At 36.3% G+C, this 140,577-nt stretch overlaps 2 protein-coding genes and 1 long non-coding RNA gene across 3 annotated transcripts; 2 read left to right on the forward strand and 1 right to left on the reverse strand.

Annotated features, from left to right (window-relative positions):
- The first annotated feature begins 504 nt into the window (after window positions 1-504).
- Window positions 505-92,149, forward strand: ATG4C (autophagy related 4C cysteine peptidase). The gene is given in 15 exon segments (XM_030326092.1): window positions 505-629; window positions 7,978-8,078; window positions 24,361-24,417; window positions 24,962-25,100; window positions 41,173-41,256; window positions 49,089-49,118; window positions 49,121-49,246; window positions 49,249-49,320; window positions 51,649-51,979; window positions 54,025-54,095; window positions 56,611-56,747; window positions 62,360-62,438; window positions 63,094-63,170; window positions 70,711-70,830; window positions 91,000-92,149. Coding segments are annotated over 12 exon segments (1,371 nt in total). The 5' UTR covers window positions 505-629; window positions 7,978-8,078; window positions 24,361-24,417; window positions 24,962-25,024; the 3' UTR covers window positions 91,168-92,149.
- Window positions 6,194-28,867, reverse strand: LOC115521113. Its single transcript, XR_003970959.1, has 3 exons — window positions 28,786-28,867; window positions 23,415-23,417; window positions 6,194-6,204 (listed from the first exon to the last, which is right to left on the reverse strand). It is a non-coding gene; the product is annotated as an uncharacterized LOC115521113 (long non-coding RNA).
- LOC115521112 (U1 small nuclear ribonucleoprotein C-like) lies at window positions 28,228-28,789 on the forward strand. The gene has a single exon (XM_032594311.1). It carries the CDS (start codon window positions 28,257-28,259, stop codon window positions 28,731-28,733), a length of 477 nt encoding a protein of 158 aa, XP_032450202.1. The 5' UTR covers window positions 28,228-28,256; the 3' UTR covers window positions 28,734-28,789.
- Window positions 92,150-140,577: the final 48,428 nt, after the last annotated feature.

The raw sequence follows: 140,577 nt of genomic DNA on the forward strand, positions 1-140,577 counted from the left end.
GGAATATATGTATCTTTATCAAAGTGAGGCTTGGTAGGAAGGTCTACATTATTACAAGAAATTTAGTGACTCCTCTGAAAACACATCTGGGATCTCCGGGTGTCAAGTGAAAACTGAAAAAAAAAAAAAAAAAAAAAAAAAAAAAAAAAAAAAAAAAAAAAAAAAAAAGAGGGGCGCAGTGCATATTGGGTCTTGTAGTTCCGCGCCGAAGGAGGAGGCGTGGTGTGGCGTTGCATGCTGGGAGTTGAAGTCCAATTGTTCAGCGGGAACTCAAAGCAGACACAATGTGGCTTGTCTATTAGAGACACTGCTTACAGACACATACTTTCCCTTGGCTCTGCGCTTGCCGTATTGGTGACCTAGGGGCTGGGATGGCAAAGAGCGGGGAAAAGGGATGGATGAAGTGAGTGGGTCATGGGCCTGTGGGCGGTTGATATTGCTACGGCCAATCAAAAGGATTTAATGCCCCGGAAGTGGCTGACATACTGGGTTCGAAAGGGAGGCCTTTCCTCTTACTACGGTGGCCGGGAAGCTCGGGATGCCTGTGGCTGCGGCGCTGAGGTCGGAGCGTCTGCGTGTGTGAGGGCTGCTTTTGGGGCGGCTGCTGCTAGAGCTGGAACACTTCCCGGGTTGGTGGCTCTTGCACATTTTTTACACCTTTCCAGTTCTGTTTCGGTGAGGGGCGACTTGAGCCTAGCGGAGTCAGGAGAAGGTTGGGACTTAGCGTCTCTGGTACTCAAATGACCGGGTTTGGGGGGGACCCACCTTCAGTGGAGATCCTGTGACCAACCGTTTACGCTCTCTGAGGGTTTTGGCACCTCCCTCATGTACTTTTTAGTGTAATTTGCCTTCTGACCTCTTGCCCTACCCGGGCTCCAAACCTAACTAACCGTAAGCCTTCCTGTGGGCTGCTTGTTCCCCCCTCTCCTTGTGGCTTTTTTTTAGGTATTCCAGATACGACCTCTTGTCCACTAAGCTATCACATCCGTTTAACTTGTTTCCATTAAAAAAGAAAAGGCATGAAAAAAATTAGATTCTCAAGATCTCAATCTTATCATTCCTAACACCTTATCTCCTTTTTGGCCTTCGTTACTGCTGCAGACCTTAACACTCGCCTGAATATCTTAATGCCTTTCCCTCCAGAAATTAACGTTCACTCTATTTGGTTCTTAGTCACCCTCAACTCTAACACCTTCATCTACGTCTAAGGGCTTCATAGGCTGGAGGTTCGAATACATTCTTATGATGACTGGTGAATGTGAGAGATTTCAGTGGTCATCTCAGCATGACTGCTTATTGAGTTTATATTTCTTAACATTTTTTGGCTTACATTTTCATTTTGTGTTATTTTCCAAGAGGTTTGATGCTACCTTACAGTTAAAGTAGAATACTTTGTCCTACAGCTTTTTGTATCTGAATTACTTAGGTGGGATTTTTTCCCCTCTATTCCTACTCAGAATATGTGTCCCTACTGGAATTTGCAATGATTTTGTGTCAGTTAATGGACACAACGGAGTGCTCGTTCCTTCTTGCTTGCTTGTGATTTGTAATTAGATTATGAGTCATTGAAAGTACCCAGAGGGATTGGAAAAGCTTTGAAAGGTAAATTCTATGTATGTTCCAACTTACAAATTAATAAAGCCTGTTTGCTGAACAAGGAAGATTCTAATTCTAAGAGTTTCTAATTGGTCTAGTAATCTGATATTATATTCAATTATAAATTAATTCTCTGTAAAATTTGGGGAATTGTTTAAAGTTAATAAGTAGTCAGTATAAGGAATTGTATAGTTTAGTAAAAAAAAGTTTAAAAACTACTTAACTGATATTCTTTCTGTAAAATAGAATGCAAATATGTTGAAAAGTTTATTTGTTGTAATTGTTCATGGTGTATTTTTATATATTTTGATAAATCTGGTAAAACAGCATTGTATACTATTCATTAATGTTTTGTAGACAAATTTTTGTACTTCCTGGCTTTATGGGGACTGTGTAGCTCAAATAAGTCTGCAGCTTTTCTTCTATTCTGATTATTGCACTATGGAAATCCTAACAGTAAAACTTTTGTTCTTCTTTAAGCATTTAAATACAATCTGTATATGTCAGTAAAATATTAATACTTGTACCCTGTCAAATGGGAATTATTCCTAATCAGAAATGGTTTCAGCCATGCTTACAATTTGGAGCTAAATATATAATATTTCAGATGTAATTCACTCATAGAATTCTTGATTAGATAAATGTTAAGGGGCTAGACATTACTCAAACTTTATATTCTTCTTGAGATTTTATTGATTTAGTAGGCATTCACTGAATATGTCTTACTATTTAGCGATCATGACAAAATCATCAACACATTTATTGAGAACATCCTGTTGTTCTCAGCTCTGTAGTAGATGCTATTAAAGCATTACTGCACTTAATCAATATAACAACTTCGTGAGCTGCTGAATATTATTTACATTTAGCAGACTGAGAAACTGAACCTCAAAGAGTTCAAGTCATTTAGTCCAGTTCATTTTGACTCTTCCCACTCAACCACAGCTGCCAAGATGTATTCTCTACCCTGGAATATATAAGGAGCATTAATTCAGTAAGTATTTATTGAAGCAGCTGTTATGTACCAGATAATCTTCTAGGTGCTGGAGATATAACAGTGAACAAAAGAGACAAAAGTAAGCTCTTGGGGAGCTTACACTATAGCAGAATGTATGGCATGTAAACCTTGCCTTCAAGAAGGAGCAAATATAGCCAATATGCATTAGATTTTATGTATTTTAGAATGTTAAAGTTGAAAAGAGAGATTAACTAGGAAAGATTTAATGAAGAAGGGATTTAATCTAGAACTAAAATAGCGTATATAGAATTGGTAGGTAGAAACGTGAAGAAAAGTGATTTTAGCTTGAGGCATAAAAATAATAAAATTCTGAATTGTAGGGGAGACAGAGGAGAGGGAGGGACAGATAACTGGACTGCTTTTCAGTAACTTGCACACACAAGTGCACAGTATTGGTTGAATTTGAAGCAAATGTTTAAGTGAATGAAGCTATGACAAGAGTTCAGATATGAAGCAAAGAGGGATTAGATAGATCTACTGTTATTATAGTGGGACTGGAAGACAGGAATGCATTTGATAGCTGTTGATGAAAGAACCAGTAGGTTCTGTTAATTATTAAATATTGGGAGTAGGGTGGTGGCCAAAGGAGAAGGGAGGCTACATTACCAAGTTTGAACTGATTGGACCCAGGTATGTTGTAGATTTATTTACTTATTTCATCAAATCATGAGGTTTTAGAAAAAATTCCAAGATACACCTTTGTTTATGAATCACTATGAAAGAAGAAAATATTGCCAATTAAACAAAGATCTTCAACTATAAGTTGTATTCATTTTCAGAGTTAAAATGTGAAAATGTGTGATCTAGAAATGATGAAATAAAATACTCCTTATAATGGTTGGTGGACCTTATAACCATTTTCCCCCCCTGTTTATAAATAAACTTGCAATCTTTGACATGCATTCAGTTATTTAGCATTTATTTATTAACTGGGCACTCTTCTCGATCACAATGATGAAATGGCGAGCTTTATCACAGAACTACCCTCATAGAACTTACTGTGTAACAGGGGAGGCAGACATAAATCAAATGTTCAAAGATATTTAAAGTTCCAGCTATTGCTATAAGAGAGGACTTGATGTTATACAGAGGAAAAACTGTTTACAAGAAGGACAGCAGTGTGGATGGGAAGAGGCCAGATTGGAGATGATTATATCTTGGGCCAGATGGTGGTGAAGATAGAAGTGATGGATTTAGAGATATTTAGGAGGTGGAACTAGGTGATGGATTGGACATGAGGAAAGAGGAAGAGGAAGGTGCTGCCACCACTAGGTTTTTGGCTTATGTAACTGGATGGATAGTGGGATAGTTCACTAAGGGAACACTGTAAGATGACCAGGTTTGGAGGGACATGGTTTATTTGTTAATATTTTTTATGGGGGCATTAGTTTTCAAGGTTAATTGCTTATTCTTTTTTTTTCTTTTATGTCATTGTTTTAATTAAGTATATTTGAGGAATGATGTACCTGAAATAAATTTTTTCAGTTTTTTTTTTTTTCTTGAGAGCAGGGATAAAGTTCTAGATGAAAGCATGTTGGTATTCGTTTTGAATTTATATGTAACATATTCAGCCATATATATGAATAGGTAACTGAGTACAGTTATATATGATCTTTATTTTCACGTGGGATTTGGCAATACATTGGGCTTCTGGTTAAATTCTAGCTTTTTCATTCAGTTAGTGTATATGTAAATTTAAATGTGTATTTGGGAAGAAAGGCATGCTTTTGATTTTTCCTTGAAATGGCTCCTTTGTGTAATTTTTCATAAATTTTGAATTAGTACAGTTTATTTTTAAAATTTTACATTTCATAGTAAAGCAGTAGAAGAGCAAAGAGCATGGGCTCTGGAGTCAGACTGCCTGGATTCAAGATGTGTTTTGCTATTTACTAGCAGTATAACCTTGTAGTAGTTATTTAGTCTTCCAAGCCTTTTTTCCTCTTAATCTGTAAGATGAGGATAATAATAGTATCTGTATTACAGAGTTGTTAAAAGGATTAAATGATATATAATATATGCATAGGTTAACAAAATTACTGATACAGAGTTTGTGTTTATTTTTATTAGAGATATATGGTCTGAAATTATCTGTATATCTGTATTTACATTTTAATTTTAGAGATCCTTGTAACTAATAGATCCCAATTGGAGAAAAAATTTGTTTGGCTAGTCATATTTGGATTTGGAATAAATATTACTTAGCATAGTTCTGCTAATTTATAATTGTCCTAGATGACTTACCACATGTCATCTTTTAAGAATTTTCGTCAGAGATTATGTTTAGTCTACAGCTATCATAGGAAACTGATGGTGGCTTGGTTTGTAATTACTTATTATTTGTTAGAATTAGTACTTTTATTTTTAGCCAAACCTTTCTGAACTTCATACTTGATTTTAGCACTTATGGATAGGATGAGTAAGTAGTTAGACTTAATATAGCCTGATCAGCTACATGAAAATAAATTTAATTTCCACCCTACTTTTTCTTCCAACTTTTTTCTTTTGAAAGTTTCAAACCTATAAAAAAGCTAAAAGAATAGTACAGCAAATATCTGCACATCTTTTACTTAGATTCACTAGTTGTTAACATTATACCTCATTTGTTTTTTCTCTCTCTAAATACACACACATGCATGCTTTTTTTTTTTTCATGCTGAACCATTGGAAACTGAGGTTGGAGACATCATGACACTTCACTCCTAAATTCTTTGCCATACATCTCGTATGAATTAGGACATTTTCCTACATAGCTATAATGCTGTGGGCACACCCAAGTAATTTAACCCTGATTGATATTATTTAATGTATAGGCCATATTAAAAAATTTGAATTTATCCAAATGTTTATCAGTAATCTCCCTTATAGCTTAAAAAACATACTGAATCCAACCAGAGATTATGAATTTTCTTAGTTGTCATGTTTGTTTTATTCTTCCTCCTTCCTGTTGTGTTTTTTTTTTTTTGTCTTTTAAGACCGACATTTTTTTTAATTAAAAAAATTTCTTTTAAAAAATATTTATTTATTTTTGAGAGAGAGTGACAGAGTATGAGTGGGGGAGGAACAGAGAGAGGGAGAATCCAAAGCTGGCTCCAGGCTCTGAGCTGTCGTCAGCACAGAGCCCAGCACAGGACTTGAACTCATGAGCTACGAGTTCATGACCTGAGCTGAAGTCAGATGCTTAACCGACTAAGCCACCCAGGCGACCCACAAGACTGCTATTTTTGAAGACTCTAGGCTATTTTGTTTTGTAGATTTTTTGATTAAAATTTTTTTTCTTAATGTTTATATTTTTGAGAGAGAGATAGAGTGCAAGAGGGGGAGGGACAGAGAGAGAGAGGGAGAGACAGAATCTGAAATAGGCTCCAGACTCTGAGCTGTCAGCACAGAGGCCAGCACAAAGCCCAATGAGGGGCTTAAACCCATGAACTATGAGATCGTGATCTGTGCCAAAATGAAGAGTTGGATGCTCAACTGACTCAGCCACCCAAGTGTCCCCCCTCCCCCCTTTTTTTTCTTTTTTTAAAGTAGGCTCCATGCCCAATGTGGAGCTTGAACTCATGACCCGGATCAAGAGTCACATGCTCTACCGACTGAGCCAGTCAGGTGCCTCACTGTTATTCTTTTTTTGATGATTAAATTATCTCAAATCTGATTAGTCCCTTCAAGCCAGTTCCTATGGCCTTTGCATATGTCCATGTTGGTATTTGGGCATATTCTTAATTTTTTGTACAAAAGATGTTCCAGGCTCACCTTGTATATTCCTTGCTTAAGACCTGGAGTTAGCCATTTTGCAATGGAGTCCTGGTTCAATTTATTGGAAAACAGTACTCAGAAACCAAGATTTGGGCATTGAATACACTCACTGCTACTGGAGTATCACTGCTTTTAGGCTCTTTAAATAAATGGACACACATGCGCACACACACACACACACACACACACACACATTTTTTAAAAGAAATCATGAATTTATAGGATGCTTTCAATTTGGATCCAGAACCACAGAGTTTATCTTCACCTTCTGTCAGTTCATATTTGTATCTCCCTTTTCCTACAGGGAGAATTCCGATTCAAAACTGTGTTAATATATTTACCCATCTATCCTATAAAACATTTAAGTTAGTTTTGGAATTACTATACTGATACTCTCCAACAACAGATTTACCACTTAAAGATTTCTTTGCCATTTTATGTCCTTAGACTATATTCCACTAAAGATGTATAGTCAAATTATATGTTCCAAGTCATTTGAATTATTTTTTCTGTGATTATGTTTTCAATTTAAAATATAAAGGCCTTACTAAACTAATTTTTTGTAGACTCTGTAAGTTATCTAGTAAAATGACTAAAGTAGCCATAATAATTTAAAACTTTATCCATAATATATAGTTATAGGGAACTCCAGAATAGTTAATATCAGGTAGAAAATATGCAGTTTTTATCTTTGTAAGGGTGTAAACTTGGAGCTCTATTTTCAAATTGATACACTATTGTTTAAAATTAGGAATGATGAGAAAATGACATCAAACAATTCCATTTATAAGCCAAAACAATTGTGTTTGTGAACATTTTAAACAATGCTCTTCTTTTGAGTGATGATACAATTCAAGCATTAATCTTTAACAATAGACATAATTGTTGAGGGTACTTTAACACATTCCTAAGGAATATGGCTAGTGTTATCCTCATTTATACCCAGAATAGTAAGATTTATGTTATTTGTGTGTCCTTGGTCTTTGTATTTGAAGAGTCCCAGTTGTGACTGTGTGTGATTTTTTTCATATGTGAATATTCTCATTGGAAAGGGGGAAAATATTTCTCTGAATAATTATAACATTTTATATTTCTACTGTGAGACATACCATGTTCTGTCTTGATTTCTGGTTAGTTACAAACATCTTTCATATTAGAATGTAAGTTTAATGGGGTCAGGAACTGGGTTTCATGGCTCATTGTATCTCCCATGGTTCCTTATGAAAGTAACCAAATACTTGATGAATGAATTAATGTGATATTTTGTGTTTAAGTGAGGTATAATTATTAGTCTCAATAATATGGATGCACCTTTTTGTAGTAGAAGTAAACTAATGGACTTGGAAAAGGTCTTATCCATATTTACATGTTAAACCTCAAAATCACTGTGTCTGAAATTGAATTTCCCATCTTCCCCTTTAGCCTTCTCCTATTGGGTTAACTGTTTCTGTTAATGGCATTATTATCCTCCTAGACATCAGACCTGAAATCTCAGAGTCACTTTAGTGTTTCTTGTATGTACGTATATAAACATTCATATATTTGTATGATGTTGGTAGTTCTACCATCTCACCTTGTTGCTTATATCTCATTTCTTATCCCCTTACCAGTATTCTGACTGAGGCCCTCATTAACACTCATATAGCAGTCTTCTGACTAATTGAAGAAATTGAGAATATTTAATGTGGAAAAGAGATGATGCAGCTGGGAGGTAGGTGGGAGGGTATGGGAGGTCTTTATATGATGGGTTATCAAATGTAAGACAGATTAGTTTCAGAAGGTCCAACCAGGATCAGTTGGTAGAAATTAAAAGGATACAGACTTTCGGTTCCATATGTCTTTCAGACAAGTGAAGTTGTTTAAAATGAGCTGGAATGGGGCGCCTGGGTGGCTCAGTGGGTTAAGTGTCCGCCTTCACCTCAGGTCATGATCTCATGGCTCATTAGTTCGAGCTCCATGTCGGGCTCTGTGCTGACATTCCAGAGCCTGGAGCCTGCTTCAGATTCTGTCTCCCTCTCTCTCTGCCCCTCCCCGGCTCATGCACACACACTCTCTCTCTCTCAAATATAAACAAACATTAAAAGAATTTATCAAATGAGCTGGAATAATATAGTTATATGGATACTCTAGAATAGTTATGTTAGTAAAGAAAAATAGTTTAAAACACTATCAGGCTTTTAAATTTATAGCTCAGTACTTAAAGCTCATTAAGTACTGAGCGCCCTGTTTTGGAGGTGTTCCCTAGAAGCTGGGTGAATGCACTTGGCTAGGATGTTGTAAAGGAGATCTCACTGCTATATAGGTGGTTGAATATGATTAATGATTAGTGAGTGAGTTTGAACCAGACAGCAGGTTAGATTCCGGTGGGTGGGAGTGTTTTGTTTTGTTTTTTTAATTTTTGAAATTCACACATTTTCTTTCATTGTACACTGTAGGTTAGGAGAGATTACTGATAGATTGGAGTGCATTATGTGGGAAAAAATGGTTAAGAACTGTTATTAATATTACTACTCTCTGGTTACTAGATACTTGGTAAATTCCCTTTGAATCCTGAGATTCTGAAATCCTTCCATACTTGTAGAGGTTAGGTTAATTTTGTCGATTAAATGATTTGACCCTGTATGTTGCTTCTTATATGCAGCCTACATATTTAACTGCTTGCAAAGTTGTATTTTGAAGTATGGAGGCTCCAACCATTCATAGTTACCCCAGACTTACAGACCCCAGAGGTTATGTGATATTATTAAAATTTATTTATCAAATTATAGTAAATATTTTATGTTTCTTAGAGATAAGATCAAGATGAAGTATTATATGATCTTAGAGATAAGATCAAGAAGAGCCAAGGAATACTTAAGGCAGGCCAAATATCATTAATACTTCTTACTATAATTTTCAAGTAAATGATTGAGGTCATTTAAACTCCTTATATCCTGTTTAGATTGTTATGATGACAACTTTACAGTCTGAACATGTACTGCACAAATGGAGGCTTTTGCCTGTAGGAACTTGATAGCAAGGCCACATTTGAGGGTAAATGAATGCTCAGTACTTAGTGTCTTCTTTGTAATTTTTAGATTTAAGAGAAGAATGCATAAGTAGTACCTTTTATTTGCGTTATCATTGTAAAGTAGCTGTGCATTCATGTAGTGTTTTTACCAGGAGGGTGTGATCCTGCGGAGTCGAAAGAATGTTTGTAAGATGTATCCTTGAGGCAAAACTATCTTATTAAAAATGGGTTGTTGTTGTTGTTTTTTTTTTTACTATTTTTGAGAGAGAAAGGGAGAGAGCACGAGCCTGTGAGCAGGGGAAGGGCAGAGTGAGAGGGTGACAGAGGATCTAAAATGGGCTCTGTGCTGACAGCAGAGAGCTTAATGCAGGGCTCGAACTCATGACCTGAGCCGAAGTCAGATGCTCAGTTGACTGAGCCACCCAGGTGCCCCTTTCATCCTTCTTTTAAAAGCCAGTTTCTTAATATGTGAGTCCTGCCCTTATTATATATCTGTTCCTTTTCTCAGTCTTTTTTATCCTTATCTCTTACTATCATCTACTTTGCCTAACCCTTAGCTCTGAAAGGGGACAATCCAAATAAATATTACCAGTGTTCGCCCTTTCTTCATATTGGTGACTTTTTAAGAGAAATAAACATGCTAGGTTTACAAACAACATTGTTAGACTACCAAGTTCAGTGTAGGAAGATAGAAGATTGGCAAATATAGGAAAAGAGGGAATAGAAATGGATACAGTAATTGATGTTTCTGCAAAGAACTGAGATGGAGGGCAATAAGAGAGCAGAGATGACAGACCAACATATTGAGAGACATTCAAGGTCAGACAAGGGATTAATAATTTATTACTAAAAGTGCAAGCAGGTAGAAAAGGTTACAGTAGATGAAAACTTAGAATGGACCTCACAGTTCATTTTATTTGATGGTATAGCTAAAAGCACATAAAAATTCTAAATCAATATCTATATTTCATTTTGCTGCAGAATACCGTTTGGGGAAGATGCCCAAGCATACGCAAATCCAGTAAATCTGCAGTGTTTTTGTCGGTTGTACTATGTGACTGAGATATATTCTGTAGAATCAGTTCCTGAAGTTCTGTCAGGAGCTTTTACTTGGCTTTAAATTCTCAGTGGATAAAATATTCTGTCTATTGCCATATGAGAGAGGCTGATTACCTTCATCTGCCCTTCAAGGGCATTGATTTGAGTACCCTTTACATTTATCAGTTTATAATTTATCGACTGTCTTAATGCATGGTTATGGTTAGAAAAGTGACTCTCTAAAAATGACATCTGGGTCTCAATCGATGATTTTCATATCAAGGGTTGTAGCTCTGCTTTCCAAAAGAACTCTGCTTAGTCTTCACTCTGCTTTTCACATAATTAACAGTAAAGTTTAGGAATAAACCTCATCTGATAGCTTTATGTTTACTAAGATAAAATAGAATTTTCTCTTCTTTACTGCTATTTTTTAATTAAAATGGATTTGTCAGAATGTAAGTAGTGAACAGAAATATGGGAATGATGGATGGTAAGATTTATTGTATGCATTAATAAAGTCTACTTGAAAAAAGTTACTTATTTCTCTAAACTTCAAGAAATAAGTATAAATCCCTTCTTCAAAGTGGAAATTGGGAACAGTGTTATTTTGATGGTTTTCCAGACTGAGGCTCTGACAACACTACATAAAATAAACAAGAATTTTGGCATATTGTTTTGATCACTGCAGCAGTGAAACCAGGTATTTTAGATAACAGAAGAGATTGAAATATAGATAATGAGTAAATCATCCCTTTATACCTGATAGAATGAATTTTAATTAATTTTTAATTTTTTTTAAAAATTAGGAAAGTTTTTGGAAAGGGAAGTTGTGGGTGAGGATAGTTTAGAATTTTGCAATGAGACTGCTGTCAAAGTTCATTGTGGTTTTATTTATTTTTTTGCTCATTTTAGTTAAACTAAAAGTACTGTTTGTCTTGCCTTTCCTTGGCTTATCTCACACAGGTGTAAAAAAGACATTTTAATAGACTGAATGGACTCAGTTATTAATTTATTCCTTTTCCTCTTTCCAAATCTCACTATTATTTTAAAGAGAAACAAAAATTATGAATTAACTAGGGATTTCCTCTAATTCATTTTATTCAGCCAAAATTGCCATAGGGAATTATATTGAGGAAGTTAAGTTTTCTACGTGACTAAATAGCTGAGTGTGATGTCTTTAAGAACTGGAAAAATAAAATTGTTTATCTTAAAAAGGAAAAAGCACTCTGTCAGCATTTTATCTTTCTTACAGTCTGCTTAGGAATTTTGTAATGGAATGTCTTCTTTGTAGACTTCTTAGTCAAGCAATTTCAGGCACATTTGTAATGTTCTGTATTCAATTTTTAATGGGAGCATTTTTTGAATATTTTGTTAATTTAAAATGGGTTCAATATAAACAGTTTGAATAATAAAGTACAAAAAATTAAGAAAATATGACATTTCATCTCTTAGAGAGTTCTACATTTAGTGTGGACTTCTAGACATTGTTTTTCCATATTTTGTGGTGTGTGCAATTCTATATACATATATAATACGCATATAGATGTGTAAATTGTATTTATACTATTCTCTCTTCCTTTACCTCACTCTATATAAATTTAGTAAACTTTAACTTTTTAGGTTCATAGCAAAATTGAGCAGAGTTCTTACATTACCTCCTGTCCCACAAAACACAGAACCACAACCCCCCCACCCCCAACCAACATCCTGCACCAGAGTGGTACATTTATTACAGTCAAACCTACAGTCACATATCATTATCACTCCAGGTCCATAGTTTATATATTAGGGTTCACTTTTAGTGTACATTGTGTGGGTTTGGATAAATGTATAATAACATGTATCTACAACTGTAGTATTCTAGAGAATAGTTTCTAAAAATCTAAAAACAGTTGCCTAAAAATCCTCTGGGTTCTGCCTATTCATCTTTACGCCTACAGCCCCAATCCCTCACAAACACATATATTTTTACTGCTTCTGTAGTTTTTAAAACATTTTTAAAAAATATTTATTTTGAGAGTGTGTAAGAGAGAGGGCATGAGAGTGAGGGAAGGGCAGAGAGAGAGAGACAGAGAGAGAGACAGAGAGAGAGAGAGAGAGAGAGAGAGAGAATCCCAACTAGGCTCCACACTCAGCATGGAGCCCAATGTGGTGGGACTCCATCTCATGATCTGGGAGATCAAGACCTGAGCCGATATCAAGAGTTAGATGCTAAACCAACTAAGCCACCCAGGTGCGCCTACTGTTTCTGTAGTTCTGCCCTTTCCGGAATGTACAGTTTGACATACAGTGGCCTCTTAAGATTGGCTTCTTTCACTTAGTAATATACATTTAGTTTTCTTTCATATCTTTTTATGGCTTGATAGTTCATTTAGGTGCCTGGGTAACATTCTTTTGTCTGAATGTATTATAGTTTATCTGTTCACATACTGAAGGAGATCTTGGTTGCTTCCAAGTTCCAATAAAACTGCTATAAACATCTGGGTGCAGGTTTTTGTGTGGATTGTTTTCATTTCATTTTGGGTAAATACCAAAGAGCACCATTGCTAAATCATATGCTAAGAGTATGTTTAGTTTTGTAAGGAGCTGCCAAACTGTCTTCCAAAGTAGCTGTAACATTTTGCATACCCATCAGCAATGAATGAGAGTACATATTGCTTGACATCCTTGCCAGCATTTAGTGTTATCAGTGTTTTGGATTTTGGCCATTTTAATAGTTATGTAGTGGTATCTCATTGTTTTAATTTGATTTCCCGGATAGCGTATGTGGAGAATATATTCATATGCTTATTTTCCATCTTTGGTGAGGTGAATCTGTTTAGGTCTTTGGGCCATTTTAAAATTAGGTTGTTCATTTTCTTATTGAGTTTTAAACATCTTTGTATATTTTACATAGCACACCTTTATCAGATGTGTGTTTTCCAAATATTTTCTCCCAGTCTGTGGCTTGTCTTTTCATTCTCTTGACATTGTCTTTCACAGAGAAGTTTTAAATAAAAAAAAATTAATATTTATTTTTGAGAGAGAGATAGAGAGAGAGAGAGAGAGAGAGGCAGAGAGAGAGGGAGACACAGAATCCAAAGCAGGCTCCAAGCTCTGAGCTGTCAGGACACAGCCTGATGTGGGGCTTGAACTCACAAACCACAAGGTCATGACCTGAGTGGAAGTCAGATGCTTAACTGATTGACCCACCCAGGTGCCCTGAGAAGTTTTTAATTTTAATGAAGTCCAGTTTACCAGTTATTTTTTTTTAAGGGTTTGTGCCTTTGGTGCTATGTCTAAAAAGTCATTGCCATACTGAAGGTCATTTAGGTTTTCTTCCATGTCATCTTCTAGGATTTTTATAGTTTTGTGTTTCACATTTAGGTCTACAGTCCATTTTGAGTTAATTTTTGTAGAAGGTGTATGGTCTTGTCTAGCTCCTTTTTTTTTTTTTTTGCATGTGTATGTCCAGTTGTTCCAGCACCATTTATTGAAAAGACTGTCTTTGCTCCATTGTATTGCCTTTACTCCTTTGTCAAAGACCAGTTGACTGTATTTATGTTGGTCTATTTGTGGGCTCTCTATTCTGTTCCATTGATCTATTTGTCTATTCTTTTGCCAGTACCAATAATGTCTTTGTCCAATTTTGGTATTAGGGTAATGCTGACCTCATAGAATGAATTAGGAAGTATTTTCTCTGCTTCTACTGGGAGAGATTGGAGAGAATTGGTACAAATATTTGGTAGAATTCAACAGTGAAACCATCTGAGCCTGATTTTTTTTTTTTGGAAGATTATTAATTGTTGATTCATATTTTCTAATGGATATAGACCTATGTAAATTGTCTACTTGTGTGAATTTTGGCAAACTGTCTTTAAAGGAATTGCTTCATTTCATCTAGGTTATCAAATTTGTGAGCATAGAACTGTTCATAATGTTCCTTTATTGTCCTTTTAATGGCCATGGGATCTGTGGTGATGTCCCCTGTTTCATTTCTGATGTTAGTAATTTGTGTGTTTCCTCTCTCTCTCTCTCTCTTTTTTTCTTAGCTAGCCTGGCTGTAGGCTTGTAGATTTTATTGATCTTTTCAAAGAATCAGCTTTGGTTTTGTTGCTTTTCTCTACTGATTTCTTTCTTTCTGCCTTAATTTTTATTATTTCTTTTTTTTCTGCTTACTTTAGACTTAATATGCTCTTCTTTTTCTGATTTCCTAAGGTGGAGGCTTAGGTTATTGTTTTTAGATCTTTCTTCTTTTCTAATATATGCATTCTCAATGCTATTAATTTCCTGTAAATTTTAAGGGAATTTTGCGGCATATCACAAATTTTAAGTTGTATTCTCATTTTCATTTAGTTAAAAACATTTCTTAATTTCTCTTGATGTTTCTTATTTGGGCTTGTGTTATTTAGAAGTGTTTTGTTTAATCTCCAAGTATTTGGAGATTTTGCAGCCAACTTTCTGTTACTGATTTCTAGTTTAACTCCATTGTGGTGAGAACAAATGTATGGTTTCTATTCTTTTAAATTTGTTAAGAGGTGTTTTATGGCCCAGAATCTGGTCATTCTTGGTGAATATTCCATGTGAACTTGAGAATAATGTGTAATCTATTTTTGTTGGGTGAAGTAGTCTGTCAATTATGTCCAGTTGATTAATGGTCTATTTACTTACTTGTTTTTAAAATGTTTATATATTTTTGAGAGAGAGAGAGAGAGAGAGCAAGCGGAGGTGGGGCAGAGAGAGAGGGGAACAGAGGATCCGAAGTGGGCTCCATGCTGACAGCATAGAGCCCGATGTGGGGCTCAAACTTGTGAACCATGAGATCATGACCTGAGCCAAAGTCTGAGGCCTAACTGACTGAGCCACTCAGGTGCCACTGATGGTGCTATTTAATTCAACACTGTCTTTACTGAATTTCTGCCTGCTGGACCTGTATTTCTGTTAGAGGGATGTTAAAGTCTGTAACCGTAATAGAGGATTCATCTGTTTCTTCTTACAATTTTATCAGTTTTGCCTCACATATTTTGATGCTCCCTGAATATCTTTTTATCATAATAAATATAGATCTATATCATAATATGCATATACCATAATTTAGTCATCAGCAGATGTTTGTGTCTATTAGCACACCAGTGTGCTAGCTATAAGGATATAGTAGTGAAGAAGACACATTCTTTGCCCTCATGGACTTTATTATTTGAGAAATAATTATGTAAAATGCTTGTTTCTTCAGACTCACCAATTTAATCTCTTATGATGATGAAAAAAATACGAAACTCCTTTAATGTGCATTACTTAGATTTAGTAAGTTTGAAAATATTTTTCTGTGTTTATTGGCCTTTTTCTTTGGAATGCCTGGATTTTTGGGGGGGGTGTGTTTTTTCCCCTTATTGATTTATAGCTCTTTGTGTATTAGAAACATTCATCCTTTTTCTATGTAATAGATACTGAAGTTTTTCCTAATTGATGAATTGTAATTTTACCTAAAGTTCTTTTTCTTCTTCCTATATTGAAATTTTCATTTTTATGTGATTACAGTTTCCTTTCTGATTCCTAGTTTTGTATACCAGGCTTAGAAAGTCCGTTTCTTCAAGATTGTTTAAGAAATTTTAATTAACACTTCTCTGGCGTATAAGCACATGTGCCAAGTGTGTGCATTTGTGTTCAATTCTTTAACTTGTCTAGAATTCATAATCTGTGAGGTAGCTTTATTAAACCAGCTAGCTTATTACTCTAGCACTGTTTAGCAAATTAGCCATTTTTTCAATGATGTGAAATATTTCCTATGTTATTTCTTTTCTCCCTACTATGTTTTATTCAGTGTCATCCTTTGCTAATAATAATAAATTTAACTTTTACTAAACTTTAATTACTCTAGTTTTTTTAAAATTTTTTTTTTTCAACGTTTATTTATTTTTGGGACAGAGAGAGACAGAGCATGAATGGGGGAGGGGCAGAGAGAGAGGGAGACACAGAATCGGAAACAGGCTCCAGGCTCTGAGCCATCAGCCCAGAGCCCGAAGCGGGGCTCGAACTCACGGACCGCGAGATCGTGACCTGGCTGAAGTCGGACGCTTAACCGACTGCGCCACCCAGGCGCCCCTACTCTAGTTTTTTTAAATGTTTGTTTATTTTTGAGAGAGAGAGAGAGAGATCGTGCACAAGCGGGGGGAGGGACAGAGAGAGGGAGACACAGACTCCGAAGCGGGCTCCAAGCTCTGAGCTGTCAACACAGAGCCTGATGTGGGGCTCGAACGCACAAACTGAGATTATGCTTGAGCTGAAGTCAGATGCTTAACTGAATGAGCCACCCAGGTGCCCAAATTACTCTAGTTTTGTAATGTGTTTTAATAGTCAGTAAGGCAAATCCTCTCCTTATTTGGAATTTTTGGTTATTCCCTTTTTTAAAAATTTTAAAATCTTTTTATTTAGATGTAACTTTAAACTTAGAGAAAATATGCAAGAATAATAATAGTACATAAAACACAACTAAAATCCTTTACCCAGATTAATCTTTTATATATATATATATATATATATATATATACACACACACATACATATGTATACATACATACATGCATACATACATATGAAATTATTTTTCGGAACCATTTGAGAATAAGTTGTATTCATTGTGACCATTTATGTCTAAATATTTTATTGTAGATTTCATAACAATACTACTGTCATCTAGTTAGATCTGTCAATCTAATACCTTTTATAATTTTATTCCTTTTCTCAGAAGCAGGTATTACATTTAGCTTTTGTGTTTCTTTCATCTCCTTTGATGTGGAGAGATTCCAAGCCTTTCTTTGTCTCACACGACACTGACATTTTTGAAGAATATAATTCTGCCTCCCCTTTTGAAATACATTGTTCCTCATCTGGGGTTAGAGTGATGTTTCCCCATGCTAGATTCAGATTTTGCATTCTAGGCTGGACTACTGTATTTGGTGTACTCTTCTCAGGACTCCCCTCTGAAGGCAAAGAAAAGCCATCTGTTCCACGTTGGCAAAGTAATTGTTTAATAGACATTTTTACTAAAGTATAATATACATACAGAAAAGTGCACGGGGTGCCTGGGTGGCTTAGTCGGTTAAGCATCCAACTCTTGATTTTGGCTCAGGTCATGATCTCATGGTTGTGAGTTTGAGCCCATGTCAGGCTCTGTGCTGTCAGTGTGGAGCTTGCTTGGGATTCTCTCTCTGCCTCTCTGCCCTTCCCTTGCTCACGCTCTCCCTCTCTTTCTCTCTCTCTCTCAAAATAAATAAACTTTTAAGAAAGTTAGAAAAATACACAAATAATAAATAATAATGAATGGATAGCTCTGTTATCACAAAGTGATCATACCTGTAATTTCACCATAAAGATTTTAATAGAACATTAGCACCCCAAAACTTACCCTTGTGTCTCCTCTTGGTCATTCCTTCCTCTTTCCCCTTTTCTGAAGGTAATCTCGAATCTGACTTCTAATATCATAGATTAGTTATGCCTATTTTTGAACTTTTAGAAAGGGATTCGTGTGTGTGTGTGTGTGTGTGTGTGTGTGTGTGTGTGTGTGTGTGTGTTGTTTGGCTTCTTTAGCTCAGTATTATGTTTGCAAGATTTATTCACATTGTTGATATAGTTGTAGCTCATTCATTCTCAATGCTATATAACATTCCATGTAAAAAATGTACCTTTGGGGCATCTGGGTGGCTCAGTTGGTTAAGTGTCAGTTTAGGTCATGATCTCATGGTTCATAAGTTCAAGCCCTGCATTGGGGCTCTTTGCTGTCAGCACAGAGCCTGCTTTGGATCCTATGTCTCCCTGTCTCTCTGTCCCTCCCCTGCTCATGAGACTCTGTCTTTTGAGAGTATTTTTGAGAGTATTTTTTACATACTGAAAAAAATATATACCACAATACATCCATTTCACAGTTGATGGACATTTGAGTTGTAGCTTGGAGCTATTAAGAATAGTACTGCTATTAACTAACTAGAATTTAAATAGAAATTTGAAAAAAAAAGAAGAATACTGTTATGAACAGGTTTACACATACGCTTTATTGAATACATGTATGCATTTCTGTTTGGTATATTCCTAGAAGTGCAGTTTCTGGGTCAGAGGCTATGAGTATGTTCAGCTTTAATAGATATTGCCAAACATTTTTGCAAAGTGGTTTCATTAATTTTTAACCACACCAGTAGTGTATGAGTTCCTTATACATCTCTCTAACACTTGTAGTTTACTGACTTTTTAAGATTTAGCCAATCTGGTGTGTTTGTAACACAATCTCATTCTGTTTTCAATACATGTTTTCCTTTTTAAAGACCTTTCTTAGGCATATTGACTATTTGGTCATCCACTTATAAAATCATAAGTGTCATCCATTTATAAATAGAAAGTTCCTGTTCAAGTCTTTTGTGTATTATTCTACTCATTTTGTTATTGACTTATAGGAGGTCTTTGAATATTCCATTTTTACTAATTGAAATATTGACATATATAGTTTCAGGTTGTACAACATTGATTTAATACTTTGGAAAATAATCACCACCATAAGGCTAGTTGTCTGTCACCATACAAAGTTACAAATTTGTTTTTCTTATGATGAGAACTTTTAAGATTTACTCTTAGCAACTTTCAAGTATACAATACCATATTATTGACTATAGCCACGAATGCTGTTCATTATATCCCCATTGGATATTTATTTTGTAACTGGAAGTTTATAATTCTTAATCCCCCTCACTCATTTTGCTTACACCCACACCTCCTACTCTTTGGCAACTACTGTTTTCTCTCTGAGTTTTGTTTTGTTTGTTTGTTTAGATTCCACATGTAAGTGCAGTCATACTGATTGCGTCTTTCTCTAACTTATTTCACTTTGCAAAATACCCACAAGGTCCATCGATGTTGCAAATGGCAAGATTTTCCTTTTTTATGGTTGAATAGTATTCCAGTGTGTGTGTGTGTGTGTGTGTGTGTGTGTGTGTGTGTGTGTGTGACTTCTTTATCCATTCATCCATTGATGGACACTTACGTTGCTTTTGTATCTTGGCTATTCTAAATAATTCTGCAGCGAGCATACAGGTGTATATATCTTCAGTTAGTATTTTAGTTTTCCTTGGATACTCAGAAATGGAATTGTTGAATCATATGGTATTTCTTTTTTTTAATGTTTTGGTGAACCCGTATACTGTTTTCCAAAGTGGCTGAACCAGTTTACATTCCCACCAGCAATGCACAAGGGTCCCTTTTCTCCATGTACTCACCAACACTTGCTATTTCTTGTCTTTTTGATAATAGCCATTTTGACAGGAATGAGGTGATATCTCATTGTGGTTTTGATTTGCATTTTTTTGATGATGAGTGATGTTCATGTGCTTGTTAGCCATCTGTGTGTCTTCTTTGGAAAAATGTCCATTCCGACCCTTTACACGTTTTTAATCCAATTGTTTGATATTTTGTTATTAAGTTGTATGAGTTTTTAATATATTTTTGATATATACCCTTTATTGGATATATGATTTGCAAATATTTTCTCCCATTCAGTAGGTTGTCTTTTTTTTTTTTAATTTTTTTTTTTTAACGTTTATTTTTGAGACAGAGAGAGACAGAGCATGAATGGGGGAGGGTCACAGAGAGAGGGAGACACAGAATCCGAAACAGGCTCCAGGCTCTGAGCTGTCAGCACAGAGCCCGATGCGGGGCTTGAACCCATGGACCGTGAGATCATGACCTGAGCCGAAGTCGGACGCTTAACCGATCGAGCCACCCAGGCGCCCCTAGGTTGTCTTTTTAAAAACAATTTTTTTTAATGTCTATTTATTTTTAAGACAGACAGGGACAGAGCATGATCAGGGGAAGGGCAGAGAGAGAGGGAGACACAGAACCCGAAGCAGGCTCCAGGCTCTGAGTTGTCAGCACAGAGCGCAACGTGGGGCTTAAACCTGCAAACCATGAGATATCATGACCTGAGCCAAGGTCGGATGCTTAACTGACTGAGCCACCCAGGCGCCCCCATTCAGTAGGTTGTCTTAACATTTTGGTTGATGGTTTCCTTCACTGTACAAAAGCTTTATAGTTTGATGTAGTCCCAGTTGTTTGTTTTTGTTGTCTTTGCCTTTGGAGTCAGATCTGGTTATTCCCTTTTTATAGCATTTTGATTTATACTACTTTCCAATATGGTTCAAGGGATCATCTTCCAAAATCTTCTCTGCTCTAAAGTTAGTATTCTTAGAAACATCCATTTAATTTTTTTTATGGATATAAAGTGGGTTTCTGTCTTTATAGAAGATTGGAATTCAATTTTAGTTACATGAAAGTAACTACCATTGACTCTTGAACAACACAGGTTTGAAAGGCATAGGTCCACTTACACATGTTTTTTTTTTTTTTTTTGGTAAATACAGTACAGTATTATAAGTTTATTTTCTCTTTGATTTTTTATTAACATTTTTTTCTAGCTTTATGTAAGAATATAGTATATAGTGCATGTGACATACAAAGTGTGTATTAATTCAACTGTTTATGTTATTGGTAAGGCTTTTGGTTGACAGTAGGCTATTAGTAGTTACATTTTGGGGGAGTAAAAAATTATACATGGATTTCTACTAAACAGGGGTCAGCACCCAGCCCCTGCATTGTATATTGTTCAAGGGTCATCTGTATACCAAATTATTAAACCAGCAACAGCTTAACGAGTTTGACCTTATAATAATAACTTAATTATTCTCATCTACCCTCTGTATGGTGACAATAAAAGTATTCTTATAGGATAAGTCAAGGATATGTTCCAAAAATGTTTCAAATGTTTCACATTTGGGGGTATAGTTATTCTGAGTGAATAATCTATAGTAGCAGGAATTTTGAGGAAAAATAATAAAAGAACAACTTCACAATTTATTCTGCTCTAAGTTCCTTTAGGTTTGAAAATTTCTCATTAATTTCTGAATCTGTCACAGCATCTTACCTTGGCTATTTATTTATTACTAATTTATTAGTAATGATTATCTAAGTGATTATCTAAGTGATTATCTAAGATACAGACTTACCTCATACAAAATGTCTCACTTTGTCTTCATGTTCCCCCCACCCACTTTAAGGCATTAATTTTACATTCTTGCCAAAGACTATCCAGAGTATCCCTGGTAACCAGTGTTGTGAACTATTTGAACCAAAGTCTTCCCCATGGTCTACTTTCTTTCTGACTTAGAAAGAAAATACATGTATGTACGTTATCTTATTTTAAACATTTGAATTTAGAAGATTCACAGTTGGTGGCTTTTTAACAATAAAAATTTTAAATTCTAAAAATTACATATGTTCTTTGTATATGATTTGAAAAGGTGGACAATAGTGGCATAAAAATAACCACATAGAGGAGTGCTTGGGTGGCTCAGTCGGTTAAGTGTCTCTTTTATTTTTGTTTTTTGTTTTTTGTTTTTTTTTTTTTTTTGAGAGAGAGGGAGGGAGAGAGTGCAAGGGAGTGAGGGGCAGAGAGAGAAAGAATCCCACAAGGGACAGAGAGAGAGAGATGGGGAGGGGGGAGGGGGAGAGAGATAGGGGCACCTGGGTGGCTCAGTCAGTTAAGCGTCCAACTTTGGCTCAGGTCATGATCTCACAGCTAATGAGTTTGAGCTCTGCATCGGGCTCTGTGCTGACAGCTCAGAGACTGGAGCCTGCTTCAGATTCTGTGTCTCCCTCTCTCTCTGCCCCACTCCCACTCACACCGTGTCTCTTTCTCCTTCAAAAATAAACAAACATTAAAAAAATTTAAAAAAAAGAGAGGGAGAGAGAGAAGCAGGGCTCATCCGAATAGGGACTGTTTTTACCCAAAGCAGGGCTTGTGTTCACCTGAAGTGGGGCATGAGCTCACCCTAAGTGGGACTTGAACTCATGAACCTTGAGATCATGACTTGAGCCAAAGTCAGATGCTTAATGACTGAACCACCCAGGCACCCTAAGTGTCTGACCCTTGATTTTGGATCAGGTCATGGTCTCACAGTTTGGAGCCTTCTCTCTGCCCCTCCTCCACTCTAAATAAATAAATAAATAAATAAATAAATAAATAAATAACCATCCACACACAATTTTACATCCAGAGAAACTTGTCAATTTTTGATGTGCTTCTTTCTAACTCTTCCCCTGTCCCTTCCCCAGCCAGTACCGTATGATGCATAAAGTTTTAGATTCTTCAGTGTTTCTCCATTTTCACAAACTTTCTGAAGACATTTTTAATGGATATGCATTCCATCATGTGGATGCACATTTTATAAACCTTTCTTCTTGCTTTTTCAAATTTTGTTAAATTATGCAACTTTCTGAAGGAAAATTTTTCTTTCCTTTTCTATATTCTAGTTGTTAGTGAAAAAATGTTCAATTGACAGAGGTTTACAGCTTGTAGAAGTGCTACTAGTGATATACCTATATTTATTAATTTATCAGTACACTGATTCATTTAATAAACATTTTGAGAACTAGTCACATGCCAGGCAGAGCTTACGGATACTCAGAAAGTTGACCATCTAGTGGAAGAGGTAAGAAGTAATAACAATTCAGTATGATGAGTCCTGTGATAGAGGAAGACATAGGATCCTGTAGGAGCTAAGAGCAGGGACCCGTCTAATTTGAGATACGGAAGTGGGGAGAAATCTTACAAGTCTTATAAGAGGAGGTGAAACTTAAGCTGGGTCTTAGGGACTCAAGATAATAAGGTAGTCAAAAAGTGAGAGTGAGCAGGAAGACATTCTAGGTGAAGGGAACAGCACATGAAAGGTGTGAAGTATCAGATAGCATGTCCAATAGAAAGCTTTCATATTAATATTAAAAATGGCTTCAGTATATGGTACATGTGAAGGAATGGCAAGAGAGGAAGCTAAGAAAGAGGGCAGACATAATTTCTTGAGGGGCCTTAAATATCATTCTCAAGGCTGAGAGTGTAAACATAATCATGGCAAAGTCCTTGAGGAACGTGTTTGTAGCTCTACTTTTCATTTATACATCAGCAGTGCTCAAATTAATAGCTCTCACTCTCTAAGCTCCTGATCTATATATCCAGCTGCCTAGTTGGCCTCTCTAGAATATAGTTCGAATGTAAGCTCCATGAGAGGAAGTATTTCACTGCTTTAGTCCTAAGCTGTATCTGCACTGCCTTAAACAGTACCTGGCAATAATTTATTGAATAATTAAATAAATGTTTGATAGAGAATCATGTATCTCTCAGAGGCATCTCAAACTACATATAAATCAAATTTGTGATCTTCCTCCTCTAGCCAGATCCTTTCTAATGTTCCCTATTTCAATGATTATCACCATTTATTTAGTTTCACAAGCCAGGAACATGGGTATATCTGTTGGCATGTCTGTTTTTCTTGCCTTCTATATTCATTTAATTGCCAAGACATTGAAGTTGTGACATATTTCCTTATATGTCTGTTTCCCTCCCTCTTTACTGTTCCAGCCCAGGCTATTATCATCTCTTTCCTAGTCCTGTACAATCCTAGGAAACTCTAATTCTGTACTCTTGTCCCTTTTCAGTCTATTCTTTGTGCTGGTCTTAGAATCAAGCCCATAGAATCAGATTCTGATATTTCTGTTTGAAACCAGTTTTTCTTTGAATAAAGAACAACATTCTTAACATGGTCTACAAGGCCCTGTGTGCTCTAGCCCATGTCAAACCTTTGGCTACATCTCAAGTGCCTTTTCAGGACTATCCATGTCTAGTCACATTGGCTTTTAAAAATTTTCCAATGGACCATGCTTTCTCCTGACTCCACTGTATAATGAGTAGCTTTTAGTACATGTTATAAAATGGAACATCTACTGTTAGAGAAATAAATGTATCAATACTTTTGAGGAGATATTTATTACCCTAAAAGAGCACTGTTCTGTGCAGCATTGTTTTCTTGAAAAGTAAACCTGTGAATTATTGTAAATAAGCACAAGCATGTTAAAGTATAATTTGTTCCTTTTTCAGATTATATCACACATCTCACCTTTCCCTCAAGTCAGTTATAAAGCAAGTACTTACAAGGTACATTTATTCTTATTTTAAAGTAAGAAAACATTTTCCATTGTAAATTTAAGCTATTGTTTTAAATGCTGCAGTATTGACATAGGAAGGAAATGTAGGAAATGCCTTAAAAAACAAAACAATTCGGTTTTATATGAAAGTAGTGACTTAATTAGAATGGTGACTTAAAGCCTCCATTCTGAAGATAGCTGTCATTTCTTACAAGATTTAAAACCACCTTCTCTATAACAAATAAAACAAGTTGAATAGTCTCACAAGCACCAAAGCTGAGTTGTTTTACTAAGCTAATTTATTGTTCTTAATTGTGAGCACCTGGAGGAAATTATTGTTTGGTTTTGTATGATAATTTTTATTGTATATTTGGTATTAAATGTTTCTGTAATTAAAATATTTATAGAATATATTGTATTCTGTTATGGAAAATGAGAAACTGGTTTGCTCATTTGTAGTTCAAGTTGTATATAATCAGTTAAGTAACTTTAGCAGGTATTGCACCATATGATATATATTCATTACTGATATTTCTTTAATTTTTTTCTTTTAGTCAAAAGATTAAACTTTACAGAAGAATGCAATCAAGTGATGGCTTTTTCTTTAGAATTTGAATATGGAGGCCACAGGAACAGATGAAGTTGACAAGCTAAAAACTAAATTTGTATCTGCTTGGAACAACATGAAATATAGTAAGTGTCATGATTTAAAAATTATATAAATCCAAAGAAATATTTGAAGATGTATATCATCTCCCTTATAAAGTCATTGAAAATTGGTTGAGGTTCTCTTGAATGAAATATTTCTGTAAGGAATGTATATAAGAACATATTCGGAAGAAAGAGCCAAATATCATCATAAACATTGTCTAGAAACTTAGGCATACTGTGTGGTCCTTTTTCCTTTAAACATTCAGAAGCAAAAAGAATTTATTTAGGTGATGATAATACCTCAGGTTTTCAGACTCAGTTTTAGGCAACTGTATGTATAAACTAGGAAGCAAGCAAAATAAACCTTTGAACACACCAAGCAGATATGTTCACACACCAATACCTATGAATTTCTCTCAGACCCTTGTGTTTAACCTTGGGTTTGTGAACAAAGCCATTAAGGATCATATGGTGATTTTAAAGCCCACCTTGGACTAGAAACAATTTGGAGAAGAAGCTTTCAAAGATGGAGAAATACTCAGCAGAACCAGCTTCAACCAGGAAGAAGTTCAGATCCATAAAATAGGAATGATAACATTTAAAAAACTCCCTTTATAATGCAGATTCAGGTAGGGGAGCCAAGATGGCAGAACAGCATGGAAGTTTTTTGTGTATCTCGCGTCCATGAAATACAACCAGACCAACACTAAACCATCCTGCACACCTAGAAAACTGATCTGAGGATTAACACAACAATCTGCACAACCTGAACCACAGAATTCAGCGGGTACATGGCGTGGAGAGGTGAACTGGGGGAGAGAGAAGCCACGGAGGGCAGGGAGCCACTTTTGCTTGGGGAGAGAGGATGGAGCTGGTGGGGGGGGGTAGCGGAGAATACAGGAAAAGCACCCCTCCCCAAAAGCAGCTGGAAAGTGAAAATTGGAAACAGCTGCAGGGACTAAACTGAAAAGGGAGAAAGGAGAAAGGGGAGGGTTTAAACTCCATTAAGACTGTAAACGGGAGCGCAGAGTCTGAAACTCCACAGCTCAATACCTGGTGGTGGCTCTGGTGGGAAAGGCAAATCCCCAGGAGCAGAGTGGGGTCCAGGAGGTTCTCAGGCCACACTGGGAGAAGTGGTTCCATTGCTAGAAGGACATTTGGTGGAGGCTGTGAGGTCACCTGGTCCCAGCAGACCCCAGAGAATGGCCACATTCACTGGTGCTGGAACAAGGTCGTTAAGGGTGAAGACTGGTGCCAGATGTATTGTGATTTTCCATAATCCCTGAAATGCTGCTGCTACACTATCTCACGAACTTTTTCTGGGGCGGGCTGGCACCTGGCTGCAGTCTCTGGGCATCGGCAGCAGCACGGTCCCGTGAACATTCCTGGGCGCAGCTGGCACCTGACCATCGCTCGGTGAGACCCTCCGCAGAGGGGTGGAACGGGTTAAAGCTGCAGTCCCTCAGAATTAAGGGGCCAGGGAAAACAGCCACATCTGAGACAAAACTCGGGAGAGAGGTACTACCTGGGGTTTGGTCATGGATTGTATGAAAGCGGGGAGTGGACAAAAGCTGAAGACAAAGGAGGGGTGTGTGATTGTTGATCAGGGAGAACAATTCCTATACTAGAGACTGGGTAGCTGCCTGACGCCACTTTCATTGCTCCCATGCATGCACATATGCACCTGCAAACGCCACAACAATCCACCCCAGTAGGCTAGCAACGCCATCTAGTGGAGAACAGAGCTGTTACACTAAGCCCCGCCCAACTGGGCCAACCTCGCTCTTCAAGAACACAAGTCTCACTGCCTGCTTAGTTTATGGAAATAAACTTCTAGGGGAAAATGAAGTAATTTCAGTCGTATTTCAGTCTGTTAGCATGTCCAACTATTCAATTTTCTTTTTTAAAAAATTTTTTTCTTCTCTTTTTCATTTCTTTTTCTTGAATACAGAAAGAAAAAAATCATTTTTATTTTCAATTTTTATTAAAAATATTTTTCTTTAAATTCTTTTCCTGTTTTTTTACTTTTGTGTAAATTTTTTCAAATTCTATTTTACTTCCATCATTTTATTTTAGTCTACTTCAGTGTATTCACTTTTTCAAATTTTCAAACGATATTTTTTCTTTTTTCTCTTTTTGGTTTCTTTTCTTTTTCTTGAATACAGAAAGAGAAAAAATTCATTTTTATTTTTAATTTTTATTACAAATGTTTTTATTTAATTTTTTCTACTATATTCTTTAGTTTTGTGTAAATTTTTTCAAATTCTATTTTACTTCCATCATTTCATTTTACTCTACTTCAGTGTACCAAGTTTTTAAAATTTTCAAACAATTTGCTTTTTTTTTTTCTTCCCTCCCTCCTTTTTTCTCTAATCTATGAAGCCACTTTCAACACCCAGACCAAAACACACCTAGGATCTAGCATCATTTATTCGATTTTTTTGGTGTGTCTCTTTTTAATTTTAATATTTTTTTAATTTTAATTTTTTTTAATTTTAATTTTTTCTACTTCATTAATTCCTTTTCTCCCTTCAAAATGATGAAACGAAGGAATTCACCCCAAAAGAAAGAGCGGGAAGAAACGATAGCCAGGGACTTAACCAGCACAGATACAAGGGAGATGTCTGAAACAGAATTTAGAATCACAATAATAAGAATACTAGCTGGAGTTGAAAATAGATTAGAATCCCTTTCTGCGGAGATAAAAGAAGTAAAAACTAGTCAGGATTAAATAAAAAATGCTATAACTTAGCTGCAATCACGAATGGATGCCATGGCAGCAAGGATGGATGAGGCAGAACAGAGAATCAGTGATAGAGAGGACAAACTTATGGAGAATAATGAAGCAGGAAAAAAGAGGGAGATTAAGGCAAAAGAGCACGATTTAAGAATTAGAGAAATCAGTGACTCATTAAAAAGGAACAACATGGGGCGCCTGGGTGGCGCAGTCGGTTAAGCGTCCGACTTCAGCCAGGTCACGATCTCGCGGTCCATGAGTTCGAGCCCCGCGTCAGGCTCTGGGCTGATGGCTCGGAGCCTGGAGCCTGTTTCCGATTCTGTGTCTCCCTCTCTCTCTGCCCCTCCCCCGTTCATGCTCTGTCTCTCTCTGTCCCAAAAATAAATAAACGTTGAAAAAAAAATTTAAAAAAAAAAAAAAAGGAACAACATCATGGAGTGGCCAACAGTCTGCAAAGCAACATGCCTAAGTTTTATTGTGACTACTGCAACACATACCTCACCTATGACTCTCCATCAGTGAGAAAGACACACTGCAGTGGTAGGAAACACAAAGAGAATGTGAAAGACTACTATCAGAAATGGATGGAAGAGCAAGCCCAGAGCCTGATCGACAAAACAACTGCTGCATTTCAGCAAGGAAATATTCCTCCTACTCCATTCTCTGCTCCTCCTCCTGCAGGGGCGATGATTCCATCTCCCCCTAGTCTCCCGGGTCCTCGCCCTGGTATGATGCCAGCATCCCATATGGGGGGCCCTCCCATGATGCCAATGATGGGCCCTCCTCCTCCTGGGATGATGACAGTGGGACCTGCTCCTGGAATGAGGCCGCCTATGGGAGGCCACATGCCAATGATGCCTGGGCCCCCAATGATGAGACCTCCCACCCGTCCCATGATGGTACCCAGTCGGCCAGGAATGACTCGACCAGACAGATAAGGAGAGACAGGAACCTCTTTATATCCATTTTATATTACTTGTTCTACTTCACCAGGAGATCATGGTGCTGTGACTCTGGGTGTTTTCTAACAGCATGACAAGGAAGACTTGCTCCCCCTTCCTATCAAATAGAGAATAGTTTTTGCAAGGGAGTAGTGGGACAAAAAAAAGTAATTTCCATTTGTATCATGAAATGTGAAAATAAAATTGTCAACTGTTTTAGTTAAAAAAAAAAAAAAAGAACAACATCAGAATCAGGGGTCCCAGAAGAGGAAGAGAGAAATAGGGGTAGAAGGGTTATGTGAGCAAATCATAGCGGACAACTTTCCTAACCTGGGGAAAGACACAGACATCAAAATCCAGGAAGCGCAGAAGACTCCCATTAGATTCAACAAAAACCGACCATCAACAAGGCATATCATAGCCAAATTCACAAAATACTCAGGCAAGGAGAGAATCCTGAAAGTAGCAAGGGAAAAAAAAGTCCTTAACCTGCAAGGGAAGACAGATCAGGTTTGCAGCAGACCTATCCACAGAAACTTGGCAGGCCAGAAAGGAGTGGCAGGATATATTCAATGTGCTGAATCAGAAAACTATGCAGCCAAGAATTCTTTATCCAGCAAGGCTGTCATTCAAAATAGAAGGAGAGATTAAAAAGTTTCCCAGACAAACAAAAATTACAGGAGTTTGTGACCACTAAACCAGCCCTGCAAGAAATTTTAAGGGGGACTCTCTGAGGGGAGAAAAGATGAAAATATAAATAAATACCAAAAGCAACAAAGATTAGAAAGGACCAGAAACTCCAACTCTACAAGCAACATAATGGCAATAAATTCATATCTTTCAGTACTCATTCTAAACGTCAATGGACTCAATGTTCCAATCAAAAGACATAGGTAACAGAATGAATAAGAAAACAAGATGCATCTCTATGCTGTTTAAGAGACCCACTTTAGACCTAAAGACACCTTCAGATTGAAAGTAAGGGGATGGAGAACCATCTATCATGCTAATGGTCAACAAAAGAAAGCTGGAGTAGCCATACTTATATCAGACAGTCTAGACTTTAAAATAAAGACTGTATCAAGAGATGCAGAAGGGCATTATATCATAATTAAGGGGTCTATCCACCAAGAAGACCTAACAATTGTAAATATTTATGTGCCAAATGTGGGAGCACCCAAATATATAAATCAATGAATCACAAACATAAAGAAACTCATTGATAGTAATACCATAATAGGAGACTTCCAACACCCTACTCACAGCAGTGTACAGATCATCTAATCAAAAAATCAAGGAAACAATGGCTTTGAATGACACTCTGGACCAGATGGACTTAACAGATATATTCAGAACATTTCATCCTAAAGCAGCAGAATATACATTCTTCTCCAGTGCACATGGAATGTTCTCCAGAATAGACCACATACTGGGACACAAATCAGTCCTCAGGAAGTACAAAAAAATCGAGATCATACACTGCATATTTTCAGAACACAACACTATGAAACTCGAAAGAAAAAATTTGGAAAGGTAACAAATACTTGGAGACTGAAGAACATCCTACTAAAGAATGAATGAGCTAACCAAGAAGTTAAAGAGGAAATTAAAAAGTATATGGAAGCCAATGAAAATGATAACACCACAACCCAAAACCTCTGGACCGCAGCTAAGGCAGTCATAAGAGGAAAGTATATAGCAATCCAGGCCTTCCTAAAGAGGGAAGAAAGATCTCAGATACACAACCTAACCTTATGCCTTAAAGAGCTGGAAAAAGAACAGCAAATAAAACCCCAAAGCAGCAGAAGACAGGAAATAATAAAGATTAGAGCAGAAATTAATGCTATCAAAACTAAAAAAACAGTAGAACAGATCAATGAAACCAGAAGATGGTTCTTTGAAAGAATTAACAAAATTGATAAACCACTAGCCAGTTTGATCAAAAAGAAAAAGGCAAGGACCCAAATAAATAAAATCAAGAATGAAAGGGGAGAGATCACAACCAAAACAGCAGAAATAAAAACAATAATAAAAAAATATTATGAGCAATTATATGCCAATAAAATGGGCAATCTGGAAGAAATGGATAAATTCCTAGAAACATATACACTACCAAAACTGAAACAGGATGAAATAGAAAATTTGAACAGACACATAACCAGTAAGGAAGTTGAATTAGTAATCAAAAATCTGCCAAAAAACAAACGTCCAGGGCCAGATGGCTTTCCAGGGGAATTCTACCAAACATTTAAGGAAGAGTTAACACCTATTCTCTTGAAGTTGTTCCAAAAAATAGAAATGGAAGGAAAACTTCCAAACTCTTTCTATGAAGCCAGCATTACCTTGATTCCAAAACCAGACAGAGACCCCACTAAAAAGGAGAATTATACCAATTTCCCTGATGAACATAGATGCAAAAATCCTCAACAAGATATTAGCCAACTGGATCCAACAATACATTAAAAAAATTATTCACCACGAGCAAGTGGGATTTATACCTGGGATGCAGGGCTGGTTCAATATCCACAATAAATTTGATTCATCACATCAATAAAAGAAAGGACAAGAACCATATGATCCTCTCAATAGATGCAGAGAAGGCATTTGACAAAATACAGCATCCTTTCTTGATAAAAACCCTCAAGAAAGTAGGGATAGAAGGATCATACCTCGAGATCATAAAAGCCATATATGAACGACCCAACTCTAATATCATCCTCAATGGGGAAAAACTGAGAGCTTCCCCCCTAAGGTCAGAAACAAGACAGGGATGTCCACTCTTGTCACTGTCATTCAACGTAGTATTGGAAGTCTTAGCCTCTGCAATCAGACAACACAAAGAAATAAAAGGCATCCAAATCGGCCAGGAGGAGGTCAAATTTTCACTCTTCACAGATGACATGATACTCTAAATGGAAAACCCTAAAGATTCCACCAAAAAACTGCTAGAATTGATTCATGATTTCAGCAAAGTTGCAGGATATAAAATCAACGCACAGAAATCAGTTGCATTCCTATACACCAACAATGAAGTGACAGAAAGAGAAATCAAGGAATTGATCCCATTTACAATTGCACCAAAACCCATAAAATACCTAGGAATAAATCTAACCAAAGAGGTGAAAAATCTATACACTGAAAACTATAGAAAGCTTATGAAAGAAATTGAAGAAGACACAAAAAATGGAAAAAGATTCCATGCTCCTGGATAGGAAGAACAAATATTGTTGAAATGTCGATACTACCCAAAGCAATCTACGTATTCAATGCAATCCCTATCAAAATAACACCAGCAGTCTTCACAGAGCTAGAACAAATCCTAAAATTTGTATGGAACCAGAAAAGACCCCGAATAGCCAAAGCAATCTTGAAAAACAAAACCAAAGCAGGAGGCATCACAATCCCGGACTTTAAGCTATACTACAAAGCTGTAATCATCAAGACAGTATGGTACTGGCAGAAGAACAGACACTCAGATCAATGGAACAGAATAGAGAACCCAGAAATGGACCTACAAACGTATGGCCAACTAATCTTTGACAAAGCAGGAAAGAATATCCAATGGAGTAAAGACAGTCTCTTCAGCAAGTGGTGCTGGGAAAACTGGACAGCGACATACAGAAGAATGAACCTGGACCACTTTCTTACACCATACATAAACTCAAAATGGATGAAAGACCTAAATGTAAGACAGGAAGCCATCAAAATCCTTGAGGAGAAAGCAGGCAAAAACCTTTTTGATCTTGGCCTCAGCAACTTCTTACTCAACACGTCTCTGGAGGCTAGGGAAACAAAAGCAAAAATGAACTACTGGGACTTCATCAAAATAAACAGCTTCTGCACAGTGAAGGCAACAATCAGCAAAACTAAAAGGCAACCAACAGAACGGAAGAAGATATTTGCAAATGACATATCAGATAAACGATTAATATCCAAAATCTATAAAGATTATCAAACTCAACACCCAAAAACCAAATAATCCAGTGAAGAAATGGGCAAAACACATGAATAGACACTTCTCCACAGAAGACATCCAGATGGCCAACCGGCATGTGAAAAAATGCTCAACATCACTCCTCATCAGGGAAATACAAATCCAAATCACAATGAGATACCACCTTACACCTGTCAGAATGGCTAACATTGCAACAACAGATGTTGACAAGGATGTGGGGAAAGAGGATCTCTTTTGCATTGTTGGTGGGAATGCAAGCTGGTGCACCCATTCTGAAAAAACAATATGGAGGTTCCTCAAAAAGCTAAAAATAGAACTACCCTATGACCCAGCAATTGTACTACTAGGTATTTATCCAAGGGATATAGGTGTGCTATTTCAAAGGGACACATGCACCCCAATGTTTATAGCAGCACTATCAACAATAGCCAAAGTATGGAAAGATCCCAGATGTCCATCGATGGATGAATGAATAAAGAAGATGTGATATTTATATACAATGGAGTATTCCTCGGCAATCAAAAAGAATGAAATCTTGCTATTTGCAACTATGTGGATGGAACTGGAGGGTATTATGCTAAGTGAAATTAGTCAGTCAGAGAAAGACAAATATCATATGACTTCACTCATATGAGGACTTTAAGAGACAAAACAGATGAACATGAGGGAAGGGAAACAAAAATAATATAAAAATAGGGAGGAGTACAAAACATAAGAGACTCATAAATATGGAGAACAAACTGAGGGTTACTGGAGGGGTTGTGGGGGGGCGGGAATGGGCTAAATGGGTAAGGGGCACTAAGGAATCTGCTGAAATCATTGTTGCACTATATGCTAACTAACTTGGATGTAAATTTAAAAAAAAAGAAGAAAACACAAAAATAAAATTAAAAAAATAATAATGCAAATTCAGGTAAAACACAATGGACAGTTGGCTCCTGCTCACTGGAAAGCATGGCCAGCTAAAGGCCATGTTAGACAGTTACAACTTGATAATAAAACATTGCATTTTGAAGACTATGAGCACTGATTTTTTAAAAATTGAGATACAATATACTAAAAAAATCATCCTTTTATGATTCAGTAGTTTTTAGTATAAGATTGTACAACATCATCACTAGCTAATTCCAGAACACCTTTATAACCCCAAAATGCAACCCTGTACCGATTAGCATCTACTCCCTGTTCCTCCCCACCTCTTCTCTAGCCCCTGGCAATCACCAGTCTATTTACTGTCTCTATGGATTTGACTGTTCTGGACATTTCATATAAATGGCATTATGCAACTTGTGGCCTTTTCTGTCTGACTCCTTTTGCTTAGCATAATGTTTTCAAAATTCATCCATATTGTAGCATGTATGTATCAGTACTTCATTCCTTTATATGACTGAATAATATTTAATTGTATGGCCATACTACATTTTCTTTACCCATTTATTATTTGATGGACATTTGGGTTGTTTTTGAATTTTTGGCTAATATGAATATTGCTGCTATGAACATTGTGTAAAAGTTTTTGTGTGAACATATGCGTTCAGTTCTCTTGGGTATATACCTAAAAGTAGAATTGCTGGATAATACATTAACTCTAATTTTAACTTTTTGAAAAAGTACCAAGCTGTTTTCTAAGGTGGCTGTACCATTTTACATTCCTATCAGCAATGTTTGAGGGTTTGAATTTCTCCACATCGTCAACAGCACTTTTTATTGTCCATCTTTTTTATTGGAGCCATTCCAGTGGGTACGAAGTATCTCAGTGAGTTTGATTTGCATTTCCTTGATGAATAATGATATTAAGCAACCTTCCATATACTTACTATTTGTATATATTCTTTGGAGAAATATCTATTTAAATCCTTTGTGTATTTTTTAATTGGGTTATTTGTCTTTTTATTTTTGAGCTTTATGAGTTCTTTATATGTTCTAGATAGAAATCCCTTAGCAAATATATGATTTACAAATACTTTCTCCCATTTTGGTGTTGTCTTTTTACTTTCTTGATAGTGTCCACTAGAGCACAAAACCTTCAAATTTTGATGAAATCCAGTTGACTTATTTTTTCTTTGGTTGTTTGTGCTTGTGATATCAAATTAGAGAAACTGTTGTGTAAATCAGAATCATGAAGATTTATACCTGTGTTTCTTAAGAGTTTTATTTTTTTAATTAAAAAAACCTTTTTCTAGGAAGAGAGAGAAAGCGAGCATGAGTTGGGGAGAGGGGCAGAGGGAGAGAGAGAGAATCTTAAGCTCCACACTAAGTGTGGAGCCTGATGAGGGATCCTGGGATCATTACCTGAGCCACAATCAAAGGTCAGACGCTTACCTGACTGAGCCACCCAGGAACCCCAAGAATTTTATTAATTTATCTCTTATATTTAGGTCTTTGATCCATTTTGAGTTAATTTTTGCATGCGATGTGAGGTAGAAGTCCAACTTCATTTTTGTATGTGTCTATCTAGTTGTCCCAGCACCATTTTTTGAAAAGACTGTTCTTTCTCCATTGAATGGTCTTGATTCCCTTGTCTAAATCAGTTGACCACAGATGTAAAGGTTTATTTATGGACTTCCAGTTCAATTCCATGTATGTACACATCCGTCTGTGTGCCAGTGCAACACTCTCTTAATTACTTTAGCTTTTTGTAAAATTACAAAATTGGAAAGTGTGATTCCTTCAACTCTGTTCTTCTTTTCCAAGATTATTTTGGCTATTTTGGATGAATTTTTTATCATCTTAACAATTTCTGCAAGAAATCCAGTTGGGATTTTGATAGAGATTTTAGTGAATCTGTAGATCACTTGTACAGTATTGCCATATTAAACTTTCCAATCCATGGACATGGGATATGTTTCCTTATATTTAGGTTTGTAATTTTTTGTTTCAATCATGTTTTGTCGTTTTCTACTTATAAAGCTTGTTAAAGTTTTTCCTAAGTATTTAGGAAAGTATTTATTTCCTTTTTTGTTAAAGTTATTCCTAAGTATTTTATTCTTTTTGATGCTATTTTAAAGTGAATTGTTTTCTTTCTTTAAGTTTATTTGTTGCCAGTATATAGAAATACAGTTGCTTTTTGTAATTTTATCTTGTGTCTTGTAAGCTTGATGTTCTACTTTATTAGCTCTAATAGTTTTTTTTTGTGATTCTTTTGGATTTTCTGTATGTAAAGATCATGTCATCTGCAAATAGAGGCTTATGTTCTTTTTAAGCCATTTAATTTGGTGAATAGGTTATGTGATGAAGATTTCATTTGTAAGTTGAAAATTGTCATACAGGCACTAGATAACCCATTTTTATTTTACTATTTTTTTAAATACAAATCACTTTTATTTTTAAATGTTTATTTATTTTTGAGAGAGACAGAGAGAGAGAGAGAGTGTGAGCAGGGGAGTGGCAGAGGAAGAAGGAGGCAGAGAATCTGAAGCAGGCTCTGAGTGCTGTCAGTGTAGAGCCTGATGTGGGGCTTGAATTCAAGAATCATGAGCTCATGACCTGAGCCAAAGTCTTAAGCTTAAGACCTAGGTGCTCCTAGAATAACCCAGTTTATCAGTATCCTAGGAATTGTTAAACTATTATTTACATATGTGTTGTTTTCCTTATCTAGATACTTAAGTGGCCATCATAAAATTATGGTAATTTCTAATCTCTGAAGAACAGATGGTTTAAGGTGACTAAGTGTTCTAGATAGCTTCAAGTTATGGACTAGTATTTTTGTTTGATTTTATTGGTTGAAAATCTCTCTAAAATGTTTTCTGTATTTTCCTTGCTTAGAGTTTGTGTAGTATGGGTGGTGCAGGAAGGACTAAGATTGATTGAGCATTTAAAAAAAATTTTTTTAAATGTTTATTTATTTTTGAGAGAGACAGACCATGAGTGGGGGAGGGGCAGAAAGAGGGAGACAGAATCTGAAGCAGGCTCCAGGCTCAAGTGTCAGCACAGAGCCCAACACAGGGCTCGAACCCATGAACTGCAAGATCATGACCTGAGCTGAAGACAGAGGCTTAACAGACTGAGCCACCCAGGTTCCCTAGCATTTTGTAGATGATTTTTATACCTTATTTAAATCTCATATCTTTCTGAGATGGATATCTTCCTGAGATTTTTTTTTAATTAGAAAACTGAGATTAACATATTTGTGGTCACATATCTAGGTAATAAGTTATGAAACTGGTGGTATTCAAATCCAGCCTCCCTGTTCCTCAGTCTTGCTCTTCTCTGAATATAGTGAACATAATTTAGGATTATTTTTTTCAATGTCAATATTATGAAATGATGAAGATGGAACTAGAAATGGCATAGCACTTAAGATTTAAAAGACTCTGGACCTTAACTTTCTTGAAAAACTGCTTAATTTTTGCTTTCTTCTCCCCTCTCTCCTTTTATTTACCTGACTTCATGAGGTGTGTAAACTTGACTTCCTTATTAAAAATGGTTAATATGTAAACCATCCTTCTTCTGGGTGTTTCAGATCCTCCCCAAAATAATTATCATCTGTTATTTCTACATTCTTTGGCTTGTTTGGATCTTTTAAAGCTTTGTGGTTTTCAGGTAGCTGACTTAATGGACTATAGGTTTTTTGTAACATTCTGTTTATGATTGCTATTCTCCAAAGATTGTCCTTAGTAAGGATCTTTAATCATATCTTGTGTTGTCTCTTTTCTCATTGAATCTGGGCTGGCCTGTGCCTCATATTAACCAATAGAATGAGAGGAAATGAGGCTGTGTCAATTCTAGGCCTGGCCATTAAGAGGCAACTTCTGCTTGCTCTGATTTGGAGCTCTGAACTGTTATGTCACCACTTTAGGTACTCTGCTGGAGAAAATCACACGGAGAGACCACATGATGAAGAAAGGCCCTGAGATGATCTAAGAGAGAAAGAATCAGCCAATTCAGTGTCTCAGTTGAGCCTCTCCATCTGATTTCCACTATGTTAGACTTAGCAGGAGAACTGCTCGGTTGAGCCCAGTCAATCCACAGAACTGTGTGATATAAGAAAAAAGTTGTTTCATAAGATAAAAACAGAGAGGGAGGTAAACCATAAGAGACTCTTAAATACACAGAACAAACTGAAGGTTGCTGGAGGGGAAGTGGGTGGAGGGATGGGCTGAATGGGTGATGGGCATTAAGGAGGGCACTTGTTATGATGAGCACTGGGTATTGTATTTAAGTGATGAATCATGGGAATCTACCCCTGAAACCAAGAGCACACTGTATACACTGTATGTTAGCTAACTTGACAATAAATTATATTAAAAGAAAAAAAAATTTCCTTCACCCCAGAAAGTTTCTTCAAGCTTCCTTCTGGTCAATGCTCACCCCTCACAGACAGTCACTGCCCTGTTTCAATTTATTTAATGGCTTGTTTGCCAAATTTACTTACTTTTCTTAACTTACTTAGTTTTATTTAATTAGTTTTCATTTGAAATCATAATGACATTTGTCTCTGTCCCACCTCCCTCTGCTATAAACTGAGACTTAAAGGTAAACAGTAGGGGAGATTAAGATACAAAATAAGAATATATTCTTCAGTATGAAGAATTCTGGTGAATATATATTTTTCAATATGGATAAGAAGAACTTATTAATATACTTTTATTCATGGCTCCTTCCTATACTCCAGGCTCTGTTATCCCATGTCTCTATGGATTTTATATCCTTCATTTTTTGTCTGTGTGCCATGGTATCCTGGTTCAGCATCAACAAGCTAGGGTACAGGTAGTTGTGTTTCTTACAATACTTTTATAAAGATAAAATGACAACTGGTCAACTAAAACCAAATAATTAAAAGAAAAAAAGAATATTCTATAGACTAGTCATTTGGCATACTGGCCTAATTCAGCTTTGACATGCCTGTGGAAAAAGAGAGGAAAATGGCTGGGCCTTATGAGAAGTCCTGAGCTTTCTTATGTACCTAGCATCATGGAGTATTAAAATAAGTCAGTCTATTATGAGGGTTAAGTCCTGCCAGGATTTGCACAGGAAGTGTAAGAGTGAGAGAGTATGCACCATATGAGTCATGGTTGAGCTTTAAAGCACTGTAAATCTGTGCTCAAGTAAAATGTGGATCCTTGCAATGCCCCAGGCTCTTAAGAATCAGATTCATAACTTCTCTTTTCTTGAGGAAGGATTGGTGAATGGTAAGAGGGGGTAGGCAGAGGCTAGAGCATAGGGAGAAAGAGAAGTTCCTCCTTGAAGATTGTTTCCTTTTATTTGAAGTTTTTTTTGTGAAGTTCTTAGAATTTGCTTTAGAAATACTGCCTTTAGAGGGGGAGGGGGTTATTACTACTTGGGAGTTAGAATCATTCTGGTACAGTACTAACAATTCTAAGAGATAATGTTTGTAAGGTGCCTAGCCTAGTTCCTGGTATAGAATAGGATCAGTAAATACCATTTTCCCACTGGAGTTCAGAGAAAAGCATCAGAGCCAGGTGGGAAAAAGAAAAACTGGCTTAGAAGTGCACACAGGAGGGTGTGGAGCCTGCTTAAGATTCTCTTCCCTTCCTCCCTCTGCTCCTCCCTGGCTCACACTCATTCGCTATGCAAACACACACATACACACACACACACACACGCACGCACACACACACGAGCTGTAAGAAGTAGATAGGCTCATATTGGGGAGGATATTTTTGTCATGGGATAGTATGAGCCAAACAGCAAAGCCCACTTTGAGTATAGGTGAAAAGTAGTGGAAAAGATGACTGTAAACATAATTTGTATCATATTTTGGAATGTCTTTAGTATCACTGAGAAGTTCATAATAAATCTGTTAAGTAATGAGTCACTGAGGATGGTTTTTGAGCAGAAGAGTTACCTATTCAAAGCTGAGCCACGGGGAGATTAATTTGGCAGTGACATGTGGCATATGCTAGAATGAGGAAAAACTGATGACACAGAAACCGTTTTGGAGAGTACTGCAGCAATCCAAGTAAAGGAAAACCCGATTCATATATTTATTTGCGATTCTTTCTTTTCTCTAGCAAATTCAAATACTTGCATCATCTTTATTATGAATACATATTTCTATTTCTTTTTTGTATTCATTTGTATTAAAGTACTTTGGGGAGCACTTTTGTAAAAAGTCACTTATTTTACATTTTCTAAAAACTTTTCAATATAAATGGCAGATAGTCTACTTAAGAGTAGACCTAAGTCTGTTGGCTCCCAATTTCAGATTCTTTCTGTTTATATGCTCTTGCATGTTAGGAGCTGCTTTTAAGTCTATCCTTAGCAGTCAGGAATTTCATATACTTAGGAATACTCAGGAATACAATGGGCAAGTGTTTTTCTCAGGAAATTAAGAACTATTAATGGCATCATAAAAAACCAAGAGGATAGATGCTATAGTTTCGCAGGAATAAAACTTAAAGAATTTGCAACTATAGTTGGGAATTGGGGATTTGGAGGTGGAAACAGAAATGAGGATCTCTGAAAGCTCTATTCACTATTTTCAGACATCCTCAGGTGGCTGAAATGATGGGGTTATACATTTACCTAGGAAACTTCAGGGATTCACATTTATCACAAGCAGTAGTGGACTGTGTTACCTTTTCCGTAAATTACTTCATTGGAATACTCAATTAGTTTAAATATTTTAATTATCTAAAATGGAAGGAAAGACAAGAAATTGGTAACATTTGTTGCATGTGGGAAAAAGAAGTTAATGTCAGAGAAACTGGAGTAGAATTTGTACTGTTTTTTTTTAAAAGTAACTTTTGTTTTTTTAAAAATATTCATTTATTTTTGAGAGAGAGAGAGCGTGCATGTGCGCACAAGTGAGGAGGGTCAGAGAGAGAGAGAGAGGGGGAAAGAGGATCCCAAGCAGGCTCTGCACTGACAGCAGTGAGCCCTAAGCAGCCTCGAACTCATGAACTGCAAGATCATGACCTGAGCTGAAGTCAGATGCTCAACTGACTAAGCCACCTAAGGCACTCCTATACTGTTATTTTATTTTATTTTTTTGTAATCTTTAATTTTTACTTGAGAGAAAAGAGAGTGCGCATAGGGGAAAGGGGCAGAGGGAGAAAGAGAGAGAGTCCCAGGCAGGCTCCACACTCAGCGTGGAGCCTGATGTGGGGCTTGATCCCACAGCCCTGAGATCACGACCTGAGCCAAAGTCAAGAGTTGGACACTCAACCAACTAAGCCACTGAGGTGTCTCTAGAATTTGTACCTTTTAAGTTTTATACCATAAGATCATTGTGGGGAAAAAAAGAACATTGTGACCTGTTTGAAAATAAATTAAAATTAAGTTCTTTTCTTTCTCATGTTCTTTACATGATGGAATGTGTTTAAAATACTTAACTGTATTTGAAGGTAGCATAAACGACCTGTATTTTCAGTTCATTGTCCATATATTTTGCATTCTTGCAAAAAACTGCATGTTCATAGTTTAGAATTGATGATTTGAAATAAAATAGAATAAAATGCTACACTTTTAGCCTGAAATCCTTTAATTGCAAAACTGTTTTTCTCTTTTCTTGTTTAGGTTGGGTGTTGAAAACAAAGACATATTTTAGTAGAAATTCCCCTGTATTGTTGCTTGGAAAATGTTACCATTTTAAATATGAAGGTAAGTGCTAAATTTGTAACCCATTTAAAAATCTTTGTATTCCTTCATTGTGTAACAGTTTTCATTGTTTTATTTCCACATCAATCTACTTTTGGCATATTTTTTTTTGTTTTTTACTTCTTTTTTATTGTGGTAAAATAATAACAGAATTTACCTTCTTAATAATTTTTTTATATTTGTTTATTTATTTATTTTGAGAGAGAGAGATGAAGAGTTCTGGAGATAAATGGTGGTAATTTTATTAGCACAACATTGTGAATGTATTTAAAACCACTGAACTGTATGTACACTTAAAAATTATTAAGTGTGCATGTATGTGTGCAAGAGCAAGAAAAGGCAGAGAGAGAGGGAGGGAGAATCCCAAGCAGGATCTGTGCTGTCATCATGGAGCCCGATGTCAGCATAGAGCTTGATCCCATGAACTGTGAGATTATGACCTGAGCCGAAATCAAGAGTTGGATGCTTAACCAACTGAGCCACCCAGGTGCCCTATACCATCTTAATAATTTTTTTAAAAAACTTTAATGTTTACTTATTTTTGAGAGAGAGAGAGAGAGAACGAGAGAGAACGAGTAGGGGAGGGGCAGAGTGGGAGGGAGACACAGAATCCAAAGCAGATTCTGGGCTCTGAGCTGTCAGCACAGAGCCCGATGCAGGGCTCGAACCCACGAACCATGAGATCACGACTAGAGCTGAAGTCGGATGCCTAACAGACTAAGCCACCCCAGTGCCCCAACTTTTTTTCTTAATGTTTTATTTATTTTTGACAGAGAGTGAGTAAGGAAGGGGCAGAGAAAGAAGAGAGACAGAGGATCCCAAGGAGGTTCCACACTGTCAGCACAGAGTCTCATGTGGGGCTTGAACTCATGAATTACGAGATCATGATCTGAGCTGAAATCAAGAGTCAGACCCTTAACCAATTGACCATTCTACTTTTTATGCCTCTGTTTTGGCATATTTCTTTTAAGAACCTGTATTTTATGTAACACATAATGTACTGCCATATGGTTTGGGTTTCTAGTAAACTCTTTGAGGATGAGAATCATGACCCCTTTTGTTATATCCCTCACAGTTTTAGACTTATGAGTGTTAGTTAAATATTATTTGAATTGATATCATAATATTTTTTATCAAGTTTTCTGATGATAACTTTAAAGTATATGCTAATATGAATGGACATTTTTCCAAAGAAGACATCCAGATGGCTAGCAAACACATGAAAAGATGCTCAGTATCACTCATCATCAGGGAAATACAAATCAAAACCAAAATAAGATACCACCTCACACCTGTCAGAATGGTTAAAATGAACAACTCAGGAAACCACAGATGTTGGCAAGGATGCAGAGAAAGGGGAACACTTTTGCACTGCTGGTGGGAATGCAAACTGGTACAGCCACTCTGGAAAACAGTATGGAGGTTTCTCCAAAAATTAAAAATAGAACTACCCTATGACCCAGCAATTTACTAGGTATTTATCCAAAGGATACAAAAATGCTGATTCGAAGGGGCACATGCACCCTAATGTTTATAGCAGTACTATCAACAATAGCCAAAGTATAGAAAGGGCCCAAATGTCCATCAACTGACGAATGAATAAAGAAGATGGTATATATACACTGTGGAATACTATCTGGCAATCAAAAAGAATGAAATTTTGCCATTTGTAACAACATGGATGGAACTAGAGTATATTAATGCTAAACGAAATAAGGCGGTCAGAGAAAGACAAATACTGTATGAATTCACTCATATGTGGAATTTAAGAAACAAAACAGATGAACATAGGGGAAGGGAAGAAAAAACAAGATAAAAACAGAGAGGGAGGCAAACCATAAGAGACTCTTAAATGCAGAGAACAAACTGAGGGTTGCTGGAGGGGAAGTGGGTAAGGGAATGGGCAAACGGGTGCTGGGCATTAAGGAGGGCACTTGTTGGGATGAGCACTGGTTGTTATATGTAAGTGATGAATCACTGGGTTCTACTCCTGAAACCAATACTATACTGACTAACTTGAATTTAAATAAATAAGTTAAATGAAAAAGATTGAGAAAAAGAAGTGTATGCAAATAATTTAAAGTATCACCTTGGTTAACCTGAAAATGGTAGATTTTCCAATTCTTTTTTTTTTTTAAGTTTATTTATTTGAGAGAGAGTGAGCATGATTGGGGGAGGGGCAGAATGAGAGAGAAGAGAGAGAGAATCCCAAGCAGCCTCTGCTCTGTCAGTGCAGAGCCAGATATGAGGCTCTATCCCATGAACTGTGAGATCATGACCTGAGCTGAAATCAAGAGATGGAGGCTTAACCATTGCCCCAGGCGCCCCAGATTTTTGAATTCTTTAAAAAAAAAATTTTTTTTTTAACATTTATTCATTTTTGATGGAGACACAGAGTGTGAGCAGGGGAGGGGCAGAGAGAGAGGGAGACACAGAATCTGTAGCAGGCTCTCGGCTCTGAGCTGTCAGCACAGAGCCCAATGCAGGGCTCAGACCCATGAACTATGAGATCATGACCTGAACTGAAGTCAGATCCTTAATCAACTGAGCCACCCAGGTGCTTCCAGATTTTCCAATTCTTAAGGATGTTCTAATTTCTGAAATTATTGACTTATTTTGATGTTTTTGAGTTTCTACATATGCCCGTCCTTTTAATAATTATGTATTTTCTTTTAACAATTTATGTCACTTAATGAATGCCTTCTTTGTGTTAGGCATCATGCTAAGCTCTTTGTGAAGTGCCTTTAATTCTTTAATTCTCACAGCAAGCCTACAAGTTTGATTCAAGTATCTTATGAGTATGAAACAGGAGCTTAGAGAAGTTAAATAATTTGTCCAATGTCACACAGGTATTAAATGGCACAGCTGTAATTTAAACCAAGACTGTGTCTCACTTTACTCCTGGCTTTTTTTCCACTATACGTCTGTGCTTGGTTTTGTGTGTAGGAGTATGTAGTGTGCGGTGTGTGTATGTGTGTGCGTGTGTAAGACAGAGAAGGAAAGAATGTGTGTGAGAATATGTCATTATCAGGGCTTTTATTTTTGGTTGACTTATTTTGGCATCTCATTTATCAGCAATTTTCTAAAGCCTTGTAAATGTCTTGTAATGATAACAGCTAACATTTATTGAGTATTTATAATGTGCCAGGTAGTATTTCAGTAGTTCACATGCTTAACTCATTGAGTCCTCACAGCACTCTTTAAAAAAAAATTTTTTTAATGTTTATTTATTTTTGAGAGAGAGACAGAGGGTGAGCAGGTAACGGGTAGACAGAGAGGGAGACACAGAATCCGAAGCAGGCTCCAGGCTCTGAGCTGCCAGCACAGAGCCCGACACAGGGCTCGAGCTCATGAACTGCAAGATCATGACCTGAGTCGAAGTCGAACACTTAACTGACTGAGCCACCCAGGTGCCTTGAGAAGTTTTTAATCTTGATTCCATTTTCAAAAGGGTCAGAAACAGGAAATATAAAATCATCAGGGACACTGAGATAATGGGGTTTTGTTTTTGGCATAAAAGGGCTAACATTGGGAAGAAGCAAACAGATTAAAAATTACTCAAATACCATATGAGTTCACTCATATGTGGAAATTAAGAAAACAAAACAAATGAACAAAGTAAAAAAGAGACCAAAAAAACCAGAATTAAATACAGAGAACAAACTGATGGTTTCCAGAAGGGAGATGGGTGGGGAGGGGGGAGTTGGGTGAAATAGGTGAAGGAGATTAAGAATACACTTATTGTGATGAACACTGAGTAATGTATACAATTGTTGAGTCATTATATTATATACCTGAGACTAATAGAACATCATATATTAATTATATTTGAATTAAAAATTAAGTAAATAAATAAAAAATTACTCATAATTTATTTTTCTTGTTGAGTACAATTTTGTTATCCTCCTTAAAAGGGTATTCACAGGGGCTGGGTGGCTCAGTTGGTTGAGTGTCTGACTTCGACTCAGGTCATGATCTTGTGGTTTGAGAGTTCAAGTCCTATATCAGGCTGGCTGTAGTCAGTGCAGAGCCTGCTTCAGATCCTCTGTCCCTCTCTCTCTGCCCTTCCCGCTTTCCCCTGCTTGCACTCTCTCTCTCTCAAAAAACAAAAACAAAAACAAAAACAAAAATGGTGTATACACAGGGTTTTTATCTTCTCTGTAAATGCACAACTCATAATTTCAAAAGAATATTTAATATAAAATTATTAAAACAATAAAAATTCACTATTTGTAATAAATAATACAGACCTAAGCATCCAACTTTGGCTCAGGACATGATCTCATGGTTTGTGAGTTCGAGCCCTGCATCTGGCTCTCTACTGTCAACATGGAGCCCGCTTTGGATCCTCTGTTCCCCTCTCTCTTTCTCCATCCTCTGCTCTCTTTCTGTTTCAAAAATAAACAAACATTAAAAAAAAAAAGAAAGAATACAAAGAAGAAAAATTTTTCTTCCATTGGATTCTGTCATATCTGTCATTTACCAACCTAGAGCCATCCCTACATAGGACTTCTGTTTGTGTATGGTAATACATCCCCTTATTGTTTAAGCTATTTTGAAATGCATCCATTAGCAACCTTTCTAATTTGGTCTACTTCTGTAGTTTTATAGCAGCCTGTATTTCTGCTTCACCACAAATATCATAATGGGATTAACAACTTTTATACTTTTGTTTAATGTTTCTCATCTGCTGAACTGTAAGCTCCTTGAGAGTAAGGAGTGTGCCTCTCATACTTTCAGTGTTAACTCCAGTGCCTGGTGCATAATAAGGCTCTCAATAAATATTTGTGGAGTAAATTAATAATCTTGTTCATCACATCCCCTATTAATGAATACTTAAGTTGTTTCCAACTTTTTATTTCAGTAAAGCTACATTAAACATCCTTATACATGTGTTCACACATGCAGAGGACTTCTCTATGATAAATATTAAATTTAAACCTCTTATGAGAAATTTGAGAGTACTTAGAAAAATTGGAAAATATATACATTTTAGGACCCAGCAATTTGACCTTTAAATATTTACTTACTTTATCCCATATCTGATAATTACAAGAACTGTAGTCTTTGAGGATTCAATTCACAATTTTTTTTTACTTATGAATTCCATATTAGCTTGTTTAATTGTGATGTAGTAAGCCTTGACTGAACCCTCAATGTTACTAGCAGTTTTTCTTCTATTTCTTTTATCAGCTTTCGTTTCATTTTGTTGTTGTTGGTTCTTTGAGACTTTGTTCAGAAAGCTCTGATCTCATGGTCTCCAGAGCATCATAGAAAACAAAAGCAAAGCAAAGCAAAACAAACAAAACAAACCTTCTTCCTTTGGCTCCATTTATCTTACATTCACCTGACAAATGTTATTGCACATCTGCTATGGAGCTGAACTCTGTACTAGGTGCTGAAAGATTCAGGGGTGCATAAGATAAAATATTCCTTCTCTCCTGTAATATACCTGAAATTTGGAAAAGGGTAAGATATAGATAATATTATAGATCTAATTACTTAAGAAAATTCCGAAAAGAGGGGCGCTGGGTGGCTCAGTCAGTTGAGCAGCTGACTCTAGATTTCAGCTCAGATCTGCAGGGTTGAGCCCCAAGTTGGCATGCACTGACAGTGTGGAGCCTGCTGGGATTCTCATCCTCCCTCTCTCACTGCCCCTCCCCTGCTTGTGCATGTGCTCTCTCTCTCAAAATAGACAAACATTAAAAAAAGGTTGTGAAAAGTCAGAAAGTGGAATAGCAGAGGTAGTATTATTATAGTGGAAAGTCAACAGGACAATAAAGTTCAGTTAGTACTAGCAATTTTCCAATAATATTCTGAGTAAATTTTAAATTTAGAGTAAATTTAGAGTAATTTTAGAGACTAGGTTTTTAAAAATATTTATTTTGAGAGAGAGAAAGTGAACACATGTGGGAGAAGGGCAGAAAAAGAGGGAGAGAGAATCCTAAGCAGTCTCTGCGCTGACTGCGCAGGGCCTGATGTGGGTTTGATCTTATGAACCATGAGATCATGACCTGAGTAGAAATCAACAGTCAGATGCTTAACCCACTGAGCCACCCACGTGGCCCAAGACTAGATCTTAAAAGAATAAAGAATTAATTACTTCATCAAGGTAGGAGATTAGGAATTATGTTTGGCAAACCTCAGGATGATGTATGAGTTATGTACTATTGTGTCAAATTTCAGACAAATTTGAATGTCTCTAAAGTAGAACTTTTGGGGGCACCTAGGTGGTTCAGCTGGTTCAGCATCTAACTATTGATTTCAGACTCATGGTTTGTGGGTTTGAGCCCCTAGTCGGGCTCTGTGGGGGCAGCGCCGGAGACTGCTTGGGATTTTCTCTCTCTCCTTCTCTCTCTGCCCCTCCCCTGCTCCCGCGGTCTCTGTCTCCTTTTGTAAGTAAATAAAAAAACGTAAAAAAATTTTTTATTTAAAGTAGAAAGTATGGACATATTTGTAGTGCCATGTTCAATTTCCATGCATTTTTATTTGTAATTAACTTCAAACTCAAATATTGAGAGAAATTCATTGATATTGGGGGCTTGTCAGTCATTCTTTTTATTGTCACTGAAACTGTATGCCACAACTTAGCACCATTAATCTGAATATTATGAAGTTTAGGTGATTGTAATTTTTTCAGAATGAGTTTAAAGAGGGATAGGTGAGCAAGGATAATGAAAAAAGCATGATAAAATTGCTTTAATATCCTGCAGAAGGGCATTGGAAATTGAACTCCTTGGAATTGAGAGTTTAGGCAGATTTATCTATCCACCTGTCCAACCCAAACCAAGCAACATTTATTAGGATTTACTTGTGTTATGTAGTGTGCTACATGTTGAGGTTGTAAACATGACTAAATATACTCTCTAGGAGTAATCAAGGAATGTCAGTTCATTTTGAGAGAGTAATCAAGGAATGTCAGTTCATTTGGAGCACTAGTGTTTTGTAGATTATTGGGCAAACAGTAACTGTAGTTTTCACATAGAAGTTCTGTTTTGGTCTTTTTTTAAGCTTATTTATTTATTTTGAGAGAGAGAGAGAGAGTGCGTGCATGAGCAGGATAGGGACAGAAAGAGGAGGAAGAGAGAGAGAATCCCAATGCGGGGCTTGATCTCACAAACTGTGAGATCATGACCTGAGCTGAAATCAAGAGTCAGACGCTTAACCAACTGAGCCACCTAGCTGCCCCTCACATAGAAACTGTATTACAGACAATCAATTTGAAAAGGCCTTTTAAAATGACATATGTGGGTGGCAGCAGTTTTTAAAAATTGTATTTCAACATGAAAGGATAACTGTATATTTAGGAATTTTATATTCTTACTCTTTAGCTTCTTAGTTTTGATTTTATAATTTGAGTATAAATATTCATGGCAATAAATACAGTGTGCACATTTTATTTGATTTTAAGAACTAGCTTATGTGATTATATTCATTTTACATATTGACAAATCATGATATTTTATTTGCAAATCTCATTTTAGAGAGCACTAATATCTACATCCTGAGCCAAATGAGGCAAAAAGAAAAGGTATTTTAATATTATCCCTCATAAAAGAGTTGATTATATCAGAATATAGGGTATTTTATTAACACAATATTACTGATGATACTTTATATTAGCTAGTTCTAGAGTGTACAAGACATTTCAGCATCCATTCTCATTTGATTTTCATAATAGCCTGATTAGGCAGAATAACATTTATCTTCATTAAATTGAAAAAAAAAGTATGGAAAAATTATAATATACTTCCTATCTTATGGACAGTAAGGGAACATAATATCATTACTGATTTCCTTTGCATATATTTAGACTATATATTTTTATTTTGTAGATGAAAATAAACTGTTACCTGCAAGATCAGGATTACAATAGAAGATCATGTAATTGCGGGAAATGTAGAAGAATTTCGTAAAGATTTCATTTCAAGAATATGGCTGACCTACAGGGAAGAATTTCCTCAAATAGAAGGCTCGGCTTTGACAACAGACTGTGTTGGGGCTGTACATAAGAACTGGCCAATGCTAACTGGCCTCAAGGACTCATACTACACTTTCTTGGTAGAGGTAAATCAAATCTCTGTTTTGGGGGGGATTTTTGTTTGTCTTCTTAATTTGGACTCTAGCTTGTAAACTGCATAAATTTACCTTTGGTTAATTTCTTGACTCCCTTGTTTCTTCTAAAAGTTGTAACTAATCTAGCATATTCCATCTTTACTGAACTAAGCTAGGTATGACTTATACATAAGTTTTTAGTAGTCTTTGGAGTTTGTTGTTATTACTTAGTTCTTTTTGATTGAGCTCTCTGGATTATCTCCAGTTCAATAAATCTTGGGCAGGTACAATACCAGTGACTTTGAGCAGATAGTTGATATTTTTATATTATTTAAATCTTATATTTAAACTGGTTTATTTTCTCTCTATATATCAATAATGCTTTAAAATATTTTTATCTTTAGAAATATGATAATAATCAGTTAAACTGATTAGGCATATTCTTAATAAGGTCATCCTGCTTATATATAGTCTCAAAATGTCACTGATACTTAATTACATATATCTTTTTAAAAATGTGCCACCTTTCTTACCATTTCTACTAGTCCATTTTTTATAATTTGTACATTTGTAGGAAGATTTTAGTTTATGATTTTAGGCTATCATACATGGTTATTGCTAAGTGTTATCATATTTTAAAAGTGTTAGACAATTTCCCTGTAATGCATGGCAAATATTTGGTAACCTTTCTGTAGGGATTATTGATGAGATTATTTAGAGAGAATGTTTATTCAAGAGTGGTATGGATAATACACGGAAAAATAATTTTTATAAACTTCTCTGGGATGATTTATTTGTAGTCGTATGCAATCAAGGGCAAGAATGGGGATATTTTTCACAGTCCTGACTATTTCTCTGAATCTGTGCCTCATTTTATTAAAATTACATGTATTCTTGGAATTGTCTTGTCATTAAAAACAGTGAAGTAGTGAATGTAGTTTTTTTGTGTTTTTTTTTTTTTTTTTTTTTTTTTTTTTTGATTTTGGGGGGATCTTTGATCTTTAATGACTTCCATTTGTTAACTTTTCATTTACTAGAGAATTGGTATTATGCCCTAAACAATGACTGAGTTATTCTTTTTTTTTTTTTAAACATTTATTTATTTATGAGAGACAGAGAGAGACAGAGCATGAGCAGGGGAGGGGCAGAGAGAAAGGGAGACACAGAATCCGAAGCAGGCTCTGGGCTCCGAGCTTTCAGCACAGAGCCTGATGCAGGGCTCGAACTCACAAACCGTGAGATTATGACCTGAGCCGAAGTCGGATGCTTAACCAACTGAGCCACCTAGGTGCCCCATGACTGAGTTATTCTGAAAGGACTATATGAGAAAAAAAAAAGAAAGAAAGAAAGAAAGAAATCTAAAACTTCCATGGTTAGACTTCTATTTTAACATATGATCAAAGAAAAATCCCCTTTCTGAAGTTATTCTCTCATGAACGTTAGTATGTTTATTGTGCCTTGGGGTAGTCAAAACTGGATATCTGATAAGCAGTACTGGTAAGGAGTACAAGAGTCCTCATTCCATTTCAGTACTGTCAAAGAAAAGAAAGGAAAGAAAAGTATTTTTCCAGAGTTGTTTATTTGTATCTGAGTTTACTATTTTTTTCTCTTTCATTTTGGTAATTTTTCCTGATCATATGTAATATATTCCCGTTTTAGAAATTTTGGAAACAACAGAAAACTCCAGAGAATAATATTACCACTCAAAAAGTAAACATTATCAATATTTTGACATACTTTCTGGACTCATATCTTCCTTCCTTCCTTTCCTTCTCCTTCCTTCCTTCCTTCCTTCCTTGAGAGAGAGAGACAGAGCATAAGAGGAGAGCCAGAGAGAAAGGGAGACACAGAATCCAAAGCAGGCTTCAGGCTCTGAGCTGTCAGCACAGAGCCTGACGCAGGGCTCGAACTCATGAACCATGAGATCATGACCTGAGCCGAAGTTAGATGCTTAACCAACTGAGCCACCCAGGCGCCCCTAATATCTTTGGTTTTTTAAGCAGCTTTTTGGAATATAATCTACATAAATTCACTCATTTAAAATGAACAATTCAGTGGTTTTTAGTATGTTTACAGGGTTCTGCAACCATTATCATAACCTAATTTTAGGATATTTTCATCATCCTGAAAAGAAACCTCACACCCTTTGGTAGTCACTCCCAATACCCTGCTTGCCATGTGCAACGACTAACCTATTTTTTGTCTCTATAGCTTGCCTACTTCTGAGTTTACTAGTGTAGTTTAGTAACCTATATGACTTTAAATGCGACATACTTATTTTAGTAGAATTGTTAAAATCTGTTTAAAAGATCTGAACACCTTGCTTTGGAATTACTATAGCTTGGACCTGGCCTGATGCTTTGAACATTGAAAATTCAGACTCTGAATCATGGACTTCCAACACTGTAAAAAAATTTACTGCATCATTTGAAGCATCACTTTCAGGGGAAAGAGAACTCAAAACCCCAGCAGTTTCTCAGAAGGAAACAATCAGGAGATACTCTGATGATCATGAAATGCGAAATGAAATTTATCACAGGAAAATCATCTCTTGGTTTGGTGATTCCCCTTTGGCTCTCTTTGGTTTACACCAACTAATAGAATATGGAAAAAAGTCTGGGAAAAAAGCCGGAGACTGGTATGGACCAGCTGTGGTTGCTCACATTTTAAGGTAAAATTGCATTAAAATCTTTCATCTTATGACAGAGGTCCTTAGGCTCAGAGATACTGATTTTTGCAGCATATGTATATATATATATATATATATATATATATATGTGTGTGTGTGTGTGTGTGTGTGTGTGTGTGTATGTATATATATGTATATATATATGCATACATACGTATATATGCATATATATACATATATATGTATATATATGCATATATACGTATGTATGCATATATATATATATATAATTGGACCTTTTAAAGTCTTGCTGTATGAGAATGTTCATAAGGGAGCTTTCATTTGCTAATAGGGAAAAAACAAGACATTGGAACTCTAGTTACATTTATCTATGATAAATTTTTTTCTTTATATCTTTTTTCTTATATCATAGGTATAGATATCCAGGGTCTCTTTCTAACCAGGTTTTCATTAGAATGCCTTATTGGAATGTTCTAAAAACTAACAACTCTTTCAACCTTGGAACATGCATAACATTATAGTTTTTTTTTTTTTTTTTAATAGTGTAACCTGGGGGCTGTAATGTACTGATAGTGTAATGAAATGTCAAGAGCTAAAATTGATGTTTTCAGCATTTCTTTGCACACATCAAATTCTTGTGAATTGTAAATGTATGGGACTATTAATATTATAATTATACCATAGTAAAAGTAAAGGGTCTGTGACATTCAGAGTAGTTAGAAAAAAGTAGAAAGTCAAATTTCACTATACCTCAGCTCAGCTTTTTAGTGCCATTTATTTGGATACTGCTTAAATTTTTAAAAGAAAACTGGCTTATTTGTTGTGTGTCCCATTATTGTTGTAAATGCAATCATTAATATGTTATCCAAATATAGTCTGTTTGTGCAAATATAGTAAATTTAATCTATTTATAATCATATATAAATTTGAAATTATTATAAAGTTTCTTGCATATTAACAGGCTTTTATATTTTATAGGCCAGATGCTTACAATTGGAAATGTATTTGCCTAAAGTTATTAAATGTATTGTTAATAATAATATCAAGTCCTGCTTGGTGTGACATTTATAAAAGCATAATCATAAAAGCTTAGTTTCTACTCTTCAAGATAATATGTTCTATACCCCAGGGATTAAACACTTTTTCTGTAAAAGGCCTGATGGTAAATATTTTAGGCTTTGCAGGCTATATATGAGGGCTCTGTTGCCCATTTTTCTTTTCTTTTTTTTTTTTTTTGTTTTACAACCCTTCACAATTGTAAAAACCATTCTTAGCTTGCAGGTTGTATGAAAACAGGCCACAGGTTGTATATGGTCTGAGGGCCATAGTTTGCCAATCTCTCTTCTAAATTAACACAAACATACATAATAAGGCATGTGAAGTTAAAAAATTATAAAGATACAGTTAAATAAAAATTTTTATGTTTCTTCAATGTATGTAATTTCCTTTTAAAGATATTATTGTGACTTTTTTCATATGTGCACCATTGAGAACATTATACTTTGAAATATTTTTCAATCTGCAGTTTTACTTACAGAATTCTAAGGCTCAAAATTAGGAAATTCATTTGTTCAAGTTATATAAGTTTTTGAATGAAGGGGGAAAAAGTCATGCTATTTAAAGAAAGGAAAAAACTTTCCAAAGTGTAACAGAGGACAGCCATACAGTAATTCACTGCTAGTCAGTAATGTAAGTTAATATGATGTAAACCTTGAAGCATATTGTAATACTCTGGTTAGAAAATGTTTAATACAGCCAGGTGAGTGGTTGAGAGACATCCTTTTTGGGGGGCAGGGTTTACAGCTTTACACCCAAGAATTTTTTTTTTACAGCTTTGTTAACTTCTATTTTAATGTCCTTTGAGTAATTTAGTGTAACACTCTACTTTGAAAAGACTGACCTGATTTTTGATGCCATTCAGATGATAGTTTTGAAAGCAGACACTAAATGATAAGTATAGGAAAGTAAGGAAAAAAAATGATGGCTTTCTTTCCCCTTATATTAACTTTTTAGTGATTAACTGAAAATATTAGGCTTTTAAAGGATGATACTTGTTGTTTTCTTAGAAAAGCAGTTGAAGAAGCAAGACATCCTGATTTACAAGGAATAACTATTTATGTTGCACAAGACTGTACAGGTGAGGGATGTATATAATTCTAATTTTTATCTGTTTATTTGATTATACTTTTTAACTTAGAATTGGCATATAATATTATATTAGCTTCAGGTGTACAACATAATGATTCAAATTTGGATATATTGTGGAATGGTCACTACAGCAAGTCTAATTAACAACTGACACCATACATAGTTACAAAATTCTTTTTCTTGTGATAAAAATTTTTAAGACCTACTCTCAGCAACTTTCAAATATAACATGGTATTATTAACTTTAGTCTCCATTATATTCTCATGACTTCCTTATTTTGTAGCTAGAAGTTTGTACCTTTTGACCTCCCCTTACCCATGTCACCCTCCCCTCACTCCCTATCTCAGGAAACCAGCAATCTGTTCTCTGAAGGAAAAACTCATTTCCTTGGAGTGTATATTAGTTCAGAAGAGTCTGAGGTAAGGATGGTCATGTGTGTGCTGCCTCAGAAAAATTAGAGAATTTAAAGGTTTATAATTAGAAGCCACTACTGAGTATTTGGGAAGAGTAAGATGAAAGAATTAAAACATGGAAAGAACTATTGTTGCACTTTTGTACCTTTGGTTTAGATTGACTATGGAGATAGAGAAGCTACTGAACAGAATTTGATAACTCATAACCTAAATTTGGAATTTAAAGGGAAGAACTGGGGCACAAGTGGCAGAATTTGTTAATCAGCTAACTGTGCAAGAGCAGAAGAGTTTGATTTTCTTCAACCAGGGAGTTTGAAGAAAGCTTTTTTGTTGTTGAACAAAACAAAATAAAGTTTTGTCTGTATTTGGTTCTACAAAATCTTCCCATTTTCTCTTGAACTATCCTATTTAGGCTGTCATGCCCATCACTCTACCCAAGCTGCTCTCATCAATAATTTAATCTTGCTAAATCCAGTGGTCACTTCTCAGTCCTCACATCACACAGTCTGCCAGCAGCATATGATACAGTTGACCACTTTTTCCTCCTGGTAATGTTTTGTTTCCTGAGTTTCTAGAATGCTACTCTTCAAGTTTCCGTCTACGTATCCACTCCTTCAGTCTCCTTTGCTGGTTTTCCTTATCTCCCTGATCTCTGAAATTGTTGTGCTCAGCCTTTAGACCTCGTCTCTTTTGTACATAGATTTGAATTCACCAGGTCTCATGGCTTTATAGGACCATCAATATGCTGTCAACTCCCAAATTTATAGGACCTCTCACCAAATCCAGGCGTTTATATCCATAACTGCCTATTTATCCTCCCTGTTTGCATGTCTAATAGATAGCTGAAACTTAGCATGTCTAACACTGACTTACTGATATCCTCCTATTTTTTCCCTTCTTATAGTTGTCTATGTCTTTGTAAATGGCACCTCTCTTACTCTTTTTACTTATACCAAAACCATTCAAATCACCTGACTCCTTTTTTTCCCTTTCCCATCTTGCATTTAACATATTAAGGAGTTCTTTAATTTACTGATCACTTTTAATCAGCTCCATATGACCAACCCATGACCATTCTCTATCTTCACAATGACTACCTTTGTTTGAGCCACCATCATTTCTTGCTAGATTTCTGCAATTGCTTTCTTTTTATTTTTTTAATGTTTGTTTATTTTTGAGAGAGAGAGAGAGAGAGAGAGAGAGAGAGATTGAGGCAGAGAGAGGGAGACACAGAATCCAAAGCAGACTCCAGGCTCTGAGCTGTCAGAGCTGAGCCCAACATGGGGCTTGAGCTCACAGACCACAAGATAATGACGTGAGCCTAAGTTGGACACTCAACCAGCTGAGCCACCCAGGCACCCCTCTGCGGTTGCTTTCTAACTGTTTTCTGTGCTTCAGCCCTTACCCCTACAGTCTGTTATCAACACAGGAACCACACTGGTAAAGTGTAAGTCAGATTAGGACACTCCGTTTCTAAAAAACTCTTCAGTGGCTTCCCACCTCACTCAAAGTAAAAACTGCAATTTTTACAATACCCCTTACTAACTTCCCTCCAGAGACACAGGCCTCTTGGTCCCAGAGCATGCTGGCTATGCTTCTGCCTTAAGGCATTTGCATTGGCTGATCTCTATACCTGGAATGCTCTTCCCCCAGGTATTGGCATATCTTGGTTTCTTACTTTGTCTTGATCTAAATGTTATATTTTTCATAAGGCCCTCCTTAACCACCTTATTTTAAATACTCCCCCCACTTACTGTTCATTTTTCTCCCTTTGTTTTTCTTCAGAGCACCCATCACCATCTGACATATCTTATATTTTACTTATTTACTGTTTCCTCATATTAGAGTATATGCTCTATGAGGGCAGGGATTTTTCTCTTTTGCCCATTGGTAAAGCTCTAGTGCCATAGTAGCTACTTGATAAGTATCTGCTAAATGTATAAATAGGGTAGACATTTTTGAACTCATTGAGACCTTGATGGTGATATCAGAGATTAGATGACTGGCCAATGAGGGGGGAGGGACTAGAGTAAAAATGTTTCTGAAAATCATTTTTATAAAATGTAATACATATTCATTATTTTTCTCAGTTTATAGTTCTGATGTAATTGATAAACAGTGCACTTCCATGGCCTCTGATAATACAGATGACAAAGCTGTTATTATTCTAATCCCTGTTAGACTTGGTGGAGAAAGAACCAACACCGACTACTTAGATTTTGTAAAGGTATGAATAAGAACTAAAAATTTTTTAAGGCAATGCTAGCTAATCTGAAAAATACAGAAGGTTTGCAATCTTTTTTCTATTAAAATGGGTACTGATGATTTTATAGTTGTAGATTGTAAAGCTTGACATTAGAGATTTTAAATTTCAGTATTGTAGGATCAGATGTGATTTGAAGAGTATCATGTTCTATGACCAAGTGAAAAAAGCCTTTTAATCTTTTTGTAGCTAATCAAGGAGACACAGATGCACCAATAATTATAATATGTGATATGTCTACAGTTCCCATTATCCCTCTATGTGATTGTTAAAAGAATGTACCTTTGTTTGTTTATAAAACCCACATTAAATTGTTTCAAGATAACAACTGAAACAAAGTGAGTTTTCTATTACTGCTGTATTATCTCTTAATTTGTTTCCTGTGGCACCATAAGGTGAATAAGTGGGATGACAATTTATATAGACAGAAGTGATAAAGATCACATGGGGGAAGGTTCCATCTTTGTTTTCTTTATATTAACCAGTTAAAAATCAGTTCTATTTGAGAACACATAACTCTTTTCTCCAAATGAACCTATTGTTATCTAATGTTGTTTTGTTGTGGGCATCAACACATTCAGTTGTCACAAAACTTTAACTTAAAACTTTTTTTTTTTTGAGTATACTTGACACACAATGTTACATTAGTTTCAGGTGTACCAACATAGTGATTCAACTTCTCTATATGTTCTGCTATGCTCACCACAAGTGTAGCTTGCTTCTGCAACCATACAATGCTGTCATTGACTATTCCCTGTGCTGTGCCTTTTGTGACTGTGACTTATTCATTCCATAACTGGAAGCCTGTATCTCCCATTCCCCTTCACCCATTTGACCATCTCCCCTACCTCCTTTCTCTCTGTATTTATAGGTCTGATTCTGCTTTTTGCACAAAACTTTACCTTTTTAAAACAATTTATTTTAATATTTTATTTATTTTTGAGAGAGAGAGAGAGAGAGAGAGAGAGAGAGAGAGAGAGAGAGAAAGTGGGGGAGGGGCAGAGAGAGAGGGAGACACAGAATCCAAGAAGCAGGCTCCAGGCTCCAAGCTGTCAGCACAGAGCCTGATGCGGGGCTGAAACTCATGAATGGTGAGGTCATGACCTGAGCTGAAGTAGGATGCTTAACCAACTGAGCCACCCAGGTGCCCCAAAACTTTACCTTTTGAAATACTTACTTTTGGATAAAATTATAGTATTTTATATTATTTTCATAGTTTTAATAAAGTTTCTCATCTTTTCAAGGTCAGAGACGGAATTCCTCTTTGAATGGAGTGTTATGGTATATAGTAATCTTGAAATCTAAGTTTCAGTAATGGTTTGTTCCCCACGTAAAGCCTTAGAGTCCATGTGTGTATGAGTGGAACATGTGTCTTCACTTTAGACTGTGCTACTTCTAAAAATCTAGAACAGTTGTTGTCAATATATGGGATATGGAAGTTTTCTAGCTGGTATACTGGCTTTTCCTAATAGTTATTAAAATTTTGCAGGCATACATGTTACCAATAGTACTAATACTATATCGAAAATATATGAATCTGTTAGATAGAATCGGGGTTTTAATTTCTAACATGTGGGCTCTTTAGTAGAGTTAATGTTAGAATGTGGGAAGGTATGAACCATTTCATCTAGCAAATCTATTAAGGGTTTTGGGACTTTTGGCATGTTGCCATGTCTCAGTAGGTTGTAACCAAGTCTGAACTGGATGGATTCCCTCTGCCTTTTCCACTGCCATGAAAAGATTAGAAACTGAGGCAATCTTGGAACTGACTCCTTTGGTCAAACCCCTATTTCTGTTGGAATGGGCTGCAGATGGCTTCAAGGCATATTTCATCTGGCTGCGAGCTTTGCTACTTGGTGCTATTAATATTTTTTATCATTCAATCATATTGAATGACTCAATGGAGTTTGTAGTGAAAAAAACCATGGTTAACTGTTAAAGTGATCCTCAGAACCCAGCATATAGGAGTTGCTCAACAACTAACTGGTTAACTCTCATATTTCTATAACACTTTTAATACAGATACATCTCATTTTGCCTTCAAAACAGCTAGGAACTATTTGTCTTTTTAAAACCGAGAAGACTGAAGTTCAATGCTAAGTTTAAGTTCAGACAGTAAACTGGTAACAGACCAGAACTTTTGTTATTTTTATATTTTCCCTAAAATACGGATTTTTAAAAATGTAATATTTCTTTGAGCTTCTACCAATTGAATTTATACATAGTCCACTAAAATAAGAGAGCACTGACTATTGAGACATTTTAATTTTTCAATTATCAGCAAAAAGTGGCCGAGATGGCTGAGTGAAGTAGGCTGGATGTTAGATGTTATGTTTGCTTCAGGGTTGGTTGGGTCAAAAGCCAACATGACAACTTGTCAAGAGGCATTCACTTGGAAGTGAAAAAATACAGTGTCTTGACAGTCCTAAAAGAAGAAGAATCTTCCTCTTCTTCCTCTTCTACTCTTTTTTTCTCTTTCTCTACCTCCTCCACCCCATTCCATGCCTCCCACTCCATCTCCCCCTCTTCCTCCACTGCCTCCTCTTTTGTCAGCAGTTGTATTTTTTTTCCTGCCGAACCATTGTACATGATACTCTCTAAAATTCACCCCTCAGTTCTATTTTCCAAATGTATTAATCAAGGTAATTCCAATCTTTCAGAGATGGTACCATCCCCTGCTACATTCTGTGAGGAGAAAGAAATTTGGTGTGGTGCTTCACCAGCTCTTAGCTCGGGAGTTTATTTATTTATTTATATATATTTTTAAAGGACCTGGAATGGGAAAATCTAATATGTTCTCCTTCTCCAGCAAGACAAATTAGGACTTTTCTTTTTGACTGATTACTTCAGTCTTATTTATTGCTTCATGGGTACAGCTCAATAAATTCTCACCACCAGATAGCTGTGAAGAAGCTTTTTTAGGGACTGAAAAGTGTTGCAGGTTTCCAAAGATACAGTCTCTTCTATGTAATGGCATTCTAGTTCCTAATCTGCCTCTAAGTGTTTATTGCTAAATCTGCTCTAGTCTGTTGGAAAGGAAATATAGATGTCAGGAACCAGAGTCTTTATTCCATTACTTAGGATCATTGCTGAGGAGAGTTATGGATGATTCTTGCTATATACTTTTTTCTTTCTTTTCTCGGCTATGAGGGACTTAGAACTTTCACTTCCTCATGGCTCTCTGTGTCAGAAACATTGTGTGTCAGCTGATCAGATTGCCTCAAGTTGAAGTAAGGCACTCTCTAAGGATTTTTATTTGAGGGGAAAGCAATAGAATAATAGACTATTCATGGAATAATAATAAAAACAGAATAACACTTTATTGTTTATTTTCTTTATAATTTCATCTTATATATTTGTTAACTCTAAATTAATTTTAACCTATAATATGCCTTCTCTGTTACATTTAACTTTCTTAGTTGCAGTTCTCTTTTCCAATTTTCACATGACTGAAAATATACAAAGTTGTTTTCTCTAAGAGGGTTATTTATAACAGTGAGGACCTAGGAACAACTTGAATGTTCAGAATGGAGATTTTAAGGCACATTTGGCTATCTTCATAAAATAGAGTATTTTACAACCATTAAATATTATACTGAGATCTATATTTATTGATAGGAAAAGAGGTTTATGACGTAATGACTGACCAAACTTATAACAGCATGTGTAGTGTGATGCCACATACATAGAACTGTATTCATAAATCTCTATGTGAATATACACAGATTGAGTTCAAGAAGGTGTTCCCAAATATTAATAATGATAAGCTCTGAGTGTCAGGGTTTGGGGAAATTTTTACCTTTTAATATATATTCTGTGTGTTTTTATTTTTTTACAACAACCACATTTTTTTAATGTTTATTTATTTTGACACAGAACACAATTGGGGGAGGGGCGGAGAGAGACAGAGAGACACAGAATCTGAAGCAGGCTCCAGGCTCTGAGCTGTCAGCACAGAGCCCGACACCAGGCTCAAACTCACCAGCCATAAGATCATGACCTGAGCCAAAGTCGGATGCTTAACCGACTAAGCCACCCAGGTGTTCCACAACAATCACATATTTTTAAGAAAATAATTAAGTTAAAAATACTTTATGGTTTGATTACTTGTTAAAGGGAAAAAACCATTGGTTCATATATATATATTTTTATTAAAAAATTTTTTTTAATGTTTATTTTTGAGAGAGAGACAGAGAGTGAGCAGGAGAGGGGCAGAGAGAGAGGGAGACACAGAATCCGAAGCAGGCTCCAGACTCCAAGCTGTCAGTCCTAACGCAGGGCTCGAACCCACGAGTGGTGAGATCATGACCCAAGTGGAAGCCAGACATTCAACTAACTGAGCTACCCAGATACCCCAGTTCATATACTTTTTATTTTTATATCTTCTAGATATAAAAACATCCTGTCATTTAAGAGAAGGAAAGCATAAATATTATTTAGTACTTTGGGGTTTTATAATATGCATCTTATCATTATTAGTCATTTATAAGTTTAGAATACATGATACATAGATATAGATATAGATATAGATATAGATATACACACATACACACATAATATAGGCTAAAATATTGACAAGACCTTATTAACTGATTCCACTGGCCATGTTTTTTAAAAGGTATAGAATTATTTGGCTCAGGGGCACCTCAGGTGGCTCAGTTGGTTGAGCATCTGATTCGATTTTAGCTCAGGTCATGATCTCAGTGTTGTGGGACTGAGCCCTGCATTGGGCTCCATGTTAAGTGTGGAGCCTGCTTGAGATTCTCCTTCTCTCTCTCTCTCTTTCTCTGTCTCTCTTTCTCTCTCTCCCTCTCCTCCTTTCCTCTGCTTTCTCTCTCTAAAAAAAAAAAAAAAAAAAAGGATTATTTTGCCCAGCTTAAATAGAGTTTTACACTTAGAATAGATGCTGAGGGGCATACTAAATAATTGATTGCGGTATCCCTGATATTTTATGATTGGTAAATAAAATTGGCTTTAATAACAATTAATTTTTGCCTTAGATTATATTGTTTTCATTTTATCTTATTCTAATAAATTTATGAAATAGCATAAAAATGGGTCAAATGAATGCTGTTGATTAGAAAATGGTTTTTAGTTTGGGATTCTAAGACTTGAAGTTCAGTGAAAATAGTAATAAGGTCTAAGGAGTATTTCTAGTATTTTAAAAACTTGATGAAAATACTATATTGATCATGATAAGGCTGCAACAGCTAACTGTTGGAAGTGTTTTGGTTTTGCAACCAAAAGGGCAAGTGTTTTGGTTTTGGTAGGAACTGTATTGCTTTTATATGGTGACCTTATTTATTTCTGTATCTGGTACATAGTAGTTGTTAATGTTGTTGAGTGACACACTGATCAGAACACTTGATTTACTGTTGAGTGATTTAAAGAAAATGGAAAATAGTGTTTGTAGATAAAAGGATTTTAGAATATGGGGCATATGTAATAAAAATAAAACTGGTGGTGAAAAATTTGGGAACTATGATACGCACTAATACTGCTAATACAAATTTGATTGTTTTGAATAATTATCATTTGCCTCATGACTCTAAATCTGTATTAATTTCTTTTGACAGGGTATTTTAAGCCTTGAATATTGTGTGGGTATTATTGGTGGTAAACCTAAACAGTCATACTACTTTGCTGGATTTCAAGGTTAGTGATTTAATAAAACATTTTTATTATTGTTTTCTTTTAAAAATCAGAAGTTAATTTAGGATCATTGGAAACAGGATGATTAACAGACCAAAATGAGTACCTTATAAATTCGTCAGTCCTACCATAGCCACTCATTTGTCATTTGGTCCACAACATAATTGGATTCTGTAAAATGTATGTTTAATTTCTGTTATTGCATAAACAGGCATAATTTATTGGTTTCACTAAACTTGAAAAGACATTGCTGCTACATTCTGACAGTTGCTATTTACATATTTACTTTTTACCAGTTTTAGTGGTGCTACTTGATGATAAAATGACAAGCAATATGTTCTTCCTGTCAGGATAAAGTAGTGCAATACATTTTTCATATGCAAACTGTAGAATATAATTGTGTGTTTGTGAAAGTAATTTTATCACCAAAAATTAAATGACAGTCTCATCACTTTATAAAAATTCTGCTTATACAAGCATATTTGATTATGCAAAAGTTAATCTGTCCTGTGCAAACCTATGTTTCAGTCAATGAATATCAGTCTGGCAAGCTGTTACTCCCAGGTTTTTTTCAGCTATTCTACATAGAAATTGGATTGTAAGCAGTGTAATAATAAGGTGTTTTTTGAATTACTTGTCTTCTGTTTTGTCCTTGTAGATGACAGTTTGATTTACATGGATCCTCATTACTGCCAATCTTTTGTAGATGTCAGCATAAAGGATTTCCCTCTTGAGGTACTATGGATAAAGAGCTGGTACTATTTTCTTACCATATGAAGCAAACTCAAATTATTTGGAGATGTGTTAGACAGCTATGCTTTTCTGGTATTACAATTCCAAGTTAGTAATATTTTACTGATTTATAAAACCATAATCCATACACTGGTCAAAGGTTAAATAATTTGTTGCTGAATTTTAATTTATGACATACTTTCTTCTTCATTTATCTTTGTCTCTGACTTGTTAGGTACCTTAGTCCTACCAAAATAAATGATCAAGCCTCCAAGTAATTTTGTAGATAAACAGCTGAATATTACTCAAGAATTTAAAATGTTAGGCATGTTTTAAAAAAAGACAAAGCAGGGGGAGAAAAAGATGATGGAGTTGGTTTAGAATAACAAAGTGACTTGTGACTATCTGCTAACTTATTTTATGTATAATTGTTAAGTCTTAGTCCCTAGTTAAGTTTCTCCAGAGCTTAGTTGGGTTTCTACTAATTGTTTCAGCTCTCATTTCTTAACATATTCTTTTCCTTTATGTTGGTCATTTGTGATCCAGTGTTTTATTTTTTAATTTTATTATTTTTAATTTTATTATTTTATTTTATTAAAAAATTTCTTTATTTACTTTGAGAGAGCAGAGAGAGTGTGAGTGAGGGAGGGGCAGAGAGAGAGAGAGAGAGAGAGAGAGAGAGAGAGAGAGAATCCCAAGCAGGCTCTGTGCTAACAGCACAGAGCCCAACGTGGGCAGGAACTCACAAAACTGTGAGATCATGACCTGATCCAAAATCAAGAGTTGCATGCTTAACTGACTGAGCCACCCAGGCACTGCTAAAATTATTATTTTAAAAAATATTTATTTATTTAGTAATCTCTATGCGGAATGTGGGGTTCAAATTCACAACCCTGAGATCAAGAGTTGCATGCTCTACTGACTGAACCATCCAGGTGCCCCTATTATCTAGTATTTCAATTTAGAAAATTTTGAGAGTGCATAGGTGAGACATGTAATTATTTCATGGTTTTGGTTCTTGTTTTCCCAGTTGATGCTTTTATAGACTTTTCAAATAATTTTAATCACTTAAGTGGCATGGATCACTAATTCTCAAAGGCTTGGCAAGTTAGAAATGTGGTTTAATATTTTGTTTTAGTAAGAGCTTGTTAGCTAATAATATCTAATAATATTTAAGGGATAGATTATAAAAATAAACTGTAAGATTAGAATCTGGTTCTGAAAGATACATTATAAAACATGCTAGCATCTTTTGTAAACTATTACTTGAACTAAAGTACAAGCAACTTGAGGCCAGAGATAAGATTTGCTTTCTGTTTTCTTCCTTCATAGTGTCTTGCATGTAAACCTTAATAAATATTTATAGATGCTTATTGATACTGTGGGCAACACAATAGAATTGTGCTATGTGAACCATGTTGTAATTCTCTTTCAGCTGCATTGTGGTCTTGTAGCACTGATTCCTATGTCTAAGTTACACAGTGTATCTGTGACTTGTGACTATCTGTGTATCTGTACCATATTAACTACTTAAAAAAGTAGACATTTGAAATTCAGATGGAAAATTATTCATAGTTTTCTAGTATTATCTAAAATAGGCAAATTAAAAGCTTATTAGTATTGACTATCTTGACCAGTAGAGACTATTCATCTGATATTTTGAGAGATTCCACAAAGAAGCCAGGTGAATGACTATCCTGGTTATGTCTACACCAGCAAGATTAGAAAGGCTGCAGCTCACTTTGGGAGGCAGGTGCAACACACTTCATGAGTAAGTCAATAAAGCTTGAAGTGGGGTGTTAGTAGTGGGAATGGAAGAGAGGGAATGATTGTGAGAGACTTTGCAAAGTAAAATTTGGTGAAATCAAGTAACTTCTGAAATGCACAGAAGCATTTATTTCTTATACATTGGGACACTGAGAAAGTGGGTTTAGATTTATATTTTTGAGATGCTAGAAGAGTATCTCAACCTGTCTGGATAATTCCTCTGGACAGTTTTTCATTTTTCTCAGTTCAGGCATTTGTCTTAGGCTATTTATTGAATAGTATCATTTATTTTTCTATGAGAGTATAATATAAAAAGTACAGCAAGTTGTCTATCTTTGTACAGAAATAAAATTTCACTTTTTGCTTTTTATCATATTTAAGCTTAAAATGCTCCAAGTGGAGATATTATTAATCATCCTTGCCTTAATATGTAGGTTGTTGTATGTATTTATGCTATTGACATTTTGCAGTTGGTTGATGTAATTATATGAGCATTCTAAAACCACCACCCTTATACCTCAATTATTAAAATTATTATTTTTTATTATTAAAAATTTTTTTAATGTTTATTTATTTTTGAGAGAGAGAGAAAGACAGAGCACAAGCAGGGGAGGGGCAGAGAAAGAGGGAGACACAGAATCAGAAGCCATCTCCGGGCTCTGAGCTGTCAGCACAGAGCCCGATGTGGGGCTTGAACCCATGAATTGTGAGATCATGACATGAGCCGAAGTTGGACGCTTAACCGACTGAGCCACCCAGGCGCCCCTATTAAAATTATTATTATTATTTTTTTTTTCAACGTTTATTTATTTTTGGGACAGAGAGAGACAGAGCATGAACGGGGGAGGGGCAGAGAGAGAGGGAGACACAGAATCGGAAACAGGCTCCAGGCTCTGAGCGGTCAGCCCAGAGCCCGACGCGGGGCTCGAACTCCCGGACCGCGAGATCGTGACCTGGCTGAAGTCGGACGCTTAACCGACTGCGCCACCCAGGCGCCCCCAAAAAAATTATTTTTAAAAGAATGTTTATTTGATCAGTACTTGATTTTGTAGACGGAGAAATTAAAATCTTAGCTCTTTTATCCAACACCATGTAAAGAATCACTGGTAGTCTTGATATTTTGTGCGAGTGAGTGCCTTGAATCCAATAGGATTATGAAAATTTAAGAAAATGGTATATCTGAGTATTTGACATTGAAGAAGAGATTTAGACCATATCTTTTGTTGTTCTTATGGTATTGAATTCCTATATATGTAGAGTTGAACTTTAAAAATTTTGAAGCCAAATCAGACCAAGTATTTTTCTTTTTTAAACTACTACTTACTGAGTTCTTTATATGTGCAAGGCACTGTCCTAAGTACTATAGTCTTCTGTTGAATTTTTTTCTTTCCTGTGGTTCCAGATACTTTGCTTATGTATATATTTGTATGAATTTTCTATTCTTTTTTTTAAGTTTACTTATTTATTTTGAGAGAGAGACAGAGACAGACAAAGAGACAGAAAGTGTGCATAAGCATGCTCATGCAGAGAGAGAGAGAGAGAGAGAGAGAGAGAGAGAGAGAGAGAATCCCAAGTAGGCTCCATGCTGTCAGCGCAGAGTGATACAGGGCTTGATCTCACGAACTGTGAGATCATGACCTGAGCTAAAATCAAGAGTCGGACACTTTAATGACTGAGCCAGGCAGGAGCCCCTAATTTTCCATTCTTGTGACACCCTCTTATAAAATATATTCTTATGTATTATTTAATTTTTATATTAACTTTGAAAAAGAGAATTCCCCTCATCTTTATCTTCACTGACTTTTTAACATTGTGAAGTGAATGTGAAGTAGTCATGTATGTATATACGTCTATAATTTTCATTTAGAGAATGGGGTTTAAAGGAGCAGCATGAATTACCTTAAGGAAAAAAGTTGTGTAAAAACAAGTTGAAATTAGAAGGGAATGAGAAGAACTCAAATGGGCTTTTGCAGTTAGGGTATGTTGAATTGTGGGTTCCCAGTGGTTCAGGCAGAGTATCAATTGTTGGGATGAGAGGACTACAAGATACATATTTTCATTATTATATATATAAATATAAATATATACATATAAATATATATATATTTATGTGTGTATGTATTTAATAAGATTTCTTAAACCAGAGACTGTTGTGTCATGTTATTTATGATACACTTTCAGAATGACTGGTGCTAACTCTTACAAATAACAAATTCTATTCTATTATTAAGGCAGTATTTGGTTACTAAATATTAATATTCTGTTAATAAGACCTTATAAATAGATGTATTAGTCTATTGTGATTCCTGGGCCCCCAGTTTCAAGTTTCAGATTTTAGGAGTTCCATGCAGTAGTGGTTATTTTAATCTATCCTAGTAAATTCAGAGAATAGTGGCATTAAAGCTATGAGAATGATGTGATGTGATTAGACAGATGGATGAGTGAATTCATCAGTGAAAGATGTACCCTTTATGAATTACACATGTGAACTGCATATAGTAGGAGGTGCTTTGTAGTAAGGGTATTCTCTAACTCAGGAAGCTCCATCTAAATCACCAGAATAGCATAGCTACACCTAAAAGTATTTGTTTCAGTATCATTTGTATGTTTAGGTAAGAGAGTCCACTATTCCAAAAACTAAGCTTAGAACAGTGCCTGGCATTTAGTAGATGCCTAATAACTATTTGTTGAGGCAGTGAATAAATAATGTATTAAAAAATGAAATAAATAGGAATTGACTCACCATGACTAGTTTTTTCAGAAACGCATTTCATTGTCACAGAAGTATGTATAGCAAATACTCCCTAAAATGTGTTTGTGAAGTAAAAGGTGCTACTCTTACCAATCATCAGAATTTTAAAAATTAGAAAAGAAATCGTAAGTACAGAGCTGAAAGAATTATCACAAAGTGAATACAGCTGTGTAATGAATGCCCCTTGGGAAAATATTTTAAAGTCTAACTTGTTCGGTGACAAACAAATAATTCTGAATTATAAGTTAATGTTAGTTTGACTTCAGAACCTTCTAAGGTGAACCAAAAAACACAATTTTAAGTTTTAATGGTATAAAATGCCTCTTTGTGATACGAGTCCTAGTACTCATATAGTGACACCCAATAGCAATTTCATTTTTCAGTGATCAGAGACTTATATCTGTGTTTTTGTGAATAATTTAAAAAGTTCTTTGTAGATATCAAAACAACCATGAATAACAATATAGTGTTTGTCATTACTGTCTATGATGACTGAGGCAATACAGTGAAATTGCACTAAGCCTATTAGGTTTAGTCTTATTGGTTCTTACATGAAATAGTAACATAGTGTATGTAATGTAGGACATCCTTGTAGTTGAGTTTAAAAATCCTTTGTTGGACCGTGTACAAACTTTTGGCCCTTCTTACTTATCCTCAAGTAGTAAAAACTAAATACACATTCTTTATTATTGGCTTTGTAAGGAGTTGGGTAAGTGACTATTTTTAGATACCTTGTAGGTAGAATATCTTTTTGTGAATATGACATAGAGCTATCTGTGCCTTACACACAGACTCCTTATACTCCTGTACTTAACTTATTGTTAACTAACACATTTATGTAGCTCTTCTGTGCCTCTCTAGATCTGTTTTCAATAAAACAGATAATTAAGCAGGTGAAACAGTTTTGGAAAATGTCCAACTAAGACAATACTTGTTTTGACTGGTACTCTGGAGGTTCCAAAGGTTGGATCTCACTATATAAAGTAAATATTAGGGGCGCCTGGGTGGCTCAGTAGGTTGAATGTCTGACTTCAGCTCAGGTCACAATCTCATGGTTCAGGAGTTCAGGCCCTGCATCAGGCTCACTGCTGTCAGCTCAGAGCTGACAGCATTTTGGACAGCATAGAGGATATTTGCATATCCTCTAGTGATAATATGGGACTCTAATTGGATCACTAGGATATATGGGGAGATGAAAGAGTGATTTTGACTGATTCACCATAAACAAATTTGGAAGCCTATGTTTTTCTGTATTTTAATAAATAGTTTAAGTTAAAATCCCATAGTTTAAGGCATTAAATGTAGGGACATTTTCAGTTTATGAGTTCAGATTCAGCCTTGATCATTTCTTAATTGAGCTGGTTCTTTAATCAAAAAATATAAAATACATAACAAAGAATTTCTCACACCCATCTCCCATCTGCCCAGTTTTTCTCTCTCCTCTAAACTTGGTATATCCTTTTTTTTTTTAAGTTTATTTATTTATTTTGAGAGAGACAGAGACAGTATGAGCAGGGGAGGGGTAGAGAGACAGGGAGAGAGAGAATCCCAAGCAGGCTCTATGCTGGCAGAGCAGAGCCTGACACAGGGCTTGAACTCATGAACTGTGAGATCATGACCTGATGATCTCATCAGTACCACAAACCTGAACTGAAACCAAGAGCTGGATGCTTAACCGACTGAACCACCCAGGCACCCCTATTTTGGTTACCCTTGCAGAGTTTATTTATACAAATGTAAACAAATGTGACTATATATATATATATATATATATATATATATATATATTTACTTATGGTCCTCCTTTTTTACATATAACCTTTTTTTATACATACAAAAACAGACTTTGGTGGTAGCATCAATGATTTTTAAGGACAAGACCTCTGAGCATTCAAGCAGTTTAAAAAAAAATCTTTTAAGCAAAGCACCAGAATGTGGTAATGAAAAAAAAAAAAAAGATTGGAATGCTTTTTTTTTTTTTTTTTTTAGAGAGTGCATGCAAGTGGGGCAGAGGGAGAGGGAGAGAGGGAGAGGGAGAGAGAGAGAGAGAGAGAGAGAGAGAAAGAGAGAGAGAGAGAGAGAGAGAGAGAGAGAGAGAGAGACTTAAGCAGGCTCCATGCCCAGCACAGAGCCTGATACGGCTCAAATCTCATGACGCTATGATCATGATCTGAGCTGAAATCAAGAGTTGCTTTACCAACTGAGCCACCCAGGTGCCCCTGGAATTATTAGCTTTATATTCTACCCTTTTCTTTTGTATTTTCTGAAGATCCCAGACTCTACTAGTTAGCCATATCTCACTAGCAAGAGTAGAGAGGCTAGAGCAGCCTCCCTAGCCAATTTATATCTGTGGCACTGTGATTACATGAGAAAAAGTGAAGTGACAGGAAGACTGGTAAGGAGGATAGCAAGGACCATTACAGAACAGTTTACAACTGTGTCCCGTACAGGAATAAACAAGAACTTAAACAAGTAGAAGAGTGAGTTGGAAGAATATGTAAGTGTGTATGAATTGTGTCAGATGCTAAAATTCTCAAGTTGACCTATTTTCATATCATTATGGAACATTTACATGAATCTGTGTATTTGTTTACAATGTCTTGATATCCTTATTAAAAGGTTTTCTAACATTAAAAAATCTCAAAAAACAGGCTTAATTGAACTTTCATAGAAATAACTAACTGAATTCTAAACCTTGTGCTAGCTTATGTATGTCTTTTTCAGTGGCACATTTTTCTTCCCTTCTGCAAGTGTTCGAAATGCATGCCATTTTTGACACACTTCTTTTCTTCTGTGGAATGGCACTAATATCATATATGGTGGAGATTTGGTAAACTGAATGTAAATAAACCTTTGGGGGGTGGAAAGGACCATTTTCATAGGATAGACTAAAGCACTGTTCCAAAGCATATTTATAATTTTGAGAAAAGTTAAATGGCAAATTTTAATTTAAGTAATATATTGTATATACTGAAGTCCATCAAATAAAACTAAATTAATCCTAAAGAACTTTTAAAATTACAGACATTCCACTGCCCTTCTCCCAAAAAGATGTCATTTCGAAAAATGGATCCTAGCTGTACAATAGGATTTTACTGTCGAAATGTTCAGGACTTCAAACGAGCTTCTGAAGAAATCACTAAGGTACTTTTATTTAAAATATTATATTTGTAAATGACCTAATTTTTATTAGAGATAGCCTATCAGAGGACAGAAATCTGTAAATTATTCTTTTGTAAAATTTCCCCTTGAATGTTAATATTATCAGGAATATTGTGAACCAGAAAGTAAAACTACTTGGGGACTCCTAGCCTTTGAGACTAATAAAACCAATTGGCTGAAAGTATCAATTGCCCCACTAGGTGGCACTGTTGAAATAAAAATCCCTTCCCAAACTGTAGCCATGTGCAAGCAATTAGGTTATATTTTATTTGAAGAGGATTTTAAAAGGGCAATACCTTAGGGGGTAGAAAAAAATTAATGAAGTATTTGATCAAGCCAAATTGTGCATTATTTCTTGTTAGTCCAAGTGCTTCTTTGATTTTTTTTAAAGAGAAATGGTATTTTTGGATTTCTCAGAACTGCTTTATTAAATGAGCTGTGTTGTTACCTTCCAATAAGCTTGTCTAATCTGATCTATTCTACTTATAGGGTCTTTGAAATAGGTTTATTTAACTCCTTCTCATTACCTTTAAACTTTAGCTTTTTTTTTTTTTTTTTTCTTTTGGTCCTTGAGTACTGCTAAAACATAGAACCTTAAGGTCTGTCTATATTTAGTACTTTAGAAAATAAAAAAGATTCCTTACTTAGGAAGCAAGCATAACTGGATGGCTGTCTTTATTAGTATCAGTAGTTATAGGCTATAATTTTATGGTAAACAAAACCAATATTAGAATCATTTTTGGAAATTTTTAACTTGAGCTCAGGTATAGTAATACCTCATTATTGCTTTAACTTCCAGTTAGTTTTATTCTGGAAAATGGACACAGTGGGCTGAAATGTGATCTTTACAATGTAAAAACATAATGAAAAAGTTAAATAAGAAGTTTCATATAAGCGAAGAGTAGTTTACTTGACCTGCCATGTAAAAGAGGAAAATTAACAGGTACATGACAGAAAAGTGAATGAGAAGAGAAAATGAGACACAGGGGAACTTTACTTCTCATTTCTTAGAATTGTTGTCTTTTCATTCTCCTTTTTTAACCCAGAAGGCCAAGTGAATGTAACAAAATGTGTATTCTCCATTTTCCCCCTCTTTCATTACTTGAAGTTAGTATATACACTTGTATATTTTTGTTTGACAGTTCTGTCTTTATAAAGTACCATGTAAAATATGTGCTAAAATACACCAATCCAGGTAATATTGTAATAGAGATTGAGGTTGACCATCATTTCCCATTAGAAAGTTGTGTTTTTGTTTCCACTAGTTTGTTTTCTATCCAAGGTGAAAATAAGTACGTTTAGAACAGTAAAAGTCTACTCCTGGAATAGAAACAAACCGAATTATTATTACCAAAGTGAAAAAACAAGATTCACAAATGAGTTACATGTTGATATTCTCTGATTAAAACTGATACTTTTTGTGGTTTATATACACATACATACCTATTTATATCTATATTATGGTTTTTACATGGGAAAATACTTAGAAATTATTGCTCATGATGCATCAGAGTAATTATGCAATATTAAAGCAAAGGGAACCAATATTGAAATATCATGTGGAAGTACTGAGAATTTTGGTAGAGTCCATTAACTTTCTTTTAATAACAAGGTTGTTTCTTAAGTTAATAGTTTTTTGTAGTAGTGTCAAAAACTCTTGGTCGATTAATAACCTGATCATTTACTTTTGCTTGGAAGGTTGCAAGTTAAGTAGTTTTCCTTCTCTTCTTAAAAAAACTGAACTTGGTGTTTTTTTTTGTTACACTGTTATTTTTTTCTCTTTAAAAATTAAAACAATTTAAATTATTTGATTCAATACAGGATATAATGTCAGTTGTCTCATTTTGAAAATGAAGCTAGGTAGCCTAGATTCTCATGTTTAATTTGTAATGCGGTATGAATATTCTAATGCCTTATACTACATGATTTTTAAAATGTTAATAAAAATTGTGAAATTAATTCACTGTTTAGCAGGGCTCAGCCCAGCAAGTATCTGTAACTACCATGTTGAAAGGATAAAATGACCAAGCCATAATCCCTGCTTTTGAACAGGTCTAAGGCTTCTGCCCTCGAATAGCATTTATAGGCCAGGAGAGAGAGAATAAGACAGGTAGACATACATTACATTGAATATGATAAGCACACGTACAGAACTAGAAATAAATTGATAGCGGAAGGAAGGATGTTGAAATGAGAGCAATGTCACATCCCAGTCACAGTTCTTTACTGTGATGGTGATATTTAATTTGGGCCTTAAAGTGTAGGCTTAATTTCTAATGGCTTATTAAGTGGAAGGAAGGGTGCTTCAAGCAGAGGAAATAACAGGAGGAAAGGTATTGGACAAGGAAAATGTAGAGCTCTTCTAGAGAATGGCAAATAGTCCAATTTGTTAGGTGCCAAGGGTACACGTAGGGTAGGATTTCTGTCTTCTGACTGCCTAAATTAGGATCCTATATGGCTTGGGAGTCTCCAGTTCTAGCAAGCCTTCCAAGTAGTCTTGTACACCAAATTTGAGAGCCACTGGTGTTAAGACAGTACAACCCAAAGTGTATACGTGATGTTTTTAGGTAGCACCAGGGTAAATTATCTTAATATTTATATGTTTATTTATAATCATATTAGAAAAATATAACTGGCATTTTAAACATGGTTTCCTATAAGTGATTTGTAAAAGGCTACTTAAGTTAAAAACTATGAAAAGAAAAATAATCACTAATTACAACAGAGATGGCATACATAACAAAAATAATGAAGGAGGCATATGTATGTGCAAGGCTTGAGAAACACTGCTACAGGAAATAGCAAAGGATGAGGCTAGAAAAAGAGGTTGGAATAATATCATGGAGAGTCCTGAATGCCAGGCTGAGGTTTGTACTTTAGCAGTATGTTGATTTTATTGGTTTTTTAAATTTCAAGCATACAGAAATACAGAGAATAACTTAATAAATACCCATGTGCTACCACTGAGCTTAAGGGGAAAAAACCCATATATAATTGAATTGTATTAACTTTCCCCAATCTTATTCCCTTCCTTCCTTCCCAGTGGTAATTACTATCCTAAATTAATATATAATACTCATACTTTATATATCCATAAACAATATATTTTGCTTTGTATGTTATTAAACTTATCATTAATGGTATGTTTATATAAAAATGTATAGATCCTGCAACTTGCTTTTTCATTTAATAGTGACTTAGAGATTATATCTATATGTCTTGGTGTTGCTTATTCCTAATTGCTGAGTAGTAGTTTTATTCAAACTGTCTTTTGTTGATGGTCATCTAGCTTGTTTCAATTTTTAATTACAAATAATGTTTATAAGAATATTCTTGTCCATATCTCTTCATGTATGTGTACTACTTTAACTGGAATTATGTTAAGATACTCTAGATATGCTGGAGTGGAATTGCTGCGTCACAGGGTATGCATATTTTTAGATTTGTTAGATATTGTCAAATGCTCTCCAAAGTTATCATACCAACAGTATATGAAAATTTCCAATGCTCCATATTACCACTTGATATTGTAAAACTTTTACATTTTTAACCAATCTCATGTATATACATAGTATCTCTTTGTAGCTTTAATTTGTATTTCTCTGATTAATAGTGAAACTGAATGTCTTATCAAAGTTTATTGGTCCATTGGTTCCTCTTTTGTGAATTTCTTACTCATTTCCTTTCTCTAATTCTCTATAAAGCTATTTGATTTGAAGGAAATCAAATCAAATTTATAATTCTGGATACTATCACTTGTTGGCTCAATGTGTTACAGATACATTCTCCTAGGCTACTGTTTTCACTTGTCAATGATATCTTTAATTTTAGTCAAATTAGTAAATCTCTTTCATTATGGGTTTTGAATTTTCTATCAAAGAAATGTGTAATAACCAAAGTCATAAACATATTTCTTATATTCTCCTACATTTCTTCTTCTTTTTTTTAATGTTTATCTTGATAGAGAGAGAGCTAGCAGGCAAGGGGCAGAGAGAGAGGGAGAATTCCAAGCAGGCTCTGAGCTGTCAGCACAGAGCCCGACATGAGGCTCAAACTCACAAACCATGAGATTATGATCTGAGCCAAAACTAAGAGTTGGCCTCTTAACCAACTGAGCCACCCAGGAGCCCCACATTCTCCTACATTTCTTCCAAAAGTATTAAAAGTTTTATGTTTCACATTTAGAACTTGTATATGTCTTAAGTTATGTATCTTTTTTTAAAAAAAAACATGGATAATTGGTTCCAGCATTCTTTATTAAAAGACTTGCTTTGTAGTGCCTTCTTCAAAGACTTGGATGAAGACAGAGCTGTAGGATGGGAGAGGAAGCAACTATTTTGAGAGAGTTTGTGAAAGTAGAATCTATAAGACCAAGCAGCCACTGGGACTTGAGGGCAAGTGAAAGAGAGAGTCCAAAAACAAGTCTGCTTTGCAGACTTAATAGACACTTAAATAAGTGTGTAGGAGAAAAAATTAATTGCTGTTAATATGGTAATTCATTTAGTCAACAAGAGATTTGAGTGCTCTCACTTCTACCACTCCACCAAAACTCCTCTCAGGGTCGCTGATGCCCCCCACATTGCTAAGTCCATGGGTCATATCTTAGTCTTCATCCCACCTATCCTAACATTTGTATCTGTCATAGCTGAACACCCATTGCACCTTTATACACCCTCTTTATTTGGCTTCTACAACCGCTATCTTGGCTTTTCTCATTCTTCACTAGTTTTTCCTTCTCAGTGCGCCTTTGTCTGCTCTTCTTCCCAGTCTCTTCATGTTGGAGCACTGCAGGACTTAGTCTTTAGTTCTCATGTCTTTATCTTAGTGATCTCATCTAGTCATATAGCTTTATCAATTATAAGTCAGTTAAGACCAAAATCATATCTTTAGTTCCCACCTCTTTCCATTCATAAATTGTATATGTCCAGCTGCCATTCAGCATCCCTTGTGTTGTCTCATGCACATATCCAAAATCAAATTCCTGATCTTTCTTTTCAAGCCTATTCTTTTTTTTTTTTAATGTTTATTTATTTTTGAGAGAGAGAAAGCATGAGTGAAGGAGGGGCAGAGGGAGGGAGAGAGACAGAATTCCAAGCAGGTTCTGTGCTGTCAGCGCAGAGCCCGATGTGGGGCTCGATCTCATGAACCATGAGATCATAACTTGAGCTGAAATCAAGAGTCAGATGCTTAACTGATTGAGCCACCCAGGCACCCCCCTTTTCAAGCTGTTCTGCTCATAATTTTCCTCATCTCATTTAAGGGCAAATTTATCCTTCTATCTGCTGAGGCCAAAAGCCTTGGAGTTATCCTTACCTCCTTCCTATCTCTCCTATCCTAGAACCAATTATATGTTTAATATATATCTAGAATCAGACCACTTTTCATACCTCTACTGCTACTATAATGGTCAATGGCCTAATTTGTTTCTAAGCCCCCTTCCCCCGAACCTGTTCTCAACTCAGCAGCCTTGCTGATGTTTTTAAAACTTAAAGCATACTACTCTTCTCCTCAGAAACCCGCACTGACTTTCCATTTCACTTACAAGTAAAACAGTTCTTACCATATCCTCCAAGGCCTCAGATGATGTGTGTCTCCATGCCCCACCCTCTTACCCTAACCCCTCATGTCTTACTCTGCCCTCTTTCATTCTGCTTTAGCCATGTTGGCTTCCTTGCAGATGTCTAACCTAATAGGTAGGCTCCTATCTTAGTGCCTTTGCAATGGACTGTAATGCTTTTTCCCTCATATCTGCAGGACTGATTCCCTTGCTTCCTTTAAGTCTTGGCTCAGATGTCTCCTTAATGAGGCTTAATCTGACCACCTTATTTAAACAGTTTTCCCTACCGTTCCCTCTTACCTTGTCATTCTATCTTTTTCAAGGCACTTACTACTTTCTAATACACTATATAATTTACCTGTTATATTATTACTTATTATATAGATGTATTATATTATATACTTACCTATTATATTTATTATTATCTGTATTCCCCAGTGGAATATAAACCTCACAAGGGCAGGAATGTTTTGCCTGTTTAGGTCACTGATGTATCCCAAACCTTCTAGAACAGTGCCTGGCCCATAGTAAGTATTCATTGAGTTTGCTGAATGACCATCTAGAATTGGGTTTGCAATGGTGAACAAGAAAGTTGTAACTCCTGGTTTCATGAACTGATAGTCAAAGTGGACAAAATAGACATTAAATCTACAAATAAATGCATAACAAAAATGTTAAATTCCGTTAAAAATATAGTTTATAGGCAAGGAAAATAGGAAACACAATTTAATTTGGGGAGTGAAAAAACATTTTATACGATATACTCATTGTATTTTCCTTAAGGTCCAAATGAAAGTTTTATTTGGTCTATGAAATCTGCCCTATTTGAATCTACCACACAATTAGTAAAAATCAGCAAGAGAATAGTAAGGTTCTTCCTACTATAATGAACTTAATTGTTAGAGTTTCATGACTTGCTTTAAGAATGCTTCAAAACCTTGAATTGGGAGATGAAATGAGCAATAGAGTTTGGCATGATAGAGACAGCAGAATTTCAGATAGAGTTAGGAGTATCTTTTATTTCATTGAAATGGTCAATCATGGAATCTCTGTGGATAAGGAGGCAAATGGACTAGAAGAATTGAGAGAGGTGGAAAATTTTAAAGTCAGGTGAATTTGATGAAGATACATTGGGAGTGCATCTAAAACAATCCCTCTTGGGGCACCTGGGTGGCTCAGTCAGTTAAGCATCTGATTTTAGCTCAGGTCATGACCTCATGGCTCGTGAGTGTAAGCCCTGTGTTGGGCTGTGTGCTGACAGCTCAGAGTCTGGATCCTACTTCAGATTCTGTGTCTCTGTCTCTTTCTGTCCCTCACTGGCTCGTGCTCTGTCACTGTCTCTCAAAACTAAATAAACATTAAAATTTTTTTAAGGGTAAAAAAAATAAAAATAAAAAAAAATACAAACCAACCATCCCTCTTTTATCTTCCACTTCTTTAGACTTCAGCATCTCTATGGCATAGTTCTATTTAATCCTGTCTCTGACAATCCCCTCCCTCCCTGTCTCTAAGTAGTTAATCATGTTGTTAAAATCTTTCATGTCCTTTTTGTTCCTGCAGAGTATGTAAGATATGTGATAAAAGTTTCCAACTGTAATTATGGGTCTGTCTCCTTTAAGTTCTGTTGCTTTTTGTTTTACATATTTTGAGGCTATGTTATTAGTTACATACAAATTTAATATTGTTAGGTCTTATTGAATTAACTCTTTTATAATTATATGACCCTCTATCTCTAGTAATATTTTTTCCTTAAAGTCTATTTTTGTGCTTTGTCATATATTTTAATCCTACATATATTTTAAACTCCACAAAGCATTTTGTTTTAATCATTATTACCCTTTCTGATGACCTTCATTCTTTCGTGTTATTTTGTTTCTTTCTGGGACCATTTTGCTTCTCTGAAGAATTTCCATTACTGTTTCTTCTAGTGTTGTTTGCTGGTGATAAATTCTCTCAGTTTTTGTTGGTTGATTATAACTTTATTATGTCTTCATTAAAAAACTGAAATAAAAGCAGTCGTACAGAAAAGTTGTAAATATGGTCCAAATAACTTTTTCCTGAGCCACTTGAGAATTAGTTGCCAACATGATGCCCCATAACCCTTGAAAAATTGAGTGTGCAATTCCTAAAGACAACTATCAAAATCAGGAAAGTAGCATTGTACATTATTACCATATAATTCTCAGAAACTATTCATGTTTTGCTAACTGTCCCAGTAATGCTCTGTATAGTAAAAGGCTCCAGTTCAGAATAATGTGTTACATTTATATATACTGAATTTTTAGAAATCTAGAATAGTTCCTCATCTTTCCTTGACTTTCACATGACCTTGATTGTTTTCAAAGATTATGGGCACTTTTGTTTTTGGCTTTATTTTTACAAGATACTTTTGATAATTTTATAGATTATCCCCTCAATTTGTGTTTGCCTGATGTTTCCTCAGGATTTTTCAGATTATGCATCTTTGTCAGGTGTATCACAGAAGTGATTCTGTGTGTTCTTACTGCATCCTAGTGGTTCGCACATTATTTCAATTTGTCTTTTTACTGATGATGTTAACTTTGATCAGTTGATTAATATCTGCCAGGTTCCAGTCTGGCTTCCACATACTCAGTAGACCAGGATGACTTCTCTGACCCTGGCATGGATGCCTGTTTTGTCCAGCTGCATCTAGTGGCTTTAGAAATGAATTGTTTGGGAGGGGAAGGAATGATGAAGAGGTTGCCTTCATTATTGAAAAATATTTTTGCTGCACAGAATTCTATTTTAGCAGCTTTTGTTCAGTACCTTAAAGATATTTATTCCATTGTGTTCTGGCATTTCTTTCTTTCTTTCTTTCTTTCTTTCTTTCTTTCTTTCTTTCTTTCTTTCTTTCTTTTTTTACGTTTTTAGTTATTTTGAGAGAGAGAGAGAGAACAGGGGAGTGGTAGAGAAAGAGAGAAAAAATCCCATGTAGGCTCCGCATTGTCAGCATGGAGCCTGATGCGGGGCTTAACTCACAAACCTGGACCTGAGCCAAAACCAGCTGAGCCACCCAGGCGCCCCCTGGCTTCTGTCACTTCTTGATATACATCCCCTAAGATTTTTACTTCTCAGGATTTTCTTTTTCTTGGTTGCTTTCAGCTGTTTTCTAAAAGTTGCTTTATCTATTTTTTTTTTTTCCATTTCTTAATGATTGTTGTTGGTGGCATGGTTAATCTCGTCATGGCCTTCTAAATAATTATATTTATAAAATACTTGTTTTAATTCTTTCCAAGTTGTAAAATATAACTGTAAATAAACAAATCCATTTTAAAAATCCTAACATAAAATTAGTTTTATTTCATTGGAGTTTTATCATGAGTACTCTGTATAGAAAGGAACATGGCATTACAGTTTTATCTTAAATCCATCCAAAGAAATTTTACACTAGCAAATTATAGAAGTAAAGTAAAATAAACCAAATGAAAAGAATTTGGTTACTCTATAAATGGCAGCTGCACTACTCTGGTTGTTCAGTCTAAAAACTTGGAATCATCCTGAATCCCTTGCTCTGTCTCACACCCCAGGCCCAATCCAGCAAATTCTATCATCTTTCCTTTACAATATATTTAGAATTTGGTTATTTCTCACCATTACCATTATTACCCTGGTCCACGAGCATATCTTCCTTGGGATTACTGCAGTGTCTTCTTAACTGATCTCCCTTGCTTTGTGTATACAGTATCTTTTCCAAACAGCAGCCTGAGTGATTTTGTTAAAATGTAACTAACATTGAAAAAAATTAAAAAAAAAAAAAAGTAACTAACATTGTGTCACTTTTTTTTTACTCAAAATCCCTTGCTTTCTAACTCATTCAGAGCAAAAGCCCTCAACTCTTCCAGTGACCTGTTAGGCCTTCTATAAGTGGAAACTCCCTCTACCTGCCTTACTTCTCTAATCTCTCCCTCCACCTCTCTCAAGTCCAGCCCCACTGGCCTCTTGAAAATGCTAGGTGTCCTGTTTCAAGGGTTCTGCTTGTTTTCCTGTGCCTGCAATTCTCTTCCTGCAGATATCCTCATGGTTCCCTCCTTCACTTCTTTCAGGTCTTTACTCACCTGTCACCTTCTTAGCCCTTTCCTGGCTACCCTTTCTTTATGTAATTGTTACTTCCCTCTTTCCTTGTTTTATTTTTCTCCTTAGCATGTTAATTTAAGTGTACACACACACACACACACACACACACACACACACTGATATACCATCTATAAACACTTTATGCATATTTAATTTATTTACCACCTTTCTACTTTACTGGACTGTAATCTCAGGAGTATTTGCTGGTTTTGTATATTATTGTTTCCCCCGTGCCTAGAAATTGCCTGTCATATTGGAGGAATATATAAATAGTTGTTGAATGAAGGAATGAATTAAAGAGATTTTGTTGTAAGTTTGTTTTATAAATTAGCAAGGAGCTCAGTAATTGAATTATAGTAAATCCAGTATATTTTCACATATTTTTTCTGTTGTATTCTCTTCTTTTTTAATGGATGTATTATCTCTTATCCCCAAGGAAATTAATTATAGTAATTTTGAAATTCTTCTGCTTCTTTTGCTGTTTCTGTTTCCTTCTGGATCCTTTTTTGTTTTTGTTTCAGCTTTAATCTTACAGTTCTCCTTTGGATGCCTTCCCTTAAATAACTGCTATGTGTTTATACTTAAGAGTGAGGCACTAAAGAGGTGAGAAGTTCGGTGTGTTTGAGCATGGCTTGTTAGCTGATGATTTTCATAGTAGGGTGATCAGGTGATAAGCTTGCCTTTTCGTTGGGTGACCTCCAAGTGTTAGTAAGGGCTAATCTTTTCTCTAGAGTTGCTTCATTGTTTTCAGAGGGGAGTTCTGTCATCTCCCTGTGGAATGCATGTTGCTTTGCTGGTGCTCCAGTATCGAGATGTGAAGGATACTGAAAACCCTATAGTTTAATATTCTAGAGTCTCACTTAATTCTTTAGCTTTTAGTCATCACTGTGCCTGGTGTACTAAAAAGGCCATATCTTTATTCAGTTTTTCCAAAGAATAAACCTTTATTTTGCTATGTGTAGGATGCCTAGTGTGGAGCAGAGAAGGGGGTTGTGAAGAGGGACCTGAGAATTGAGTCTATATATAGGCTTTCAGTGAGTTTCCTTGTTTTCAGTTTTGTGTCTCACCTTTATTTTTGTGCCTTTATATAATCTTCCTCTCCGAGTTCTGTGGGGTGAAATTGCTCACTTTGATAAATATCCTGCCATCACATCTCTATCCCCCCTGAAATTAGATACCTCCTCTGCTCTGCTGATGTAGATTATGGTTATCTTATCTCACATCCCTTATTCTTCCTCCTTTTACTTGTTCTCAGTCTAAAGATAATTATAAAGAAAATACTCTTATTTAATGATAACCTTACTACATGATAGTACTGATGCTTGAGACCAAAAAGTCTCAAATAAAAATATGAGTATTAGGAAGTTAATCGTTTGATTGTGGAATGGATGTCAACACAGGAAAAAATATTTACAAGTGGCTAGTTGTCCTCTAGCTACAGAACAAAATTTATATTACAGCCATTGAATCCTAGATATCTAAGAGATCTTAAAGGTTATTCAATCCAGAGCTAACATTTGTGGAGTCCTTACCATATGTTTGATACTTGATCTACATTATCTCATTTAACCAACACAAAGCTTCTGAGGGAGGGTACTGTTATTCCCTGTATACATGAGGAATCTTATGTCAGTAACCTTCACAAAGGCCAAAACTAATAAATGGTAGTGCTGAGATTCAAACCTCAGACAGTTTAACTTAAGAATACATGCTTATAGGGGCGCCTGGGTGGCGCAGTCGGTTAAGCATCCGACTTCAGCCAGGTCACGATCTCGCAGTCCGGGAGTTCGAGCCCCGCGTCAGGCTCTGGGCTGATGGCTCAGAGCCTGGAGCCTGTTTCCGATTTTGTGTCTCCCTCTCTCTCTGCCCCTCCCCCGTTCATGCTCTGTCTCTCTCTGTCCCAAAAATAAATAAACGTTGAAAAAAAAAAATTAAAAAAAAAAAAAAAGAATACATGCTTATAAGCACTATTCTATACAGTTTCCTATTTATACATCAGTCCACAGGTTCCACACAGTTGACTCGCTAGTCCTCATTTCAGCTAATAGTGAGCTAATAATTTCCTTGGAAGTCTTTTTAATTTTTGGACAGACCTCTGTTGTTAAAAAAGCATTTCTTATATTGAGTTAGAATCATTCTCTATGTGACTTTTACTTTTTCATCTCACAAAGTAAGGGAGTAAGTTTGCTTCCTCTTCTAGAACACACACTCCCATTTTCTCCAATGGTACACAATTTCTCATACCCATTGCTATTTTGGTAAATGTCTTTTTGTAAACACCTTAGTGTGTCAGATTTATGTTGATGATTCTATTTCCTTTCCTTCTAGTTCTGTATTCTCCAAGTGAAATCTGCAGGATATTTTTCTTTCATAGGTCCTTTTTACTTCTGGGATTTAATGATAAGAACTCTGATTTCTTTGAAAATCTTCAGGGACTTATTATTTAATTGAGAAGACATGAAAGGGATCTTAAGGATAAATGACTACAAAAATATATTTGGTAAATGCCAGAAAACTAATATTATGATAATAACAACAATAATAGCCAACATATTAGAGGCCAGGTAATCTTCTGAGTACTTTACATATGTTAACTGATTTAATCGTCTGATAACAACTTTGTGACATAGATGTTATCAATACTGACATTTTGTAGCAAAGGAAAATCAGTCCATCTAGTTAAGCAACTTGCCCAGTTCAGATAGTTTGAAAGTACTAGCCAGGTTCTGAGCAGAGACTAAGTTCCATAGTCCATGTTTGTAATCTTTGTGCTATATGAGACAATTCTGTAGTACTTTAGAGAAAGGTATAATCACTTCAGACTGAGGTTCTTGGCAGTGGAACTTGGGCTGGAACTTTGAGGACTGATTTTCTGTGGTCAGAAAGGAAGCATGAAGGATGGCTACATCATGAGCAAAAACAGTACAGTAGAATGTTATAGGATGTTTATGGTAGAATATTATGAGGTAGAATGTTTAATGTGACTAACAAGGGCCTGGGTGATCTCGCTCTTGTATACCAATCTATCTTCCTCTTTTCCCCTACCCTTGACCCATTCTAGCCTTCTTTCTATTCTTTGAATGTGCTGAGTGTACTGGCATCCTAGTCCTTCGTATGAGCTGATTTTTCTACCTGGAGTGCTCTTCTACTAGAACTCTTACATGTGACTTGTTATTGTCATTTGTGTCTTGGCATAACCTTTTCTGACCACACAATCTACAGAAGCCTTCAAATGCTTCCTTACCACATTACCCTGTTTTATTTTTATCATGGTTCTCCTCTTGAATGGTATATAAGCACCATTAATTACCTGTTCAATATCCACCTTTTTTTTTTTTTCCTGCTAAGAGAAACCTGATTTTATTTGGGGTAACAGTGTACCTACTTAAACTTGGTCTCCCTTCTATTTAAGCACAGTTTGCCTGGTGAAATATAAGCGGGTGTGTGCTGGGAAGTTTCTGGGAAGATTTCTGCTCTTCTGATGAAATGGTAGATATAGATGTGGTTCTGTCACTCCCCCTTATGTCTACCCGTCCCTGCCTTGAATGTGAATTCAACACCTGGGATTTCAGCAGTACTTTGTGATCACTAGGGAAAGGTCAAGAGAATTGTAGAAACTGTTTGACATCAATTAACCAAAGCCAGCAATCAGACTTTTATGTGATAAAAACAATTTCTATTACTTAAAGCCATTGTTGTTTTTTATTTTATTTTGTTTTTTGTCAGTTGGCAACAAAAACAATTCCTAATTAATATAAATGATGTTACCAATGATAGAAACCTAGAGAAGTCTAGAAGGGAGCTAATTTTGGGAGGCAGAAATGGTCATTTTATTTTGATATATCAGTTTGAGCTGACATTGCAGCATGCATCTACTTACTGTAGGAGGCGGTATAGTATAGTGGTTATAACAGAACCAGAACACTTAGGCTTAAATCTTGGCTCTATGAGTTTCTAGCTACATGAACTTGCACAAGTCACCTAATTCCTCAATATTTCAGTTCCTGCAACTGCAAAACACGGATAATAACAAAGCCTAACAGAGAAATGGTTGAAACTGAGAGTAGATAATATTTGTAAGAGAGAATATAGGATATATAGAGAAGATAAAGGATCAATAATTGATTAATATCTGCACTTTGGGATGCAGGAATAAGTAGAGTCAATGAAGAAGGAGATAGAGAAGAAATAGTTCAGAAAACAGAAGGAGAAACAGGAAACTAAAATATTACAGAAATCTAGGGAAGTGAGTATTTTCAGAAAGAAATGCTTATCAGTGTTGATCGCTGTAAAAATATCAAGAGGATACGAACTAATAAAAGTCTTTTATTTGAGGACTAGAAGAGTGTATTTTCAGTACAGTGAGGGGTAAAAGTTGGGTTACAGCAATTTAAGACTAAGCAGTGAGAAGACAGAGGAATGAGTATCACATGCACATTTAACTTACTTCAGTTCAACTACATGAACTCTTGTAATACAACAGGAATGTATTTTTCCATGTGTACTCTTTATTACATGCTATAGACTGTAGCGTATTGTACATTAATACACGTTACAGAATAGGGTTGTACATACAAAACCATGCATAACACCCTTTAAACAGTTTAAAGGCCTTTTGCAGATAATTTTGACTATATTGATTTTGACTATATTTGATTTTCACATCATGGGCTGACTTTGGAACCTAACCACTACATAAAATGTCGCTCCACTGTGAATACAGTGGTGAATATAAACCACAGAGGTCTAGACTGCTCTGTACTGGGCAAAGTTGTACAGGTGTGGTGGTAGAGGCTAGAGGTAAAGGTTTTGGCCTGGGGAGAGGTTTTGGCCGGTTCTATTTCTGTTCTTCCTTATATCTACTAGCATTATGAAGGAAGAAATTGCTTAACTTCTGTCCTCTAGCTTTTTCCTTTGTAGATTTTGAGACCTGTCAAGGTAGCACATAGGAAAAATGTGATAAATTATTTGACCTCTTGAAAAATGATTTGCCTTTTAGATAATAAAGCGGCTTCAATGTATTTTTGACCAAGTTATCAAAATACAATGAAGGACTTGCCTATTCTAAAATTATTGTTGAGCAAACCACTGAATTCCCTTTTGAAAAGCAACTACGAGATAGTAAACTCAGTTATCTTCAATTAAAAAAAATTTTTTTTCAATGTTTATTTTTGAGAGAAAGAAACAGAGCGTGAGCAGGGGAGGGGCAGAGAGTGAGGGAGACACAGAATCAGAAGCAGGCTCCAGGCTCCGAGCTGTCAGCACAGAGCCTGACGTGGGGCTCAAACTCACGAACTATGAGATGATGACCTGATCCAAGGTCTGACGCCTAACTGACTGAGCCACCCAGGCGTGCCTTAAATTTTTTTTTTTTAAATGGTTTTATCCTACCCAAACAAGAAATACATGTTATAAAGTTTGGAAATGAGAAGTATAAAAAAAAATCACCATGAAGTCTTTCCTTTAGAGATACTATTCTGTTCTTTATCCATCTAGTCTTTTGAAAACATGTATTTAAGATTTTAACATAATTGAGATGAAATTTTATATATAGCTTTATATCCTGCTTTTTCTCTTAATGTTATATAGTATTTCCCCAAGTTACTAAATAATTTTTGTTATCTTTTATTTTGCATAGTATATCAATTGATAATACCTCATGTCATATAGATAACCTAGTTCAGAATTTTTTTTCATGTAAATTTTATGTTATCCATTATGAAGAGACTTTAAGGTTTTGACAGTGTGTCCTTTCTTGGACTATAAAAGAAGAAAATGAAAGTTTTGACTTTTGATAAAAGTTTTTAGAATTAAATTTTCAGTTTTTAAAAAATTTAAACCCAAGGGGCGCCTGGGTGGCTGTCGGTTAGGTGTCCAACTTCGGCTCAGGTCATGATCTTACTTGCAGCTTGTGAGTTCAGGCCCCATGTCGGGCTCTGTGCTGACAGCTCGGAACCTGGAGCCTACTTCAGATTGTGTGTCCCTCTCTTGCTCTGCCTCTCCCCCACTCGTGCTGTGTCTCTCTCAATAAACAAACATTAAAAAAAATTTTTTTTTAATTTAAATCCAAGTTAGTTATCATATAGTGTAATGATTTCAGGAGTAGAATTTAGTGAGTTACCACTTACATATAACATCCAGTGCTTATCCCAACAAGTGCCCTCATTAATGCCCATCACCCATTTAGCCCATCCTGCCACTCACCTCTCCTCCAGTTTGTTCTCTGTATTTAAGGGTCTCTTATGGTTTGCCTCTCTTTCTGTTGTTATCTTATTTTTGCTTCCCTTCCCCTATGTTCATTTGTTTTGTTTCTTAAATTCCACATATGAGTGAAATCATATGAAACTTGTCTTTCTCTGACTTATTTCGCTTAACATAATACACTCTAGTTCCATCCATGTTGTTGCAAATGGCAAGATTTTGCCCCAAAAAAATTTCATTCTTTTTGATCATGGAGTAAAACTCCATTGTACATATATATATACCACATCTCCTTTATCCGTTTGTCAGTCGATGGACATTTGGGCTCTTTCCATAATTTGGCTGTTGATGCTAGTGCAGCTATAAATATTGGGGTGCATGTGCCCCTTTGAATCAGCATTTTTGTATCCTTTAAATAAATACCTCGTAGTGCAATTGCTGGGTCATAGGGTAGTTCTATTTTTAATTTTTTGAGGATCCTCCATGCTGATTTGGTGATTGTTTCCTTTGCAGAAGCTTTTTATCTTAATGAGGTCCCAAAAGTTCATTTTTGCTTTTGTTTCCCTTGCCTCTGGAGACATGTCAAGTAAGAAGTAGCTGCAGCCAAGGTCAAAGAGTTTGTTGCCTATTTTGTCCTCTAGGATTTTGATGGTTTCCTATCTTACATTGAGGTCTTTCATCCATTTTGAGTTTATTTTTGTGTATGGTGTAAGAAAGTGGTCCAGGTTCATTCTTCTGTATGTCGCTGTCCAGTTTTCCCAACACCATTTGCTGAAGAGACTGGCTTTTTTCCATTGGATATTCTTTCCTGCTTTGTCAAAATTAGTTGAATACGTTTGTGGATCCATTTCCGATCTCTATTCTGTTCCATTGATTCATGTATCTGTGTTTTTTTGTTTTTGTTTTGTTTCTATTTTTGCCAGTACTATACTACCTCGATGATGACAGCTTTGTAATATAGCTTGAAGTCTGGAATTGTGATGCCTCCAGTTTTGGTTTTTTCAACATTACTTTGGCTATTCAGGGTCTTTTCTGGTTCCATACAAATTTTAGAATTGTTTGTTACAGCTCTGTGAAGAATGCTGGTGTTGTTTTGATAGGGATTACCTTGAATATGTAGATTGTGTTTGGCAGTAGCAACATTTTAACAATATGTGTTCTTCCAATCCATGAGCACCGGATATTTTTCATTTGTTTGTGTCTTCAATTTCTTTCATAAGCTTTCTATAGCTTTCAGTATATGGACCTTTTACCTCTTTGGTTAGGTTTAGTCCTAGGTATTTTATGGTTTTCAGTGCAATTGTAAATGGAATCAATTCCTTGATTTCGCTTTCTGCTGCTTCATTATTGGTGTATAGAAATGCAACCCATTTCTGTATGTTGATTTTACATCTTGTGACTTTGCTGAATTCATGTATCAGTTCTAGCAGTTTTTTGGTGGAGTCTTAGAATTAAATTTTCAAATCAACAGTTATACTTTTTAAAAAAACAAGTCTGAAAAAACGTTCTTGATGTGGTATGTAGGAGCTAGGAAAAGTGTTTGAAAGGCATGTTTTTAAGTGACTGAGGCCTAATGTCCCAATAATTCCTTATTAGTTTATCTCTTTTTGTTGTTGTTGCTGTTGTTAAGTCATCTTGAGAAAGTAATTTAAATCCTTTGGGGCTCAATTTTCCTATTTATAAAATGAGAGTTCAGTAATTTCTAAAGTTTCCTTTGGCATTTCCATATTTATTTACCCAATATATATTTTTAAAATAGACTTTTTTATTTTTAATTTTTTTAATGTTTATTTATTTTTGAGAGAGAGAGAGAGACAGAGCGTGAGTTGGGGAGAAGCGGTGGGGGGGGGGGGGGGGGGGACATAGAATCTGAAGCAGGTTCCAGGCTGTGAACTCTTAGCACAGAGCCCCACATGGGGCTTGAACCCATGAACCGTGAGATCATGACCTGAGGCAAAGTCAAGATGCTTAACTGACTGAGCCACCCAGGCACCCCAATAGACTTTATTTTTTAGAGCAGTTTTAGTGTCATAGCAAAGCTGAGTGAAAAGTACAGAAGGTTTCCATACACTCCCTTCTCCCTATCAACCACTCCTCCCCCCAGACATTTGTTACAACTGATGAACCTATATTGGACACATCATTATTATCACCCAGAGTCCATAATTTACATTAGGGTTCATTCTTGGTATTGTACATTCTGTGGTTTTGGACAGAGGTATAATGCTGTGTAGCCCCCCTTACAGTATCATACAGAATAGTTTTCCTTCCCTAAAAATTCCTTATGCTCCACCTATTCATCTCTTCCTTCCTATTAATCCCTGGCAACCACTAGCCTTTTCCAGAACATCATATTGTTGGAATCTTCAAGTTTGTAACCTTTTCAGATTGGTTTCTTTAACTTAGTGATAATGCACTTAAGGTTCCTCCATGTCTTTTACGGCTTTGATAGCTCATTTCTTTTTAGTGCTGAGTAATATTCCATTGTCGGGATATACCACAGTTTATTTATCCATTTACCCACTGAAGGACATTTTTGTTGCTTCTAACTTTTGGCAGCTGTGAATAAAGCTACTGTAAATATCGTTGTGCAAGTTTTTGTGTGGACAGAAGTTAAATTTTCATTTGAGTAAAACTTTAATATATTTTTCAGTTGATAATCTTTAAAAATATATTAAGTAAATTGAGAAAAGTTAGAAAAATTATAATTGTCAAAATCTGAATCAATAAATATGCACAAGGGGGCTTCACAGTGCAAGTGGGTTTACAAATAGTAGGCACATTTTATAATTAAAGAATAGAGGGCTCCTTTCTGACATTTTGCCCTGGGTCACAGATTTGAATCATGGTTGATGAGCAGCTAATAAACCCAAATGACTTCTTTATTGATCTTGAAAGAAAGGATGAAGAGATGATAATATTAGCTTTGTTGTGTTGATTTGAAAATGATACAATGATACCTGCCCACTAGATACTGGACTTTTTACAAGTGACATTAAATGAATATAAAATGAAGACAATTTTGGACTGTATTCCAGCCATTGGCTGGAGGTGAAAGAGGCCTGATTAAATGCCAGATTCCTCTGTCTCTTATTTTCATTTTCTGCATTTTTCCTTCTTTTTTTGTAGAATGTAAGTAAAATAAATTTGAACGATGTATACTTTAGGAGTGTAAGAATTATAGGTTATGATTTTCATTTTATCTAGTTTTTCTAAGTACTTGTTTTTAAATGGTTCATTTCCATTCAATTAAAAATGTATTTCATATTAACTGTCTCATTGGAATATTTTTAAGTTTAACATTGTATCTGTATGCTAGGGCTATATATTTATTTTAGCCACGTTTCAAGAGAATCTATAAATGCAATATATAAGAATTTGATGATCCTGCAGTTGAATATTGACATTTGGGAGAATTTAGTTTTTACCCCTGAAATTACCCTTTAGAAACATATTATAATTAATTGATCATGATTAATGATGTGTAAGTACTGTTGATATTTTTTCAGCATTCTCTAATTCACATAAACTTTTCAGAATCCTTATAGATCCTGGTTATCTATAGAAAAGTTTATTTCTGTCAAAAAATGTCATCTGAAAATTTTTATTCATTTTTAATGAAAATTGTTTTAATTTTTTAATTAAATTTGTTTCACAGAAAGATTTAAAGTGGTTTAGAATGGGTGTTGGATTGTTAACGAGTCCCACATTGACAGAGGTTATAAAGGTTGTTGGTATCCCCACAATTCCAAGTATTACTTCCTTCACTTCTGAATTATATAGTTTTAGAAGGTAATATGTAAGGTATGGATTATTGCTATTTGTGAGAACACTGTATTTCATGTTTACTAAATTACTGCAGAAATATTTTTTCAAATATGTGACTCTGAAAAGACTAAACTTAATTTTTAAAAATAACTTTTTATTATAGCTTTTGGTCAGTTTAACAATTCTCTGAGGTAAGGGGACTGGGTATCTTTTGCCCCATTTTGTAGATGATTGGTAGAGTAATTTTGTCCAAGTTCACATCAAGGTAAGTTGTAGAACTGAGATTAGAATGGACCTTGTGACTAAGTTTAATGGTGTTTCTTCTGTGTAAAGGTACCAATCTTTCACAGTATTTTACTATAGTCAGGGATACCATTTTGTTTCATTTTCTGTAAGCCAGAACAGTGAAATAATGGTAAGTGAGAGAAGCTAACAAGAGAGATTCAGGGCTAGAACATTAGATTTCGTCATGTGGTCCTACTGTACACTCTTGCATCCAATAAGGGATTTTTCTGTACTTTCTGTTACAGATGCTGAAAATTTCTTCTAAGGAGAAATACCCCTTATTTACTTTTGTAAATGGTCACTCCAGAGACTATGATTTTACATCTACTACAACCAATGAAGAAGACCTTTTCTCAGAGGATGAAAAGAAAAGATTAAAAAGATTTAGCACAGAAGAGTTTGTCTTGCTCTAAAGATTAGTGCATTTGTGCTTGGTGGGAAGAATTCCTTTGAAGGGGAACAATGAAGAGAAACAAGTTTACTTGAAACTGGCTTATTTTCACAAATATCTTAATTTTATATGTTCTTTTAAAAAAGAACATTTGAAAATACACAAGTTTTAAAGATATTTTTCTGAAGGAGAAATGATTTAATGAATCTTGATTTCTAATAAATATCAAGTGATTCTGGCTGTATTCCTGTTTCCCTAAGATCTGCTAACGATAACTCTAACTTAACTGCGAGCCTTCCAGTCTTCAAATTCTTCCACCTGAGGCCACTAGTCTCCTGAAGGTTTTGTGATATAGGCCCCCAAATTGGGATCACCAAATAGGTTCAAAAGCTTCAGTTTATACTAACAACCAGAAGACCAGAGAATGAATCTTCAGTGCTGCCTAGCTTCCTGATATTAATGCAACCAAAGGAAACTTATGGATGTATCTTGATATATTAAATAGCAATTGTTAGCTATGATATGCATATAATTATATCAGTAGAATTGTAAGTTAATGTAATACTTAGCAATATGATTTTATAATGGCTCCTCATTTTGCTTGCTACTGAGACTTCTCTGAGGAATATAAAGTATTGGTATTCCCCAGAAATTTAAAGGTTATGTTATTAATAATAACTTCATCCAATCAAATCAGATAAAGGCAATTTTATATGATTAGTGTTTGTTTCCTATTCCAAAACTGAAATTTTATGGGAATTCTACTTACTATGGAGTTTTTAAATCTAAAAATAAGTACTAAAAAAGATACCAGTAGATGCTCCTCTATGTGGTTTTTGCTATTTGTATAAATCAGTGTAGTGGTGTTTAGAAGCTGAGGCTATCTATAAGGTAAATCTGCCTTAAATGTATTTTATGTTACTGAAAGGCAAATTTGTGATATAAAAATATGAGTTATTATTCAGCCAGAATTATATACTGTAATAAAGATGTGAGAACATGAACCTTTGTTTTGGTTTTAATAGGATTGTTTTAATTCTTTAATTTGAAAAAAATCATTGTCTGATATGAAGTCTATTTATTTATAATGAAAGCAAATAATATTGTTTCTCTGAAAGAAAAATATTAACTTATTTTATGGAGTTTTCATGCTTCAGTGTGGAAAGGTGACTTATAAAGACATAAGATTGTGTATCATTTAAAGTCATTGATCTCTTCTATCAGAAAGCCTATTTGTTAGGTTTAGAGTTGCATGCAAAACTGAAACACAGGGTGGGCAGATTACTTTAGTATGCCTGACGAGAGAAATCAGGTTTGGCATTTCCCAGTGAGGACAGTTTACTGAATTGATATAAATAGCCTGAAATCTAAAATTTTCCTTTACTCCAGATAAAATCTGGACAAATCAAGTCCAGTACTAATTTCCCTAGAATGTCAAAGCAGTACTAGGAATAAGAAGCCAGTAATATGCCTGATTTTATGTACTGCAGTTGTCTTGTCTAAATTATTGCAGCTTGTTTTTTATACACACGGCAGTAATCACAGGATTTTACAACAAACACATCAAATGAGAGTGCCCATACCTTCAAATGAGTCAGAACCGATTATAAGTATTCTCTTACAAGAACTATATAAAAGTTTGACTTAAGTATAGCATTCTGTTATTTTCTCAGCATATTCGGGGATCATTTTTAAGTAGGATTTTGGGATGAGATAAAATCACACCTGGCCAAAGTTGAGATGAGAGGAGGCAGAAACTTCCTTTACATTGAATTATACTGAAGATACTCATAATCTGTACAGACAAAACAACCCAATCTTACAACAGTCATCCCCATGACTGAGAATAAATGTATAGAAATCAGGAATGATTAGAATATGCACATATAAAGTATTCAACAATGTGTATGAATGAATGCATGCATTCTGAAAATTGGAATAGGCTGACTGACCTATCTTGCCTGTTAATTCAACATCAGTTGAGAACCAGCCAAAAGTTGCACTAATCTTTTATTGGAAAGGCAGCAACAAAACTACATCATTAGATTTAGAATAGAGGTACTGTATATTCTGGTTAGACTTTGTTTTTAACACAGATTTCATTTCAAGTTCTGACAGCCAGTAAACTCAGTCAATAAAGCTTATGAATGATCTCTTTCAGCGTGGAATAAAGGAAAGTAAAAAAAGGTAAGATACTAAGATCGGTGTACTGTTAAAATTATGATAGTTGGATCTTCCATTTGGACATCAATATTAAGATACTAATTTTACCATTAACATTTCAAAAATGAATTTTTAAAATTCTTAATGTGACTTTTTTGATGGTGAAGGTTTCTTTTCTCTCTTCCTCGTAAGATTTGACACATTGGATCCTCTTTTGTCAATGTATTAACCACCAGCAGGCAATGTTGAGAGTCATTTGCTGAATGAGTGAATGAAAAGATCTTTTACAGTACAAGTCTATCCAAAAGGATTTCCCCAAGGTATCCATTTTTCTGTTTTTATATTAAATTAACCCCATTAAATCTGTATTAGTGAGATGACAACTGTATAGGATTAAAAATTTAGGTCACTTTTGTGTTCTGTTAACCTTAGACATTGTCCAAGGGCAAGCATATCCAAAAGTATATATGTTAATTCCATCTTGTTTTTAGAAGAATTAAAGAAATAAAACAGCAAAAATAACTTATCTGCATAATCGATACAGTGTTAGGTCAGAAATCTTAATTTTTTTAGAAATCAAATCATTACTTTCTATTATTCCATGCTGGAAAGCACTCTATTTCTGGTCAACTCATACTATTCTAGCTTTATTTTTTATTAAAAAAATTTCTTTTAATGTTTATTTACTTTTGAGAGAGACAAACAGAGCATGAGTGGGGGAGGGGCAGAGAGAGAGGGAGACAGAATCTGAAGCAGGCTCCAGGCTCTGAGCTGTCAGCACAGTGCCCGATCTGGGGCTTGAATTCACAAACCATGAGATCATGACCTGAGGTGAAGTCGGACGCTTAACTGACTGAGCCACTCAGGTGCCCCAATACTATTCTAGCTTTATTTCCCCCTTTTCTTTGCTAATTATCTTGGAACTAGGAAATTTTTTGTTTTCATGCTTTATCACAGATTACCTTCAACTCTTTTTTTTTAACTATATATATATTCATATATAGGCCAAAAACTTAAGAATTTTCCAGAAACAAGAAAACAAGAGGAAGAATAGATAATGAGAAAACACTGTGAAAATACTAAATAATTATATGAATTTCTACTGAAATAGAGGAAGAAATTAGGATTTAATAGAGAAATATGAGCAAGATGTCCAGAATATACTGATAGAGGCAAATTCTCTGAAAGGATTAGGGAATACTATTTTCTATAAAAAGAGCAAATTTCTTAACAAAAAAATTTAGGAGAATAAATATCATGTAATATTTATAATAGCCTCAATATTGTCAGTCACTACAATTCAACAGTACTATATTCAGTTGAGCATTTAGAACGAATATTTTGAGATAATTAAACAGGTGAAACATGAGACCAGGAAAAACTGGAACCATCCCATCTTATTCTAAAATATAAGTTTTACATCATTTTATAGTTTGAATCTTAACTGAGTTTAGAAATCTTAAGCATTTTTGTGTGGTTTTCATGGTTACATAAAGACCTTCTCCTTGCCTATAAACTTTGAAAAATATTATATTTTGAGTATTGCAGACACATTTTTAAATTAGCATTTGCCTCTCTTTCTTTTTTATAGTCTTTATCAACATTATTGGTGGCAAGCAATGGCCCAAAACATTCAGCTAGTTATAAAATTTCACTTATTCTCTCACAATAACAAAAATATATTAAAAGTGGAGAATACATGTTTGTTATTAAGTAGGAAAATTACTGTGCTACTCTCTAACCAACTCCTCCAGAAACTTAGAAACTCAGTCTTATTTATTTATTTATTTATTTATTTATTTATTTATACTGAAGTATAGTTGACATACAATATTATATTGGTTTCAAGTACAAAACAGTGATTCAACGTTTATATACATTATGAAATGATCATGATAAAAGTATAGTTACCATCTGTCACCATAGAAAGTTATTGCAGTATTATTGATTATATGCCCTACATTGTACTTTACATTCCCATGACTCATTTTATAATTGGAAGTTGTATCTTTTAATGCCCTTAATCCCTGCACACCTGTTTGTTCTCTGTATTTATGAGTCTGTTTCTGTTTTGTCTTGTTTTTGTTTTTTAGATTCCACATATAAGTGAAATCATAACGTTATTTGTCTTTCTTTGATATATACACACATATATATGTATCACATCTTCATTCATTCATCTATTGATGGACACTTCTGTATTTTGGCTATTGTAAATAATGTTGCATTGAATATGAGTGCATACATCTTTTTGGATTAGTGTTTTTGTTTTCTTAGGATATTACCCAGAAGTGGAGTTGCTAGGTTGTACAGTATTTCTATCTTTAATTTTTTGAGGAAACTCCATACTGGTTTCCATAGTGGTTGCACCAATTGATATACCCACCAACAGTGCAGGAGGGTTCCCTTTTCTCTATGTCTTCTCCAACACTTGTTATTTCTTGTCTTTTTGATACTAGCCATTCTGACAGGTATAGAGGTGATAATCTCATTGTGTCTTTTATTTGCTTTGTCCTGATGATTAGTGATGTTGAGCACATTTTCATATGCCTATCAGCCATCTGTATGTCTTGGAAAAATGTCTATTCAGGTCCTTTGCCTGTTTTTGTTTCTGTTTTTGTTTTTTTGTTTGTTTACAGAGAGAAAGAGAGAGAGCATGAACACACACGCATGGGAGGGGCAGAGACAGAGGGACAGAGAGAATCCCAAGCAGGCTCTGCACTGTCACCATAGAGCCCAATGCACGGCCTGAACTCAGAAGCTGTGAGATCATGACCTGTGCTGAAATCAAAAGTCAGACACTTAACTGACTGGGCCACCCAGATGCCCCAATTGCCCATTAAAAAAAATTTTTTTTAGTGTTTATTTATTTTTGAAGGAGACAGAATGAACAAGGGAGAGGCAGAGAGACAGGGAGACACAGAATCCAAAGCAGGCTCCAGGCTCTGAGCTATCAGCACAGAGCCCGATGCAGGGCTCGAACTTACAAACTGTGAGATCATGACCTGAGTCAAAGTCGGATGCCCAACCAACTGAGCCACTCATGCGTCCCCCAACTGCCTATTTTTTAATTGGATTGTATTTTTGGTGAATTATATGAATTCTTCATATATTTTGGATATTAATCCCTTATCAGATATATCGTTTGCAAATATCTTCTTCCTCCATTCAATAGGTTCCCATTTTGTTTTGTTTGATAGTTTCATTCACAGTGCAAAAGCTTTTTAATTTGATGTAGTCCCAGTTATTTATTTTTGCTTTTGTTCCTGTTGCCTGAGGAGACAGATCCAAAAAAAAATATTGCTAAGAGTTTACCAAAAAAAAAAAAAAAAAAGTTTACTGCCTATGTTTTCTTTTAGGAGTTTTATGGCTTCAGGTCTTACATTTAGGTCTGTAATCCATTTTGAATTTATTTTTGTGTATGATGTAAGAAACTGATCCAGTTTCATTCTTTTGAATGTAGCTGTCCAGTTTTTCCAGCACCATTTATTGAAGAAACTGTCTTTTTCCATGTAATAATCTTGCCTCCTTTGTCACAGATAATTGACCATATAAGTGTGAGTTGTTTCTGGGCTTTCTGTTATGTTTCACTGTTTCATGTGTCTATTTTTGTTGTTGTTGTTCCAGTACTATACAATTTTGATTACTACAGCTTTGTAGTATAGTTTGAAATCTGAGACTGTGATACTTCCTGCTTTGTTTTTTCTCAAGATTGCTCTATTGGGGATATTTTGCGGTTCCATACAGATTTTAGGATTATTTGTTCTAGTTCATTGAAAAATGCTGATAGAGGTTGCATTGAATCTGTAGTTTTAACAATGTTAATTCTCCCAATCCATGAGTATGATATGTATTTCCATTTATGTATGTCATCTTCTGTTTCTTTCATCAATGTCTTAAATTTTTCAGAGTACAGGTCTTTCACCTTCTTGGTCAGATTTATTCCTAGGTATTTTATTCTTTTTGATGCAATTGTAAATAGGATTGTTTTTTTAATTTCTCTTTATGATAGTTAGTTGTTAGCATATAGAAACAATAAATTTCTGTATCTTGCAACTTTGCTGAATTCATTTATTAGTTTTAATAGTTTCTTTGGTGAAGTCTTTAGGGTTTTTTCTATATACAGTATCATTCCATCTGCAAATAGTGGCAGTTTTATTTCTTCCTTACCACTTGGATGCCTTTTATTTCTTTTTCCTGTATGATTGCTGTGTCTGGGACTCTCAGTACTATGTTGAATAAAAGTGGCAAAAGTGTGCATTCTTGTCTTATTCCTGATCTTAAAGGAAAAGTTTTCAACTTTTTACCACTGAGTATGTTAGCTGTGGATTTGTCACATGTAGCCTTTATTTATGTTGAGGTATGTTCCCTCATGACCCACTTTGTTGAGAGTTTTTATCATAAATGGATGTTGGATTTTGTCAAATGCCTTTTCTGCATCTATTGATCATACGATTTTGTTAATGTGGTGCATCACATTGATTGATTTGCCAATATTAAACCATCCTTGCATTTCTGGACTAAATCTCACTTAACCATGGTATACGATCCTTTTTATGTATTGTCAAATTTGGTTTGATATTTGACATTTGATATTGTTGAGGATTTTTGCATCTATATTCATGAGGGATGTTGGACTACAGAGTGTGAGTGTGTGCATGTGTGTGTGCGTGTGTGTGTGTGTGTGTGTGTGTGTGTGTGTGTGTGTGTGTGTGTGTGTGTCTTTGGTTTTGGTATCAGGGTAATGCTGCCCTTGTAGAATGAATTTGGAAGTGTTCCCTCCTCTTCAATCTTTTTTTGAATAGTTTGAGACGGACAGATATTAACTCTTCTTTAAATGGTTAGTAGAATTCACCTGTGAAGCCATCTGGTCCTGGACTTTAGTTTGTTGTGAGTTTGCTGATTACTAATTCAATTTCATTACCAGTAATTGGTCTGTTCAGATTTTCTTTCTTCCTAATTCAGTGTTGGAAGATTGTATATTTCTAGGAATTTACCCATTTCTTGTATGTAGTCTAATTTGTTGGCATATAGTTGTTTGTAGTAATTCCTTATAATCCTTTGTATTTCTGTGGTGTCATTTGTAACTTCTCTTTCATTTCTGATTTTGAGTTCTCTCTTTTTTCTCTTGGTGAATCTGGCTAAGGTTTATCAATTATATTTATCTTTTCAAAACCAGCTCTTAGTTGCACTGATTTTTTTCTTTTTCCTTCTCCTCTTTTTTTTTTCCTTTGTCTCTATTTCATTTATTTCCACTCTGATCTTTATTATTACCTTCCCTATGCCAACTATGGGCTTTGCTTTTTCTTCTTTTTCTTGTTCCTTTAGTTGTAAGGTTAGATTATTTATGAGATTTTTCCTGATTCATGAGGTAGGCCTATATTGCTATAAACTTCCCTCTTAGAAATGCTTTTGCTGTGACCCATAGGTTTTGGAACACTGTGTTTCCATTTTCATTTGTCTCCAGATATTTTTTATTTCCTCTTTGCTTTCTTCATTGACTCATCGGTTGTTTCATAACATGTTTAGCTTCCATCTGTTTGTATTTTTCCTAGTTTTTTTCTTGCAATTGATTTCTAGTTTCATACTGTTGTGGTTGGAAAAGATGCTTGATATGATTTCAATCTTAAATTTATTGAGACTTGTTTTCTGGCTTAACACGATCTATTCTGGAGAATGTTCTATGGACACTTGAAAAGGATGTGTATTCTGCTGGTTTTGGATGGAATGTTCTGTATTTATCTGGTAAGTCCATCTTGTCTAATGTGTCATTTAGAGTCACTGTTTCCTTAGTGATTTTCTGTCTGTATCCATGCCGTCAAGGGGGTCTTAAAGTCACCTACTATTAATGTATTACTTTGTTTCTCCTTTTATGCCTGTTAATATTCACTTTACATACTTATATGCTTCTAAGTTTGGTGCATGCATAGGTATTTACAATTGTTATATCCTCTTGTTAGATTGATCCCTTTATCATTATGTAACGTCCTTCTTTGTCTCGTTACAATCTTGTTACAACAATCTTTGTTTTAAGGTCTGTTTTGTCTGAAATAAATAGTGCTACCTTGGCTTTTAAATTTTTCATTTGCATTTGCACAAAATATTCTTTTGCATCTTTTTACTTTCAATCTGTATGTGTCTTTAGGTCTGAAGTGAGTCTTTTGTAGGTAGCATATAAATAGGTCTTGTTTTTTTTAATCCATTTAGTCACCCTATGTCTTTTGATTGGAGCATTCTGTCCATTTACACTTAAAGTAATTACTGATAGGTATGTACGTATTGCTATTTTATTCATTGTTTTCTGGTTGTTTTGTAGTTCTTCTCTGTTCCTTTTTTATTGTTCTCTTCCCTTATGATTTGATGATTTTCTTTAGCGTTATGCCTGGATTCCTTTCTCTTTATTACTGCATATTTACTATACGTTTTGGTTTATGGTTACCATGAGATTCATATATAACATCCTATGTATACAGCAGTCTACTTTATAATTTTTTTTAACATTTATTCATTTTTGAAAGGCAGAGAGAGCATGAATGGGGGAGGGGCAGAGAGAGAGGGAGACACAGAAACAAAAGCAGGCTCCAGGCTCCAAGCTGTCAGCACAGAGCCCAATTTGGGGCTTGAACTCACGGACCGTGAGATCATGACCTGAGCCAAAGTTGGCCGCTTAACTGACTGAGCCACCCAGGCACCCCCAGCAGTCTACTTTAAGTTGATGGTCATATAAGTTCAAACACATTCTATTTTTTTTTATATAAAATCTCAGAATAGTTTTTTTTTTTTTTTTTTTTCAACGTTTATTTATTTTTGGGACAGAGAGAGACAGAGCATGAACGGGGGAGGGGCAGAGAGAGAGGGAGACACAGAATCGGAAACAGGCTCCAGGCTCTGAGCCATCAGCCCAGAGCCTGACGCGGGGCTCGAACTCACGGACCGCGAGATCGTGACCTGGCTGAAGTCGGACGCTTAACCGACTGCGCCACCCAGGCGCCCCTCAGAATAGTTTTTAATGTGTATTGAGAACTATTGAATTTAAAACTGCAGGATAAACAAATATATCATTTTTTTTTCAAGTTTTTATTTAAATTCTAGTTAGTTAACATATAGTGTAAAATTAGTTTCGGGTATAGCATTTAGTGACTCATCACTTATATACAACACCTAGTGCTCATCCCAAGTGCCCTCCTTAATACCCATCACCCATTCCTCTGCCCACCTCCCTTCCAGCAATCTTCAGTTTGTTCTCTATAGTTAAGAGTCTGTTTTATGATTTGCTTCTCTCCACCCACCCCATGTTCTTCTGTTTTGTTTCTTTAATTCTATATATGAGTGAAATCATTATGGTACTTGTGTTTCTCTGATTGGCTTATTTTGCTTAGCATGATACTCCCTAGCTCTATCTACATCATTGCAAATGTAAGATTTCATTCTTTTTTTATGGCTGAGTAATATTCCATTGTGTGTATATGGAATGTGTGTGTGTATATATATACACCATATCTTCTTTATCCATTCATTAGTCGATGGACATTTGGGCTGTTTCTATAATTTGGCTATTGTTGACAGTGCTGCTATAAACACTGGGGTGCATGTGTGCCTTCAAATTAGTATTTTTGTATCCTTTGGGTACATATCTAATAGTACAATTGCTGGATTGTAGGGTAGTTCTATTTTTAACTTTTTGAGGGACTTCCATACTGTTGAACACATTCTAAAAGCACTACATTTTCACTTTCCCTTCTACATTTTCTGTATATGTCATATTTTACATCTTTTTATTGTGTGCGTGCCTTAACTAATTATTGTAGATATAATTGATTGACTACTTTTGTTCTTAAAAATGTCTAATTTGGCTTTTTCTATGATCCATAAATTGGGCAGCATCCCATCTAGCAAGTATAAAGGAGCTACTATTATATTCTAATCATCATACTGACTTTACAAGTGGTTGATCCACTGCATTTACTATATGTTAGGTTTTACCATTGAGATTTTCTTCTTTCATAATTTTCTTCTAGTTATGGCCTTTTCCACATTTCTTATAAATCTGGTTTAGACTGATGAACTCCTTTACCTTTTTTTTGCTTGGGAAACTATGTCTCCTTCAATTCTGAATGATAATTATATTTCTTGGTTGTAGGTTTTTTCCTTTCAATACTTTGAATACATCATGCCACTCTCTTCTGGCTAGCAGAGTTTCTGCTGAAAAGTCAGCTGATTGTCTTATGGGTGTTCCCTTGTACATAACTAGTTGCTTTTCTGTTGTTGCTCTTAAGTGTCTTTGATCTTATTTATTTATTTGGTTTTTTATTTTGAGAGGGAGAGAGCACACGAACAGGGAAGAGGAAGGTTCTGTCCAGAGAGTAAAGAATACTATAAAAATATTTAAAACAATGTAAAATCATTTTTAATCATACAAGCTTGACATGATCTTAGATGATATAGTTATAGCATTTCATAGGTATTCTTTATTTTTATTCTTTTATTGTCAAACATACACTTGATTGATTCTAGTGAGCATTTCATTGAGGCTAATCATTATTTCTGTCTGTATATTAATTACACCAAATTTATGAGACCTTTTAAAAAATTTTTAATGTTTATTTATTTTTGAGAGAAAGAGAGAGAGAGAGCAAGTGGGGGAGGAGCAGAGAGAGAGGGAAACACAGAATCTGAAGCAGGTTCCAGGCTCTGAGCTGTCAGCACGGAGCCTGACATGGGGCTTGAACCCACAAACCATGAGATCATGACTTAAGCCAAAAGTTGGATGCTCAACTAACTGAGCCACCCAGGTGCCCCTATAGGGGAGAGAGAATCTTAAGCAGGCTCCATGCTCAGTGCAGAGCCTGATGCAGGGTTTAATCTCACGACTGCAAGATCATGACTTGAGCAGAAATCAACAGTTGGGTATTCAATCAACTGAGCCACCTAGGTGCCCCTCAGATTCTTTAATTTTTGACATTTTAATTATGTGTCTTGGTGTGGATCTCTTTGGGTTCGTAATTGTCATAGTATTGAGCAAACAGAAGAAAAGATTGTTTGGGGGATATACTATGTGTGTGCAAGCATATACTATGACTGTGTATATAATTTATTTATGACTTTCAGGCGGGTTTATGTTAGTATTAGCCTGAAATCTTTTACCAGCTGCTTCCTAACTTCCACCTGAAATGCTCCTCCAGAAACAGAGCTACTTAGCAGGCAGAAAGGCTCAATGATTTTAAAATCACAGTTGGTCGGGGGTGCCTGGCTAGCTTAGTCAGTTGAGTGTCCTACTTCAGCTCAGGTCATGATCTTGCAGTTCATGGGTTCAAGCCCCGCGTCAGGCTCTGTGCTGATAGCTCCATGCCTTTGGATTCCATGCCTTGCTTTGGATTCCATGCCTCCCTCTCTCTGCCCCTCCCCCACTCATGCTCTCTCAAATAAACGTTAAAATTTTTTTAAATAAATAAAATCAGAAAAAAAATTTTTTTTTTAAATTTTTTTTTTCAACGTTTATTTATTTTTGGGACAGAGAGAGACAGAGCAACAGAACGGGGGAGGGGCAGAGAGAGAGGGAGACACAGAATCGGAAACAGGCTCCAGGCTCTGAGCCATCAGCCCAGAGCCTGATGCGGGGCTCGAACTCACGGACCGCGAGATCGTGACCTGGCTGAAGTCGGACGCTTAACCAACTGCGCCACCCAGGCGCCCCAGAAAAAAAATTTTTAATAAAAAAAATCTAAAAAAAAAAGATTCTTTTTGCTTTTCATCTTGGATAATTTCCACTACCCTGTCTTCCAGATCACTGATTGTTATACATCTTCTAATCTGCTATTGACTCCCTCTAGTGTATTTTTTGTTATTGTATTTTTCAGTTCTGAGTTTTTAAAAAAAATATATCTCCTTTTTCTTGAAGTTCTCGTTGTGTTCATCCATTCTTCTGCCAAGTTGGAGGAGCATCTTTATGACCATTACTTTGAACTCTTTATCAGGTAGTTTGCTTATCTCCTTTCTGTCTAGTTCTTTTTCTGAGGCTTTTCTTGTTCTTTTATTTGGAACATATTCCCTCATTTTTCCTGTCTATTTGTTCTATGTATTAGGTAGGTCAGCTACAATTCCTGGTCTTGAAGGAGTGGCCTTACATAGAAGGCATTCTGTGGGGCCTAGAAGTGCAGTCCCCTCTGGTCAGCAGAACCAGGCACTCTGAGGGTGTCCCCTGTGTAGACTGCATGTGCCATCTTATGGCTACCTGAAACTGCCATGGGTGCACTTGTGGGAGGGGTTAGACCCAATGTGGCTTCCTGCAAGACCTGGCCACTACTCTTGTGGGCTTGCTGGTGGGCAGGGCTGTCCCCACCCTCTGGGACAGGAGCTACTTAGGAGGGGTGCTAGCCAGGGCAGGATGGGTGGGGGTGGGTCTACAGGGGAATGCCTGGTTGGGGTGAGTGGTGCTAGCAAGGTAGATGGAGAGTGTCAAAACTAGTGCCCACTATTGTTGGCTTACACCAGAGGGCAAGGAAAATGACAACCACCAGTGCTTTTATTCCCAGAGAAAAGTTCCTATGGATCCTTGCCCCTCTAGCACTTGCCCTAAAATTAGTCAATAAATCGTCATGTATAGCCCAGGCACTTTTCAAACTGCTGCCTCTGTGCTGGGTCTTGGAGTGAGTGAGTTTGTGCACGGACCCTTTAAGAGCAGAGTCTTGGTTTCCTATAGCCTTCTAGTTCTCCTGGAGTTAAGCTCCACTGATACTCAAAGATCCTGGAGTTAAACTCTGCTGATTTTCAAAGCCAGATGTGATGGAGGCTTGTCTCTCTGGTGCAGGTCCCCAGAGCAGGCAGATGTGGGGCTTGAACCCCTTGCTAATCAGGGAGGACCTCTGCACCTGTGATATCCTTCCCACTTGTGGGTTGCCACACTGGGGTTGTGGGTTCTGATCAGACTGCATCTCTGCCCCTCCTGCCCTTCTTGATGTGGGCTTTTAAAAAATATCTTTAGTTCTGGAAGAGCTGTTTTTTTAGTCTTATGGTTCTCAGAGAGAGTTGTTCTATATGTATTTACAGACTTGCTGTGTTGGGCGAGGAGGTGAGCTGAGGATCCTTTCCACCATCTTCAGTGATTCTTCTACTAGCTCTTCCCTTATTTTTTTAGGGAGACAGGGAGAGTGTGAGTGGGGGTGAGGGGCAGAGGGAGAGAGAAAAAATCTTAAGCAGGCTCCATGCTCAGTGTGGAGCCCAATGTGGGGCTCCTGGGACTATGACCTGAGCTGAAATCAAGAGTCAGATGCTCAACTGACTTAGCCACACACGTGCCCAGCTCTTCCCTTATTTTAAGTCAACAGTCCATATGCTGGATGTCATGCAAGAGCAAAACATAAAATTCTATGGAGACTCATCTTCCATTTAAGTCACTGAAAATTTAATAATTATAAATGTTTTGTATTTATATTTTATACTAATATAAATTAATAAGAAGTGGGAATTCATGGGTTTAAAAAGAAGTTATTTTATAAGCAGGAAAGGTAAACAAAATTAGAAATGTGATAGGTAAATACAGCACAGTAAAGTGACACAGATAAAAAAATACTAATTAAAAAGACTTATAGGCTGGGGTGATTTAAAATTTGATGTAGGCATTGGAAGAAAGTAAATACTAACCAGTGCCAGGAAGTGGATATGGGTGGCCATGTCACGCAACTTCAAGGGATACTGTCTTTGATGTATGTTGTGTGAATGGCACTACCTGGAGCCATACAATGTGGCATCCCTGTAGTTAATATTTACATACTACTTGCTATTTACTCAGCACTATTGTGATCAATTTACTTGTATTAAATGATAGTTAATGAATCTAAGATGGGGAATTAGATCTGGGATTAAGGTAACAATTAGAGTCCCAGGACTTGGATAATCACATAATGGAGCAGGTGACAAGAGTTTATGGTCAGGACTCCAGTTAGTAATCAGAGGATTTTAATTGAGAGATGCACATATATATTTAAATTATTTCCAAAATACTTTAAGTAGATATCACAGGAAAAAGAAATCTACCTCACACTTCTGTTCTCAACATACTACTTTCTAGGGCACCTGGCTGGCTCAGTCAGTAGAGCATGCAACTCTTGATCTTAGGGTTGTGGCTTAGAGCCTCATGTTGGGTATAGAGATTACTTAAAAACAGAATCTTAAAATATATATATATATATACTACTTTCAATTGTCTACATTCCCTTCTATTTTGTTTTCATGTTTACATTAAGCATGTTTTTTTCTAGGTTTGATTATTTTGAGAGCGAGAGTGCATGCATGCAGGTGAGTGGTGGAGGGGCAGAGAGAGATGTCTTATGACTGGTTCCTAAAACTGACCCACTGTGCTTGACCAATTTTGTGGCTACCAGTCCAAGCCTGTACTTAGAGGGGCTCTTAGTTATATATATATATATGTTCCTATAAACACTTAAAATAGTTGAATCTGAAGGAACTGAACCACAGATGTTTCCAAACAATGTTTTGAGGAAGGTTTTTTCCAGAGAGTACAGAATACTATAAAAATATTAAAAATGTTGTAAAATGATTTTTAATCATATAATCTTGACATGATCTTAGATGATCTAGTTATAGCATTTCACAGATGCTCTTTATTTTTATTCTTCTATAGTCAAATATACAGTTGATTGACTTAGAGTCAAGTGAGCATTTCATTGAGGCTAATCATTATTTCTGTCTGTATACTAATTATATCAAATTTATGAGACATACATTTCTCACCATGAGTCTCAGCACTTTCATTTTTCTATTTTCAGGTCATGTTTACAAAATAAGGGGAAATGAAATGTAAAATCCAATACTGAATAAGCTGCTATACAAAAATTGTAACATTAGCTGGCAGGCAGCATCAGCTCAGAGCCCAAAGTGCTTCTTTGTCTGATGTTCAAAAGTCCAAATTTTCTAACATTGAAGGTGATTTAGGGGAACCAGATTACATATGTAAATCTAATGTCTTTTTGATTATTATCCTAGGGGGTGTGAAGTGGTATCTCATGGATTTTTTTTTTAAGTAACAGCTTTATTAAGATGTAATTCACTCATTTAAAGTGTACAGTTCAGTGGTTTTTAATATATTCACTGAGTTGTAAATGATTACCACTATCAAAATCCAGAATATTTTCATTACTTTAAAAAGAAACCCTGCACCTATTAACTAATCTACTTTCTGTTTGTATGGATTTGCCTATTCCACACAGTTCATATAAGTGGACTCGTACAGACATGGCCTTTGTGTCAGACTCCTTTCACTTAAGCATACTACTTTCAAGACTGTGGCATGCATCAGCACTTCATTCTTTTTTGTGGCTGAATAATATTCCATTTGATGGATATACCACATTTTGTTTATTCATTAGTTGATGGAGATTGGTTGTTTCTGCTTTTGGGTTATTATTAATGACCCTGTGAACATCTATATACACAATTTTGTGTAGACACTTGTTCTCATTTCATATGATTTCTCCTGGGTATATGTCTAGGGGTTTACTTGCATGTGGTACCTCTATGTTTAGCTATTTAAGGAACTGCCAAATTGTTTTCCAATGTGATGTACCATTTTACAATCCCACCAGCATTGTATGACATTTCTAATTTTTCTACTTCCTCAACAACCTTTGTTATTGCCTTTTTCATTTTAGCTATCTAGTGTTTATAAATTGGTACCTTATTGTGGTTTTTATTTGCATTTTCCTAGTGACTAATGATGTTGAGTATCTTTTCATGTGCTTGTTGGCCGTTTGTATAATTTCTTCGGACAAGTGTGTATTCAAATTCTTTCTTCGTTTTAAATTGGTTATTTGTCTTTATATTACTGAATTGTAAGAGTTCTTTGCATATTCTGGATACAAGTCCTTTATTAGATATATGACTTACAAACACTTCCTCCCATTATGTGGGGTTTCTCTTCACTTTGTTGATGGTGTCATTTGAAACACAAATGGTTTTAATTTTGATGGAGTCCAATTTATCTATTCTCTATTTCCTTGGTTGTGTCTGCTTTTGGTGTCATATTTAAGAAACCGTTGCTTAATCCAACGTCACAAAGGCTTACACCTATACTCCTTCTAAGAGTTTGACAGTTTTAGCTCTTACATTTGATTTTTGTTTTTTACTCATTTTCAGTTGATTTTTGTATAAGTGTCCATATTCCTTCTTTCACATATGGATATCCAGTTGTCCCAGGCACTATTTGTTGTAGACTATTCCTTCCCCATTGAATGGTCTTGGTATTCTTATTGAAAATCAACTGACCATAAATATGAGTGTATTTCTGGACTCCCAGTTCTATGCCATTTATCTATATGTCTATCCTTATGCCACTGCCACACTATCTTGATCACTATAGCTTTGTAGTAAAATTTGAAACTGGAAAGTAGAAGTCTTCCAATTTTCTTCTTTTCAAGATAATCTTGGAAGTTCTGAATTCCTTGTATTTTCATATGAATTTTAGGATCAGCTTGTTAATTTCTGCAAAATTTGTGTTCATTTTGTCAGTTTCTGTTTTTACAACATAAAGAGTTATGTTGTACTTTTACATTGTGTAAAATTGGCTCCAAATACCAAAGACATGTTTTTTTTTTAAATTTTTTTTTCAACGTTTATTTATTTTTGGGACAGAGAGAGACAGAGCATGAACGGGCGAGGGGCAGAGAGAGAGGGAGACACAGAATCGGAAACAGGCTCCAGGCTCTGAGCCATCAGCCCAGAGCCCGACGCGGGGCTCAAACTCACGGACCGCGAGATCATGACCTGGCTGAAGTCGGACGCTTAACCGACTGCGCCACCCAGGCGCCCCCCAAAGACATGTTTAGAAAGGAATAAAACATGTAAAACACAGGTCCTATAGTTATGGTCATATCATAAAATTACAGTAGATTATGTTATATCCAAGCAGCAGCCACAACGAGTACTTTAAAAGTAAGACTGCCCATTATTCACTTGAAACTACTAGTTTGGAAAAAAATTATGAATCTTTGTATTTAGGAAAAAACATATTCAATTTCCCTGTGAAGCTCCAGTGTTACACGGTGGAGATGACATTAATAAACTGGTTGAACTGTAGAGTCCAACTGGCTCTGCTCAAATTGTGACTTTAGCACTTACTAGCTACATGGCCTTGAGTATGTCACTTAATCTCATCTATAAAATAAGGATAAGAGTAATCATAACATTGGGCTACTGGGAGGATTAAGTGAGGAAACATGCAAAAACACTTAGAAAAAATGCCTGGCCCATAGTGAATACTCAGTATTAGCCTTTAAAAACTGTTGTCAAGATTTCCTTCATGTCTACCTTAAGATTTGAAAAGGCTTTAAGAGTAGTGTGTGTGTGTGTGTGTGTGTGTGTGTGTGTGTGTGTGTGTACTGGCACTGGAGACCAAAATTTAGAGAGAAACAAAAAAAGAAAAGAAAAGAAACCCCCCACTCCCAAACCTCTTAATTCCATTCCAATATTGAATGTCTGTAGGCTCTACAGAATACACTGAAATAAAGTGACACGTCTGTCAGGGAGTTTAGGGATTTACTTAAAAGTGGGGAAAATACACAAAAGCTCACACTTGGTAGGGGAAGAGAAGACTTAGAATAGAAGTTCTACAAAATAAAATTATATTTGGTTTCAAAAGAGACCTTGCATCTGGTTATGGGGGTTAAGAAAGTCTTCATGGAGGAAGTGGCATTTGAGATGAATCCTAAAAGTCTGGTATGATTTATATACCAGTAGGGTTAAGGTAAGTATTTGGGCCAATAATGAAACTGCACAAAGATTCAGACAGAGGTCCATGGACATATTTTCCAAATGAAAGCAGGGTCAAGGTGGAAGGCCATCCCTAGAGGGTACATTTGAAATACATGTGGCTGATTTTGGTTGTTCTGCCCACAGAGCACTACTATTAGTGAGTAAGGGGATGATGATAAATATCCTGTGATGATGTGGACAGAAAAATGAATGATAAGAATTAAATGTTTATCAAGGGCCTATTACTGAGGGCCTGAAACCTATACTTATGTAGGTAGATGCCTAGGAGAGAGACATGGGGGAAGGATACTATGAAGGAAGAAACAAAGGGTACAGAAGTCAGAGGAAGTGGGATTTAGTTTGAACACTAAAATGTGAAGATTTAAAATTGGAAGATGATTTCTCAAGCCCTCCCCTTAGAGTCTGTTTTACCGAGATATAATTCTATAGAGTCTGTGGATGAAGTCAGTGTATTTCAATGGGGCTGAAGAACAATAGTTCATTTAATGTAAAGGTTCTTAACTTGATGAACCCAGAAATAGAATTCAAGGGTCTATGAACTTGGACATAAAGAAATTACATCTTTATTTTCGCTAACATCTAACTGAAACACAGTATTTCCTTCCACTAAGAATGTAGGCAACAAAGTGCAGTAGGATCAGCAGTACCCAGGATTTTGTCACTAACAGAAATCATAAATATTTTCAAATCATAATTAATGCAGTTATTTGGAAATATTTACACACTGCTTTGAAATGATGGCAGGACTAGCTGCTGCTAGGACTTATTACTGGATTGATAAAGAAAAAATATATTACTATATGTCACAAACTTAAAAATATTTTAACAACCATTTTCCTTTGCAGCCATATATATTTCATTTATATAAAAATATTTTGAGAATGAGTCCATTGACTTCAACAGACCACCGGAGGATTTAGAGTGAGAAAGTGGGAGACATGGAATGATAGAAGATCATGAGAATGATGGTCAAGGCGAGGAGTTCAGGCTGAAGTCATGAGTTGGAACATTCTGAGTGTTTGAGTAGGAGAAGGTGTGAATGATAACAGAACCAGCACCTGGAAGTGGGAATGCAAAACTATCCCTCTGACAGGTTTAAATGGAAGGAGGAGTCTTTGCTTGGCGAGTTTAGAAATTCCTTACTATTGTCAGGAAAAATAAATCTTTGAGTCAATGTGAAGAAACAGAGGACTGATGATTAGGATAACGATACCAATGGCAACAATGGCCATTTTGGGGGCACTTATTAAGTATTAAAAATTTTTTTTAAATGTTTCTTTATTTCTGAGAGAGAGAGCGAGCGAACAAGCATGAGCAGGGAAGGAGCAGAGAGAGGGAGACATAGAATCCAAAGCAGGCTCCAGGCTCTGAGCTGTCAGCACAGACCCCAATGCGGGGCTCAAACTCATGAACTGCGTGATTATGACCTCAGCCGAAGTCGGACACCTAACCGCCTGAGACACCCAGGTGCCCCTATTAAGTATTTTATAAAATACTATATTTAGTTCAATCTTCACAATAATTCTGGGAAATTAGGTATTTATATTGTTTCCATTTTATAGATGAAGTAACTGAGGTCAGATACGGTAACGTAATTTGCAGATCTGGGATTTAAACCTCTCCAGATTCCAAAGCCTGTTCTAGTTTTCCCTGTATCATACTGAGTTAGAGGTTCCAAAGGATGGAGAAGAAGGCGCAAGCAAAAATAGCACAGGGTGGAGGAGGGCTGAACTGCCTGGGGATGAAAGCAGGGCAGTCGTGGGAGGGAAGTCTTTGACCTAATATGGCCAGAATTTTGGAAAACTGGAATCAAAGACACAGGCAGTTCAGTTAGTAGACTTGACAGGCTGAGGAGATGAGATAGCACTTGACAGATTTGCTTATATTTTACTGGCATTAAGAACCAGGTTCCTGTTGTTTCAGAAACTGCGAGATAGATGGGAAGTTTATGTAAGATGTTCCCTTTCTCTCTTGCCTTTGCATAGTACATCCTGCCCACCCTGAGGTGAAGAGTCTGATTTTAGTAGCCTTATGAGGCAACATTTTGAGCCTTCTCTTCTTTGCCTGGCCTTCAGACCCCAATTTTCCAGAGACCGCAATTGAGAAAGAACCTTTTGTTACTGTACAATAAGAGGAAAACTCCCAGTGGTATTAAGCAGACTGAGGACTTTGCAAAATATAGCAAGTTCATGTCTGCTAATATGTTAAGTTATTTGGCCTCCCTAGTTTAAGTAGTGATTTGTTGTTTTCATGCTAATACAAATTCTTGTATTAATAGGAGCATGGCCTGGGTTTCTTCATCCGCCTGGGAAAAAATTACTTGTTTGATGGTAAACAAAGAACAGAAGAATTGATTCACTGTCCTCATTTTTAAAAAAGATGGTATGAAGCAATAGTGGAATAATTTTAATTGTAACCCTCTAACACTTGCGATCAGTAAGATCATTTGTGTTCTGTTTTTAGGAAATGGAGTATTAAAGAGGACACAGTGCATTAGAAATGCAAAACATGACCGCATGTTCTCAGGATTTTGTCAGTGTTACATGAAAGAGCACTTGTACTGGGATGCTCAGCTCTGAGGGTATTCTCTGTTCAGTGTGTATTTACAGAGATGTATGAATATTTGATTAATGAGTCATGGTCTCTGGAGAAATTTAATAACTGTGTTGCTGTACAAAGCCAGGCCCTTAACTGTTAACACAGCTGCCAATAGTGTCATTGACACTGCAACCCTTTCTGAATCTAATATATTCTGTGGAGTAAATTCCTTGGTCAAAAAGGGATCTGTGAGAGACATTATTCAGTTATCTGTTTTGAACTTTACTCAATTTGCAGGCTCTGATTTGTAAAGATTTTTCCAATGAAAACAAGCAGTGATATGGAAACTTAAAAATGACCTTTTTAAAATGATTACTTTTCCCAGAAATTAGCTGAAAAATCATTGATAAATAAAAAGCAGTTGATTATCCTCTTCAAGATGATCTGTTAGGAATTTAGCAATAATTTTTGTCTTGCGTATCACCTAAGAAATATCCATAGGAAGTAGAAATCTGAGATGTATTCATGATTTAGATATAGATCTCACATCTTTTTGAATGCTATAAACTAAATTCATTATTAAACATAACTTAATGCTTTTTCAGGAATTATTGAAGGCTAATTTATCCCTTCATCTATTTTTTGTTGTTGTTTTTAATGTCTATGGAGAAATCAATTCTAACTTTCAAAGTTAGGTAGGTATTTTAGTAATGTTACCTCATTTAACTGCTTGAGTAACAGGGAGAAATGTCAAAAAAAGATAAATTTAGTGCAGGAGCTTTTGCTGGAAGCTGTTAACTGCAGGTTAGAATTATCCATGCTATGCAGAATTTCCTGCAACACTTCTCCTTAGGGCCACAATGCATTACAGCAGACGTATAATGAAGCTGCTATAAAATCTCTGGTAATTAAGGGGGATTTGACAGTAATTGCAACAGTGAATCAACTTAATTATTACCTGCTTCAAAGAGAGCTAACCTGATGTTATAATCTAACCTTTTCTACTTTTAAAATGGGAGATTAAACAAGTATATGTAGCATTTAAGAATTAAATCTGTTGAGATAGAATTGTATTAATATACTTCTAATATACATTTTATGCACACGTACACATCAACTTCTCAGAAGAACTAGCATGAGGCTCTCTGTGATCCATTACAGTTATTTGGTCTGCTCTGGAAATTGAACCAAACCCACATCTCTGATTCAAGTCAGCTTCTCCTCCTCAAGCCACAGAGCTTGACTGTGGTTTACCTGACTTCTACGACATAAAGGATACTTTCTTAATATTAGCATGTAAAGAAAAGAAACACCACAATGATTGTTTAGATACACTAGCTCTTAGAATCTTAAATCCCATCAAAAGCTACAACCCAGCTGATAGGAAGGTGAAGATTTAGGATCATCTGAGAGCTCTTATGGAACTTGGAATATTCAACCCTGAGTACAAAGAACAAGATACCCAGGTTTCAGCCAGAGTTCTGTTTGTGGTAATGCTTCTTATAAACTGCCTCTTCTCATTTCCTATTGCTCCTACCTTCCTTCTCACAGGAGTGAGAAGGTACCTTACCTTCTACCTCTATTACCAGGTACCTTAGAACATTTAATACCAGGTTCCATACTTACAGTTTGGCCTCCTCTCTGGCAAATTCCCCTAACCTCCTTTCTGCTTTATGCCTTGTGTATTCATTGGCTTTAACTTTATGAATAGCCATATTAACTTGTGTAGTAATAGAAATATTGGAGTGTAGTAGTTTTATTTTGGAATGTGAATCTTTTTGTATGGCTTTGTGTTTCCTTATGTAGAGACTCAATAAACTGGCTCATTTCACAGGGGATGATTGATTAGGCATGTATTTGGTACAGATTGGGGATGAGATAATCTCATCCTCTACCAATGCTTGCCACACTTAAAGTATACTCATATTAATGTGAACCAGAATTGATTCTCCATCTAGGGCAGCAGGACCCCTGGGCAGACTTTGATCACTGATCTTTATAAGGTTTGTAAGATTTGTTGCAAATTCAGCCCGAATTCCCTGAAGTAAGATTGAGACCACACATTATATACCTTGTTTTCTAATGTTGCTTCATACCATTAACCAAATTCTCTCTCAATATAGGAAGCAAATAAGTATGATCAATAATTGAATAATGATTAGGAAATTAAGCAATGTGAGTTCTACTTTCAATTTGGTCATCGATTGAGTTGGAGCAAATTGTCTAGAACCTCTTTCTGTTTTATTTTTCTATCAGACTGAATTACAACTATCCCACAGGGATCCCCTAAAAGCCAATTTACTTCTCTGTTAGAAAACTTTCACCGAAGCAGAAGCCGGCCAAAATAGTGGCCTTTGTAAAGGTAGTTAGAACAAACAAATTCCAAAGGCACCTATTTTGTGATCAAGAAGTCTCCCGTTCTGTGTGAATCATGGTTGTCTTTAGTTCATGCTCAGAGCTTTTAATTTACCAGGGATCAGTGATCTATATATGTAGGGTTTCTCCCTCTTATTTTTGTCTTTTAGATAGCTCAAATTAAAAGGCATGAAACTCAAACCATGTGACTACTACGTGATAAAAATGTAGCAAGACCAATGGTAAAGAAGTTGGAGCTGTTGGCCAGAGTAATAATCTTTTACTTATACAACTTTTCTGTTCACTTGAGATAGAAAGATGAACAAAATAGGCACGGTTTCTGCTTTCCTGAAGCTCACACTTAATTGTAACTTATATTTACTGGGCTCTTAACTATTCTAGGCATTTTGTATGCATTATCTCATTTTTATGTCATAAACAGAGATCTGTGCTTTATAGGGAAGAAACTTGAGATTCAGAGATTAATCAAATAGCCTAAGGCTCTGCAGCTGGTAAATGATTCATTCAGGATTCCACCCCAGATCTATTTGATTCCATAAATGGTTGAAACCACTAAATTTTGGAATTGTCTGTGGAATTAATGAACCATATGGTTCCTTTCCTAGATATTATAAATGAAAACTTTACCATCCCAAATATTTACCATATTTCACTATAATAATGCAACAAGGTAGAGAGCCCTAAGTTTTATTTTTCCTTGTTTTTTAACTAGATTTATGCTAAAATCCTGTTTCTGACTACACCCAGAAATTAGCAAGTTTTCATTAAGACCCTCTGAAATATAACAGAATTTTCAGTGACATCATTTTCAATGTCAGAAACAAGAATCAGTGAGTTTTGAAGCTATTTTGCTCCATGCTAAAGCTATTATCCTCTCTCAATTCCTCTCAGATCTTTTCCACAAGCAAAACATGTACTAACTTCTTATGAACTTTATGAAGAATGGGTATCCATTTAGAGACTTGTATGGTAAAGACAAATTGTCATACTTCTTTGTTCTTATAGAATGATAAAGTAAAAAAAATTAGGATTATGCTTTCTGAGAGAAAGTTAATTATACAATCACCTCAATTATTCAAGGGTAGAATATTAGATTAAGGATATATTCATTCCTGCCTTGGGCAACAGAGAAAGACTTTTTAGTTGACACCAGCGTGATCACAATAAGAGATTGAGTGAGCTGGCATTACCTGAAAAATGACATACATCTTTGAAAGGTGGCAAAGTTTAAGGGAGCTTAAAGATTATCTGGTCCATTGTCTCCTTTTTACAGATGAGGAAACTGAGGTCCAAGAAGATTAAATTACTTGCCCAAGTTACACACCTATATATGGCAGGGTTATGAGTTTGTTCTTTTAGCTGAGAGGAAATTTATTTTAAAGAGCTGATGTTTGGCAACTTTAATATAAAAACTGTAGAATGTCTACTGATGTCTTTAAAAAAATCTACTCTTCTTTAAGTAAATTGAGTCATTCTGTTGACTTTCAAGACCTGAGTCCTGAAAAGGAATGGAGTTCTTGTTACAAAAGTTGCCTTTCCGTTAGTGTCCAATTTGAGCACTGGTATAGACATTTGATATTGAATGAAACTATAAAAAGAGAAAATAGAAAACTAATACCAGAGGAACCAGTCTGAGCTCCTTTTTCTTGGGTCACTTCTGTAAAAGCCATAGTGTTGACTGGCAGCTGGCATGACTTCAAAAGGAGGGTAGGACAGGAGAAGAAAAAGAAGGGAGATTTTTATTATAAAAACTGTTTTAGTTACCTATTGCCATGTGACACATCACCTGATAACTTCACGGCTTAACCTAACAAGGATTTGTTGTTTCTGATGATTCTGTGGGTCAACTGAGCTCAGTGATGAGGTTCTTCTGCTCCACATGGTAAAAGCGGCAATTTCTTGGGTAGCTGCTTTCCCCTGGGAGTTTGCCTAGGCCTGGAACACTCAGGATGGTCTCTTATCTTCCAAGACCACTCTCCAAGTAACCACTCAATATTTGGTAGTCTAACCTGAATGTTTTTTTACAGCATGGCAACTGACTTCTAAGAATTCAAAAGCAGTAGCTTCTAGACGTTCTCAAGGGTTTGGCCTGGGATCTCACCCAGCATCACTTGTAAGGCCAACCTAGGTTCAGGGGTAGAGGAAATAAACACCACTCACTGAAGGAAGAAATGGCCAAGAATTCTGTAGCCATTTTTAATTCACTACAATCTCAATTTTTCAGAATCCCAATGTTTCTCACCCAATCTTTTATCTTAACTTTCTTACCACTTTAATGTCTATATCAAATATTCAACAAATGCCAGTATTTCCTTAGCCTGTGCAATAACCTGTATCTTTCCTCAGCTTCCCACAAAGACAGAACAATTCACAGAGCTACATGATTCAGGAAAATACTAGGATTATGACTTTGTGAACTGCTAGATTTCAAAGATTACAAAAAGATCCCTAATTATTCACATTAGAGCTGAGGTAGATTTTCCAGCCCCTTCTACTTTTCAGGGGTATAAAAACAAGGCCTCAAGTCCTAGGAAATTTATATTTTGGAATAAAAAGAAATATGAATGCATGAGAGTGAGCCAGAGAGAGAATTTTGGCTGGGCAGTTAGATGTGTAATTTGGTTCAGCAAGAAGACCCAATCCATTTTCCCTTTGGCTGCTTAATTCTAATTTCTCTAATAGAGTCTGAATTTAGAGAATCATCTTCTCTGACCAGGTACTCCTATGCCAGACCAACAGAAAGTGCCAAACTGCCTCAGCAGTGATGGCCAATTCGACATGGAGACATTGTAAAAATAGGAATGAGGGATCAGCTTTGATTTCCCTAAACTTTATTTTTTAAATACTTACAAAGGCACTACACACAGGCACTCCAGTCCGTTTTTCGGCTGAAAATGCAGCGATTGCACAGCCAGCAGGGCCCTCCTACTGAAGCATTTAGACAATGGTGGGAATGGGCGTTATGGAGTGGATTACACTGTAAAGACAGCAATGTGATTTCGAATCCCCTTTTCCCTGAAGGCACCAGCAGAATCACCAAGAGGCAGCCTATTCCCCCTCAAATGAGATACAGCAGTTTATCATGTCAGACTACGCCACGGAAGGTTAAGGCTATAGGGCTTCTGGCTGTCAGGAGCAGGATTTCATCTTGGGGCCCCTCAGGCCATATGGAGGAAGCCTAAAAAGTTCATTCTGCTTTTTCCATTGTCCAGCATCTTGGCTCCTTTCCCCACACTAGTGTCCTCTTGACCAACCTTATAGCTCAAATTCAAATCATGTGTACAAAATAAGCATCATAAGATTTTCCTCTTATCCATAAAGAGGAGCTTCCCAATTGTATCCACACAAATTTAGAAAAAAAAAAAAAAAAAGGAACGGATTTTTATTATATAAATTTTCATATCCTTTCACAAACTTAGAGAACTATCTTTTAACATTTGGAACAATTTTGTGAAAGGAATTTGAAATTGTTTCTGCCTAATAAAAGACATAATTGATGGAGGCAGAATCATGAGAGAAAAATATACATATGTAATTCTTTTGTGGAGCTACAATATTAAGATTCTGTTCACAGCTCCTATTAGAGTTCATCACTACCTATTTCAGATTTTGCACAGTAATTTGTTTCAGTGTAAAAATCTTTTGTGTCTATTTTCTGAATTGCTATGTTGTCTATAAATATTTAGTGATAATTCATGATTGGGTTGTATTTACCCCTGTAGTTATGTATTACAAATGAAACGACAGCATCTGCTGAAATTAAAAGTGGCCACATTTTCACTGGAGCTTAATTAAATGCCAAAATTTATCTACATTAACAACAAAGTAGTGAAATTTATTGATCAATTCACATGATATAAGTTGACAAATGGCTTAAGCAATTTCCATAATTTTCTACACGTGTTAAAATTTGTAATGAAAAAGAACACTATATTAACATTAAATGAGAAATGAAAGGGAGGTTTTGTACTGGGGCCAGTGCCCTGGAGCAGTGTACTTTGTTTTCCAGGCCCTGTCCAGGCTTGCTGTTTGAGCTGTGTACAGATGGGTCTCTGACAGTCCTACAGCTGTTCTCCTAATTGTCCATTAAGTGTTCTATTGATTCTCTGATTCAAAGTACATGTCTTTCAGCTCAAGCTATCGTGTGAAGTGGCAGACACATTCCTTGTAGAATGACAGAGCTGCTTGAAACCTAAAAATGTGGTCTGCCAGTTTCAATTGAGGATCCTGCTTTCAAAGGAGAAGGCTTGGTTAAAGGCGCTTTGTAATAGCTGGTTAGGTTTTATTTTCTAAACTTTTAGCATCAATCAATTAAAGCAGCAGCAGCATGAAGAGTTTTAATTCCTGGTTAAGCATGTACAGATTGCACCTGGCTGATTCAGGGCAGGGCAAGGGGATCAGTATTGCTAATAGAAGATCAACCTTGTTTAGCTGTATGCAGATTTTTCCCCCTGTGCACCTGACATGCGCAAAGTCATTTTCATTTGACTTGCAAGTTCACTTTTAGCATTTTTTAAAAAATTGAGATCATCTGCAATTCCAGATTATGCCAGTCAGAAGCCTGTTTAAAACCATCTCTCTTTAATCTGGAAAGTGAAAGATAAGATGCATATCTGTTGCGAGGACCATAAATCTTCAGAGAAACAAATAACCATAGATAAAACTGTAAAAGTTATTTAGTTCTCCACTGGAAGAGGTTTATTAATCTAAAATTTCCAGTCCACTGTGTCATGATTTGGTTAGCACTCTGTATCTCATTTTGTGCAACTGCACCTCAAGCCAAGAGCTGATCACTTCAGAGTTTTATCAGTTGTGTAGTTCAGGTATAATCTAAGTGCAAGGAATAAAACAAAAGCTGCTATCAAAAAAAAAAAAAAAAAAGGTCAAAAACTATGGTTTAGGTCACCCCAAATAGTATTTGCTTTCTTGTCTTAATGAGATGACACATCTTTTACTATTTAGGTTTAGCTATTGGTATTTTGTAATATTTTAATAGAAAACAAGTCCCATTACGTAGTAAACTTTCAACTATAAATGAAATGAACAAATAATGTCTGTTGCCTCCTGTGTATCAGCTTAGTTAGGAGCTATCCCAATGGCCCTAATCACAGTTGAGGTTCTCTATGTGGTTTTAGTTATTAAATAAGTATTGAAATTCATCTAGATTTTCAAAGGGAAAAAAATCAAGCATACACATGTAAATGTGTTTAATGTATTAAATGCATATATTGAAATGTGTACAAATGAAAAATATGGATTATATTCTGGAAAACACTTTAAGGGAAGGATGAATTAAAAACTGCTCTGTTTTCCACAATTAACTGTTCATTCTTTTTTTTTTTTTTTTAATGTCTCCTTTGTATCTTCTCACAATAGCGCCTTTTGAAGAACACTCTTTTCCTCTCATTATTGTTGGGTAAAGGAGCATGGCCATTAAACTAGTGTTCCTTTTGTCAGAAGCAAGTGATTTGTATCCTTATGCTCTGTCTGAAGTATGCCTCTCTCTACTCTGACCCTCCCAGTCTATAAGCCTCCATGGTGTAGCGTCCTAAGTAGGAAGTGAGTTGCCTGCAGTAAGAGCTGTTGAAACAGGGAGACGGAACTGGAGTACTTTTAATTTTTTTTCTAGTGTAATAGATTTGGAATTTGGAAGCTTTAGGAGCATAATCTATTTGTTTTTAAAAATATTTGTTTTTAAATTACATAAAATACACGAGTGAATGCAACATATGGTATTACTACCATAATATGTGGTATTAACTAATCTTAAATTAGGGATTTATATTTTTTCAGAATATGGAAGCTTCAACCAAAATGTCCTCTTACCAAAGGATGATAAATCCTCCCTATCTGCTTTTTCTTGGGAAACAAGTGAAAAATCTATTTCTAACATAGTAATATAGTATATATTGATACCTGCAAAACATTATGTGAATCTACTTAGACGCCAGCACTTTCAATTACACTGTTAGCCAGTTTTTTAAAAAGATTTTTAGAAGCTTTCAACTGTAGACTTTTGTCTTGTTGAATGAACTTCAGCTACACTAAATTTTAAGTAAATTTGTGATGACTGAGCAATATACATTGGCTGAGCTAGAATCCAATAACCCACAGGACAAATTAATTTTCAACAAAAAGGGCAGAAACCTCAAGTGCCATGAGTATATGGAGTCTCATTCTATCTCTCTGGAGCCATTTTTGCAAATCACTACAGCTATTCATAATCTAAATCAGTCTCCTTTAGCAGCAGAAAGATCTTTTTTCATGACAAAACAGAAGATGACATTCATTAGTGCCTAACTTGCATAAGCTACCTTAAATTTATTGGTGCTCTTCTACTTATCTGAGTAAGAATTCCTTTGTCTACAGCTATAGGAAAATTCCAGTTGTACTACTTAAAAATATAAATTGTCACTTTTATCAGAACTTTTGGCAGTTTACTTTATTTTAGAAGTAAAACTGGTGGTTAAGGTTTTAAGACTTCCAATGGGCGTTGTTTCAATCATATTTAATAGGTGCCTAGGATAGTAATAGGATTATGCATAAGCTTCTCTGCTGCAAAAAGAATCCACACTTCCATCCATGTACTGCTAGGGAGGTTTGTGGGGATACCAACCTCGGTGGTGGTAGATACAGCTAAACGCGTATTTCCTGCCAATTGTGGACAGACTTAAAACCACCCAGCCTGTTTGCTCTTTATATTAAAGGGCTATGTGTGATTTAAAAAGAGGCAAAATGCTTATAAGGCATCATTTTGATATGTCCCATAAGCTGTTCTAAGCCTTTCTGCCTAAAAAGAGTCCAGTAAGTGGGGAACTTAGTCTTATATGATGCTCAAAATCTTCTGACTAGAGTCCTTCATCTGTTGGTTGAATGTTCTTTTCAGTTTATAGGAACCAGCCATGGATCCATCTGAAAACACTAAGCTGTTGCTATGTCATTAGGGCTGTGTTTTTTGCTTTCTGTTTCCTCCTACCATCACTCATGCTGGTTAAAAAGAAATAAAGAAAAACTGAATATACATTATGCAGTGATGGTTTTTGTTAGTTTGTTTTTGTTTTTGTTTCCCTGATAATCAGATGCTTGGCCTGGTGAGACCATTAGGAGAATACCCAGCAAGAGCTATTTTGGCAGGGCAAAGTGGCACTGTGGTGCATGTATCTATGTAGAGCAGGAGGTGAATGTGGATGTGACCTTGACTGAACCTGACTTGGCTATGGGTTGATAGCCAGATCTTGAAAGAATCTTTCACTAAAGCTTCTTAATTCTGTGTCTACATTGCATCTCTAATGCCTGAATTCACATTTTTAGCTGTTGCTAGTTAGCATTTATCATAGGTGACAACACTGAGGCAAGCCTTGGATATGACCTGGAATGAAGGGAGCATGGAATAGTACCACAGTGGTGTGGCCCATGAATGGGAAGAAGTCTTGTACTCTGATTACAACAAAAATAAACAAATAGTTATTTCTACTGTGGGAATTGTGAGGACGTTTGGGATTTAAGGGAGACGAAAAAAGAGAGCTACAGATACTTTCTAATTATGCATTTGCAAGGTGATTTCAGAGTACTGATCAGCAATACTCTCAGATGTAACCGGGCTTGGCAAAGACTGTCAAGTGATCAAAACACTGTATCCAAGTTAGTGGGTCAACATGTAGAATGAAAGTTAAAAGTGACCACCCACAATAACATCAAACATAGAGTTTATTATAAATTTTTCATAACCTCCAAAAATATAGATACAGTAAATCAATGTGGGTAGAACCGAGTTTGGTCACTAGATCTAAAAAACAGGGCAGATGCCAGGACATGATAACCTGAGGAGAAAATTTACTGGGTGAGTTCTTGGAAGTTTAAAACATTTTTTAAATATTTATTTATTTTTGGGAGACAGAGAGATAGAGTGCAACCAGGGGAGGGGCAGAGAGAGAGGGAGACACAGAATCTGAAGCAGGCTCCAGGCTCTGGGCTGTCACCACAGAGCCCAACGTGGGGCTTGAATCCACGAAGTGCAGGATCATGACCTGGGCCGAAGGTGGACACCCAACCAACTGAGCTACCCAGGCGCCCTTAGTTCTTGGAAGTTTAAGTTGCAATTGATACTTGGGAGATTTTTATCAACCAGTATCAGCTGCCCAAAGCCTTGTAGATTACTAACTAGGTAATGCTCCCTGAAAAGGCAGAGTTGATTTTTAAAATTATATAAAACACTCAGCTAAAATTTCTTTTCTCCAGATGTATTCAAAGATATCCCTGAATGGTGGGCTCTGAACCTTGCCAATGCTTTACTCAGGTTTGGCCTCCATCTGATTGGTTCCAGAATGTAGTCTATCCCATTTTTATAAAGAGTAGCTATTTACTCTCCAAAATATAGACATTAGTTTACAGATCTGAGCTGTTGAGGATGCTATCATCTTGTGAAGATGCAGGCACAGTAAATTATCCCTCTCTTCAGCACTAAAAACGAAAATAACATGTCCTCTGAACAGGAAAGAGGTACTACTAATACCCTGGCAACAGAACACATACTATAATTATTTTTTCAGGAGATGAACTGTCACACTGAACCTGTATACAAGATATTTGTTCAAGGCAAAAAATTTAGCCTATGTCCACAAAACATAGTTGTTCTGGTAAAACTGACTGGTTCATGTCAAGGAATGCATTTTCACCCCTTGGTATCAATCACTGTGATCTAAGCAATTGAGCTAACTAGGCTAGTCATGGTTATTAATTAAGCACCCATAAATTCTCCATAAAGATGGGCTTTTAAAGCCAATCAATGCCTTTTTCCTGACTTGGAACAAAAAGATCTATAGCAGATTAAGTCAAGGAGTAGGATCAGAAATAGTAGAAGTAACATTCTAGGGTGTTTTCTTTGCCATGTAGTCAACTTCCCATAAAATGTCTCTCTCCTATTTTCCCTATTTACCCAGGCAGGGTGTGCTCCAGAACCACGCTGCCTAGGTTCCAATGCCAACTCTGCCACTCTCTTGCTGTGCGACCTTGTGCAAGTTACTAAATGTTCCTGTGCCTCAGTTTCCATCTCTGAAGAATAACAGCAATCTCTATCATAGAGACTTGTTGAGAGTCCTAAATGAATCAATAGAGTTGGTGTCCACCTACTTCTCTTGTGTCCATGTTGTTAAATGCAATGATCAATTCTTAGTTTTCTTTTCTTTTTTTTTTTTTTTAATTTTTTTTTTTCAACGTTTATTTATTTTTGGGACAGAGAGAGAGCATGAACGGGGGAGGGGCAGAGAGAGAGGGAGACACAGAATCGGAAACAGGCTCCAGGCTCTGAGCCATCAGCCCAGAGCCCGACGCGGGGCTCGAACTCACGGACCGCGAGATCGTGACCTGGCTGAAGTCGGACGCTTAACCGACTGCGCCACCCAGGCGCCCCTCTTAGTTTTCTTTTTATTTGGCCCATCGCACAATTCAGCACAGTTCATCACCTTCTCTTCCTTGACACTCTCTTCTTCTGGCTTACAAGATTCTTTGCTGTCCTGGCTTTTCTCCCCCTTCACTGCTCCTCCTAAAGTTCTCCTCATCTCTCTAATCTGTAAATGTTGGAATGCCCTAAAGCTTAGTCCTTAGTCTTTTTCTCTTCTCTTCAGTGTTTATACTCCTTTATGATTTCCTCCAGGTTCACAACTTCATAAATATCTATATGGTGGCAACTCTGCAGTTTATAACTCCAGCTTGAATCTCCCCCCTTAACTAACTGTTTTACATCTCTAGTTCGTTATCTAGTAGGCATCTCATATTTAACACAAAGTTAAACTCCTGATCTCTCCTCCCTACACCCACCCCCAAAAGCTGCCTCTTCCTTCCACAGTTTTCTGTCTCAATAAATAGCAATTCTACTATTGAGTTACTCAGGCCAAAAACCTTCAAGTCATCCTTGACCCCTCTCTTGCTCTCCCTCTTGCCTTGCAACAATTCCATCAACAAATCCTGCCATCTTTACTTAAATATATGATCTTGAAATATATATGTTAAATATAATCTCTCAGTACCCAATCGCTACCATCCTGTTCCAAGCCTCTGTCATTTCCCACTTGGATTATTGGAACAGTTCTGTACTTCAGTCCTTGACCTCCTATGGTCCACTCTCAACATACCGAACAGAGAGATCTGTTAACAATCTGTCACAACCCTCAAATGGTGTCCCACACCACTTAGTGTAGAAACCAAAGTCCTCATAATGGTTCACAGGCCCTTTGTCTTCTGGTCCCTGGTTACCCTGCTGACCTCATCTCCACCTGTGCCCACCGCTCACTCTTCCTCAGCCACACTGGCCTCTTATTCCACAAATGTGCCAGGCAGGCTCTTGCCTTAGGTCTCTGTACTTGCTTTGCTCTCTGCTTGCTTCCTAGCCTCTTTCAAGTATTTGCTTACATATCACCTGCTCACTGATGTCTTCTCTGATAACCTCATTGAAAAGTGCTACCCCACCTTCCATACCCCTCACATCCAGCTCTTCCTATTTCCATTCTGTTTTACATTTCTCCATAGAATTTATCACCACCTGTCATTCTGTATGTTTTGTTTGTTTGCTGTGTCTTCCCCTACAGAATGCAAATTCCTAGAGAGCAGGGGTTTTTGCATGTTTGGTTTCCTGTTGGATTCCTAGCACCTAGAACAGTGCCCATAATATATTAGACCTCAATAAATATCTGCTGAATGAGTGAATGAAGTGCTTACAGTAGCTTTTAGCACATAATGACAATTCAGTAAATATAAACTATTATTTTATTCCAATTATAAAGTTGTCATTGTGCATATAGAATAAGTCTAAGCAAAGAGTCTCCCTATGCATATTAATAACCATCTAAATCTATAAAGTAAAACTCCTTTATTATTTCACTTCAGCTTCAAAATATCCCTTCTGGATTACTGCAATGCTTAGCACCATACTTTGTACACCCTCAGTAAATGTTTGTTGAATAAAATGAATGGTTCCATTTCTGAATTGAGAATCTCTCCTTCAGAATGCCAAGACCAGAAACCCAAGGTCTTTTGGGACCAGCTCCCTAATTAAACAGAACAATAGCAACAAAGGTGGGAGAAACTTACAGATTAAAATTTCCCCTTCTTCCATTCTAAGTCTTTGTCAGCCCTGGGTCTTTTTAATTTAATATTACTAGTCCATTTTAAAAGTTTAACTTTGTTTTTCACTCTAAAACTTGGTATTCATGTTGTACTATAATACAAAGTTCAGTATCATAGCAAATGATAGATACGTTCATGAAGATACCTTTCTCACGTCAGTTCAATGAATAGAGAGATCTACTATGTACTAAACAGTGTGCTAAGTACTACAGATTTGTAGATGAATATTACTTGGTTCTGCCTTTAAGAAGCCCCAGAACAATGGATAAGACAGACATGTAAATAATTGCATTTCGGTACAATGTAGTAAATGTTGTAACAGAGCCATGTACAAAGGTAGAGATGTAGCAAATAGGAAGGAATGATTAACTTTGGGAGATCGTGTGAGACGGGAAGAGGTTAAAAGAAGGCTTCATAAAAGTTATATGCATGCAAAGCTTTTATGTATGAAAAAGAATAAATGGGGAGTTACTTTGATAAGTAAGGTGGGAGCTGGAGAGGCAGAAACATTTCAGACGGAGGGAGCAGCATATGCAAAGGCACAGAGATGTGCGACAAATAGTGTATGCAGAAAACTACAATAGCGTGGCATTCCTGAAACACAAAGTGTGTGTGAGAGTAGGGGGTGGTAGTATGTGTGGGAAGTCACAGAACATGAGCCTGCATGGCTTTCCAAGCAGCATTAAGAGCTGGTACTATCCCACATGGTCAGTGGGGAGCTATTCAAAACAAGCATGGCTCTAAAAACTATTCTGCCTGCTCTATAGATGGTGTACTGAAGAAGATAGAGTAGAGGTAAGGCATTTACTTAGGAGGCTATTGAAAAAGTCTGGGGATAAGATGATGATGGCCTGAATGAAGGCAGGGTTACTGGAGATGTGGAAGAAGAAAGGGCTTTTGAAATATTCTTAAGACTTAGACAAAACTAATTTGATTGATTACATTTAGGGGGCATGATGTAGGCAAATACCAATTTGCTTCATAAAAGTACATTTCCTGTTCCCAGATTCTAAATGAGTTGGAGCCTCATCATTTGCTGAGAAGGTATTCTGAGAACAGAAGCTATGGGAGGATTCCACACCCCACAGGCCTATGATAAAGTAAGGTCCCCTTGGGGTTTAACCTCCAGAATTAAATGGTTGATTTCCAAGGCAAAAATCTCCAACCTGGTCTCTAAGAGTTGGAGGGAGTCTCAGAGGTCACTTTGTCCAGGCTTCTACCTAATGCAGGAACCATTTCTGTATGGATGCTCCCAGACAGAAGATCATGCATCCCCTTCCAGTCTGGGGATTTTGTCACTCTCAAAAGCAGCCCTTTCTACCTTTGAACAGCTCTATTAGAAAGCTCTACTCTTCATTGAGCCAAAATTGGCCTTCTATACTTTGGTTCTGGTGATATCCCATAAGGCTACACAAGTGTGACTCTTTTTCAAAAAGATGTCTTACTCGGGAATTAAAGATAATTTTTGGATCCCCAAAGTTTCCTCAGTTCCAGCTGCCCCTTATGGGACTCGATGTCTGTACCCCTTACCATCTTGGTCATGCTTCTGTGGACAAGCATGAAGTATCAATACTCCTCTTAGGAGGCAACACCAAAAACCTAACATAATACTGCACATGTGGTTTGGCCACAAATGCCAGTGGTCTGGACATGTGTTTTCATCAGTGTAGCCTGACTGAGGTTCTTAGTTTTTTGTAGCAGTCAAATCATTGGCGCCTGCTGAGTTCTTGTCACCGAAGCCCCCCAAACTAAACCTTTCTTATCACATCTTACTCTGTCAATCCTGTCCAGTTCAGTTCATTTTTAAAATATATATGCAGGCACTTTCAATAATAACCAAAGATGACGAATGGATAAAGAACATGTGGTTTATATATACAATGGAATACTACTTGGCAATGAGGAAGAAAGAAATGCTGCCATTTGCAACAACGTGGATGGAGCTGGAGGGTATTATGCTAAGTAAAATAAATCAGTCAGAGAAAGACAGATGTATGTTTTCAGTCATATGTGGAACTTGAGAAACTTAACAGAAGACCATGGGAGAAGGGAAAGGGAAAAACAGTTTCAAACAGAGAGGGAGGCAAACCATGAGAGACTTAAATACAGAGAACAAACTGAGGGCTGATGGGGGTGGGTGGGGGAGAGGGGAAAATGGATGATGGGCATTGAGGAGGGCACTTGTTGGGATGAACACTGGGTATTGTATGTAAGCAATGAATCACGGGAATCTACCCCCAAAACCAAGAGCACACTGTATACACTGCATGTTAGACAACTTGACAATAAATTATATTTAAAAAAAGAATCTATGTGCAGGACTTCATATATATTCCTGTTAAATTTCACCTTCTTGGGTTCGTAGACCCAGAGTTTGTCTGTGATAAAAGTTAACTGATCCAAGACTCAAAATGATCATATTAACCGTGCTTTCAGTTTTGTGTCATCTGCAAATTTGATTTCCTTGAGGTTTACCTTTAATTGCATCCCCTCCTCAACTTTATCTGTTTATATTCCCTTCCTGTCTTGATCTCCTAATCATAGAGGAGCTCAGGAACTCTGACCCTTTTGCTGCAGCAGCTGACATGGCCCCACACTCTGCCGCCCCTTAGCCTCTGTTGTTACTGCTACTCTCCTGCTGTCACCCCTGGTGATGGCGGCTGACTCGGATGTCTTTGGGGTTTGTCACTCCTCTGTTCACTGCTCACTCGCACACTGCTGCTGATGTTATCATTCATTTTGCTTTTTGTCAACCTAGTACTTCTTGTGTTCTAACAGGCTCTGCACTCAGATGGGGAAGCCCTCCAGCCCCAAGCATTGCAGTTCTTTAATTACACACCACAGAGGAAATCTTACCTTCTCTCTCTCTCTCTCTCTCTCTCTCTCTCTGTGCGTGTGTGTGTGTGTGTGTGTGTGTGTGCGCGTGCGCACGCGCGAATGTGTGAGTGTATGAATACCCCTTGTGGTGCAGACCCTATTTCTCTCACTCAGTACCCCTTGTGGTGCAGACCCTATTTCTCTCACTCTATCTTTAGGTTTTTACAGACTCTCTAACTCTTTACAGGATTCCTTCAAGGCTGGGACAAAAGACAATGTAAGTTGTAAGCAACAGTCATAGGCTCTGTCGAGAGTTTGCTGTATAGTCAGTATTCAGTGCCCAGAGTAGAACACTCCAAATCTTCACTTCCCACCAGTGTCCCTGGCTTGAACTGGTGACCTTCCGCTAGCTACCCAAGGTGAATTCTACCCCCCCCCCCTCCACATTCTCTCCTTTTAGAGCACATGAGGAGTTGAAGAATATCCCTTGTCCTCTACCCTTGGCTAAGAGTCTTTGTCCTGGAAACAAAAATCAGTTTTAGCTCTACGTCCTGTTTTTGGAGTATTGCCTCTTCACTCAAACAGAATTTACATAGGTGATTGTAATGTGCCTGAATTCTGAGGCAGGTTCCCAGAATGCTCATGGTTCCCAATCTATAATACTCGCCACATCTCTTTTACTAAGGATGTATGCCTCATCCAGCTTAAGAAACTCACATTTGGAGTTTTTTCTTTTCAGATCTGGTCTAGTCACCCTAGCAGTTATGACTTAACCTCTCAGCATAGCTTCCCCCCCCCCATAAAATGAGAGTAATACCTTTATACCTTAATTTTTTTTAGGGATCCAATGAACTACTGTATGTAAAATAATTTCACAGGTTCTAACAAACAGTGCAAGTATTATTTACTAGAATCATCCACTGTCCAATTCATCTATAAGAGTCTAATTCAGGCTGCTGGAAAATATGTGACCCGTGAAAGGAATAAAGTTAGTCCCTTGGGGGCTACAAGACTGTCACAGGGTCAGAATCGCCCAATTTTAGAGTAGGATGAGGCCGAAGAGATCATTTGGTCCAACCCCCTCATTTTGCTAATGAAAAATCAGACCAGAGAGGAGTCACAGACTTGCCTTGAGATTTGCTTGGGTCAGAGGATCTGCAGAGAAGTAGCAATCCCAAACCTGGAGAAGGCGAGGGGCTGGCCAGCAATCTGAAAATGGGCCCTGCCTCTCCCTAGGTCAGGGACCTCTCATCAGGCATGATTTTTTTTTTTAAACCTTGTTCCTTACCTTTGAGAGCAAAGTTGGGCTTCCTCAGGCTCACAGGCTCCTCAAAGACTCACCTGTGTCTTTTTATCAAATGGGTTTCCCAAGCAAACACAACCATGTTGTTGTTTGTGGCTCAGTCACTTTGCTGTGCTGGGAATGAAGGCTCCACTCTTGATCAGCCAGGGACTCCAGGGCCAAGTCTCTGATATATAGTGCGGGGACTGCAGGGCATCTGAGTTGTAACAAGAACAAGATGAGCTTGTGGCCTCGGGCTTGTAACCTGCTCCTCAACCCACACTTCAAAGAAAGTTATTACACAAGAGTTAGACTAAATCAAACCAAACTGCAATGTTTGCGCACTGTGGCCCATTTTCAGATCTCGTTGTATCTCACCACAAGTCTCTCGGAAACCCAGTTGGGAGCAGAACAAAACGATCCAATGATAATTTAGTTGTAGGTCTTTAAAAATGAGCCCAACTGATTTATTTTGAAATTTCAGTTAAGCATGATGTCAAGAAAATCTCTCTGGCTATCTATCATCTTTTTTCCTCTTGCATAGTCCGAGTAGGCAGAATAAAATTAGAAAATGGCTATTCACATGCTTCCCAGTTTTTGTTATAAGCTGATATTGTTACTAGAATATCAGAATGTTAAGATGTTTCAGTGGTAATTTTCTGCCCAAAGAACAGTCTTTATTATGCAATTTACTTTTTTTGTTAGGAATGTTATACAGGTGCTATAGGAAGAGATATAGTAAATGATCTAAAGATATAATTTCACTTTGGTTAGACCTGCTACTCCCACCCACCTTTTCAAATCACAACAACCCGAAAGTATGAAAAATTATATTTTTTCTCTTGTAGCTTTGAACAGTGGATATGAGATCCATAAAGCTTTTGAATCAACAAAGAAATAAAACTTATTTGTATTTGTTGTTGTCTAGTGTTGAGTATGTGTTGTAGGATGGTAAAACTTCATATGGTAAATACGGTAACTCTCATTTAATTTAGTAATTGAACTATTAAAACCCATCCCTCTTGGCCATTCATCATGCATTTACTCTGTGGGACAGTGAGACTTTTAGAAAATCCTCCATCCAACCATGAGTCATTACAATGTCTCAGAACCATGGAGGGTTATGGCTGGGAGAGATCATCACATTGTACGAAGAATGGACTGAGACCACAAAGACAGGTGATTTACCCCAGTTCACACAGCCAGATCCCCAGGGCCAAGGCTAGAATTCAGGTTGGTGCTCTTTCTGCTTATATTCCAGATGTGGCACCTCTCTTGTTAGATTGTGGGTAACAGAACAAAATCCAAAATCAAAGCATTTTGCGTGAGACAAACGTGAACTGTTTTATTGTAAACCCAAGGCCACTAAGTAAAAAAACGAAAAATAACAACAAAATAATCAAAGAAAGTAACCAGCCCTTATGGGTGGCATGAGAGGCTGCAAAGCCCAGGGAGAGCTATGATCTGCGGTTGAAGGTAAGAGGAGAGAAACACTCTTCTGGCTTCTGTGGACTGGACACACCCATGGTGCAGGAATGGAATATATTCATGGCTACCTTTCCATACTTCTACGTATTACTTCAATATTTGTGTGTCATCCTTAGATACCAGAATGAAGCTTCAAGTTGCTCTGCCTTGGAAAAATTAAAGACTATGATCCTGCCCTGGTTCCTCACTTTCTGCCCTGTCCAGCACCTTGCCCCTGTCTGGGTAGGTGCTACCACTATCTGTCTTCTGAGGCAGAAGGTTAATCAGTCTGTCACTAAGACTTAACTAACACCTCTGCATCCTCAGCCCCAGCAGACACAAGGAGTATCACACAGTCACAGAGGGAGATGATCATATGCTCAGAGGTTTCAGGGGGTATTCGAGTCTCAAAAATATTTGCAAAATTTCATGTATGCAGGAATACTTTGAGAAGAATCAAAGAAATATCTGGTTATCGGAGGGGTCCATGACTCAAAAGAGGTTAAGATTAATTGGGCCAGTTTGAGAGACAAGACTAATTACAGAATCAGCAAAATGAGAACATTATATAATACATTTGTGGGATCAAGGTGAGTCAGCATGAGACAGCTTCCAGAATGAGGTGAGATTTTTAGGTATGTCTTGAAAGGTGGATGTTTGGATATGTGGAAAGAAGAGGGCAAGTGTGCCTGACTAGAAGAACACAGTGGATTGGGAAATAAAATGTATTCAACAGAACACCTATGATACATTAGGCACCTTACTACATATGATCTCATTTAATCCTCACAAAAAGCTAATGAAGTGAAGATTATCACCTCCATGTTACAGGTGAGAACAGATTCAGGGAAGCAGAGTGACATGGCCACAGGTAGGAGATTAGCAAAGCCAGATTTAGAAACTAGGTCATTTCACCTTAAAACCTTTGTTCTTTTTTCCACACTGGCCTACAGTAGCTATAGCATAAACAAAGTAATGAAAAAGGAATGAGCATGGCAAATATAAATGAGAGAGGGAATATACTTGATTGAAGTAAAGGCTTCTTGCTGAGGAACAAAGCTTATATTGGTAACAGCAGAGCTAGATCTTATCAGGCTAGGATAACAACTAACCTTTATGGAGCATTTATCACGTGCCAGTCATGATGCTAGGCTCTTTATCTCATTTAATCCTCAGAACAACCCCATGAAGAGATACTGTTATCCTCGTTTCCCACTTAGTGAATCTAAGGTTGTAAGTAATCTGTCTGGGTTCACACAGACTGGGTGGCTGAACTGGAATGAGTTGAAATTCAAATCTGTTTGACGCTAGAGTCTGTACTCTCGAAACATGCTAGAGAATTAACATTTTGTGAGTATTCACGGTGTGCCATTCACGGTGATGAGTGCTTTTTTATATGCACTGTATCATTTAATCCCAGAGAAACCCTATGAAGGAGATATCATTATTATTTTCCCTATTTTATAGATGAGAAGCAAAGTCACAGGTGAACTGAAGCACAGGAAGGTTTAGTAACTAGCCCAAGGTCACACAGTTTAGGAGGGCTGGAATCTAACTCAGAACTCCTAAGATACACTGTTTGCCCAAAACAGGGATTCTGGAAGTGAAGGACTAAAAAGGATGCTTCTCTTAACTATTCCCTCTCCTCACATTATATTTCTTATCTTCTTGGCTTTTCATGCCTTTTAGTGGCTCCCCTATTGCTTCAGATCCCCCTATACATTGGACCCAAATCACCATTAAAAGAAAGCCTGGGGTAAATGTTTTGTAATGTTATAAATGGAGGTAATGTGATTAAGACTTCATTTATTCATCAAACATTTACTGAGCCCCTACTAGGAACTGTTCAGGGTGCTGGGAATACAAAGATACCAAAAACAAAGTAGTTATCTTTAAGGACTGCACAGTCTTGTGAAGGGGGGACAGACACATAAACCAATAATTAAAATGCAGTGTGATAATTCACGTGGTAGAGGTAGGGACAGAGTAATATCAGAACAGGGATAAGTGGCATCTAACTTAGAATGGGGATGAGGGCATTGGTGGGAGTTAAAGAAAATGCCCCGAAGAAAGTGACATTTCAATGAACTCTTTTTAAGTTGCAATTTTCTTGTACGTTTTCTATATCCAACAGGCTGTTTATGACATTTTGAAGCTGTTAGTTCAAGATGGCCAACACAATGTCACTTAATTGTATTTTCTTACACACACAAACACACACACAGTCTTTCTCTCATACTACTTTTATTCTCTCACTGCACAACTGCTTTTTCTTAAACTTAAAAAGTCAACACAAGAGCAGTGGTTTGTAAAGACATTTGCTGCTTGCAGGGCTTTTGCTGGTGGTATTAAATGCACTGCTGTTAGGAAAGGCTTTGAATACTTCCCTATTTGACCAAAGCAGCAAGCTCGACTGATGAAGCACTGAGTCAAGTATCTCTCATCACATGTGACTTTTAGACCGAGAGGCATTTCCAAGGTCTTTCCATATTTATTTATTATTTTTAGATGTAAAAAAAATTTATTGCCATATAATTTACATATAATAAAATTCAATTCAAATGTGCAGTTTGATGAATTTTGACAAATGTTTATAACTGTATAATTACCATTAGAGTCAAGATACAGATATTTCCCAAACCTGAAAAAGTTCCTTTGTGCCTTTTTGCAGTCACTGGACTTTGTCATAGCAAGACCTGTAGTGAGCGGCTGTTAAAGTTGTTCAATGCTAGAAACAGCAGGACTAATCTAAGAAACCAACACTTGCCAAGCACTTTCTAGATGCCTTACTTAAGTATATGCATAAATTTATTTACACCCCCCTACCATGGAGGTATTATCTCCACTCTTATAGAAAAGCAAACTATGGCCCATAGAATTTAAATAACTTGCTTAAGGTCACTGAGCCAGAAGAGGTGGAGCCAGGATTCCACAGAAATTATGGTTCCCACAATAACTTCTCACTGCTAATACAGAGAGAAAAAGAAATAGAGAAATATGGGAAGCCAAACACAGAAGACTAGATACCGTCTAATTCTATTTATATGAAATTCTAGAAAAGGCAAAACTAGTGATCAAAAGTAGACCATTGGTTGCTAGGAGTGGGGGAGAGGATTAACTGTAAAGGGGTACAAGGGAACTTTTCCATGTTATGGAAATATTCTGTATCTTGATTATAATAGTAATTACACAACTATATACATTTGCCAAAACTCATCAAAATGTATACTTAAAATTGAATTATATGAAAATTATACATCAATAATGCAAATTTTAAAAACATCCAAAAAGAAAAAATATAGAAGACCTCTGAAATATCCCTTTGTTTAAAAGTCACAGCAACATCATCATCTTTATAAATAAAACTTTTGGGATGCCTGGGTAGCTCAGTTGGTTAAGCATCTGACTTGATCTCAGCTCAGGTTTTGATCTCAGGGTCGTAAGTTCAAGCCCCGCATTGGGCTCCATGCTGGGCATGGAGCCTACTTAAAAAAAAAATCTATATCTATACCTCACTTTTGTCATATTGAATAATAAAGGCATAGAAATATTTTTTATATAATTAGATGCTACAATTTTTTTATCTGGCAAAAATTAATTAGCACTCGCTATTACATTGAAATTAAATCAGCAAGCTCTATTTTCTTGCATTACGTGAACAATTCAATGTACACATTTCTGAATGTTACAAACGTCTGGTGAATGGGGGTCTGATTAAGCATGATCCAAAAAGAGCTTGCAAGTAGGACTGTTTACTAACATTTCAATTTCTATGCCTCATTTATTAGACTTAGAATAAAAAGGTGAGAGGGCTGTTTGGGATTGTCTTTAACCTTGATGATATTTCCACTGAAGCAGCATAATGGCTCTTAATTGCTTAAGTGAAGAGAACATGTTGACGTGTCCTTCTTTGGGCTAAGAGCTTAGGGCCTAAACCATTATGCTAATTCAAGCATTATATACACCAAAGTATTTATGGGACTGACACAAGTGATGTTGCAGGTAAAGGGCTGTGAAATGGTCTGTAAACAGAGAGAATTGATTTGAGGCCCAAAAGCAGTGCTGTTAAAAGTCACAGCCATTGAACAGCCAACCCTACAATTTCTATCCAGATTGTCAAACTGGGTCAGACAGTGTCAGCAGGGCTGCCATTAGAGATCAGATGGGTGGTTTAATAATATGTAAACCAACCACATAAACAGGTAATTCTCATGGTAGAGATCCATACCTGTCTGGGATATATGTGTGTGTGTGTGTGTGTGTGTGTGTGTGCGCGCGCGCACGCACATGAGAATTTTCATTAGAAAAACTTCACAGTGCCACATTTAGTCAAATGTCAATGCATTGGTTTTTGGCAAAAACAAAAAACAAACAACAACAACAACCAAAAAAAATTCCAGCAGGTACAAGTTAGATAAAAGAGCAACAATGCAATGTAAAGATATCTAAGGAGAATGATTCTGCAAACATACAAGAAGTGGTGACAATCAGATCCTTGCACTTGACCTCCTAGGTTTTCAACATCATTTGTTTTTTATGTGTTTTTTCCTATAATAGGACTGTACATTTTTTGTGCCAACCTCAAAATAATTGTGTAAGGCTTCTCATCACCTGCACTGCTAGCATGCCTCACTTCAGACATCAAAAAATGTAATCGATTTCTTTTAAAACTAGATTCTATATATGCAGTCTCCAAAATGACATTTGGATGGCTTAGTCCCATATTTGATTTAAATCTGTGAAAACCAGTATTATCCAATTGTTTAGTCTGTTTATATGACTACTATGGAAAATTTCCTTCCATCCCAACTTAAAGGCAGAGGAAGAAATCATGGTTCCAATCATTTTCCTTTCCCAAACAGAACAAAATAAAAATCTGTAAATATATTAAGAGATACAACATGATGAAGAAGACTATGAACTTCAAATCCCTACTCTGCCACTTACTTTCTTTGGGCAAGCTGTGATCTCTTTGGGCCTACGCTGCTTTCTCTGTAAAATGGGGCACTGACCTCACAGGATTGTAATGTGGATTAATATGTAAAAATTGCTTAGAAAAGTTCCTGGCACAAAGTAAATATTCAAAAATGGAACATATTACTGATACATATTTGGCCTCATAAACTTTCGATTTATGCCCACTATAACTTATATCTAAGTATAATTTTTTTCTTTCTTGGGGTTCACAGAGATTATTAACATTCGAGGGAGTTTATGAGACATGGGTATGGTATTTAAAAAACAAAACAGCTGTTACTTCCTTTTTTCCCCCTCTGATGAAGGTTTTCTGCCATAGATTAAGTTCTACCACAGGAGTACATCTTTCTCACTTGGTTTCAATATTGGAACTGCATAAGGTGGCAGTCACCATAAATGGAGTAACAGTGACATCCTGTACTAATTGATATGGATCAGTTAAATTCTTCAGGCCCCTCTTTTGGACAACAACCTCTAGGATGCTTTTCCTCTTATTAGATGGCATCTTATGTTAATTTGCTACCATTCCAAGTCAAGCTTTTAGCGTAGAGCTCTGCTTATATTGGCCAATAGTTTTATTTATTTATTTATTTTCAATATATGAAGTTTATTGTCAAATTGGTTTCCATACAACACCCAGTGCTCATCCCAAAAGGTGCCCTCCTCAATACCCATCACCCACCACCCCCTCCCTCCCATCCCCATCAACCCTCAGTTTGTTCTCAGTTTTTAAGAGTCTCTGATGTTTTGGCTCTCTTCCACTCTAACCTCTTTTTTTTTTTCCTTCCCCTCCCCCATGGGTTTCTGTTAAGTTTCTCAGGATCCACGTAAGAGTGAAACCATATGGTATCTGTCTTTCTCTGTATGGCTTATTTCACTTAGCATAACACTCTCCAGTTCCATCCATGTTGCTACAAAGGGCCATATTTCATTCTTTCTCATTGCCACGTAGTACTCCATTGTGTATATAAACCACAATTTCTTTATCCATTCATCAGTTGCTGGACATTTAGGCTCTTTCCATAATTTGGCTATTGTTGAGAGTGCTGCTATAAACATTGGGGTACAAGTGCCCCTATGCATCAGTACTCCTGTATCCCTTGGGTAAATTCCTAGCAGTGCTATTGCTGGGTCATAGGGTAGGTCTATTTTTAATTTTTTGAGGAACCTCCACACTGTTTTCCAGAGTGGCTGCAGCAATTTGCATTCCCACCAACAGTGCAAGAGGGTTCCCGTTTCTCCACATCCTCTCCAGCATCTGTAGTCTCCTGATTTGTTCATTTTTTGGCCAACAGCTTTAATTAAAACATCTTTTGTTATGTATACACCTGCTCAGGAAATTTTGATGAATTCAGAATCATGAATGATTGTATTTAAAATCAACACTGTATGAAATCAAGACAGGGTTTAACTATCATATGATTTTACTGTCCTTTTAACTTTCTTTAGAATATGATTTTGATTTAATTTAGTTTTTAAAAAATTTTTTTAACATCTATTTATTATTGAGAGACAGAGAGACACAGAGCATGAGCAGGGGAAGGGCCGAGAGATGGAGAGGCACAGAATCTGAAGCAGGCTCCAGGCTCTGAGCTGTCAGCACAAAGCCTGACGCGGGGTTCAAACTCACAAACCACAAGATCACAACCTGAGCCAAAGTTAGACGCTTAACTGACTGAGCCACCCAGGCGCTCCTTGATTTAATTTTAATCAGCTGATAAGTTCTAGGGGTAAACTGTATTATGGTATTTTCTAAGGGCTTTAAGTGTGGGATCATATCAAAGGTTATACAGTTTATGGTTACTAAAAAGGTTCTGTTTGAAAATTTCTAATATGCTACAAATATATATTTTAGAAAATATTTTTAAATGCACATGACATTCCTTAATTGTAGATGAAAGAATTTTTCCAATTTCTGTCGCAACATTTTTGAGCTAGAGGTTTCTTTGAACCTTTGAACAGACATACATTCGTTTCAGAGATTCTGGCTGAGGAGAAAATTCAGTATTAGGACCAGAGATGATCTCTAGAAGTTATTTTCTTTCAATCCTTTCCATAGGCAGGGTCATGCCCAATAATTCTGGACCAATAGGAATTTAGCTTATTTGTAAAGGTAGCAAAAAGATTTCATACCTTTACATTGTAACCCATTCAGAGATTCTACAATTCAGGCCAACAGCTTCTTAATAAAGTTTAAACAAAATCAGAATGGTCCCCCAAAAGAGCATTGTAGATTATGCCCCTCCTATCCTCGTAAGAGGCCAAGTCAAAGAGATGAACAAACAGCTTGAGCTGGTTCTCTGGTCCCTTTAGGCTGCAGAGAAAAAGGCTTTAAGTCTATCAGGGATGACAAATAGATTTCAGTGTGAATGTCAATTCTGATAGATTAGCAGTAGTTGCCTGGAGCAGTGTTTGAGGACCTGAGGTTCTGTCCAGGATCAGCAGGAAATTGTGCCATGATCTATTAGCAATGCCTGCCATGGTGAAGCGATGGAAGATAGGAGCAGGGGCCCCATTTTTGCTAGGATTTGCCATTCCAAACCTGTATGTTTTATGTTCTCTCCTGTTGCCTGTTTTTCCCAGTTGAAGTTACTTTAAGGTTAACAAACCAGTACTAGGCTAGGTTAATACAAAGTAGGTGTTTCTTCCACCTGCATCACATTTTAAGATTTTTTTATAGATTTGGAAACATCCTGGGTACTCTTCCCACCCCGCCCACCCCCCCCCCCCGCCCGAACAAATGAAGAGTAACAGTGTCTTCTGAGAGCCTCAAACTTTTTTAATGTTTATTTATTTTTGATATAGAGAGAGACAGAGCATGAGGGGGGGAGGGGCAGAGAGAGAGGGAGACAGAGAATCTGAACCAGGCTCCAGGCTTGGAGCTGTCAGCACAGAGCCCGACGCAGGGCTTGAACTCACATACGGTAAGATCATGACCTGAGCCGAAGTTGGACGCTCAACTGACTGAGCCACCCAGGTGCCCCAAGACCCTGAAACTTTTACTTCACTGAACACATATTGAGCACCTACTATGTGTTAGGCATGTGCTAGGCATGTATGGGTAAGCATTAATGGGCTGTATTATTTGTTCAAAATATCTTTATTAAGAAAGTTAAAACAAATGGAAACCCCCTGAAGTCCCTAGAAATGCTTCATGCTCAATAAATTTGAAGTATACTTTTTTTAAATGTGTAAGATTTAGCTGGACACGTTTGGGCTCTTACTATTCCGTCACCCCTCTCATGAGAAGGAACATGGAAACACCTGACATGGGAGTTGAGCGATCTGCTCTCTTGTCCTGGTTCCATCACTAACAGGCAGTGGGACCTGAGCGAGTCCCTTCACCAGCTTGTGCCTCCATTCCCTATCTGTAAAGGAAAACACTACTGACTCCCTGGAATGTTGTGAGGCTGGTCATGTAGCAAAGGAAAGCACCTGGAACAATGTCTTATGCTAATGCTTTATGTAACATCAGCATGGAGCCTTGACTATTGTTTAAAATTGAACAAAGGAGAGACACAGGGACCAAGAAGGAGAACACCCCAAATATCTAAAACATTTAAACATTACATTTTAAATTCTTGCCAAAATGGGGTCAGGGAGGGACAAGGATTTGCCCCAAGTTTAAATACATTAAGAGTCAAATAGGCCTGCCTGAGTTCTAATGTGCCTTCTGGCACCTAGAAATTCTTTGGAGGGTCACTTGGGTGGCTCAGTCAGTTAAATGTCTGACTCTTGATTTTGGCTCAGGTCATGATCTCACAGTTCGTGAGTTCAAGACCTGCATCAGGCTGAGTGCTGATAGTGTAGAGCTGGCTTGGGATTCTCTCTCTCCCTTTCTCTCTGCCCCTCCCCAACTTGCATGCATGTGTGCACTCTCTCTCCCAAAATAAATAAATAAAAACACTTAATAAAAAAAAGAAATTCTTTGGAAAGTTACTTTACCACTTTTAAACCTCTGTTTCCTTATCTATACAATGGAACAATAATAGCACCCATCTCAGAAGATTGTATATTAGGTTAAATAATGATGTAAAAGCTGAGTACACTGTCCAGAACATAATAAGATTTAAATATATTTTAGCTACTATTATATTGCTTGGCAATGCTATTTGGGAAACACATAGGAATATGCTGTTTAATTTTTATGACTCTAATAATTCCTCATATTTGTTAACGATTACCAGGTCCCATTACACAGCTTCTCAATGCCTTGAACAGCCAGCATTTTGGACACTCCTGGTAAATACTACCATTTTCTCATCTAGTCCTCACAGAGATTTTGTGAGACACATATACCCATCACAGGGAAGACACTGAAACATAGATAGCTTGTGACTTGTCCAAGGTTACAAAGCTAAGAAGTGGCCAAGCCCGGACCTGGACCTCTGGCTTCAAATTCAGTAAAACACTCACCTCATGATGACATATGCACTTCATCACAGCCCTCTCACTCTGGTGTAGTCCTTTAACAATGTAATGTATTCTTGAATGCTTCTGGTTGAGAGGCTGGCTGTAACACAAAATTCAAAGAACACCCCCACCCCCACCACAAAATTTAAAAAAATACACAGTTAAAAATAAAAAAGGAAAAATGTCTGAGACCAAACCAATGAATTAAAATAACCATCTCCTTTTCTTGTCCTAATTTTCTGGAGAAGATCATTCAGATTTGGCCTAAGAATTAAAAGCAAACAGACAAAAAAACACGAGCAGAGACAGTAAATTGTCCTCATCATTTGCATGTGATTATTTGAATATATAGTCCCGGAAATAGTAAGAGATTCTGGTCTCTTAGGGTCTCCCTCCCCATCGACCTCTTCCTTTTTCTAACAGTCTTCACACCAGGGCAAATATACACATGAACACGATGAGTAGAATTAGAGACAGACTGTTGTCTCCACC

The sequence above is a fragment of the Lynx canadensis genome, chromosome C1 (genome assembly GCF_007474595.2).
Source record: "Lynx canadensis isolate LIC74 chromosome C1, mLynCan4.pri.v2, whole genome shotgun sequence".
In the NCBI taxonomy this organism is placed as follows: domain Eukaryota; kingdom Metazoa; phylum Chordata; class Mammalia; order Carnivora; family Felidae; genus Lynx; species Lynx canadensis.

Excerpts from the sequence above, each read along its gene's own strand:
- LOC115521112 (XM_032594311.1), top strand. The coding sequence starts at position 28,257 with ATGCCTAAGTTTTATTGTGACTACTGCAACACATACCTCACCTATGAC.